The sequence below is a fragment of the Pteropus medius genome, unplaced genomic scaffold (assembly GCF_902729225.1).
Source record: "Pteropus medius unplaced genomic scaffold, Ma_sr-lr_union100, whole genome shotgun sequence".
NCBI lineage: Eukaryota > Metazoa > Chordata > Mammalia > Chiroptera > Pteropodidae > Pteropus > Pteropus medius.
Window position 1 is genome coordinate 44,465 of NW_024349798.1, and position 117,890 is coordinate 162,354.

At 42.4% G+C, this 117,890-nt stretch overlaps 5 protein-coding genes and 3 pseudogenes across 14 annotated transcripts; 1 reads left to right on the top strand and 7 right to left on the bottom strand.

Moving 5' to 3' along the window:
• Positions 1-19,505: 19,505 nt before the first annotated feature.
• On the bottom strand, positions 19,506-19,624 carry LOC120620569 (uncharacterized; annotated as a pseudogene).
• Positions 19,625-32,596: 12,972 nt separating this feature from the next.
• Positions 32,597-32,715, bottom strand: LOC120620618 (uncharacterized; annotated as a pseudogene).
• Positions 32,716-53,147: 20,432 nt separating this feature from the next.
• AHSP (alpha hemoglobin stabilizing protein) lies at positions 53,148-65,625 on the bottom strand. 2 transcript variants are annotated; one of them, XM_039885594.1, is made up of 3 exons: positions 53,997-54,150; positions 53,750-53,828; positions 53,148-53,518 (listed from the first exon to the last, which is right to left on the bottom strand). In XM_039885594.1, exons 2-3 carry the CDS (start codon positions 53,822-53,824, stop codon positions 53,315-53,317), a joined length of 279 nt encoding a protein of 92 aa, XP_039741528.1. In that variant the 5' UTR covers positions 53,825-53,828; positions 53,997-54,150; the 3' UTR covers positions 53,148-53,314. The 2 variants fall into 2 exon arrangements, with proteins under 2 accessions (XP_039741528.1, XP_039741529.1); XM_039885595.1 differs by lacking the exon at positions 53,997-54,150 and adding an exon at positions 65,618-65,625 and having other exon boundaries at positions 53,157-53,518.
• Positions 65,626-67,950: 2,325 nt separating this feature from the next.
• On the top strand, positions 67,951-83,234 carry RUSF1 (RUS family member 1). The gene is made up of 13 exons (XM_039884401.1): positions 67,951-68,254; positions 68,460-68,574; positions 73,252-73,297; positions 74,933-74,965; positions 75,042-75,147; positions 77,352-77,453; positions 79,325-79,395; positions 79,474-79,658; positions 79,740-79,797; positions 80,217-80,287; positions 80,950-81,093; positions 81,201-81,278; positions 81,779-83,234. Exons 1-13 carry the CDS (start codon positions 67,955-67,957, stop codon positions 81,874-81,876), a joined length of 1,407 nt encoding a protein of 468 aa, XP_039740335.1. The 5' UTR covers positions 67,951-67,954; the 3' UTR covers positions 81,877-83,234.
• Positions 70,440-70,558, bottom strand: LOC120620699 (uncharacterized; annotated as a pseudogene).
• On the bottom strand, positions 82,134-91,204 carry SLC5A2 (solute carrier family 5 member 2). The gene is made up of 14 exons (XM_039884402.1): positions 87,969-91,204; positions 87,381-87,452; positions 87,189-87,293; positions 86,162-86,326; positions 85,754-85,859; positions 85,436-85,516; positions 85,068-85,297; positions 84,625-84,760; positions 84,282-84,389; positions 83,994-84,144; positions 83,706-83,874; positions 83,414-83,629; positions 82,493-82,622; positions 82,134-82,406 (listed from the first exon to the last, which is right to left on the bottom strand). Exons 1-14 carry the CDS (start codon positions 88,092-88,094, stop codon positions 82,180-82,182), a joined length of 2,022 nt encoding a protein of 673 aa, XP_039740336.1. The 5' UTR covers positions 88,095-91,204; the 3' UTR covers positions 82,134-82,179.
• Positions 91,205-91,335: 131 nt separating this feature from the next.
• Positions 91,336-96,890, bottom strand: TGFB1I1 (transforming growth factor beta 1 induced transcript 1). Of its 8 annotated transcripts, none has more exons than XM_039884392.1 (11): positions 96,690-96,890; positions 95,304-95,416; positions 95,125-95,177; positions 94,889-95,050; positions 94,642-94,729; positions 94,417-94,522; positions 94,118-94,312; positions 93,099-93,272; positions 92,741-92,822; positions 92,284-92,432; positions 91,336-92,036 (listed from the first exon to the last, which is right to left on the bottom strand). In XM_039884392.1, the coding sequence occupies exons 1-11, from the start codon at positions 96,873-96,875 to the stop codon at positions 91,770-91,772; spliced, it is 1,575 nt and encodes a 524-aa protein (XP_039740326.1). In that variant the 5' UTR covers positions 96,876-96,890; the 3' UTR covers positions 91,336-91,769. The 8 variants fall into 8 exon arrangements, with proteins under 8 accessions (XP_039740326.1, XP_039740334.1, XP_039740327.1 ...); XM_039884400.1 differs by having other exon boundaries at positions 94,889-95,031; positions 96,690-96,791; XM_039884393.1 differs by lacking the exon at positions 96,690-96,890 and adding an exon at positions 96,427-96,666 and having other exon boundaries at positions 94,889-95,031.
• A 2,199-nt stretch (positions 96,891-99,089) lies between these two features.
• Positions 99,090-105,555, bottom strand: ARMC5 (armadillo repeat containing 5). Of its 2 annotated transcripts, XM_039884391.1 has the most exons (7): positions 104,930-105,555; positions 103,428-103,535; positions 103,016-103,329; positions 102,543-102,688; positions 101,057-101,580; positions 100,290-100,422; positions 99,090-100,187 (listed from the first exon to the last, which is right to left on the bottom strand). In XM_039884391.1, the coding sequence occupies exons 1-7, from the start codon at positions 105,405-105,407 to the stop codon at positions 99,368-99,370; spliced, it is 2,523 nt and encodes an 840-aa protein (XP_039740325.1). In that variant the 5' UTR covers positions 105,408-105,555; the 3' UTR covers positions 99,090-99,367. The 2 variants fall into 2 exon arrangements, with proteins under 2 accessions (XP_039740325.1, XP_039740324.1); XM_039884390.1 differs by having other exon boundaries at positions 102,543-103,329; positions 104,930-105,554.
• Between the last annotated feature and the right edge of the window lie 12,335 nt (positions 105,556-117,890).

The following is a 117,890-nucleotide window of genomic DNA, read 5'->3' on the forward strand; positions in this document are numbered from 1 at the left end:
CCAACAGGAGGGATCCCTGCCACTGCCTTTGGGGCCAAAGCAGGCCCAGTCAGCCTGAGGCCAAAGCTTGGTCTGGCTCTCATGGCTGAGGCGGGGGCCTGGCTGTGTGGCTTGTTTCACGTGCTTTCCTACATAGTGAATACAGAACCTTTCCTTTGTTCCGAGGTGACCTCGGCCTTCATCCTAGCCTTTCCCTCGTAATATTTTGGTGAATTTCAGGTGATTGTGGGAACCTGGTTGTCTGAGATGACCTGCATTTCTAGTGGCTAGCCTTGCAATTCAAGCATTCCCAAAGCGTCAGCTGTGGGCAGGAAGACTCTGGATCAACCCATCACCATACAATCCATACCCTGGGCCCCTTTTGCCCTGCCCCACCCCCATTCTCATCTAATCCTTGACTTGCATTTGCCCTTGAACCACTTACAAGGGTTTGCCTTACAGAAGCAGAGCATCTTGGATTCTTATGGATTTGGGAGTGTTTCAGGGAGGAATCAGAGCTGAGTTGCAGACGAAGGCTAAAACCCTGACGGGGCAAGAATGTCCAACTTTTGGGAAAGTGCCATATTTTCACCTGACTCCTAGGACAGAGGTGCCTCCCCAGTACCCTTTGTCCTTGACAAGAATGTTCATTTTCCCACAAAGCTTCCTTTTCTAGTCAACTATTGAGAAAAGGAGCATCACAACTTTCTTTTCATGTCTCCGTTCCGGGCTACCCGATCCAGAAAGGGTGATACTGTAACATCGCTAGCCTTTGAGAAGCCACCTTCTCACTGAGAGTCAAACCCCTCCCTTTTGAGTTCATCTCCTTTTCAATTCAGGGGATTCATGTGTTCGGCATGTTCCTATGAAATAGTCATGCACCCAACTTACCCTCTCCCATTGATTTCCATTCACCTTTGCAGCCCCTCTTCCTCCTTGCCCTCAATCCCTCTGCCATCTTTTTCACCTTCCCACTGGACCCCAGCATCCACAATCCATCCAGTTCATTCACTTCCAGGTCATTCACCCACTCCCCCCATACTCACCCTGAATATTCTTCACCTCCGTAGAGGGACTCACAGTCCAAGCCAAGGTCCCCAGTAACTGGCATCTAGACTCTCAGTCAAGCCCTCTGCCCAGCCTCATTGGGGTAGCAGGAAACTGGGTTCTGGGAGCATGAGGTCTGCTAATTACCCTTTGAAGCCTGGCCTATGGCTCAGAAAGTGCAGACCCTAAGCCCTTTCCACCAGCCATGCTGCCAGGCTTACTTCCTTTCTTTCTGGGACTATAGCAGCCACAGGGCTGCGGAGGCCATGCATGGCCAAGGCATGCAGGATGCTGAAGGCGAAAGCATGGTGGCTTAAAGTCCTGGTTGGGATGCTTGACTCCAGGGACCTCTATGGGACTGAGATCCACAGGGAAAGCCATGGCCTGCCCACCCAGGGCTGTCTTGCTGCAGGTGCCATGTGGATATGCCAGTTCACTGAGTGTGTGGGACACTGGGTTCAAATGTGCGCCTGGCTGGTATTGATCACTGTTGGTCTGTGTCTCAGTGCTTCGTGTGTGTGTGTGTGTGTGTGTGTGTGTGTGTGTGTCTATGAGCCTGGCGGTCCCAAAGTCTGCCTCTGATCCAGGAATAGGACCCCGGATTTAGAATGTTACAATAGTGTAGTAAGGCGCCTGTGCCTAAAATATGTAAACATACTTCAGCTTATTGTATCATGCATGTGTGGCTGAATGCCACTATTGCACTCTGATATGTGTGGAGCCATGCAGTCCCCTGGAGAGCAGAAGAGTAGCACAAGAAAGGGGAGAAGAAGAGCAGAAGCAGAAGCCCGCTCCTCGCAATAGACTGCACTTCCCACAATAGAAGTGTGCTCCCTACAATAAACTTGGTGCCTGCCATTTCATTCTCATGTGGGCCTCTTGTGCACTTTTCCAACTTGGCATCTCACCACCAAAACCTTCTCTTCTCGATCAGCTCGGCACTAACAGTGTGTGTATGAGATGCTTGCCCCTCAAGCTCCAGACATGTGTCAAAGCTTGAATGTGTACAGCTGGGTGTGTGTATGAGAATTTTGATGGATGTCTAAGAGGATTCCAATGGGTGTATGATGAGATGGGCATACTGTGTGTGTGCATAAGTGCGAGCACAAATCGGCATGGGTACGGTCTACTCAGTTGTGTGTGTGAAGGTGTCATGTGTCGCTCCCTTCTGAGATCTGTCAATATTTCTTTAAGCATGGGCCTGAAGGTCGGGTGAAAAAGGTGAGGGGAGTGAGGCTCAATCATATTGTGATAGTTGGCAATTGTGACAATTGATGACAGATTTTGGGTGGTGAACCCACGGTAAGGTAGGGAAAGTTTGCAACACTCCACCGGGTACCTGAAACGACTCTAAACTTGTCGACCATCTATGCTTAAAGCAAGTAGATGTGCTGGGAAAATGTGAAAGAAATGAAATCAGCCAGAAAGAAACCTTCCTTTCCTCAAAACAAACAACCCAATCACTGGATTAGAGCTGCATGCGCTACCACCCAGGGCCATCAGGGTCTCGCTGACTGTCCTGTCTGGACTACTTTGAGCTAAGGCTGGCTGACCTGCATCAGGCAGGGCAGAACTAATTGTCAGGAGGACAAAAGCCTCCTCTCCTCCGAAGGAAGAATCCCTGCCCAAATTCCTTCAGTCCCAGGTGGAGGTCCAGACTTTCTGAGGCCAAAGCTGGGTTTGGGTCCCTGATAGCTGAAAAGGGGGCTTGGCACTGGCTTCACTCAGCTGGTTTTCAAAATCAGTGGTCCAGAACGCTTCATCAGCTGAAGAGCCAACTCATGCTTCCTCTCTTACTTTCTGGCTTCATGTATTAATGAATGTGCTGTGATGGTGGGAAGATGGTATTCCGATTTGACATGCATTTCCATTGGATGGCTTGAGGATTCAGGATTTATCAATGGTGGGCAGGAAGTCTTGTTAGCACCCACTACTTTTAGGACGACTCCCCTTCACCTCACTGGCCCTTGCCCTCTCTAACCCCCCCCCGCCCCCCCCGCTTCCCCCCTCCACTTGGCAAGAAGCTAACAAAAAATGTCAAGGATCACAAGGATACTTAGGTTTTCATTGTTAAATTCATAGCCTCCCGTGTTGTTTGAGATGGATTCCAGATTGTTTTCAGAAATCAGAAGAGTGTTGCAGGCAGAGGCCAACACATCTACAGGGCAGAAATTTTTATCAACAATATGAGAGCTCTTTCTGTCCTCTGCCGCCATCTTTCAGCCAAGGTTCAGGAAACAAAGGGCACCTGTGACTCACCGAGAGAGTTCATTTCTTCTCCAGTGTTCCATCACGGAAGCCTGTTAAGAAACAGTAAATGTACGCAGGATCATGGCATTCTTTGCATTTCACTCTTTTTTCATACCCGACAGCAATGATCACGCTTTAACTCTTCAGGCATTGAAAAAGAGAACTTACCCGTCAGAGCTGCACGCGTCCTTTTCCAGTAGGTCTCATTTTCAAGACCGAGGATGATCGTGCTGGACGTGTGTTCACGAAACAGTGCTGCACATGTCACGTCAGTCGTTTGAAAAGCCCCCTGGGGTGACTCGAATGTCCTTTATTCACCCTCTCTTCCTAACAATGAAAAGAAAATACTCATCAGAGCGCGACGACTGTCCCTCTTTGCAATGTCATCAACAAAATTCCTAACTCTGGTTTTGAAGGCCGAAACCTGTGCTCATGTTTGTTCCCATAGAAATCCCTTGGGCATGCTTTAGTCAATCCCCCATCAAAAGATCAGGGGCACTACTTAATAAACCCAAAGCTGCCTGCTGCACTGCAGGCTCAGCAACCAAAATCAGGATCCCACTGTAGTTGAACCCCTTGTCACCTTTCATACCCACCCCTCCCCTACTGCTCTTAAGTTCTGGTCACCAGCAATCTATGGTCTGTTCGTTTTGCTCATCTCTTGTTTGCTCCCTTGAGTAACCCCAGGTCGGAGTGAAGTGATAAGGTCCCTGTCTTTTTCAGTCTGACCTGGTCCACTTAATTCAGTGCGGTGGGGTGAAGTACAAACTAATAGTTGATAGACGAACTCAGTGTTCGGCAGCATGGCATAGGAAATGCAGTTAGCATTAATTTAATGGTGAGGTAGAGAGCCAGAGGAGAAATAGCCATCAGCAGGTCGTTTATAAACTATATAAATGTCTAACCAATGTACTGTATACTTGATACTAACAATAAAATAAAATAAAATAAAATAAAATAAAATAAAATAAAATAAAATAAAATAAAATAAAATAAAATAAAATAAAATAAAATAAAATAAAATAAAATAAAACATAAGGCCTCAGTAAATGTTTCTTTTAAGGGGTAATATCTTTTACATTGGATTATACTTCCTCAAAGGGAGTTCAAATGAAATTAACAGGAAACACGAAGGACATGGTGAAGAAAATAGGTCCTTTATTATTTTTCTTGAGCTGAACCCAAACTCCCTACACAGCTGCTAGGAACCAGGTCAGGCAGAAGTACCAGCAAGAGTCAGTGGAATGCACAAACTCAGCTGAAAGGCCCAGCCGCAAGGACTGGCTAGTGGTATGGGGCATTTGCAGGCACACATATAGTGGTGGAGGGCAGACCCAGCAGCAGAGCCAACTGTAGGTACATTGGTAGCTATGGGGGTCTCAGGCAGTTGGTGTACACTCTTGTGGCTGCAGGGTTTACCCATGCATGTGTGCATGGAACTGGAGGCCAGTGTAGAGATTTGAGCTGATTGCATGCAGTTGCATAGCTGGAAGGGGTAACTGCAGGTGAGCCTAATAGTTTAGTCCATTGACAGGAGACAGAGCTGGGTCCACAAGTAGATGTGAGATGATATCTCACCACGGTTTTAATTTGCATTTCTCTGATGATTAGTAATCTTTAACATCTTATCATATGTCTGTTGGCCATCTGTATTTCCTTTTTGGAGAAATACCTATTCAGGTCTTCTAACTATTTTTAAATTTGATTGTCTGATTTTTTTGTTGTTGAGTTGTATGAGTTTCTTATAATTTTTGAATATAACACATTATCAGATGTATCATAGGCAAATATCTTCTCCCATTTAGTAGGTCGTCTTCATTTTGTTGATGGGTTCCTTTGCTTTGCAGAAAATTTTTGGTTTGATATAGTCCAATTTGTTTTTCTTTTGTGTTTCTTTGTCTGAGGAGAGAGATTAGGAAAAAAATATTACTAATAGCAGTATCAGAGTTTGCTGCCTGTTTTCTTCTAGAAGTGTTACAGTCTCAGGTCTTAAATTTAAGTCTTTAATCTTTATTGAGTTTATTTTTGTATATGGTGAAAGAAGCTAGTCCAGTTTCATTGTTTTGCATGTCTGTCCAGTTTCATTGTTTTGCATGTATCTGTCCAGTTCCTCAACATTATTTGTTGAAGAGACTGTTCTTACCCCATTGTATATTCTTACCATTTTTTATCATTGATTAAATGACCATATAGGCATGGATTTATTTCTGGACTCTCTATTCTGTTTCATTGATCTATATATCTACCAGTATTGTGCTGTTTTGATGACTATAGCCTTGTACTATAGCTTGATATCAGGAAGTACGATATCTCTTTGTTCTTCTTTCTCAAGATTACCATGGCTATTCGATATCTTTAATGGTTCTATATAAATTTTTGGATTATTTGTTCTAGTTTTCTGAAAAATACCACTCGTATTTTGATAGTGATTGCATTGAATCTGTAGATTGCTTTGGGTAGTATAGCCACTTTAATAATGTTAATTCTTCCTACCCATGAGCACAGAATATACTTTCATTTATTCGTATTGTCTTGAATTTCTTTTTTCAATGACTTAGAATTTTTCAAGAACAGGTCTTTGCCTCCTTGCTTAATTTGATTCCTAGATATTTTACTGTTTTGATGCCATTGCAAGTAGGATTGTTTTTATAATTTATCTTTTTGATAGTTTATCAGTGATGTATTAAAATGCATCTGACTTCTGGATATTAATTTTGTATCCTACTATACTGAATTCATTTATCAGTTCTAACAGTTTTTGGTGGAATTTTTAGGGTTCTCTAGATATGGTATCATGTCATCTGCAAATAATTGTTTTACTTCTTCCTTTCCAATTTGGATGCCTTTTATTTCTTTTCCTTGTATGATTGCTATAGCTAGGACTTCCCATACTATGTTGAATAGAAGTGGTGTAAGTGGACATGTTTATCTTGTTCCTGATCTTAAAGAAAATGCTTTTAGCCTTTCCCCATTGAGTATGATGTTAGATGTAGGTTTGTCATATATGGCCTTTATTATGTGAGGTATGGTCCCTCTATTCCTGCTTTGCTGAGAGTTTTTATCATAAATCAATGCTGGATTTCATTGAACACTTTTTCTACATCTATTGATATGATCACATGATTTTTATCTTTCAATTTCTTAATGTGATGTATCACATTAATTGATTTGTGGATGTTGAACCAAACTTTATCCCAGGAATAAATCCAACTTGATCATGGTGTTTGATATTTTTAATGCATTGCTGAATTCAGTTTGCAAATATTTTGCTGAGGATTTTTACATCAGTGTTTATCAGGAATATTGGCCTATAATTTTCTATTTTTGTATTGTCTTTGTCTGGTTTTGGAATCAGGGTAATGGTGGCCTCATAAAAAGAGTGTGAGTGTCTTCTCTCTTCTTCAATTTTTGGATTAGTTTGAGAAAGATGGATGTTAATCCTTTTTGGAGTGTTTGGTAAAATCACATGTGAAGTTGTCCAGTCCAGGACTTTTATTTGTTGGGAGTTTTTTGATTATGGATTCAATTTTGTTAGTAGTAATCAGTCTGTTTAGTTTTTCCGGTTTTTTTTCTTCTTCTTCTTCTTCTAATTCAGTCTTGGAAGATTATGTGTTTCTAGGAATGTATTCATTTCTTCCAGATTGTTTAATTTGTTGGCATATAATTGCTCGTAGTATTTTCTTATAATCTTTTGTATTTCTGTGGTGTCCATTGTCACTTCTCTTTTATTTCTGTTTTTAATTATTGGGTCTTTTCTCTTTTTTTCTTGTTGAGTCTAGTTAAATGTTTATTAATTTTGTTTATCTTTTCAAAGAACCTGGTCTTGGTTTCATTGATCTTTTGTATTTTTTAGACCCAATTTTGTTTATTTCTTCTCTGATCTTTACTATTTCCTTCCTTCTACTCACTTTGTGCTTTGTTGCTTGTTCTTTTTCTTGTTCCTTTAAATATAAAGTTAGATTGTTTGTTTGACTTTTTTGTTTGTTTGTTTGTTTATTTGTTAGTAGGCCTGTATTGCTATAAATTTTTCTTTTAGGACTGCTTTTGTTGTATCCCATAGATTTTGGGTTGTTGTGTTTTTATTATCATTTGTATGAAAGTATCTTTTGATTTTGTCCTTGATCTCATTCTTAACCCATTCATTGTTTAATAGTGTTATTTAGTCTTTATGCATTTGTGTGTTTTTTAACTCTTTTCTTGTAATTAATTTCTAGTTTATACCATTGTGGTCAAAGAAGACACTTGGCATGATTTTAATCTTCTTAACTTATTTGTGTCCTAAAATGTGGTCTATCTTGTAAAATGTTCCATGCACACTTGGAATGTATATTCTGCTACTTTGGTATAAAATGCTCTAAAAATATCAATTAAATTCATCTGGTCTAATGTGTCATTTAAGACCACTGCATCCATGTTGATTTTGTATGGAAGATCTATCTCTTGATGTCAATGGGGTGTTAATGTTTTCTACTATTACTGCATTATTATTGATCTTTCATTTTATGTTGGTTACTATTTGTTTCATATATTTAGTGTGCCTATGTTGGGTGCATAAATGTTTACAAGGATTATATCCTCTTCTCGGAAAGATTCCTTTATCATTATGAAATGTCTTTTTGTCTCATAGCTTTGTTTAAAGTCTATTGTGTCTGATATACATATTTCTACCTCAACTTTTATTGTTTCCATTGGCATGAAATATATTTTTTCATCCCTTTGCTTTCAGTCTGTGTCTTTCTATTTAAAGTGATTCTCTTGTAGACAGCATATGTAAATGCATTTAATGCATTTACATTTAAAGTGATTATTAATAGGTAACTAGTGATTGCCATTTTATTATTCATATTTATGTTTTATTTTTTCCTCTTCTTAAAAAACTCCATTTAACATGTGCTATAATCTGGTTTGATGGTGAAGAATTCTTTTACCCTTGTCTTGTCTGGAAAACTTTTTATCTCTCTTTGAATTTTAAGTAATAGCCTTGCTCGGTAGAGTAGTCTTGGTCGTAGGTTCTTGCTTTTTATCACTTTGAACATTTCCTGCCAATTCCTTCTGGCCTGCAAAGTTTCTGTTGAGAAATTAACGGTCTTATGGTAGCTTTCTTATAGGTAATTAACGACTATTCTTTTGCTGCTTTTAAGATTCTCTATTTGTCTTTAACTTTTGACATTTTAATTATAATTTATCTTGGTATGGGCCTGTTTGGTGTCATCTTTTTTGGAACTCTGAACATGTATGTCTATTTTCTTTGCCAGGTTACACACGTTTTTAGTCATTATTTTTTAAATAGGTTCTTAATCTTTTGTTCTCTTTCTTCTTGTTCTAGCACTTCTATGATGCAAATGTTGCTATGCTTGATGTTGTCCCAGAGGTCCCTTAAACTATCCTCATTTTTCAAAATCCATTTTTTATTGCTGTTCTGATTTTGCTGTTCTCTGCTACTTTGTCCTTTTTTTTTTTTTTTTAGTTACTCTTTCTTTTTTATTTCTTTTTTTAAGTTTAGTAGGGTAACATTGGTTAATACAATTATATAATTTTCAGGTGTACATTATAATTTGACATCTATATATTCTATTGTGTAATTACCATCCAGAATCCAGTTTCCTTCAGCTACCATATATTTGATCCCGTTTATCCACTTCGCCCTACCCCTAACCCCTTAATTTGACCCTCTTTATCCTGTCTACCTCTTCCCTCCTCCCCCACCCCCTAGCATCTGGTAACTGCTAGTCCATTGTCCATAACCCTGAGTCTCTGTATGTCCTGTTCATTTGTTGCTTTTAATTTTATATCTCACTTATAAGTGATATCATGTGGTTTTCAACTTTTTCTCTGGCTTATTTCACTTAGCATGATTATCTCGAGGTCCATCCATGTTGTTGCAAATGGCAGTATTTCATCTCTTCTTATGGCTGAGTAATATTCCATTATATATATGTACCACAGCTTCTTTAGCCAATCATCTATCGTAGGACACTTTGGTTGCTTCCCTGTCATGGCCATTGTAAATAGTGCTGTTATGAACATTGGTGTGCCAATATCTGTTCGTATATAGGTTTTCAAGTCTTTGGGGTAAATACCCAGTAGAGGGATTGCTGGATCATATGGTAGATCAATTCTTAGTTTTTCGAGGCATCTCTATACTGTTTTCCATAGTGGCTGTACCAATTTACAGTCCCACCAGCAGTGTATGACGGTTCCTTTTTCTCCGCATCCTCTCCAACATTTGTTATTACTTGTTCTGTTGATTACAGCTATTCTAATAGGTGTGAGATGGTATCAAATTGTGGTTTTGATTTGCATTTCCCTAATAGCTAGCGAAGTTGAGCATCTTTTCATATAGTTAGTTGTTGGCCATTTGTATGTCCTCTTGGAAGAAGTGTCTGTTCAGTTCCTCTGCCCATTTTTTGATTGGACGTTTAGGTTTTTTGTTGTTGTTATTGAGTCATATGAGTTCTTTGCATATTTTGGATATAAGTCCTTATCGGAGGCATTGCTTACAAATATATTTTCTCATTCAGATGGTTCTCTCTTTACCTTGTTGACAATTTCTTTTGCTGGGCAGAAGCTTTTTAGTTTGATGTAGTCCCATTCATTTATTTTTGCTTTTACTCCCCTTACCTTTGAGATCAAATTCATAAAAAGCTCTTTAAGTCTCAGGTCCTTGAGTTTAGTTTCTATGTTTTTGTCTATGCATTTTATTGATTCCGGTCTTATATTCAGGTCCTTAATCCATTTTGAATAAATTTTGGTGTGTGGTGATAGACAACAGTCTAGTTTCATTCTTTTGCACTGTGTGTTTTTGGCTTTGTTGTCGAAAATTATTTGCCCATATAAATATAGTTTTACTTCTGGACTTTCAATTCTGTTCCGCTGGTCCATGTGTCTGTTTGCTGCCAATACCATGCCATTATGATTACTGTCACTTTGCAGTATAATTTGAAGTCGGGCAGAGTGATACCTCCTGCCTCGTTCTTTTTTCTCAGAATGGCTTTGCCAATTCGGGGTCTTTTGAGCTTCCATACAAATCAGATGATTTTTTTGTTCTGTTTCTTTAAAAAATACCGATAGGATTTTGATGGGGATGGCATTAAACCTGTATAATGCTTTAGGTAATATGGTCATTTTAACTATGTTAATTCTTCCAGTCCAAGAATACAGAGTATCTTTCCATTTCTTTGCACTTTCTTCAATTTCTTTTAGTAGGGTCTTGTAGTTTTCATTATATAGGTCTTTCATATGTTTTGCTAAATTTATTTTTAGGTATTTTTTGTTGTTGCTGCAATTGCAAAAGAAATTATTTTTTCCACTTCCTTTTCTGACACTTTATTATTGGAGTATAGGAACCCTAAAGATTTTTGAACGTTGATTTTGTATCCAGAGACTTTACTATATTTCCTTATTGTTTCTAGTAGTGTTCTTGTGGAGTCTTTAGGGTTTTCTATGTAGAGAATCATGTCATCTGCAAATAGTGACAGTTTGACTTCTTCCTTTCTTATTTGGATGTCTTTTATATCTTTCTCTTGTCTGATTGCACTTGCTAGGACCTCTAATGTTATATTGAATAAGAGCGACAATAGTGGACAGCCTTACCTTGTTCCTGATCTTAGAGGGAAGGTTTTTAGGTTTTCACCATTAAGTATAATGTTGGCTGAGAGTTTGTCATTTATGGCCTTTATTATGTTGAGGTACTTTCCTTCTATACCAATTTTGTTAAGTGTTTTGATCATAAATAAATGCTATATCTTGTCGAAAGCTTTTTCTGCATTTATTGATATGATCATATGATTCTTATTTTTTAATTTGTTTATACGGTGTATCACATTAGTTGATTTGCGTATGTCGAACCATTCCTGTGCCCCTGGGATGAAGCCCACTTGATCATGATGTATAATCTTTTTAATATGCTGCTGTATTCGGTTCGCTAGTATCTTATTTAGGATTTTTGCATCTGTGTTCATGAGAGATATTGATCTGTAGTTTTCTTTTTTGTGTGTTATCTTTACCAAGTTTTGGTATCAGAGTAACATTGACCCAGTATAGCCTCCTCTTCAATTTTTTGGAAGAGTTTGAGGAGAATAGGTATTAAATCTTCTTTGTTTGATAGAATTCACTAGTGAAGCCATCTGGTCCTGGACTTTTACTTTTTGGTAGGTTTTTGATGATTATTTCAATTTCCATATTGCTGATCGATCTATTTAGATTTTCCAGTTCTTCTTGATTCAGTCTAGGAAGATTGTATTTTTCTAAGTACTGGTCCATTTCTTCCAGGTTATTAAATTTGTTATTATATATTTTTTCATAGTATTATTGCAAGATCCTTCCTATTTCTCTGATGTCAGTTGTAATTTTCCCTCTTTCAACCTTGATTTTGTTTATTTGTATCCTTTCTCTTTTTTCTTTAGTGAGTCTAGCTAGGGGTTTGTCAATTTCACTAACCTTCTCTAAGAACCAGCTTCTTGTTGTATTTATTTTTTCTGTTGTTTTTTTGTATGTTTGTTTGTTTTCAATTTCATTTATTTTTGCTCTAATTTTGATGATTTCTTTCCTTCTGATGACTTTAGGCCTCATTTGTTCTTCCTTTTCTAGTTTTTTAAAATAAAGTGTTAGGTTGCTTATTTGGGATGCTCTTGTTTTTGGAGGTAGGCCTGTAATGATATGAACTTTCCTCTTATGGACACTTTTGCAGTGTCCCAAAAATTTTGATATGTTGTACTATCATTATCATTTATTTCTATGTATCTCTTGATCTCTCTTTTCATTTCTTCTCTGACCCAGTTATTCTTCACTAGCATGTTGTTTAATCTCCATGTATTTGTGGTTCTTCCTGATTTCTTTTTGCAATTGATTTCTAGTTTCAAAGCATTATGATCAGAGAATATGGTTGGTATGATTTCAACCCTCTTACATTTGTTGAGGCTATTTCTGTGTCCCAGTTATGTGGTCGATTCTTGAGAATGTTCTATGTGCACTAGAGAAGAAAGTATAAGCAGCTGTTTGGGGATAGAATGCTCTGTACATGTCAATTATGTCCAGTTGGTCTAATGTGTCATTTAAGGATGTTATTTCCTTATTGACTTTTTGTTTCAATGATATCCGACATATCCAACAGTGGGGTATTAGGTCCCCTATTGTGATAGTGTTTTGGTCTGTTTCTTTCTTTAGTTCGGTTAGTAATTGCTTTACATATTTTGGGGCTCCCGGATTAGAAGCATAGATATTAATAAGTGTTATGTCTTCTTGATGCATGATTCTCTTTATAATTATGAAGTATCTCTCAGTATCTTTTTTTACCATTTTTATTTTGAAGTCTATTTCGTCTGATATTAGTACCGCTACTCTTGCTTTTCTCTGAATGCCATTTGCTTGAAATATCTTTTTCCACCCTTTCCCTTTGAGTCTATATTTGTCTTTGGAACTGAGATGTGTCTCCTGGAGGCAGCATATGATTGGGTTTTGTGTTTTGATCCAATCTGCAACTCTCTGCCTTTTTATTGGTGAGTTCAGGCCATTTACATTTAGGGCGATTGCTGAACTATGAAGTCTTCTTATAGCCATCTTATCTTTTGCTTTCTGGTAGCTCGGTGTTTCCATTGCTTCCTTGTCCTTGTGTTTCTGTTTTCTTTATTGTTGTTGGCTTTTGCGGGTGTTGCTTCTGGTTCTTCTTGTTTTAAGTTATATACTTCGGTTCTGAATCTTTGATGTGTGGTTACCATTACGAATATGTAAAGGATAATTATATATATACAGTCATCCATTTCCTTCTGCGTGTGCCTGATCTCTTTTCCCCTTTGCAAATTTGAATCTTTGAATCTTTCCCTTTTCAGTCATTGCTATTTCAATTTGTCCCTATGTATGCTAAACATTCGTTACTATCTTGCTATAGCAATTCTCTTATTATTGTTTAAGCTTATAATGCCATGTTCTTAGTAAAGATTGCACTCCTCTGCTTCTATTTGCATAATACTAATGTATTATTTTTTGTTTTGTTATTTTGTTTTAGATGAGCTGACACTTTTCAGTATTTCCTGTAATGCAGGCTTTGTAGTGAAGAATTCCCTCAATTTTTGTATGTCTGGAAAAGTCTTAATTTCTCCTTCATATTTAAAAAAGAGCTTAGCTGGATACATTATTCTAGGCTGGTAGTTCCTTCCACTTAATAGTTTAAATATTCGATTCTATTCCTTTCTGGCTTGTAAGGTTTGCACTGAGAAGTGCAATGATAATCTAATGGGTTTTCCTTTATATGTTACCATCTACTTTTCCCTGGCTGCCCTGAGAATTCTGTCTTCGTCATTGATTTTTGATAATTTTAATACAATGTGTCTTGGTGAAGGCCTTTTGGGTTGAGATAATTGGGTGTTCTGTTGAATTCTTGAATTCCAAGCTCCAGCTCATTCCTTGCATTTGCGAAATTCTCATCCACTATTTGTCTGAAAATGCTTTCTGGTCCCTGCTCTGTTTCCTCACCCTCGATAATGCCCATTACTCTTATGTTTCCTCTCCTGATTGTATCAGCTAGCTCTCGAATTTCTCTTTCAATATTTTTCATTGTTCGGTTTCTCTCTTCTTCCTCCTCATTTATCACTGATATCACTGGTCTTTTCCTTCATTGATCGACTCTATTTCCCAATCTTGTTATGCCATTTTTCAACTCTTGAAATGTGTTCTTTATCTCTAGAAGTTCTATTTGGTTCCTTTTGAGGGTTTCAATCTCCTTGCTCTGCTCATCCAGTTGTTCTTTCCATTCCTGAAATTGTTGATTTGAGTTGTTTTGGATCTCATTGAGTTTTTTCAGAAATACCATCCTGAATTTTCTGTCATTTAAGTCACATATTTCTAGGTCTGTAAGCTTATTTTCTGGAAATTGTTCTATTTCTTTCTGAGATGCCTTGTCATCTTGGTTGTTCATGGTGTTTAATGGACTATTTCTCCACCTGGCATTAATGGAAGTGTATTCTGTTGTTTTTCCAGAAAGCAGATTTATTATATAAAGGTCTCTCTTTAGCCTGCTGCAAAGAAGGCAATTTTCTTTTGGTTTCCAGTAGGTGGCATGTAAGCCTCTTGGATCCCTGCTTTATATAAAGCCTAAATGTCTTTTTTATTTTCTTGTAAATATTTAATCCCACTTGCTATTTTTAGTTTCAGTCCCTGTCAGTGTTAGCAACAGTTTCAGTAGCGTTTGCTCAAATTCCCCTAGAGCTCTGTGGTGATAGGTCTCAGATGGTGTGGTGGGAGGGGCCTCTGGGTTGAGTGTTGGGGGCTGCGACTCAGCCTCGGTTTTGCAACTGGGGCTGGTAAAAACAATTGTTTCGCTGTGGTCCTGTCCTGCTTCTCTGCTTTCTGCCCTGATAACTGGGCCTTGGTGCCGGCTCCTAGAAGTCTGGCACTTCCAAGCAGGCTGATCAGAGAAGTCGCCGCACCTTCTCCCCTCCCCCTCTCCCGCAGGGAGCTCCAGAGACTGCAAGAGGTAACTTCAGTCTCAGCAGCTTTTTCTCAGATTCCTTTGGGGCTCCACGGTGTTAGGTCTAGGAAGATATGGGGGGCGGGGGCCTCTGGGTTGGGGGTTGGAGGCTGCAACTCACCCTCAGTTTTGGAACCGGGGCCAGTAAAACTCAACTGTTTTTTTCTGCTGTCCCGTCCTGCTTCTCTGCTTTCTTCCTGATGACTAGGCCCTCCTGCAGGCTGCTAGAAGTTCTGGCACTTCCAGGCAGGCTGTTCAGGGAAGTGGCCGCACCTTCACTCCTCTCTCTCCTCCTGCAAGGAGCTCTGACAGCTGCAAGAGGCAGTTTCTTTATTTCACCCAGTCCATCACCCAATACCCGGGGTTCTGACCTGTGGTAGCTCTTATGCACAGATCCCACATTCAGACGTGCTGTTTAGGTGTTTGTCGTTTAGTTTTAGATGTTCGGCTTGTTGTTGTTTCAGGGGAGAGAACTGAAGACGTCTCTCACTCCACCATGTTTCCTTGCCATCTCTGCTACCTTATCTTTTAAATCACTGATTAGACTCTCTGCTTCATCTAATCTGTTGTTGATTCTTTCTAATGTGTCCTTCATTTCAGTTATTACATGATTGATTTCTGACTGGTTCTTTTTTCTGGTTTCTATGATTTTTATGCTTACTGTTTCTTTGTTGAAGTTCTCACTAAGTTCCTTAAGCATAACCAGTATTTTGAACTCTATTTGGTAGATTGCTTGCCTCCATTTCATTTAGTTCTTTTTTCTGGAGTTTTCTTCTTTTTTAGGGAGGAGGGGACTTTTTTCTCATTTTATCTGCCTCTCTGTTTTTGTTTCTATGTATTAGGTAGATCTGCTGAGTCTCCAAGTCTTGATAGTCTTGCCTTATGTAGCAGATATGTGGGAGGCCCAGTGGTGTAGTTCTCCTAAGTTGCCTGATCTGGATGCTCCAAGAGTGTTACTTGTATGGGTTGTAAGTGCCCTCTTGTTGCAGCTGAGACTTGCTTGCTGTTTTCTTTCAGTGCATGGGATTGACCCTCAAGCTTACTGGCTGTGAATATTGGCCACGACCACAACATACGAAATGCTATGGGGGGAGGGGGGGAGCTGACCCCCTAGAGCAGGCTTTGTCCCAGTGGGCTCTTATGCCTGCCAAGACTACCCTTTCCATGTGCTGCTTGTGAGGATACTGGGTGGTGTTCTGTTGTGGTTTAAGCTGGCCACCAGATGTTTCGGTTCTGGGGTCTCTTGGGAGGGGCTCCTGTGCAGGCCAATATCAGCCACTGCCTGTTGTTTTATATTTTAGTTGTAATTTCAGTGCTGTCATGGAAGGAGGTAAGCACAGCATTTACCTATTCTGCCATCTTTACTGGAACACTTGTTTCCTCATAAAAAATATTGTGATTTTTTCCCTAGATTTATATTTTGTGTTATTATTACATTTACTCAAAAGAGTTTCATATGTACAATAGTTTTTCGTGTGTGTGATTTCGTCTTTATTCAACTGTGTAAGTTTTCTACTTTTTCCTCACCCCTTTTATGTTTTTGTTGTCACAAATTATCCCTTTTTATGCTGTGCATTCACTTCCAAGTTGTAGGAACTATTGTCTTTTAAAAAATGTTTTTACTCAGTTTTAATTGTTATCTTATATTTACATGTTTAATACCTTATTTTGAATAAGATTTAAAATTTTATGCTTCTGTCATTTTACTCACAGTTCTGTGTCATTTTGAGTTTTTGTTTCAGGTAGAAGAGCTCCTTTTAGCATTTCTTATAATGCAGGTCCTGTGGTGGTACATTCTCTCAGCTCCTGTTTGTCTGGAAAAGCCTCTAATACTCCTTCATATCTAAAGGTTAATTTTGCTGGATATATTATTCTTGACTGGTGATGTCTCTCCATTATTTTAAATTTGATTCCACTCTCTCCTAGTTTGTAGGGCTTTTGCTTAAAAATCCAATAACCTAATGGGATTTTCTTTATGGGTTAATGTCTTCTTTACCTTGGCTACCTTGATAATTATTTCTTTGTCAACAACTTAAAAGAATTTTTTTCAACAGTTGATGTACAATATTATATTAGTTCAGTATACAACATAGTGATGAGATATTTATATAATTTATGAAGTATCTATCTGACACTGTACATAGTTATTATAATATTATTAATTATATTCCCTATGCTGTAATTTACATCTCCATGACTGTGTTGACATATGGCAATTTGTACATCTTCATCATTAACTTATTTTTACAATAAGCATTAACTTTTTTATTTTTTTATTTTTCTCTGGCTTGATTGAAATAAATGGACAATTAGTTGTTCATATTTACATTGTACAATTCAATTAGTTTTTTAATTATAGTTGATATATAATAATATATTAGTTTAAGTTGTACAGCATAGTTATTAGAGATCTATATAACTTACAAAGTGATCACCCCACTGAATCTAGTACCCCTCTTCCTCCTTACATATTTATTATAACATTGTTAACTATTTTCCTTATGCTATACTTCATATCTCCATGTCTATTTTTTAAGTGTCCATTTATACTTCTGAATCCCTTTGCCCTTTTTCACTGTCCCCCACAAACCCTCTCCTCTCTAGATGCCCTCAATACATTCTCTGAATCTATGAGTTTGTTTCCATTTTTGTTGTTGTTGTTGTTTATTTTGTTCTTTAGATTCCACGTGTACATGAAATCATGTGACATTTGTCTTTCTCTATCTGACTTACTTCATTCATCAAGGCTATATCTTTTTCCATCTCCTTTTTAGTCTATGTGTATCTTTTAATCTGAAGTAAGTCTCTTGTAGGCAGCATATGTAGGGGTCTTCTAATCCATTCAGCCATGCTATCTTTTCATTGAAGCACTTAATTCTATTCCATCTGAGGTACTTGTTGATAGATATGTAGTTATTACCATCCTTTATTCATGTTTTTGATACACGTTTTTTTTCCTTAAAGAAGTCCCTCCAATACTTCTTGTAGTATTAGCTTGATACTGATAAATTCCTTTAGCTTATTTTTATCTGAGAAGCTCTTTATCTGTCCTTTGACTTTAAATGATAGCTTTGCTGGATAAAGTATTCTTGGTTGTAGATCCTGGGTTTTCTTCACGTTGACTATTTTGTGCTAAGTCCTTCTGTCCTGCATAGTTTCTTTTGAGAAATCAGTTTCCAGTCTTATGGGTGCTCCCTTGTAGGTAAGTATCTGCTTTTCTCTTGCTGCTTTTAAGATTCTCTCTTTGTATTTAACCTTTGTCATTTTAATTATAATGTGTCTTGGTGTGGGCCTCTTTGGGTTCATCTTTTTTGGGACTCTCTGAGCTTCCTGTGGTTGTATGTCTATTTCTTTCACCATGTAGGGAAGTTTTCTATCATTATTTCTTCAAATAGCTCTTCAACTTCTTGATCTCCTTTAGGTACCCCTATGACATGGATATTTTTACATGTAATTTTGTTCCATCAGCTCCTTAAATTATTATTATAGTCTCGGCTTCTTTTTTCTTGCCATTCTGATTTAGTGTCCTTGGCTTCCCCATCCTTTATACTGGTGGTTTGGTCCTCTTCTTTATCCATTCTGTTGCTTCCCTCTAATGTACTCTTCATCTCAGGTAATGTGTTCTTCATTTCAGATTGGCTCCCTTTTATAATTTCCATTTCCATTTTTATGCTCTTTATCTCCTTGTTAAAGTTCTCACTGAGTCCATCTACACTTCCCCTAAGTTCATTGAGTATTTTTTTAACCAATGTTTTGAACTTTGCATCCATTAGATTGATTGACTCCATTATTCCTGGACCTCTGTTCTGTTCTCTCATATAGTTTCTGCTTCTTTGTCTTCCCATTTTGGCTGCCTTTCTGTGTCTGTTTCTATGTACTAAGCAAAGCTCCTAAGTCTCCCAGTCTTATTAGCATGGCTTTGTGTAGTAGATGTCCAGTGGCACAGTCCTGAGAGGGGTTCAACTGCAAGCTAATTTTAGCCCCCTCCTATACCTTTCCAGGGCCACCTGTTAAGATTTAGCAAGCAATCCACTGGATGCTGTGCTTATAGTTGCCTCAAGAGGCCATGCCAGAAACCAAGGCCAGCTGCCACCAGTGTTAGTCTTAAAGTTGGCTCAGCAAGGACTGCTGCCCTCGTCCAGGACACAACTGGATGTGGCTTGGGTGGAGCTGTGAATTGGGGGAGGCAGAATTTCAGGAAATCCTCTGGGCAGAGCAATCTCTGTTTTCCAGTTTGATGACATCTTAGCTATATCTGCACCTGTGTCTGCACACTGGGATGGGAGAGGACTCAATAGAGGAAAAATGGATAGTGCCAGTACTTCTGCCTAAGAGGAAACCTCGCCTTCAGCCCTCTCTCCAACAAATCAGTGTTCCCATATAAGTCCCTGGTGCCCCCTGAGCAGCTGACCTGGTGCTGGTGCAAGAGAGAGCAGGTCCATCACAGTGAAAGTCCGCTCGTAGACAGGACCCCTGTAAGCAGAGTCTGCAGCTGCCAACTACTGCAGCCTGTGTCCCACTCAGCCGCTGGGGATCAAACAGCCTCGTGCCTTTGCCCCCTCCTACCTTCTACCAATGCAGGGTGATTTCTTATTTCTCTCCCTAGTTGTAGTGCTTCTGTCCATCTAAATCCCAGGTGACTCTGCTTGCTGTTTACTCTATGTTTCCGTCACAACTTTGATGTGGTCACAAGAGGGATGAACAGAGCTTCTATCATATACACCATTTTTTTCTGGCCCTATATCAAGCATTAACACTTTTTTTCCACCTACAGCATCCGGTATTCCTAGGTGGTCTCCCATCCAGGTACTAACCAGGCCCGACCCTGCTTAGCTTCTGAGATCAGACAAGATCGGGCGTGTTCAGGGTGGCATGGCTGTAGACAACATTTTTATTTATTTAACAAATATTTCTTTCCTATATAACATATACTAAACCCTATTTTATTGATGCATGTTTTGGGTAGAATGGTTAACAAAACAAATACAGATTCCTGCCCTCCAGATCTTCACAATATGGTAAGGAGACACATAAACTAATAAATGAATATAACATAAAAGCAGAATATATACTATTGGAAGGCAATAAATGCTTTTAAAAAATAAAAGCAATTAAGATGCAAATTTTTATAGTTTGCATAGCCCTTTTTTATATATTGTACTGTGATCCTTCTACATACCTTGAGGTAAGCTGGGAATATATTGTTTCTATTTTATAGATGAAAAAATTGGAGCAAAAAACCAATATGGTGTGAGGCCCTGCCTGTTCCTTAGTTCTTCTTTTTACCTGGAAGTATTTGAAACACCATTAGCTTAAATTTAACCCAAAACCTAGGGCCAATTCTAGAAATAGAGATTCAAATATTAGCTCCAAGTTGAACTGATGGGTCATACAATAGTTCTATTTTTAATTTTTTGAAGAATAGCCATATTGTTTTCCATTGTGGCTACACTAATTTACAATTTCAACACTGCACAAGCATTCCCTTTTCTTCACTTCCTCATCAATACTTGTTATTTGTTGCTAAATGTTTTTTCTGCATCTATTGATATAATCAGATGATTTTTATTTTTTATTTTGTTTATGTGATGTATCACATTGATTGGTTTGCTTCCAGAACCAGATGGCTTTACTAGTGAATTCTACCAAACATTCAAAGATGATTTAATACCCGTCATTCTCAAACTCTTCCAAAAAAATTGAAGAAGTGGCAATACTTCTTAATTCATTTTATAAGGCCATTACGATGATACCAAAACGTTGTAAGGGTAACATAAAAAAAACTACAGACCAATATCTGATAAATAGAGATGCAAAACTTTTAAACAAAATACTAATAAATAGAATACAACAATACATTAAAAAGATTATACATTACAATCAAATGGGGTTTATTGCAAGGGCACAAGGATAGTTCAACATATTATATATTTTTTGTTCATTTGTTTTTTATGGGATAACACATTTGGTGTCTCTGACCCTCCTACCATTGTCAACATGACTTCTCCTTTATATCCTTGGTTATAGGAGTTATGTTCAGCTATTCTTCAGATGGTCTTCTAGATTGATTGTTCTATAACTTATTTGTAATTTTTATGTGGTCATGGCAGGAGACAAGCACAGCGTTTACCTCCCACCATCTTGACTAGAACTCTAGAAGTGTGTAATTTTATATTCAAGTTTTGTAGCTATTTTTTCTTATTGATTTCCAATTTAATTCTACTATGGTTTGAGCATACTTTGCGTAGTTTCTGTTCTTTCAGATTATTTTGTGTTAAATACATTCTCATTGTTTGTTCAACAGATATCCAGAACATTTTAATCTTGCATGCCCATTACCAACTACTTGCCACAGACCATGGCAAGCACCATTCTTTCTTTTTTTATGAATACGACTGTCTTAGACACCTCATATAAGTGGAATTATATACTATTTGTGTTTTTGTGTCTAGCTTATTTCATTTAGCATAATGTTCTAAAGTTTTATCCATGTTTCAACATTTGACAGGACTTCTTTCCTTTTTAAGGCTATATTTATAGTCATTACTTTGTTGATGGACATTTGAATTGCTTCCATTTCTTGACTATTATGAATAATGACACAATTAGCATGAGTGTGTAAATATCTCCCAGAAATTCTGCTTTCAATACTTTAAGATATATTCCCTAAAGGAGGATTGTTGGGTCATACGACAATTCCATTTTCAATTTTGAGAAACAACCATACTGTTTTCTACAATGTTTGTCCCATTTTACAGTCTCACTAACAGTACAGAAAGGTTCAGTTTTCTACATTTTCACCAACACTTGATATAGTGTTTTTTAAAAAAATAGAAGCCACACTAATGAGTGTGAGATAATATCTCATTTTGGTTTTGATTCTCATTTCTCCAGTGGTTAGTGATGTTGAAAATATTTTCATATACTTGTTGGCCATTTTAATTCATCTTTAGAGAAATATCTACTCAAGTACTTTACCATTCTTAAATTTGTTTATTAATTTTTATTGAGTAGTAGGAGTTACTTATACATTCTAGATATTAATCCCTTATCTGATTTGGTTTGAAAATATTATCTTCCATTACATAAGTTGCCTTTTCACTCTTTTGATTACGTACTTTGATGCAAAGATGTTTTTAAGTTTGATTTAGTTCCACTTGTCTATTTTGCTTTTGTTGCCTGTGCTTTTGATGTCTTATCCCTGGAATCCTTGCCAAATCTATCCTTTATGTTTTCTTCTAGAATTTTTAGTTTTGAGTTTTATATTTAGGTTCTTAGTTAACTGAGTTAATTTTTTTATGTTATGAAATAAGAGACCAGTTTTATTCTTTTGCCTATTGACAGTTTTTTCAGCACTATATGTTGAAGAAATTGTCCTTTTCTAATTTAGTTGATTTGGCACTTTTGTCAAAGATCATTTAATCAAATATATGAGGATTAACTCTGGGTTCTTTATTTGATTCCATTGGTCTATATATGTTTTTATTCCAGTACAAATCTGTTTTGATTCTTGTAGCTTTGTAATATGTTTTGGATTCAGGAAGCATAGACCCTCCAACTTTGCTCTTCTTTTTCAAGATTTTTTGGCTATCTAGGTCCTTTGATTTTCATATAAAGTTTTGGGTGAATTTTTATATATCTGAAAATCATGACATTAGGATTTAAATAGGGATTGTGATGAATCTGTAGATTGCTTTCAATAGTGTGACTATCTTAACAATATTGTCTTCTAATCCATGAAAATAGAAGATTTTTGTCTATCTTTTCTTTTGTCTATTCTTTTGTTTGTTTGTTTGTTTGTTTGTCTATCCTTTAATTTCTTTCAGCAATATTTTGTTTTTTAGTGTACAAGTCTTTCATATCTTTGGTTAGGCTCATTTCTAAGTATTTTTAATTAATACTATAAATGGAATTGTTTTAATTTCCTTTCCATATTGTTCATTGTTAGTGTATAGAAATGCAACTGATTATTATGTGTTAATTTTGTGTCCTGTAACTTTATTGAATTAATTTATTAGTTTTAGTAGTTTTTTGTGGAATTTTTAATGCTTTCTACATATGACCATGTTATGCCACATTAACAAAATAGATAAAAATTACACATGCTCTTCTCAATAGATGCAAAAAATCACATTTGACAAAATTCAACATTCATTCATGATAAAAACTCTCAATACAGTTGAGAGAGGAGAGGCGGCACCCGAAATGGTGTAGGGGAAAGGGCTTTCAGAAATGACCAACTCAGCCAGTTAAAGCCCATTTCTAACTGCCCTCCAGGACTCTCCAGCTAACATGTTTTCCTATAGCTACCTCCCCCACCTCAAGAACTCTCCAGCTAATATCCGTTGATTCATGGCTTGCCAACCAACTAATGTCCTTTCTTATCTTTGTAGCTGCATAGGAATAACAAGACTGTATAAAACTGTTTGTTATGTTACAATCAGGGCTCAACCTTTGGATAGGAATCCACTGAGCAGGTGCTGGCATTGGTAAGTGTTGCTTCCTGCTTATAGCTTCAACGTCCCATCTCTCTGTTCAAGAATCCTATAATAGTGCTGATAACGCCAAGGTCGCAAGACAAACAACCTATAAGACAGAGGTCTAGAAATTCCTCCCCCCTTACATCCCCCCCACCCGAAGCTCCCCTTCCATCCTAAGTCATGAGGCACACATGAAACCTCAGACAAAGAAATCACACACCCCTTGCATAGACTACAGAGGTATATAAGCTGTAATAAATCTAACCAAGGGGAGATCGTGCTTTGGGTCTGTTGAAAGCCTCCACACTCTCCACCAGCATTAAATTCTCCTTCCTCTAACAAAGTTGTCTGAGCATCCAATTTCCTCCATTGAGTGTCTCTTCCTGCAACAGTAGCTATATAGGTAATGTATCTTGACATAATAAAAGCCATATATGACAAGCTCACAGCTAACATCATACTAAATTATGAAGACCTGAAAGCTTTTTCTCTAAGATCAGGAACAAGACAAGGATGCCCACTCTCACCACTTTTATTCAACAGAGTGTTGGAAGTCCTAGCCACAACAATCAGAAGAGAAAAAGAGATAAAAGGCATCCAAGTAGGAAATGAAGTAAAACTCTGATTTTTTTGAACTTGTCACTAAAAGCACAAATAAACAATTGGAATTAGATCAAACTAAAGAACTTCTGCACAATAACAAAAAAACTTTCAACAAAATGAAAAGACAACCTATGGAATGGAAGAAAAGATAAATTTAATAAAGAAAGAAAAAATTTTATATATGCACAAATTTGATTATAAAAAATGAAACTTTTTATTTGTGACAACAAGGATGGTGCTTGAGGCTATTATATTAAGTGAAATAAGCCAGACCAGAGGAAAAAATAATATATAATCTCACTTGCAGATGGATTCTAAAAACAAACAAAACTCTGAACTCATAGATGTAGAAAACAGATTAGTTGCTATCAATCTGGGTTAAGGGTGGACAAAAGGGGTAAAGATCATCAAAAGGTACAAACTTTCGATTATAAAGACTGGGAATGCAATGTACAGCAAGGTGATTATAGTTAATAATATTGTTTTGTATATTGGAATGTTGCCAAGAGAGTAGATCTTAAAAGATCTCTTAACAAGAAAAAATTTTAACTATGTGTAGTGATAGATATTAACTAGACTTATTGTGGTGATCATTTCACAATATAAACAAATGTCAAATTATTATGTTGAACACCAGAAACTAATACAATGTCATATCTCAATTAAATATATTTATTCATATGTATATATGAAAAAAGACCATGTCATCTGTGAACATAAAGTTTTACTTATTCTTTTCTCATTTGGGTAATTTTTTTTTTTTTTTGCTTAATTGCTCTGGCTAAGACTTCCAGTACTATGTTAGATGTTGAATAGAAAGTATGAGAGTGGGTATATTTGCCTTGTTCTTGATATTAGATGAAAGATTCAGCTTTTCACTATTGCATATGATGTTAGTTGTGAATTTTTTATAAATGAACTTTGTTGTGTTGAAGTAGTTTCCTTCAATTCCTAGTTGTGTTTTTATTATGAGAGTGTTGAATGTTGTCAAAAGCTATATGCCTCAAGTGAGATGCATTATGTGCATCTATCCCTCATTCTTTCAATGTGGTGTATTATATTAATTGATTTTCATATAATGAAACCATTCTTGCATTCTGGGCACAAAACTACTTGGTCATTGTGTATAATCCTGTAATATGCTGTTGAATTTGATTTTCTTGTATTTTGTTTATATTTTCTGCATCATATTTATCAGGGATTTTGATCTATAGCTTTCCTTCCTTTGTGATTTTGTCTGGCTTTGACATTAAGTAACACTTGCTTCACAGAATTGGTTTGGGAGTGTTTCTTTGCCGCGTCCTCTTTCTACTCTACTGCGTGACAAGGTCCGGAGATGGGGACAGAGGCCTCAAGGAATGCATCATCAAGAACGGGGACGTGGCATGTGTTTAGGGATAATTGGTTTCTTAGGAACGATCTTATTAATAGGGGGAATTTGGGCAGCACAAATTCTAGTAAGTGTAAACGCTGTACAAATGGATTTCCTCAAAACTGGCTCTGAGGAAAACATAGTAAATTCCCTGCGTATGGAATCAGCTCTAGTCACCCTGACGTGTCCAGAATGCGTAAACCCTTTATTTGAACTATTATTAAGAGAAATTCCTTTTGACGCACCTCTTAAAGATGTTATGAATAAATTATAACAAGCTGAATTACTAGAACCGGTTTATACTCCTATTCCCACGCAGTTAGTAGAAAAATTAGTAAAGGATAAGAAATTTACTCATAAGCCTGTGCCTACTATGAAAGAGCCTCCTTTTGTAGCCTACTGGATAAATGGAAAACTCACTTAGGGGGCTAATAATATGAAAAGATTACCTGATCTTCCTTTGCCTTATTCAGGAGCTTATAATAAAGATAGTATATGTATAGTGAATAAAGATGGAATTCATGTGCCTTATAGTAGTTTAAGTTTCATAGAAAGGCTGGCTAGGTCAGGACCTTCTTGGTGCTTAAAAAACAAAGGAACAGAAACTTAGCTTATGAAAGCAGCTTCGTAAAACTGATTTTTATAAATATTTCCCTCAATACTGCACCAAGGAAACTTTTGAACAGCTATGAGAAAGGTTCAGCTTGAACTTTAGATATAGCAAAAATCAAATAGCATTTAAAAGATTTCTTCAGGCAGAAAGAAGAACAATGTCTGCCCACGAGCCAATGCTTGCTGTTATGAATACATCTATCTATCACCTTTACTTAAATCAAACTGTATCTTACGTAATAGATATAAGAATTAAAATTTTAAATTGTTCCATCAGGTAGTTCTGTTCTAATGATTGAGAGAAAAATGTACTAGTTAATCATGAATATTAATAATAATATACTCTATAAGATTTTCTGCTTCGCCTAACCACAGAAATTTAACTTCCTGCTACCTTAACCACAAAGTATAATCAAATGCCAAAATAAAAAGTATAAAAGTTGTACTCAATCACAATAAAACGGAACAGTGTCACACCGCCTCTGAGTTGTGTAGTCGACTGTCTCCCGCGCCGACGCCTTGCCCACCTTCGGGGCCCCCTGGATCCTGTTGTGGCTGGACCGCGGCATTTCTTACTTTTCATTATATTTGTAAAAAATTTCAGGAGGATTATAGACATTGGTGTTAATTATTCTGTAAATGTTTTTTGGAGGTTGCCAGCAAATATGTTTTATTATAAAAGCTTTCAAACATACACAAAATATAGTAGAAAAATGAACTCCTTTATGCCCGTGACCCAAAACGAAAATAAGATTTTGCCACACTTATTTCACATATCTCTACATATTACAGAATGCAGCTATAAAATATATGGATATTATCTTATACATACAATGCTGTTGTATTATTGAATAATCTTCAGTAAATGTTTGATAAAATTCCCCAGTGAAGCCATTTGGTCCCGGGCTTTTCTTTTCAGACAGGTTTTAATAACTGATTTAATCTCCTTCCTCATCCTAGGTCTGTTCACTGTTTCTATTTCTTCATGATCTCATCTTGATAGATTGAGTATTTCTAGGAATTTATTCATTTATTGTAGATCATCCACTTTACTGATGACATTTTTCTTGGGTTTGTATAGTAATCCAAGTAATTTCTGTGACAGCAATTGTAATGTCTCTCTTATAATTCAGATTTTATCTGAGTCTTCATTCTAGCTAAGGGCCAGTCAATTTTGTTGATCTTTTAAAAAAACAACTATTATTTTTGTTGATTTTTTTCTATTGTTTTTCTGATCTGTATTTTACATATCTCTGCTCTAATGTTTATTATATTTTTCCTTCTTCTAGCTTTGAGTTTTGTTTGTTTTTTCTAGTTCCTTGTGGTATAAAATTAGGTTGTTAATAAGGTATTTCTTTTTTTAATGTTTTTACTGTTATAAAATTTCCTATTAGTAGTGCTTTGAATGTATAGCATTAGTTTTAGTATGTATTTCCCTGAAAATTTGTCTGAAGACATTTTCTAATTTCTTTTGTGATTTCTTCTCTCACCTATTAGTTATGTGAGTGTGTTATTTAATTTCCACATATACGTGGATTTTTACATTTTTCCTTCTGCTATTGATTTTGAGTTGATTTCAGTTTATTCAGCTTTTTTCTTGCTGTTTGAACAGGGAAGAAAACTTCAAAGTTTTTTACACATCCAAAAGGTCTTCTCCACTATTTTTTCAGAGCACTCTTAGACTTCATTCTCCATCTTTTATTGCAAATTAAGTCAACTCTTTTGGGAGGAGATTAGATGTTCTCTGTTTTATGTCTTGTTTCTCCTTCCAAGAAAAATCTCTGAGGTATGACTCCGAAGTTGGAGGTGGGGACATTGGCAAGTTTTCCCCTGAGTGTCAGCCCACTCTAATAACTGAGTGCTCAGTGAGGAGAGACATCAGACTGAGGTTCCTTTTCTTGACCCACCAGACATGGAACTACTGCCTCACAAGCTAGAGCAAGAACGATCAAGGACCCCGTCTTCATGTACTGTACCCAAGGTAGAGCCTCTATTTCACAAATGGGGCTTGAGCGGCAGAAGGGAGCCTTGTCTCCCAAATACATCTGCCAACGACTTAGTCTCATGGATATGTAGGTGGGGACTGAATGAGAAATGCTGTACCGTCTTTCTTTTGTTTTGGTATCAGGAAAATACTGAATGATTAAGTTCTTTATTTTTGTAAATTTCTTTATGCTAATAAATATCTAAGATATCAGATTATATTTTGAAAGATAACATTTTTAGTTGATAAACTTAGCTTTCCCACTTATTTTAATATATCAAAAACTAAGATTTCTGAATTAAAAAGCCAAGTAATATAAAATTTTATTTATTTTTCTGTATTATATTTTCTTTAGAACTTGTCTGAAATATTTTGGCCTCTCTTATGTAATTATACCCACAAGGAATTCATGGGAGTAATTTTTCATTAAAACCAATTAATATCCTCTTGTTAATTATTAAATTTTAACATAATTTTAGACATTGTATATCAACTTTCTATTCAGATAATCTATATAACTTCTGACAGATCATTACAATCTTACATATTCTGCCTCTTCATTCTGTTCAAAACTTTGTCTTTACCTATAATTACCCTTCCTTCTTTACCTATAATTACCCTTATCTTCTTCCCAAAATCTCTCTTGTTTGACCTCATTTTTCAGACTTCCTCTATCACCATCCAGAATTACCCTTTAATTGTATTTAGAATATATATGAATATGTATATATACATATATAGCACTATTAATATACTTTATATTATATATACATTAACTAATTATTATAGTTATTTTAATACTTTGTCTCTTAACTTTATGCTGAAGTTAAAAAGTGATTTGTATATTATTTTATTGACATTATCTTTATGTTTCAGGGTAAAGATAATGTGAGAAAAATGATATGTCTCCTAAAAATATTTTTACTTTGTATTTCCCACAGCATTATGTCTTGGTTTTAGACTCTACTCAGGAAATAGTTTCCAATTGTGTACATGAACTGACACCAATGCTCACAGAAATCTATTTACACATGTTTACTGCCAAGTCATAAAATCTGAGGCAGGATAGGTCCCTGTTTGAATAAACTTATTATGTTATGCTTGTCTCTGTTATTGCCATAACAGAAATCAGAGTAACACAGTATGTCATGTTGGTATAAGGGAACATGATTAAATTGTTCTTTCTTTCTAGGGACACTTACCTTTTCCGATAGTGGGGAGTATGGATAAGGTGAAAGTTAGGGAAAAGATGGTCAGAGGTTGTCAGTACCCTTAGAGAGTTTTACAAGGCATGATAGTGAGCAGCCTTGCTCTAGACTGATTATGTTAACATATATATAATGATATATACTGTATATTTAAGCTATATATATAGTACATGTATATTATCATTGTCTCAAAATACCATTTTAATTTGAGACAATATTGGTAACTGTTGCTAAACAGTAAATTAACAGTTACAAATAAGGAGAAGAGATTCTGTTTTATTTAAGCTAATGCTTACTTTATAATTTATTTTCATAGGAGTTTGCTGGATGATATTTTAGGCAAAAATCCACAGAGGCTGGACAGAACCTCCTCATGTATCCCAATCTGCCATATGCATATTATCTTTCTATGCATGAAACATAACTTTCAGAATATTGGGAAGCACTTTGAACAAAAGAACTTTGAATAAATACTAGTGTTTAAAATGTTACATAAGTTAATCACTACCTAATTTATAAAACATTTTAAAGTAGTTACTAAAAAAAATATGGTAAACTATTTTTAAAATAAAGAAATATAAATCACCTTTGGATAAATTATATCTAGACTTTTATGTTAGTTATATAGAATGATAATGAGTTGGAATATTCTAATAATCAGTCATTTATGATCTAGTTCATATGCTTGTGATACTAATTACTGGAGATTGGATTCTTTCCCTATGTACCAGTTTCCAAATTGTGCTTTTAATTGACATATTAGAGAAATTTTAATTTATGAAACATACTTTAAAACATGATTTCATGACTATTAAATTTAGTTACAATATCATAAACAATACATAATATATTGTGCTGTCTTTTGGATACAACAAACACAGAAGAGAGCCATGTGAATTTACTGATTTGTTTTGAATATCGACTATCTCATAATATTGTATATAAATAGAATTTGATGTATATTGCATGTGTGTTCACCACCCAAAGTTAAATTTTCTTCTGTCGCCTTATATTTAGCAATAAACATATGACACATTATTGAACCATACACTTGAAACCTATATAATTTTCTTAACTAATTCACCCCAATAAATTTAATATAAATAAATAAATAAATAGAATTTGATAGTGAGCATGTACAATTATTAAGATCTTTATGTTAGCAGGATTTGATTTGATAAAATTATTTACATTAATAGAAGTACATTATATTCTTTGTTAGCACTCTGTAAAATACCTTGAGGGTAGTTGGTACAATATGAACATAATTATTAATGAAAACTTATGCTATATACTAATATAACATGTTACTTCACTGTTTTATATTTATTCTTTGGCTAATAAATTTAAAGCAAATTTTCTGGTCTATAAATAAACTCTGTCTATAACTAGTATAAACCACATAAACATAGTTACAAGGTTAAAACAATTGTAGCTATTAATCAGAATGATCTCTTAACTGTTGTGTTAAAAGTTTTTCATGCATGCATTTATTCAGTAAAACTTATTGAGTGCCAGAGATTGATAATGTGTTGTGGCTTTATTATTTCTCTGCCTAGTGGAAAATGAAAATCACTGTGACTTTGTTAAGCTCCAGGATATGCTTCTTTGTACAAATATGGAAAACCTGAAAGAACAAACCCACACTCAGCACTATGAACGTTATAGGTGCTGCAAACTGCTTAAAATCAGCTTTACTGATGTGGACCTAGACAACCAGCCTGTTAGGTGAGTAGAAATTTTTCTAGAACAAGCTAATGGATGATTTACAAAGTGCCTACAATTATGAGATACAATCACTGAGAATAAGAATAACTGTACTTCTCACTTCCTGGGTTATTCTGAATTTTATGTTTTTGTTTTTTTTAACTGATTAAAATATTTTAATATAATGATGATAGAAAATGAATAATGCTTTATAAACAAAACGGTATTTTCAAATTATTATGATATTTTATATTAGCATTCTAGTTTTGACTTTCAATCCTTAATTTTTATTATATTCTTTACATTCATAGCAGTAAAACCAACTGAATAAATTAGAGATTTTCTCCAACCCAAAGGCAACATGTCATGTTTTAACATCGGCATGGAATCCATTCAGAAGAAAATTATAGCATTATTTGTAAGAATCTGTTATAGCATTCCTAAGGAACCAGATTAGTTCTTGTCATTTAAAAACTTTGGCTATAACTTCTAGATACACTCTGGATTGAAATGAAAATATTTTTGCCCCAGGGTAAAGTCTGAGTCATAATGGCATTAAAGAAACAATTTTATTTTCATAAAATTGAATATAGTTTCATAAATTTTCAAAAATGCCATTAACTTGCATTTTTTTAATCATCGTCAGACTTAGATGGAGAGCATTATTAAGAGTAACATAATGCAGGAGATCATTTAGATACTAAAATGTGTGTATCCAACATGTATGTGCTAATGCGTATATCCAAAAGGGAAGTTTAGGAATGAAATTGACAAATATTAACAAAGACTGGCAAAGGATATTGAGAAGGATGCAAAGAGTATTGAAGGTTGGATGGAGGAAAGAGTAAAAGCAGCAGTGTGGTGTCATGGAGGTCAAGTGAAAATAGTTGGAGAGCAGGTGTATTTAGCTATATTGAAGATGAAGTGGATTTGTGCTGTGCAAGTATGACAGTGTGGTATAATCTAGTTCTATTAGTTATGGTATTTTGAAGACAACCAGAATTGAACTGGCTATCTTGAATGAGTCATAGTTTGAAAGATATGTGGCTTTATTTTAATTATTTTGAGAACCTCATAAATTAGAAGTTTTCCCAAATTTTATTGTGAAAAGATGTGAAGAAGTATGATATAATAAAAAGTGGTGGGAACAAGAAATCACTGATACAACTGTTTTAAAAATTCTACTACTTTTTACATACACTCTTTATATACTTTTATATTCAATATTGCACCTACCTCATTTTCTACATCTCCTGATATAGAAATTTCCACTTCTATACATGAAAGAATATTGGTAAATGTCCTTACATGAGACTTAATATACGATATATATTTTATGTTTATTTATATTAACATTTTAATATAAAAGTAATAAAAAGTCCTTTTTAGTTTTCAAGAGATCTGTGAAGCCAAAAGACAGGAGTTTTATGATCAATACCAGAGGCAAGAAGAATTGAAACAGAAATTTATGCAATGAGTAAAGGAGAAAGAAATGGCATTTAAAGAAGCAGGAAAAGAAGCAAGTACTTCTAGTTTGATAAAATTTGTATTCATTTTTAGGTGTCCTATTAATTTGGGGTATTTAATCTTAAGAATTTAGTTGATGTTTTTGGAGACTACTTGCTATTTTTTAAAAAGTAGCTATTTACCACATAGATTTTGAATATAGCCTTTAAAAAATTATAGTCTATAATTTTTTCTGGCACATTTGGAAAATTTGCTTTTTAAATAACCCTCAAAATAAATTTTAAAAATCTATCTTTATTTATAATTTTCATGGATAAAATTTACTTTTTTTTTTTAGGTGAGGCAACCCTTGGTTGACCTCAGAGATTGCAAGAACCTTGTCAGCTTACGATCCCTTATTTTTTTTTTAATTTTTATTTTTTACATCTATAGTTCCTGGTCTTCCTAGGTGGTCTCCCATCCAAGCACTAACCAGGCCCAACCCTGCTTAGCTTCCAAGATCAGATGGGATCAGGCTTGTTCAGGGTGGCATAGCCACAGACAGATAAAGCTTAATTTATAACAAGTTCAAGCTATTTACTTCTGGGAAGAATCATGTACCTTCTAACATTACTACTGCATTAGAACATTTTCCATACTTTTATAAATAAGCGGGTAAATGTTGACTAATGAAAGTCTCGATTAATTAAAGACATTTTAGTTGGTGAATTCTATGGATCCCTGTTTCATTTTATTTCATTCTGTTTCCAAGGAAATGGAAGAAGAAACTATTAATATAGTCTTGATTATTTGCCACTGATAGTTTTTGGCAAAGGAATATATTAGGAATCGTAAATATTTTTATCTCATGTAAATGTGGTTTCAACTTAAGAATATTTAATTTTAGTAGGTAAATTAGAATATGAACTTCTTTTTCCATAGAAACAACATAGTCACTAGGTGCTGTATACCAAATGTGTCAGTCAAGGACAATTAAAGTATAATTAATATAAATTGCATTAGCTTACATATAAGGGAAATGTTTTGGAAGTCTTCAAAGCTATCTTATTAAATCCATGAATGGGAAGCATACTGGATCTCATGAGGGCTTAAAAAGTAAGAAGTGACCAGAAACCAAATCAACCATTTAAGTTTTATATTTCTTCCCTACCTCATTCCCCTTAGTTATGGTACTTATCTCTGTATATCTGCTTTATACTGCATAAGAACATTTTTGCTCTCTGGAGATCAGTTTTTCTTTCATTCCTCTTAGGAAGAACAAACCAGAGCCTAAAATTAGTTGTGCAAAGTGATGAGTAGCAGATGTTCTTAACAGGGAAGAAGTAAATGAATTTCTTTCTGGTAGAAATAAAGTAACTAGGATTCTAAAGTTATCCATAGAAAATAAGATGACAGGAAAACAGTCCCACCTGGCTTGCTGAGAAAAGAAACAATTATTTAAAACATGATAAACAAACAGCAACTCTGATTAACTGACAAGGAAAGTGAGGGCTCACAGAGGTAAATTGAACTTTCTAAGCATAGCAAGGAGATGAATTAGTCAGGATGCAATCTTACATCTTAAAAATTTTCAAATACATATTTGCACATATCCAAATTCTGGAAAATTTGGTTATCTTTTAATATTTTATTTTATTGCTTATTTTTTTAGAGAATTGCCTGTTTATCATGTTCCTTTTAGTTTGTCTTTTCTTAGTGATTTATAATTTTTTATATATTATAGATTGCTCAAAATATTTTACAAATATATTAATATTTCTCCTAACTTGTTTCCTGTCTTTTAGCTGTATTTATACCGTCTTTGTTCAATGAAAAATTTATACCTTTTTGTGGTCAAATGAACTACCCTTGTCCTTTATAAACTTTGCATTTTTTTCTATTGCCTAAGAAGGACTTACGGAATTACCTGAAGGGTATAAATGTATATTCCTATGTTTTCCTCTAATATTTTAATAAATTTGTATCTTATATTTGGATAATAATCATACAAATATCAGTTTCAAGTGTACAACATAGTGGTTAGACATTTACATAATTTATAAAGTGATCCCCCTGATAAGTCTCCTACCCACCTGGCACCATACATAGTTATTACAATATTATCGACTATATTCCCTGTGCTGTACTTCACATCCCCGTGACTATTCTGTAACGACCAATTTGTACTTTTTTATCCTTTCACCTTTTTCACCCAGTCCCCCAAACCCCTCCCATCAGTTTGTTCTCTGTATCTATGAGTCCGTTTGTTTTGTTTGTTCATTTATTTTTTCTTTTAGATTCAACATATAAGTGAAATCATAATATTTGTCTTTCTCTGTCTGGTTTATTTCACTTATCAAAATATCCCCTAGGTCCATCTATGTTGTCACAAACGGTAAGATTTTATTCTTGTTTATGGCCAAGCAATATTCCATTGTATATATGTACCACCTCTTCTTTATCCTATCATGTATTGGATAAAGGTTGCTGCCATACCTTGGCTATTGTAAATAATGCTGGAATGAACATAAGGATGCACATATTTTTTCGAATTAGTATTTTGGATTTTTTTTTATAGTGACATTGATTATTGAAATCCAGTAAGTTTCAAGTGTACAATTTAACAGTAAGGCATATGTATATTGCATTGTGTGTTCACCTCCCATAATTAGATTTCTTTCTATCACCATATAGTTGACCCCTTTAGTATTTTGGATTTCTTCAGATAACTACCCGGAAGTGCAATTGCTGGGTCATAAGGTAGTTCTATTTCTAATTTTTTGAGGAAACTCCAAACTGTTTTCCATAGTGGCTGCACCAATTTGCAATCCCACAAACACTGCACAAGGGTTCCCTCTTCCCCGACACCCTCACCAGCACTGGTTGTTTGTTTATTTCTTGATGATGGCCATTCTGACAGGTGTGAGATGACATCTCATTGTGGTTTTAATTTTTATTTCTCTGATGATTAGCAACCTTGAGCATCTTTTCGTATGTCTATTGGCCATCTGTGTGTCCTCATTGGATACATGTCTATTCAGGTCCTCTACCCATTTTTTTATCAGATTCTTAGGTTTTTTTTGTGTTACGTTGCATAAGTTCTTTATAAATTTTGGATATTAACCCCTTATCGGATGTATCATTGGCAAATATCTTCTCCCCTTCAGTCATGCACTTTATGTTGAGCATAGACTCATAAGATATTGGGGCCAAATGGATCCTCGGATACTCTTTAGCCCAGTGTCTCATACAGATTTTCAAACTGTAGCCTCTCCACCATGGGCTATAGTAACAGGAGGGAGTGGAACAGAGTAGTGAAAATTAGCTGGTCTGAAGATTTGATATTGGGAAGTACCAATCTGATATAACCTTGACACTTAACAGGCATGTTAAGGATCTTGTTAGCAAGCAAGTGACCCCAATTATAACCAACTTAAAAAAAGGAACTTGTGGGAGACAATTAGGAAAGGGACACACAGGACCAACTGATGGCTAGGGCCCATCTTGGGGGAATGGGCAGGAACAAAGGGGCACAAGGATGCAAGAAGCATAGCAGCACCTCAGAGCCAAAGCATCCCTCTGTAGTGTCTGGGATGCAACCACGACCAGCCATCCCTTTGTCCCTTCCTCAGATTGAGAGGGTCTGATATGCTGAGTACAGGTACTGGGCCTACTCCTGGTTGACCTAATATCTGGTTCCTTCAGCTTCCTGCCCTCTGGTTCTCTGGATATGGGAATAATTCTCCCACCAAAATTATTCTTCCCCTCTTATATAGAGGAAAGACAATTAAAACAACAACAACAACAACAACAACAACAACAAAGCTAGGGTCTGCTTCAGGATGAAAATGACTTCTAGGTAGCCAAACATTACCAGATGATTTCAGTAGTCGGCAGCCAGATTTGGTAATTGGAACAAAGTGTGATGGGAAATGCAGTGCTTGAGAACTGTGGGAGGACAGAGCACAGGAACCTCATCTATTCTGGTCAGGGAAGGCCTGTACATGTCTGGGAGGCTGGGTGGTTGGAACAAGGGATAGTTGTAGAGAGAGGGCTGGGGCGGAGTGTTCTAGACATGTGTGAAGGTGCGTGTAAGGTGATTCATGGCCTTCAGAGATGAGAAAGGGAGAGATTCACCGGAGTCTCACAGAGAGGTGAGGCAGGACTGGGCTAGAGCTGAAGCTCTGTTGCTGGCAGCATGGCGCCATACTTCCTCTGTTGCTGCTAAAAAGTTAAGTAAATGGAGGAGCATTGCTGAACAAAAGAGAAGTTTTTGATTTAAACTGAGAAGGTAATGATTTAAAAAGAGAAATTACAAACCAAGTGGTACTACTTACAGTTTTAACCATCTTCTACATACTTGTTCAGGTTTCTCTCTTTATAGATTTTTCTCTATGTTTCAAATTTCTAAATTGTAGACTGTAACTACGAGAACAATAAACTTTAAGTAATAATAAAATATTTAAAAAGAGATACTATGGCATAGGGCATCTGTGAGAAACACGTATAGTGTCAATAGTGAAGAAGGATGTGGCCCCTGATGTAGGAAGCTTGTGTGGTAGGAGAGCATGAGACTCAAGAGAATGTAAGCAACTGAGCAGATGGCTGGTTTCTCTAGTAAGTGAGGATAGCAGTAGAAACTGGCTTTTTATTTTCTTAAATGAAAATACAGTGAAAACATCATGTTTCTGAAAAACGAGTCTGGGCAACAAACCAGAGAACTTGGGGAAAGGGGAAAGAACAGGGTGGCTATTAACTCATTTTCCTGAAGATATCTGGAAGTCCGCTGTACTAGATCTACCCACAGAGTACATTTTTCTGAATGACACCAAAAAGAGGCCTGAACTATCACTTTGGTGGGAGGTGGGACTTGCATTGTGTCATATCGGGTGGACATGGGTGGTTCCTGGCCATGAAGAACCCTGTCACCCAGTAAGAGGTGGTTCTTGAATGCCTGATTACCATGTGCCTAAGTTTCTCAGAGTTGGGTGTTTCGCACATAGAAAATGTTTTTGGCATGTGGTGGCATAGGTTTATACAGAATGGCCAGGCCCACATGCCACAAAAAGATGTTTTGCATGGTATGGAAAAGGAAAAAAACACAAAAGCACTTTGCACTGGGGACAGCAGAGTACCTTTCATGGAAAAAAAAAAAGTGCCATTTGAGTTGGCTTTTGTAACTAGTGGCCAGAAATAGGAATGAGAATGAGGAAGGACATTACAGAAAAGAAGGACACCTCAGCAAGGGCACAGAGGCAGGAAATGTGATTGTGTCTCACTCTTTTGATCACAATTTTTCAGCAGGTGTAGCCAAATTTCATTGTTGTACTACCATCAAAATTTTTGTCTGCCTCCTTTACATGGTCTTCATAGCCATGCCTTCCACTGTCACCAATGTGATCTTCTATTCTTTAAACTCTAATAATCTTTATGTATATAGGAGTTTAGAAATACTTTTCTTTGTAGAAATTCAAGCACAGATAAAGTTAAAGTGCCTTGTGATGACCCCCTCATCTTAGTCACCTTCCTAGTGATGGCCTTTAGTCATCAGCTTGGTGGGTAAACTTCCAGGCCTTTTCCTGCAGTATCATTTTGTTGGTTTAATTTTTAACATAAATGATATCATACTGTCTGTTTTTCCCCCCTGAAAGTGATTTTCTAATGTGAAAATCTTATAAAATTATTTTAATAAGTGAAAACAGTAATTCATACTCTCATTTTAAAAAAGTATCGTAGTACACAAGGGTAATTCTGAGACAGAAGCTGACTCTGTCCTTCTTCTGCTTTCAACTCTGAAAGGTTCCCCATTGTCCACATGAAAAGTGTCACACACATCCCTGGACTGCATCTGGCTTCTACTTCTCACTGCAGCCTCATTGGCCCTCCTGGCCGTCCTTTCCTCCCTAGCCAGTCAGCTGTGCATTCACTCTAGCCCCTGCAATACTAGGTTGGGCAACCTCTCCCAGAGCTGTGTACATTTCCCCTCCTATGATGGACTGATGACTTGTGTTAGTTGTAGCTGGCATCCTTGTGGTCTCTGGGCTCTGAGCCTCTTGTCAGGAGCAGCACTGGAGGTGAGATAGCACACAGGTCAGAGCTGATGTAGCCAAGCCGTCAAGGCTCACTGTTGCTCATGTGCCTAGCGGAGTGGTGCTGGAGGAACCAGCCCCTGTTCTGCATCTAGAAGAAGGATGTTAGCATCAGTCTCAGAGGGCTGTTGACAGGGTTGATGAATCACTGTGTGAAAAGCCCTGGGAACAGGGCTTCTGTGGCGAGTGCTCAGTGTAAGCTGCTGTTCATACTCTGGCTGTTGTTCTTCACTGTTGCACCCCTGGGGCCCAGCATGCAGGGCCTGGAATGTAAGTGTCCAATAAATGTTTGGATGTAAATAATGGAAGGAAGGAAAAGAGATGTACCTGACATGTATGTGAGGATATGCACTTTAGTTATTTCCATGTCTAAGCCACTGTGAATAATGCTACAATAAACATAGAGGTGTATATATATATAATGTCATTTATGTCATTATGTCATAATGTCATAATGTCATTTGTATATATATCTTTATAGATAAACGTTTTCAAATTTTGGGGGTAGATACCCAGAAGAGGGATGCTGGGTCATATGGTAATTCTATTCTTAATTTTTTGAGGAACCTCCATACTGTTTTCCATTGTGGCTATATCAATTTACATTCCCACCAGCAGTGCACAAGGGTTCCCTCTTCTCCACGACCTCTCCAACACTTGTTATTACTTGTTGTGTTGATAATAGCCATTCTAACAGGTGTGAGGTGGTATCTCATTGTAGTTTTGATTTGCATTTCCCTAATAGCTAGTGAAGTTGAGCATCTTTTCATATATCTGTTAGTTGTTTATATGTCTCCTTAGGAAAAGTGTCTGTTCAGGTCCACTGCTCATGTTTAAATTGGTTTGTGTGCTTTTGGTTTTGAGTTGTATGAGTTCTTTATATATTTTAGATAATAGTCCCTTATTGAAGGTGTTGTTTGCAAACATCTTCTTCGAATTGGTTGGTTACCTCTTTGTTTTGTTGATGGTTTCTTTTGCTGTACAGAAGCTTTTTCATTTAATATAATCCCATGCATTTATTTTTGCTTTTATTTCCGTTGCCTTTGAGCTCAAATTAATAAGATCTTTTCTCGGACCAAGGCCCATAAGTTTAGTACCTATATTATCTTTTATGCATTTTATTGTTTCAGGTCTTATATTTAGGTCTTTGATCCATTTCCGTTAATTTTGGTGTATAGTGACAAATTGAAGTCTAGTTTCTCTTTTTTTTTCAATGTGGCTTTTCGATTTTCCCAGCACCATTTATTCAAGAGGCTTTGTTTTTTCCATGTGTGTTGTTTGGCTCCTTATTTGCCCCTATATATTTGTGGTTTTATTTTTGAGCTCAATTCTGCTCTATTGGTCTGTGTGTGTTTTTCTTCCAATACCATGCTGTTTGATTATTGTCGTTTTGTAGTATAATTTGGAGTCAGGCAGTGTGATACCTCTGGACTTCTTCTGTATTCTCAGATTGCCTTGGTTATTTGGGGTCATTTGTGGATCCGTGTAAATCTGATGGTTTTTCGGTTCTATTTTTTTTTTAATGTCATTTGGGTACAAAGGAAAGATAGCAGACTAGGTAAAAGCAGGGTTCGCCTCCTCCCAGGTCCACATTGAAATTACAATCAAATTATAAAATTATCAACATGGAGAATCACCTGAAGTCCAGCTGATCATAACACCTCTGTCTGATAATATAAAGGAGCCACATCGAAGCCAGTAGGAGGGGCAAAGCCTCTAATTGGGCTAGACCCACACCTGCAGGTGGTATTGGATCACTGGGAGAGAGAGCAAGGCTGCAGAGGCTCTCCTGAAGGAGAGGGGGTTCCTGGTCTCATCTGAAGTCTCCCCAGCCCAGGGAAGAGGAGATTCCAACAACTCTGACTGTAGAAACCAGAGGGAATTCTGGCAGTTTGGGTGAGATGGAAGGAGACTGAATCCTTAGATGTCCCTTTGAAGGACCACGCACAGGCTTTCTGACCTGCGGACATAGACACTCACCAAGGACACCAGTGGTGGGTCAGAGGCTTGCATGGAATTAATTCTGAGAAAGTCTGCATTACCTGGCACCAGAACGAGGGCTGGAAGGGCAACCACCATTGATCCTCAGTTTGGCCTCCCTACAAGGTAATTTACAGACCACGCCAGTTTGACTGTGCAGACCCCTTCCACAGAGCCATTAGGAAGTGCTGGTCAGAGGGGATCAGCCTGCCCAACTGACCTGCATATTGCCTGCATTTGTTGCTGGATGGCTGCCAAGCCCTGCTCCAATTCAGGGCCAAGCATTCCCAGCAGGCAGCCTGAGCTGCGAATCACATTTCCAAGATAGGGTCAGGCAGATCACTGCTGCCAACACGAACTTGGGCAGATATCAGTGTTCTGTGGGCCAGTCCCAGATAGCAGTTGGTCTTGCTGTGATCTGGGACTTATGTGGGAACTCCCGAATAGTTACCAAAGTTGCAGCAAGACTGAGGCTGTATTGAACTGACTGCAATTGTCTCTCTGAGACCTCGCCCCACCTTACCCACAAATTGCCCCAGGCAGGCCCATTGTCAGTGAACTGCCAAAGCCCAGCCCATCCCCTCCCATGATCTCCCAATCCACACAGGCAACAAACTTTAGCTGACACAGTGTGGGTACTGCACGGAACTCAATGGCAAGCAGAACTTTGCTGCCTGCAAGAATTGCAATATTGTGTCCGAGGAGCGCAGGGGTCTGTGGGACCACCCCATGACGGCAGCTGGTCTCACTGTGATTTGTGACTACAGCAGGAATGCCTAGGCACAAGAGTTGCTGCAAAACTGAGGCTGTATTGGCTGGTCAGACCTTGGATCCCTGACATTACGCTTCAACCAAGCCACAAAGTGCCTGCAGCCCATTGACAACAGCCTCTTGTGCCCTGCTTGGCTCTGGGGTTGTGCAGTCAGCGCAGGCAACAGACCTTGGTTAGCGTGGTGAGCACATTTCAAGGAAAACAGTTATAGACAGAGCACTGCTGCCTGAACGAGCTGCAATATTTCTTGAGAGGATTGCAGGGGTCTGTACTGGCCTGACAGCCCTTGTCTCCCTAAGCTCCTGCTCCATCCAATACACAAAATGCCTGCTGCACATTGATAGGCAGCTGCCCCTGCCCTGGAGTAGCACATTTAGGCCTAGGGTGGGCAGTGGCTGACCTTGCTACAAGTGGAAACTTGTACACAGAGCCAAACCCCTGAGATTTGTTCAAGAGATATTGCAGCTGATACTGGCACCGCCACCAAAACTTTCTCCCAAGATGCACAGACCTCCCAGGGCAGTGCAAACTGACTGTTGATTGCTGTCTAATGCACTGCCTGAGAAGAGTGCACGGTAGGGGTGGTTGCTAGGCAATGAGCACAACTTGAGCAAACTGTGAGTTGGATACAGCAGAGTCTCATTCATGAGGTTGAACTAGCTGATCTCATTGGGCCAATGCAGATTCAGAATTGGTCGTGTGGGGGGAGGTTTCAACACAGGCAAGCTGGCTCCCGTCTGTGGACTGCACCGGAGAGGGACCTGCCAAATAACAATGGCTGCTGTCCGTCCAGCCCTTGCCCCAATGTTATATAACTCAGTCTTTTCCCATATGTCTCTTGTGCTTCCCAAGCTGCTGACCTTCTGCCAAAACCCAGGGCGAGTGCCTGTAAATGAGTGAGTCTGTGCATGCAGACCCTTTATGGCAGGGTTCCCCAACCTCTGGGCTATAGACCAGTACCAGTCTATGGCCTGGTTAGGAACTGGGCCTCACAGCAGGAAGTGAGCAATGGGCGGGTGAGTGAAACTTTATCTGAATATGCAGCTGCTCCCCAGTGCCTCTGTTCCACTTCAGATCATCAGGCATTAGATTCTCATAGGAGCAATGGTCCCTGGTGCCAAAAAGGTTGGGGACAACTACTTTAATGGATTTTCAGTTTCCTTTTGTCTCACCTAGATGGTCGGAATCCTCACTGATTTTACAGTCAGATTTTGTGGGAACTCCTCTTCCCAGCATGAAAACCCTGGGCTGGGGAACCCTCGTGTGAGGCTAGGGCCCTTTGCTCCTTCAGGGGAACCTGTGCAGCCACTATTCTTCCTGGTGCTCAGCTGCCACATGTGAATGTGGGGCCAGCTGGTTTCACAACCCTGCCCTTCTACCAGTCTTGATGTGGCTTTTTTTATATCTTCAGTTGTATGTGATATGTTCCTCTGGTCTTCAGGTGATTCTCCAAGTTAATTGTTTTATAATTTGGTTGTAATTTTGATGTGGTCATTGGAGGAGGTGAACCCTGCATTTACCTAGCTTGCCATCTTGGCCCCCTCTGATTTTGTTTATTTTAGTATTTTTTCTCTTTTCCTTAGTGAGTCTATCCAGAGGTTTGTCAATTTTATTAATCTTTTCAAAGAACAAGCTTCTTGTTGCATTAATTTTTTCTCTTATCTTTTTGTTCTATATTTCACGTAATTCTTCTCTGATTTTTATATTTCCTTCCTTCTGCTGACTTTGGCTTCATTTGTTCTTCTTTTTCTAGTTCTTTAAGATGTAATGTTATGTTGTTTGGAATTTTTCTTGTTTCTTGAGATAGGCCTGTAGTGATATAATTTTCTCATTATTGCTTTTGCTGCATCCCAAAAGTTTTGTTATGTTGTAAAATTATTCTCATTGTCTATATATCTTTTGACCTCTCTTTTAATTTCTTCTTTGACCCAGTCATTCTTTAGTAGCATGTTTTTTAATCTCCATATATTTGTGTTTCTTCCCACCTTCTTATCTGCTGTTGATCTCCAGTTTCAAAGCATTGTGGTCAAAGAATATCCTTACTTTGATTTCAGTCTTCTTAAATTTATTGAAACTAATTTTGTGTCCCAACATATGGTCTATCCTTTGGAATGTTCCATGTTCACTAGAGAAGAATATATAATCTGGTGTTTTGGTATGAAAGGCTCTGTAAGTGTTAATTATGTCCATTTGGTCTAATGCGTCATTGAAGGCTGATGTTTTCTTGTTGATTTTTCTATTGGATAATCTATCCATAGCTGTCAATGGGGTATTTAGGTCCCCTATCATAACTGTGCTTTTGTCAGTTTCTCCACTTAGTTCTATTAGTAGTTGCTTTATACATTTTGGTGCTCCCTGATTGGGAGTATATATGTTGATAAGTGTTATGTCTTCTTGATGTATTGTCCTTTTTATCATTATAAAAGGTCCATCTTTTTCTCTTATTACCTTTTTTATCTTGAAATCTATTTTGTTGGATATAAATATGGCTACACCTACTTTTTTCTAGATACCATTTTCTTGGAGTATGATTTTCTACCCTTTCATTTTGATTTTATATTTGATCTTGCAGCTGAGATGTGTCTCCAGAAGGTGGCATATGATTGGGTTTTGCTACTCTGTGACTTTCTCTTGGTGAGTTCAGTCCATGTACATTTAGGATGATTATTGATGTACGAGGATTTCCTATAGCCATGTTATCTTTTGTTTTCTGGTAGCTCGGTGTCTCCTTTGTTTCTTTGCCCTTGTGTTTCTGTCTGTTATTTTAGTTTGGTGGTATTCTATGATTTTTTTCTTCTGTTTCCTCTTTTTTATGCTATATGTCTCAGTTCTGGATTTTTTTTTCTTTTTGGTGTGGTTACCATTAAGTTTATGCAAAAGGAAGTTTCATATTACAGAAGTTCTTTTTCTTCTGATTGCATTTTATTTTTTCATTCCCCTCATTATTCTTATATTGCTCTTTCTGATCGAGTCAGATAGTTCTTATAGAGATCCTTCATTCTTTTTTTACTCTCGAGTCTCTTCTTCTGTGTCATTTCTAGATTTCTGTCTCCAATATCACTAATTCTTTCCTCCAGCTTCATTGCCTAAGCTCCCTATTTTGTTCTCATCTCTTCTACTGAGTTCTTCAGCTCCAGAATTTCTATTTTTTTTAAGTTTCAGTCTGTTTAGTACTCCTTTTGTTCATTGCTTTCATTTTTGAGTTTATTAAGCTCCTATCTGAGTTTTCTTGCATCTCAGTACTCCTTTTGTTCATTGCTTTCATTTCTGAGTTTATTAAGCTCCTATCTGAGTTTTCTTGCATCTCATTGAGTATTTCCAGAACTGCAATCTTGAATTCTCTGTCATTTAGGTCACATATTTCCATGTTTTTAAGTTTATTTTCTAGATATATTTTACTTTCTTTCTGACATGCCTTGTTACCTTGGTTGTTTGTGGTATTTGATGGAGTATTTCTATGCCTAGGCATTTATGGGAATGAACTCTGCACTCTGCTTTTTTTTTTTTTTTTTTTGAGTGATACCTCTTTACTAGGTTGATAAGAGGTCTTTCTTTTGTTTTTAAGTAGGTGCCACTGGAGCACAAGTGTTTTATTTTCTCTTGTACTGCTCAGGCTTTTTGGATGTATGCGGGCAATGGAAAATGCCTATATTCCCTAGCGAGGTGGATGTCTCCTCTGTGACTAGATCACCTCAGTTTCAGGTCACCAATCTCATGAGAAAATATGGTGTTCAATGGGCTTCCAAGCCCATGAAATCCTGGCCCTGCCCCTCAGTCAGATGCAGTGCTGCACTGCTCTTGGTGCCGAGGTGCCCCCACTGGGATTAGCTGTGATAGGTGGGGGCAGGATGGACCGGTAGAGGGCATTTGTGTATTTGTGGCTTTGTTCACCTCCCAGTAATGGCCACTGCAAGACTTCAGCTTCCTTGCTTCTATATCTTCACGCCTGTCACTGGGATTAGCCAGAGTATGCATCTGTCGCTCAGGAACTGTCTCTCCAGTTCTTAGGGCTGTAGATTTTCTGCTCTGTCATGCAATACTCACTGCTACAGCTTCTTCTGGGACCCACTGCTAACTCTGGGAGGATTGGAGGAGGTGACCATACTCTGTGGCTTTGTTTTCTGCCTGGTAATGGCAACAGCTAGAAAACAGCTGTCACATCCCTGTATTCTATCTCTGCCCCATCACTGGGTTCAGCCGTAGTATATGGTGATCACTCAGGCAGGAATGCTCATGGCCACAGAGAGCACACACTACAAGTTGATTCCTCCCCGCTTCTGGCCTACAGTGAGCTCCAGGCTGCATCTATGCTACACATTTCTGCTCTTCTGTATTCCCCACCCCCCTAATGGCTCCAATTCACCCACCTTCAGATGTTTCAATGTGCGGATCTCTCAGATGTTTTTAAGTGTTGAGAGGGAATCCTTTATTGAATTATAGCTGTTCAACTTGTTATAACTTCAAGGGGAGGGATTGGTGCAACTCTCATGCTGCTATTCTTCTGACATCACTACAGCTTAACTGTCTTGCTGATTTTTTTTTTTAAGGTGAATCTTGCAAGGACTCCAATTTCCACAATGGCCTCAGAGTCTGCAGAGAATGAATTAGATCTGTTTAGAAAGGCTATAAGTACAGTAACTCCCATCATCTGAGCGTCTTATGGGAACATTCCATCATTAGAAATGGAAACTGCAGTCTTAGAGGGTCACCATTTGTTACCTGAGAAAGCCTTTTGCAAGGGGGTGTCACCAAGAAACTGACCCTGAATTCTCAGCCACCTCATGATTGATGGGGAGGTCACCAAGGCTGCCTGGGAAAGAAAGGCTAATCCAGGTTTGAACCCTGATTGTTGAGCAGCGGGCCTCATGAATGTGATACAGTGGGCTCATGTGTGATGCAAGTTAACAAGTGTTACTGCTGGGTACTTGCAGTGTGGTTTGGGATTGGCAGCAGTCACATCAGCTGGGAGCTAGCTAGGAAGGCCACATCTCATCCTCACTCAGACTCTTGAATCGAGTCTGTGTTTTAACCAGTGAACCATTTGTATGTTCATATTGGAGAGGCAATGCCTACCATGCTTTGGCGCTATTCACTCAGCCCTCCTTTCATCTGTCTGGACAAACACCAGGCTAAGACAATAATTCTCAGCCCTGGATGCACATTAGAATAATAGGGAAAGTAAAAATAATTCTGACATTTGGCCTCACCCCAGGTATGTCAAATCCAAGTCTCTATAGGATGATTAGTAGCCAAGGTTATGATCCGTGCTCTAAGAAGTCAGACACATCTGTGTGTTCAGGAAGCCTGTCTTTCCCCAGTAGCTACCCTGTTTAGGGCCATTTGCCTGCCAGCCTCTGTAGCTCTGGTGCTTGCTTGCTTTCCAACACACCCTGGCTCTGCTCTCCTATCATTTCTGGCTCCAGTCTGCCCCTCAGGTCATCCTCACTGGCCTGCCTACATTTGTGTGGGAAGAGTGCCACCTCATTTATTCATTCATTCATTCATTTCTCAGCTTCTCCATCTTCAGGGAGGTGGGAACATAAGAAGTGAGGTGACCCTCCTTGATTTGGGGGCATTAAGATCAGTCATTTGAGATAATGTTACAAGAGTGACTATTGAGTCAAAAGGACTGAACATGTTTGCAGCTTTTGATACATGTTATTAGATTGTTTTCCTGAAGGATCATACCAGTGCACAATTCTACCTATGATATGAGTAGTTTTGTTGCACCCCTGCCAGAGTTGTGTTTGCTGATTTAGTAGACAAATGTGGTACCCTGCTCTTTCTTCCAGTTGGAACTGATTATTGACACAGAACTTGGCTTTACGTCTTTCACAAAAGTTTTGAACGTGGTGATCAACTTAAAGGCAGGAAGATGAGGAAGAAGGAAGCTGAGCAAGTGCTACAGAAATTTGTACAAAAAAAATGGCTGATCGAAGTGCTTTGTCCCATGGTTTCCCTAGCTTGGCTCATTTTTTAGAATGAATAATAATTATTCCTCTAAAACCATACTGTATCCAACCGATGTTCATTGAACCAGGTCCTCAGGCCCCTATATCTGCTTTGACACCCACAGCAACCCTGTGAGGAATTTTTGGAGCCTCCTGTTCACTCATGAGGTCTGTCCAGGGAGCCACAGCCAAAGTGGCAGAGCTAGAGGTTGCACCTAGGTTTGTGGGCTCCAAGATTTGACCCCTGGTCCACAGACTGCAAATAATTGTAGTACAGTGGTTAACAGGAGACCTTGAGCTACTTGTCTGTAAGAGGGGCATAATAATATCTACCTCAGGGGTATAAAAGACAGAAGTGAGATGGTATATGTCAAGTGTCTAGAGCTGGGCTCCCGGAGGTTATTGTCAGCATTATATTATTCAGAGCCAGTGCCCTTGGATTTTTTCACTTAGATGTTGGTCCTTAAGGAGCAAAGAGGACATGTGTACAAACTTTTGGAGAGGAGTTGTGGAAATCTGTAAAGGATCAGACTTCAGGTTCAAGTTTCTAGATATACCATGTCTAGTTATACTGGTTGGAGCAGAACAGATGCTTCTGTTCTTTTCTGCAAAAGGTACCACTGTTTCCAAGACACCCAAGCTGGACCACTTTCCCAGTTTTCCATAGCACCATCCACTTTGAGTGTGTCTGTGCAGGATGTGCTCAGGTTGGCTCTCAACCTCCCTACTTGGTGATCAGACCCATGGCTGGAGGCTGCTGCTTGTAGCTGACATGATTCTTTACTTCCTTTTCAGGGAAAGTACACTTCTGGTAATCATAGTTATAGTGTTCTGAATTATTGATCTCTAAAGAGATGGGCTGTCTCTGGCAGTATGACTGGAAATGTTCAGTTCCTGAGGTACTTTCCTGAAGGGAGGAAAATGGCTGGAGAAGTCACAGGGGTGGCAAGCTCTCCCTGTGACTAGTGAGTGCCAGGGTCTCTGGGTATGTTGGTGCACATCACGTCCTTGGGTCCTCCCGGCCGCCCTGTGATGATTAAGAGCTCATTAGCTCTGTTTTTTTTTTAGCTGAAAAAACTTCACCTCCATGGTCTGGGAGCTGTCCTACACCCAGTAAGTATCAGATCCATGTTCAAGCCCCAGTTCAGGTGACTATAGCTCCCCATCAATTGCTTAGTTACAATTTTTCTTCCTCTCTGGTATGGAGTTGGCCATATGGAACATTCTTAGGCAGCTCGGGTTATAACTGACCACATTCTATTCTTGGGCCAAAATCTTCAAGGTCAGGAGCTATGATTTTTTCACATTGTACCTCTTTGCAACTGTGAGCACTCGGTAAATGCTTGCTGATTGGGTGACTGGGCAGGTGGATACAGTTCCAGAGGAATGGAATTTATTTAAAACTTACAAAAATGATACACGACATACTTGCTCCTTATGGAAAGATTAGAAAATATTGATATAAAGAAACACACTGAAGTTACCTGTTATTTCACCTGCTAGAGCTAACCGCTCCACCATCCAGTACACTCTCTGCACCCTACTTTGGACTGCAAGTTATCATGCATATCTAGCACATGCTGGCATTACACTTCATGTTTGCAGAGACCCTAACTTTATTGCTACACTCTCCCTGTGCCCCAGCCCTTTGCTGCCTAAAGAGGTTGAGTGATGGGAGAAAAAACATGCCTCTGGGGTTTGTTGGACTTTAGCTTTGGGTCCAGGCTCCTCTCCTCTCTGCTTCTTCCTTAGTAAAATGGAGACATTGGTGCCATCTTCTTCAGGGGCAGACTTGAGCTCCAATGAGATGGGAGATCAGAGGTTCTATGAGCAGCTAAATAAGCAAGTGCTGTAGAAATTAACATGTGCCTACCACAGCCTGGTGCCCTTGCAGTCCTTGTGGGAATTCTCTTGTTGACTGACTCTCTGTGCCTCACATGGATGAAGGAACAAACTCTGTGGGATTGTATGGAGACATCTCCAGGTTCTTCCTCTGGCCTTGTCTCTTGCCACTACCTCTGGCAAGTGGCTTCTCATCTCAGCCTGTGTTTCACATCTGAAGAATATGGAGATTGATTGCTGTCAGATGTTTTCTAGTAAGAGTCAAATGCTTTCTGAACTGGCTGGCACAGTAAGGGTTGCCATCAGTTCTATTATTAAAGCTGATTTGAGTTTGATTTGGTTAAATGGGCATGTCCTTAGAGTTATCAGAATTAAGTATAATACTTTTATTCTAACTGGGTTTATCAGTCAAAAAAGTTTATTTTATGTCTGCTGTAAAATTTGTCAGCAAGAAAAATAACTTGGTATGATGAAATATTCATAAGTAATCTGAACATACTTGTTAACAGCAAGTAAATTAAATAAATGTAAGTAGGATAAAAAGATTTTAAGATGAAACTTTTCAGAAATAAATATTTGTTATGATTTATATATACTTCAAAATAATTTCCCAAAATATTTTGGTAATTTGAAACCTTACGGTTTTGCTAAGTTAAGTCAAAATATAGAAATTATTGAATATCTAGAGCATTTCCAAATAATATAAAAATGGCGAAATATGAATTACTGAACATAGGTTTATCTACTTTTTTGCTTCTTATTGTAGAGGAACTAAAGATATTTGCGTCTATTAGTAAACATGTTATTAGAAATATTGTTATAATAAATGTTTCTAGAAATTATGAAATGTGTTCATAAATTTGTCAGTCTAAAGGAATACTGGTGTAACAGACAGTTTACAATTGCTTACTTCTTCATTTTCATGGGAAATTAAAGTTTTCAAGGATAGAGTGCATGTTTTTGGCAGCAGAAGGTATAAGGAATAGAGATACACTTTCGTTAAGAGAAATGAAATAATTTTGTCCTGATTATTTCTGAATTGAGTAAGAGACCAAGAGATAAACTAAAATGGACATAGAAAGTTGTAGAAATTTTATGAAAAAGAAATTTTATGAAAAGGAAATTTTATTTGTGGTCAAGCCTAATAAGATTGAAATAAATATAATCAATCAGAACCAGTGTGGTCATTATGGTCAGAATCAAGGTGAAGTGATAATCAGGGTCAAGATAGTGATCATTGTCAGAGTCAGTCTGAGGTACCATTTCAAGGTCAGGATAAGGATGAGAATTAGAATCAATGTCAGGATTAGCTTCAGGGTCAGAGTCATGGTGATGGTCATATTGAGAGTCAGAATTTAGATCACAATGAAGATATGGAAGAGTGTGAGGGTCAGAGTAAGTGTCAAGTAAAAGTTAGGGTAAGGAGGAAGGTCAGAATCAGAAGCAGGGTCAATGTCAAATAGATGGCCAATGGAAGAGTCAGTATGAGGGTCACAGTCAGGGTCATGGCCATTGCGAGAGACACCCACATAATTGAGGATGAGCTTCTGAGTTATTCAAGTCAGGGTAAGCATCAAGTGTCCAGTCAGGATGATTATCAATGTCAGAGATATGGTCAGTGTCAGAATCAGGTTGAGGGTCTAGGTGAAGGTAAGTATAAGAATTGGGTGAGAGTGAAGGTCAGGTCAAGCTCAGGATCGTGATGAGGGTCAGATCACTGTCAGGGTGAGAGTGAGGATGAAGGTCACGTTTACAGTGTGAATAAAGGGAGGCAAAGGTTCATAGTTAAGATCATGGTCAGAGTAGAGATAAGGGTCCATTTGAATTTCAGTGTCTTGGTAAGGGTAAAGTTCACAATCAGGGTCAGAGTTATGTTCGTGAACAAAGTGAGGATGAGGGTCTGTTTTAGTGCTAGAGTGAGGTTTTGGTTAGGTTGACAGATTAGGTTCAGCGTGTGAGTCAGGGCCAAGGTAAGTATGAGAGTGAGGATCATGTTTGGGGTCAAGTTCAGGACATGGTAAGAGAAAAGTTATTTTTAGAGTAAGAATCACGGTATGAGGTCGGCTTCAGTCAGGAGAAAAGTCAGAATCAGGTAAGTTTAAGGATAAAGATCAGTGTCAGGTTCAGGGTGAGGGCCCATGTGAATTATTGGGTCTTGATGAACATAAGGATCATGCTCAAGGTTAAGTTGAGTCATTGTGAGGGTCAGAATGGGAATCAGTGTCAGGCTTAGGATGAAGAGTCAGGAGTGTGAGGCAACTGTTCAGAGTCATGCTCAGGATGAAGGTCAGGGTAAATTTCAGCATAGGATTATGATCAGGATCAGGGAGGTGCCAACCTCCCTGGGAGGGTTAGGCTGAGAGTATGGTTCAGGTTCAGCTCAAGTTTCAGATTCAAGGCAATTTCAAAGGCATAATGAAGGTATGTGTGAGGATCATTGTAGAATCAGAGTGAGATCAGGGTTAGAGAAAAGGTAATGTTCAAATCAGGGTAAGTGGAATATATAAGCACCAGAGTTAGGGTCAGGATCAGGTAAGGGTCAAGTTTATGGTCATGATGAGGGTCATGGTGAGGTTGAGATTCAGGGCCAGGGTGAGGGTCCAGTTGAGTGCTGGTGTAGGGTTAGCTTCAATTATAGGGCTGGAGTAAGGGTGAAACGAAGGTAAAAGTGGGAGTTAGTCCAGTAATGTTAATTTTATTATCATGAACCATCAGATCCTGATGGTTTGTACTATTATCTCTGAAAAATCAAAATATTCCAAATTTTACTTCTTTGTAGATTTAAGACCAGATGCTTGGGTGATCAGAACATGAGAACATGCAGTAAAGTTTAACAGGTTTCTCTCCTAAAAAAAATGCTTTGTAATTTCTCAATTTCATACAGCTTATGAAATAGTTGGAATGAAATTTAGATGTTGCACTTCCCATTCTTCTACAACATACCTAATAATTGATCATCTTCCTTTATTTGAGCATTTGAGAAGTTATCAGCCCACAGTTTCCAAGGCTGAATACTTCTGAATTTATGGAAAGTTTATTTTCATTAATTGAGCCTGAGTGGCCTCTTACCATTCTTTTAAGCTGCATCTTGTATAACAATGGAGTAAATCTAATACTTTCTTTAGATGGTTCCTTGGTCTCTCTGCTCCACCCATGCATGGTTGTCCAAGTCTTTTGCAAAGGGGACGCTATTGACTACTGTCCCACCTAAGCAAGCCCTGGGTCCCCATTAATGGGCTGAGATTTCCTCAGGGATGCAGTGGAAAGGCCCTGACCTCTGCCAAAGCCACCAACCGCACCTCAGAGTTGCTCACTGCCTGGTTCCCTGGGAGGCTACCATTCTCTTGGTGGGTCTTCCACAAGTTTAGAAGGATGGTTGGGGGCACTGAGCTAGTTCCCTTTGGACCTTGAACCAGACTACAGAGACTCAAATACCAAAAATCAGAGATGGGAGTGCACATATCCAAAGCGAAAGCTTGCTGGAAGTTGAGAAAACAACCATACTCAGTCCCAAACCTTTCCCACTGAAAAGACAACACGGAAAATGACAGGGAGAGAGTGGAGTCCCCTTCCTGGGCCCGCCTCAGGAACAGCATCTGATTGGTGCTCCCTGCCTTCAAGGCCCACTCCTCCTGCCTCTGAGAGCCCTCCCCCTGTGTCCCTAGGCTTTCCATGGAGATAACACAGCCAGTGGGCCCCTCCCTCCTCATTCTAGCAGCTTCATTTTGTTTTTTTAAAAGCTCATAAGCCTGGCCTGCCTCTGGTTCCACCCCCGGATCCCTAAAATAAGGAAGCTTAGAGTCTGGAGGTCAAAGAGAAAGGGAATGACAGGAAAAGGTTGGAGCTGCAGGGAAGTTGGGGCAGGAATCTAGGCTTCCCAATCCTGAGATCTGGGGTTTAGGAATGATGGAGCCAAAGGTTTTCACATCTGAAAAATAAGGGATGGGCTAAACGGTTCTCAAGATCCCTTCCAATTCTAAATCACAGCAATGCTCTAGGGAAGTATTGTGTGGTGATCTTTAGCGTCAGAAGATCTAGAACTTTGTTCAAGGTAGGGCAGGAGATTGGAAAATAGAAGTGGGTGGACTCTTAATTCCACCTAGCATAGAATGAACAAGACTGGGAGACTTCCAACAACTTATTTGTAGACAAGTGTGTCACAGGACCACAATTTCTGGAAAATTTTTATCTCCCTTTTTTTAATGACTCCTCTCCTCAGAACTTTCTCTTTAGTGCTTGCCTGTATTTCCTAATGGTTACTTAATCAAATCTCCAAGATTATATCTAGGAAGCAGGACTGAAGGAAAAGGAACCAACTGCCTCCATAAATCAGGGACTGACAATCGAAGAAGAGCCAGGAGGACCAGCAAAACCAATGTTGTTCTTTATTGAGGTGCCAAGACAGAGTAACACCCAAAAGGAACAGAGCCTGAGAACTTAAAGAATACAGAGGCAGAATTTAAGGATTTCTTACAGATGCAGGCCTAGGTCTCCGAGTGAGGAGAAAAGCAGTGGGTGATTTGGATGCTCATAAGGACTTCAGGAAGGCCCTATATTTGTCCAGAAAATGGGTAGACAAAGTATTCAGCTCTTGCCGAAGTTCCTGCAGAGCCCTGTCCTGCTCTTGCTGTTCTCCCGTCACCTGTTGCCTGTAATAGCTGATGTAGAAGTTCACCCAGTCATCTACCACAGTCACCATGGCTTCTTCAGAGATAGGAGGATCAGTGAAAACCTGGGCGGGAAGGACAGGGAGGTAGGTAAAGGAGAATGTGGTCAGCAATATGATTCCAGAATAACCCACAAACTCTGACGTCCTCTTTTCTCTGATTTATATTCCCTGTCTCTAATTGTTTCTATCAATTCTACCATTACTCTCCCAGCTCCCAATTTTCCTCCCTTCTCTGACCTCACCCACCCCTCAACAAAGCAGGCCTGTCATTTGAAACAGAGTGCCTGGGCTTACCTGCTGATTCAGCAGAACATTAAATTCCTTCATTCCTGTGGAAATGAGATCTTTATTAGCCTGAAGAAGGGCCATCTGCCTGTTTAGAGAAAAAGAATTTAAGTATCCTTTTCCCTTATCCCTGTGTATTTTCCCCAATTCCCTCACTCCCCTTAAAGATTCCTGGTACCCTCCAGGGCTACCTCCCCTCCAATACTTTTCAATTCCTGCCCTCCTCTGAAATTACGTTTCTCCCAGGTTGGCTCACCTTCAGGTCCAACAGTACTGTGTATATCTCACCCACACTCTCCAAGGTAAGTATGTCCTTCTGTGCTAAGCTAGATGTAGGCAAGGCGTCAAGTGTCAGCCTGAGAGGGAAACGCCCTGCATCAGGGCCTGAAGGAGGGTGATAAGCCAACCAGAGGAGGGGAAGAAAGGAGAGGCTTCCCTGGCATTAAAAAGATAGCAAGTCCACGAAAAACAGATAAGTGGGGAGACACAGGAAACCAAACCAGGGACAGATCTTTGCCTTCTGCCTCACATTCTAGTATCCAGGCTCCAAATGCTAACTAACATTAACTGGTCCCCTGTTACATGACAGGCACTTTTAAACCATCATAACAATGTGATGGTAATTATTCTCTCAATTCATAGATGATATATTGATAGCAGCTTACATTGTATTTACCATTTATGCCAGGTACTGCTTCTAGCATCTATTAAGGTATTTATTCTCATAAAAAAATCTTATTGTTCAAGTACTAGTAATAATCACATTTTGCAGATGAGTCATCTGTAAGATGTGGGGACTAAATTCTACCAGGCTGTGCTCTGCAAGAATGGAGACTTACTTTTCTTGTTCTCTAACAAATCATCAGGTACTCAACAAAACAAATACTTTTTTCTTCTTTTTAAATATTTTCCTAATGTTTTCCGTTTTAGTAGATGTTTTTCAAATTTCGAAATCACCACATGCTAATTGAGATAAGTGAAACAATACAAAAAGTGTACATTGAAAAAGGTGATCATTTTTGCTCCCTCTCCCTACAAAGTAACCAGCATTAAAGATGTGTGTATTTCCTGTCACATCTTCCTGCATTCAAAAACCAATATTCATAGGTACCTATATACTCTTAAACATTTATTGATTTGCTTTTTCGTTTACAGCACTTTCTTAATTAATGTACAGCAAAAATAGCCTCCCTATGGTGTACAATTTATGAATTTTAATATTATTTACAAGTTAGATTCATGTAACTACTACCATAATCAAGATGCAGAACATTTCCATTACCTCAAAAAAAAAACTCCTTCAGGCTATCCCTTTGTAGTCACCCCCAGGTCCATTCTCAAACCTTGCCAAGCACTGATCTGTTCTCTCTCACTAAGTGTTTTTGAGGCTATACTTTAAAGAAATCATATAGTATGTAACCTTTAAGACTGGCTTCTTTCACTCAGAATAATGCCATTAAGTCTCATCTAAGTTGTTGCAAATAGCATTAAGTTGTTCCTTTTCATTGTTGAGTGGGTATTGCATGGATACACAACAGTTTGTTCATTCGCCCACTGTAGGGCATCTGGATTGTTTGCAGTTTGGGACAAGCATGAATAGAGCTGCTATAAATATTTGTTTTGAGATATGTATGTGAATATGTTTTCATTTGTCTAGAGTAGAAAATATTTGTTGCCACTAGGAGAAATAATTGCAATATGGCCTGACAAAGAACATGTATACAGAATTTATAACAAACTCATAGTTCAACATTAAGGCAACCTAGGTTTTTAAATAGCCAAATGATTGGAACAGGTACTTCACAAATAAGAGATACAAAAGCCATAAGCACATGAAAAGACATTCAACATTATTACTTACCAAGGAAATGCAAATTAAAGTTACACTGTGAAGCACTACATGCCCACTACAATGAGTAAAATTTTAAAAGACTAATTAAGTGTTGGTGAGGATATGGGACAACTAGAATTCTCATACATTTCTAGTGGTAGTGTAAAATGATACAAGCACTTTGGAAAATGATTTGGCAATTTTTTATAAAGATCAACATACACTTACCCCATGACCCAGAAATTCCACTTCAAGGTGGAATTCATGAAAAGTTAACAAACATGTCTACAAAAATATTTACATGCAAATGTTTATAGCAACTTAATTCATAATAACTAAAAACTGGAAACAACCTAAATGTCCAATAATCAGAGAACAGATATACAAATTGTGGTATAATCATACAATAGAATTATACAATGTAATACTACTCATAGCAATAAAAAAGTATACACTAATAGTGCTCATGACAACAGGAGTTAATCTCAAAATCATCATACTGAGCCAAAGAAGCCAGACATAAAAGACTATATACAGTATCATTCTATTTTTATAAAATTCTAGAATAGGCAAAAATAATCTATTGTGACAGGAAGCAGATCAGTGGTTACCTGGGATCAGAATACAAGAGTGGAGATGAAAATACAAAGGTGCCCAGAAAAACTTTTTTGGATAATGAAAATATATATATCTTGATTATAACAAGCATTTTCATATACTTGTTAGTAGGAATGTAAATTGGTAAAGCTTTTTAGAGGAATTATTTGACAATACTTGTCCAAATTAAAATAAACATACCCTTCAACCCAATGATTCTGCTTTGGTCTTTATTTTAAAGAAATAGTCATAGTCACATTCAATACACAAAATTCCTGTACAAGGAATTTATCACACCAGTTTGTAATAATTAAAAGGCAGAATCAACCTAAAGGTCCATCAATGTGGGAGCTCTTTAAAGAAACTATGATACATTCGAACTATGGCATGACATGAAGCTATTAAAATAAATGAGGTAAATACATATGTGCTAATACAAAAAGATCTCAAAGAAATGTTATATGAACTATAGCTAGAGCAGGCTTCCCCAGGCTACAAGTAAGGGAGTGAGGGAGTGAGGATTAAAATAAACTAACTCTCTCTCTCTTTCTCTCTCTCTCTCTCTCTCTCTCTCTCTCTCTCTCTCTCTCTCTTCTCTTCTCTCTCTCTCCTCTATTTCTCTCTCTCTCTCTGTATATATGTGTGTGTGTGTGTGTGTGCGTGCACGCGTGTGTGTGTGTGTTAAACAATATTTACTTCTAGGGATTAACTGGTGTTTGGTGGGAAATGTAAAGTGGGATAAATGTCAAGGGAGAATTTAACCTTATCTAGCTATATTAATGTTTGAATTATTTACAGCAAGAATGTATCCTATTATTTAGTAATTCTTAAAAAGAATACGAAATAAAAGAGAGAGAAAAAATAGTGCAGTTCTAAAATCATTAGCCTCAGATTTAAAACCTGCCCCGATGCCTACAAGAGTAACAGCTGCTCACTAAATATTTGTTGAATGAATAAATGAATGCTTTTGCCATTTTCAATTCTGTAACCTTGAAGTTACTTCACATATAAAAGCTTCAGTATGTCCGTAAAGGAAGAATACCTTACAGAAATATTTAGAAAATAAATTTATTCGTTCCACGAATAGGTATTTGGACCTACCTTGGGCCAGGCACTGCTATAAGGCACTGGGAATGTATCAGTGCCACAGACAACATTTCTGTCTTCTGGAGCTTATGTTCTAGTGGGGGATGTGAGAGGATGAATGGTAAGCAGCAAAGTCTGAGAGATGGGCAAGGCCCATCTACAGAGCTTTGTGGGCCATGACAAGAAGTTTGTATTTTATTTTCTAGTCTGAAAAAACCAATAAGACAATAAATAACAAGTGTTAGAGAGAACGTGGAGAAAAAAGAACACTCATACATTGCTAGTAAGAATGTAAATTGGCACAACTTCTATGAAAAACAGTATAGAGGTTCCTCAGAAAATTAAGAATAGAGCAACCACATGACCCAGCAATCCCTCTTCTGGTTATTTTCTCCCAAAATTTGAAAACCTGTGTTCGTAAAGATGTATATACCCCTATATCCATAGCAGCATTATTCACAGTGGCCAAGACATGGAAACAACCTAAGTGTCCTTCGAGGGATAATTAGATATAGATGATGTGGTACATATACACAATGGAATACTACTCAGCCATAAGAAAGGATGAAATACTGCCATTTGCAACAACATCGATAAATCTTGAGAGTATCATGCTAAGCAAAACAAGTTAGATGCAAAATGATAAGAACCATATGGTTTCACTCAAACGTGGTATATAAAACAAAGTAACAAATGAACAAAAAAAATAAAAAACTTGTAGGTACAGATAACAGTATGGTGGTTACCAGGGGGAAAGAAGAATGGGGGGAGAATGAAGAGGGTAAAGGAGGTCAAATATGGTGACAGAAGGAGACTAGACTTTGGTGGTGAGCACACAAAGCAATATACAGATGATGTATTATAGGATTGTATACTTGAAACTCATATAATGTTATTAATCACTGTTGCCCTAACAGATTTCATTTTATTTATTTTTTTTAACAATTTATTTTTTTATTTTTCCCCTCTCCCCACCCCTCCCTTCTGGTAACCACTAGTCCATTGTGCATGTCCATGAGTCTCCGTTTGCTTGTCCTGTTCATTTGTTGCTTTTAGGTTTATATCCCACATATGTGATATCATGTGATTTTCAACCTTTACTGTCTGGCTTATTTTCCTTATGATTATTTCAAGGTCCACTCATATTGTTGCAAATGGCAGTATTTCATCTCTTCTTACGGCTGAGTAATATTCCATTGTATATATATACCACAGCTTATTTAGTCAATCATCTATTGTAGGACACTTTGCTTGCTTCAATATCCTGGCCACTGTAAATAATGCTGCTATGAACATCAGTGTGCAAATATCTTTTCGAATATGAGTTTTCAAGTCTTTAGGGTAAATACCCAGTAGAGGGATTTCTGGATCATATAGTAGGTCAATTCTTAGTTTTTTGAGGAACCTCCATACTGTTTTCCAGAGTGGCCGTACCAATTTGCAGTCCCGCCAGCAGTGTATGAGGTTCCTATTGCTCCACGTCATCTCCAACATTTGTTATTACTTGTCCTGTTGATTATAGCCATTCTAACAGGTGTGAGATGGTATCAAATTGTGGTTTTGATTGCATTTCCCTAATAGCTTGCGATGTTGAGCATCTTTTCATATATCTGTTGGCCATTTGTATGTCCTCTAGAGAAAAGTGTCTGTTCAGGTCCTCTGCCTATTTTTTGATTGGATCGTTTGTTTTTTGTTGTTATTGAGTCATATGAGTTCTTTGTATATTTTGGATATTAGGCCCTTATCAGAGGTGTTGTTTGCAAAAATATTTTCCCATTCGATGGTTGTCTCTTTACCTTGTTGACAGTATCTTTTGCTGAGCAGAAGCTTTTTAGTTTGATAATCCCATTTACTTATTTTTGCTCTTACTTCTCTTGCCTTTGAGGTCAATTCATAAAATCCTCTTTAAGCTCAAGGTCCTTGAGTTTAGTTCCTATGTTTTCGTCTATGTATTTTATTGTTTCAGGTCTTATATTCAGATCCTTAATCCATTTTGAGTTAATTTTGGTGTGTGGTGATAGACAACAGTCTAGCTTCATTCTTTTGCAAGCGGCTTTCCAGTTTTCCCAGCACCACTTATTGAAGAGGCTTTTCTTTCTCCACTCTATATTTTTGGCGTTATTGTCAAAAATGATTTGCCCATATAAATATGGGTTTACTTGTGGACTGTCGATTCTGTTCCACTTGTCCGTGTGTTTATTTTTCTGCAAATACCATGCTGTTTTGATTACTGTCGCTTTGTATTATAATTTGAAGTCGGGCAGAGTGATGCCTCCAGCCTCGTTCTTTTTTCTCAGAATGGCTTTGGCAATTGGGAGTCTTTCGTGCTTCCATATAGTTCTGATGATTTTTTCGTTCTATTTCTTTAAAAAATGCTGATGGGATTTTGATGGGGATTGCATTAAATCTGTATAATGCTTTAGGTAATATGGTCATTTTAACTATGTTGACTCTTCCAATCCAAGAACATAGAATATCTTTCCATTCCTTTGTATGTTCTTCGTAATTGAGAAAGGAATTATTTTTTCCACTTCCTTTTCTGACACTTCATTATTAGAGTATAGGAATACTATGGATTTTTGAACATTGATTTTGTATCCAGAGACTTTACTGTATTTCCTTATTGTTTCTAGTAGTGTTCTTGTGGAGTCTTTAGGGTTTTCTGTATAGAAAATCGTGTCATCCGCAAATAGTCACAGTTTGACTTCTTCATTTTCTATTTGGATTGCCTTTTATATCTTTCTCTTGCCTGATTGCACTTGCTAGGACCTCCAATGTTATATTGAATAGCAGTGGTGATAGTGGACAGCCTTGCCTTGTTCCTGATCTTGGAAGGTTTTAGTTTTTCACCATTAAGTTGTTGGCTGAGGGATTGTCATATATGGCCTTTATTATGTTAAAGTACTTTCCTTCTATACTGATTTTGTTAAGTGTTTTGATCATAAATGGATGCTGTATCTTGTTGAAGGCTTTTTCTGCATCTATAGATATGATCATATGATTCTTATTTTTTAATTTGTTTACGTGGTATATCACATTAATTGATTTGCGTATCTTGAACCATCCCTGTGCCCCTGGGATGAAGCCCACTTGATCGTGATGTATAATCTTTTTAATATGTTGATTTTAACATATTAAAAAGTTTGCTAGTATCTTATTTAGGATGTTTGCATCTGTGTTCGTGAGAGATATTGGTGTGTAGTTTTCTTTTTTTGTGTTATCTTTACCAGGTTTTGGTATCAGAGTAATATTGGCCTCATAAAATGTGTTGGAAAGTATTGCCTCCTCTTCAATTTTTTGGAAGAGTTTGAGGAGAATAGGTATTAAATCTTCTTTGAATGTTTTGTAGAATTCACTAGTGAAGTTATCTGATCCTGGATTTTTACTGTTTGGTAGGTTTTTGATGATTGTTTCAATTTCCATACTGCTGATTGGTGTATTTAGATATTCCAGTTCTTCTTGATTCAGTCTAGGAAGGTTGTTGTATTTTTCTAAATACTAGTCCATTTCTTCTAGGTTATTCAATTTGGTGTTATATACTTTTTCATAGTATTCTTATATGATCCTTTGTATTTCTGCAGTGTCTGTTGTAATTTCCCCTCTTTCATCCTTGATTTTGTTTATGTCCTTTCTCTTTTTTCTTGAGTGAGTCTAGCCAGGGGTTTGTCAATTTTATTAACCTCAAAGAACCAGCTCTTTGTTGCATTTATTTTTTCTTTTGTTTTTTGTTTTCAATTTCATTTATTTCTGCTTTAATTTTGATGATGTCTTTCCTTCTGCTGACTTTAGGCTTCATTTGTTCTTCCTTTTCTAGTTTTTTAAGATAAAGCGTTAGGTTGTTTATTTCGGTTGTTCTTGTTTTTGGAGGTAGGCCTGTAATGATATGAACTTTCCTCTTAAGACCGCTTTTGCCGTGTCCCAAAAGTTTTGATATGTTATACTATCATTATCATTTGTTTCTATGTATCTCTTGATCTCCCTTTTTATTTCTTCTCTGACCCAGTCATTCTTCAGTAACATGTTGTTTAATCTGCATGTTTTTGTGGTTCTTCCTGCTTTCTTTTTGCAGTTGATTTCTAGTTTCAAAGCATTATGATTAGAGAATATGGTTGGTATGATTTCAACCCTCTTATATTTGTTGAGGCTATGTCTGTGTCCCAGTATGTGGTCGATTCTTGAGAATGTTCCGTGTGCACTAGAGAAGAATGTATAAGCAGCTGTTTGGGGATAGAAGACTCTGTATATGTCAATTATATCCAGTCAGTCTAATGTGTCATTTAAGGATGTTTTTCTCTATTGATTTTCCGTTTGGATGATCTGTCCATATCTGCCAGTGGGGTATTTAGGTCCCCTACTGTAATAGTGTTTTGGTCTGTTTCTTCCTTTAGTTCTGTTAGTAATCGCTTTACATGTTTCGGGGCTCCCGGATTGGGAGCATAGATACTAATAAATGTTATTTCTTCTTGGTGCATGATTCCCTTTATTATTATGAAGTGTCCCTCAGTATCTTTCTTCACCTTTTTTATTTTGAAGTCTATTTCATCTGATATTAGTACCACTACTCTCACTTTTCTCTGAATGCCATTTGCTTGAAATATCATTTTCCACCCTTTCACTTTGAGTCTATATTTGTCTTTGGAACTGAGACGTGTCTCTCGGAGGCAGCATATGGTTGGGTTTTGTGCTTTGATCCAATCTGCAACTCTCTGCCTTTTATTGGTAGGTTCAGTCCATTTACATTTAGGGCGATTATTGAAATATGAGGACTTCTTATAGTCATTTTTTTTGCTTTCTGGTAGCTCAGTGTTTCTATTGCTTCCTTGTCCTTTTGTTTCTGTTTTCTTTATTTTGATTGGCTTTTGTGTGTTTTCCCTCTGCTCTTTCTTGTTTTATATTATATACTTCGGTTCTGAATCTTTGGAGTGTGGATACCTTTACAAATATAAAAAGGATAGTTGTATATATATAGTCGTCCTTTTTCTTCTGTGTGTGCCTTATCTCTATTCCCCTTTGCGAATTTGGATCTTTGAATGCTCCTTTTTTCAGTCATTGTTGTCTCATTTTGTCTCTATGTATGCTGAACGTTCATTACTATCTTGCTATAGCAAATCTCTTATTTTAACTTATAATACCCTACTCTTAGTACGAGTTGCACTCCTCTGCTTTTATCAGCCTGCTAGTCCACCTTACTCCTAATTATGCTTTTTTTTTTTTTTTTTTTTTTGTCATTTTGTTTTAGGTGAGCTGACTTCTTTCAGTCTCTCCTGTAGTGCAGGTCTCGTAGTGGAGAATTCTCTCAATTTTTGTATGTCTGGAAAGGTCTTAATTTCTCCTTCATATCTAAAGGAGAGCTTAGCTGGATTCATTATTCTTGGCTGTGGTTCCTTTCATTTAATAGTTTAAATATTTAATTCCACTCCTTTCTGGCTTGTAAGGTTTGCGCTGAGAAGTCCAATGATAATCTAATGGGTTTTCCTTTATAGGTTCCCATCTTCTTTTCCCTGGCTGTCCTGAAAATATTGTCTTTGTCTTTGACTTTTGATAATTTTAATACGATGTCTTTTGGCGAAGGCCTTTTTGGGTTGAGATAATTGGGTGTTCTGTTGACTTCTTGAATTCCAAGTTCTTGCTCATTCCTTAGATTTGAGAAATTCTCAACTATTTGTCTGAAAATGCTTTCTAGTCCCTGCTCCTTTTCCTCCCCCTTGAGAATTTCCATTATTCTTATGTTTCCTCTCCTGACGGTATCTGCTAGTTCTTGTATTTCTCTTTCATTATTTTCATTATTTTTCATTCTTCGGTTTCTCTCTTCTTCCTTCTGATTTATTTCTAGATTTCTGTCTTTGATATCACTGATCCTTTCCTCCATTTGGTCAACTCTACTTCCCAATCTTGCTATGTCATTTTTCAACTCGTGCCGTATGTTCTTTATCTTCAGAATGTCTATTCGGTTCTTTTTGAGAGTTTCAATCTCTTTGCTAAAGAACTCATTCTGCTCATCTAGTTGTTTTTTTCAATTCCTGAAATTGTTGATATGATTCGTTTCAGATCTCACTGAGTTTTTTTCAGAAGTACCATCCTGAATTCTCTGTTTTAAGTCTCATATTTCTGTCTGTAAACTTATTTTCTGGAGATTTTTCTCTTCCTTTCTGAGATGCCTTGTCACCTTGGTTGTTCATGGTGTTTAATGAAACTATTTCTCCACCTCGGCATTAATGGAAGTGTGTTCTGCTTTTTTTTTTCCAGAAAGAAGATTTATTATATAATGGTCCCTAGCCTGTTGCAAAGAAGGTGTTTTTCTTTTGGTTTCCAGAGGGTGGCATTTAAGCCTCTTGGATCTCTGCTTTATATGAAGTGTTAATAATGTCTTCTTTTTCCTTATAGATGTTTAATTATGCTCACTACCCTCAGTCTGTTCCTGTCAGTGTTCGTGACAGTTTCGGCAGTGTTTGCTCAGATTCCCCTGGGGCTCTGCAGCGTTCGGTCTTGGAGGGTATTGGGGGAGGGGCCTTCTGTGTTGGGGATTGGAGGCTGCGGTTCAGCATCAGTGTTTCAGCTGCAGCTGGTAAAAATCAACTGTTGTTTCTCTGCCATTCTTGTTTCTCTGCCTTCTGTCCTGATGATCGGGCACGGCTGCCAACCACGTAGAGCTCATAGCTTTCTCAGGCAGGGCTGTTCAGGGAACTCGCCATTCCTTCTCCCCTCCCGCTCCTTCTACAGGGAGCTCCAACTTCAAGAGGCAGCTTCTGTGTTTCTCCCAGTCCACCGCTCGACATCCGGGATTCTAACCTGTGGTAGCTCTTATGCGCAGATCCCATGCTCAGACATGCTGGTGTGCAGTTTGGGTGTTTTTTGTCGAGTTTTAGGTGTTCGGCTTATTGCTGTTTCAAGGGAGAGATCTGGGAACGTCTCTCACGCCGCCATGTTTAATCCAATCAGCTTCACATTTAATTTAATAAAAAGAAAAGCATTGAAGGGTTTGGAGGAATATGTTTTAATTTTTTATGTAAAAGTAATAGCCACTAAAAGGTTTTAAGCAGGGGAGTTTTAAGCTGTGTGGAGAGTGGACTGTAGGGGTGCTGACCATGAGGGGGTTTAGAACTAGTCACCCCAAGATATGCCTCCATGGTATGCAGATTTTTTTGAGCTAGAGGCAACCAAAACCCTGTGGGCTCAAGAGAAACTTCTTCCCCACTTAACTGCCTAGAAGAAATTGAATTAGGGGCCATGTCCATAATAAGAGATTATCAGAGATAACATTTTTAACCTATATATAGAGCAGGGAAAACTTCTATTTCTTAAACATCTGCTCTTCTTTCCATCTTGCACTGACCCATTGAAGCCCCCAAGGCACAGTATTACCTCATCTTTAGCTCAGAATGACATAAAAATCACTTTGTGAATGCAAAAAGGGTGCTGTAATAAATTATAAATTCCTAACTATGTAGGTCATGGTGGGTAGTCATACCTCAGGCCTATAACTTCTTTAGTGAAAGTTTAAGCCAGCCCTACCCATTGTTCTTGTGCACCTTTAAAATGCCAGATCGCCCTGAAAGATTACTTTTTGTCACTGGACTTGTCAGTTTTATTACAGAACCCCTTTTTCATCCACACTATATGCCAAACATAGTTTAGGAGCTTCACACATATAACTCATGTGGATGAAAAAGGGGTTCTACGGAAAGAACCCTCACAGGGTGATCTAATCATAAATTCCTAACTGGGCAGGTCGTTGTAGGTAGTCATGCCCCCAGGCCTATAACTTCTTTAGTAAAAGGTTTATCTTTGCCTTAAGCAAGCCATGTCCATTCTTTGTGCATCTAGATTAGTAAATCTTTGAAATGCCTCTTTTAAGACCCCTCAGAAAGGAAATTACATAGTTTAGCACACCTTTGAAATGCCTTTTTTATCCTTTAATCCAAATCCTGCCCTGCTTTCTCCCACATTCATGAAATCTTCCCTGTGTTCCTTCTTAATTCCAAGTGTATAAAAGAAGTTGCGAACTTTCATTCTGAGAAGCATTTTTCTTGGTCTGTTGAGAGCTTGCTTCCAGGTGTATCCTGTTCGGCTCAAATCAATTCTTATAAAAATTCTCTACAGGTTTGGGTTTTCTTATGACTCTGAGAGGAGACCACACTCTGTCTGTAGAGCATTATCCCTTTTCTAATACACTTTCCTTTTGATTCTAACTTTGGCATGTGTCTTGAATTCTTTCTTCACTCTCTGCCAAAGGACCCTCTTCTCCTCTTGGTACAGGGCTTGGTCTCCCCCCACCAACTTGGGGACATTTGCCATGTCCTGCATCAGTATTATTCCCATTTTACAGATGAAGGAAATGAAGGACAGAGAGGTAACAAACTTACCCAGGATCTCATAGATAAGTGACAGAACCTGAATTCAAACTAAGGCCCGCCTCCTGGAATTCATTTACAGAGGTTGGCCTCAGAATTCAATATACTCACAGAAAATAACATTTAAAATATTACACGTTTGTAACCCTTCAATTTTTCACTCCAACGAGAAACTCAAATTTAAAAAAAGAAAAATGAAGTCCACTGAAGTCTCTGTCTCAGCCTCAGAGATTCTGTATAGATCTGAGATAAGGTGAGGTAGGATAGAAGTGAGAGAGGAGAGGAGGCATCTGAAAGTAAAAATAGACGCAAAGGAAAGGGCCTGCAGAAATAACCGACTCAGCTGGTTAAAACTGCTCTCTCTTCCCCCATTCTGCCCTATGCTCTTCAGTTAACATGTTTTCCACAGCTGCATCCCCCACCTCAATGATTCTCCAGCCCCTTCCCTACCTCTGTAGCTGTAGAGGAATGTCAAGACTGTAGGACTGTTTGCTGTGTTACAGTGAGAACTCAGCCTTTGTATAAGACATCAATGAATGCTGCTCCCTGCCTGTAAGCCTAGGAGTGCCATCTTTTTGTTCAAGAATCCGACAAAGGTGCTGATAACACCAGGGGTCTGGAAATTCCTCCCCTGCAGCCCCCACCCGAAGCTGCCCCTCCCCACTCTGAGTAAGGAGAGACATGTAAAACCTCAGACAAAAGAATCACACGCCCCTTGTGTGGACACTGTGAGGGTATATAAGCTGTAAGAAATCTAATCAAGGGGAGATCATGCTTTGGGTCTGTTGAGTGCCTCACGCTCTTCACCGACATTAAATTCTCCTTCCTCTAGCAAAGTTGTCTGAGCATCTGAATTCCTCCATCAGGTGTCACTTCTTGCAACAGAAGAGCATTCCAGGCGGAGGTCTGAGAGAAAGGTGATAGTTTGGGAGAAACTGAAGTTTCAAGAAGGAAATCAAACTGCGGGGCTAGGTGGTTTTCCAACAATGCCAGGCTAAGAAACCAGGATATTTTATTTTCGGATAGCAAGAGGGCATTTTTGGCAAATTTCTACTTTGAAGTAAGTGTTAGGGTGCCAGTACAGTGGGGTGTGACAGAATTCACAAAGTCAGGAAGTAAAGTAAAAGATTTATTCATTTTCCAAGTGAGGAAAAGGGCCAAACATTACAAGTAATGCTGGCCTTGAAGGGTAAGGGGTTTGAGTTTTTATTGGTTATAGAGGGCAAGGGAGCTGGTCTTTGTAAACAGCTGTGCGAACAGCAAGAAGCTTGAGTTTTCTTTGATGTTATCTGAAGCAAGGTACTCAGGATGTAGTTAATTAACTGCAGGCTTGCTTGTTTTGGTATCTTGTCCCAGGCCTATGAACTGAAGCTCCAGAAAAAGAAAAATTAGAGAGGCCTTTCGGGGTCTGCTTGCATCTGTAGTTTATTTTGGCTGATGACGGGAGCTAACTCTGGTAGGGGCTCCAGGATCTATAGGTTGTATATTTTAGCTGATAGCCAGAGGTGGTTCTGGCAAGGGTCCAAAGCTTGTTAGGAACTGAGCTGTTTGTATTTTTATTCAGTACATTGAACTATATGGAAAAGAAAAAGAGAGAGAGGGAAAGAGAAAAATAGATGAGTTGGGAGGCGAGAAACACTGTCTTTAGACTCTCTCCCCAATTTCATGGACCCACTCCCCCAATAAACACACAACTTCTTGGCTATTTCTCTTGTTTTTGGACGCTATTAACGGCAATCCTTTGATTTTCTCATTTCTCGGATGTTCTTAGGATCCTTTCAGAAATAATACTTTTCCAGTCTTGGGGAAGGCTGAAAGGCAGATAATTGCTAGTGGAGTGCCAGAGACGCCCAAAAGAAAAAAAACAAACGTAAATGGAAGTTGAACAAGGCCTCCTCAGGGATCATCTGGTCCAACTTCTCATCATGCTTCCATTCATTCATAAATGTCTTCTAAGCAATTATGCTTAGGTACCAAGGATAAAATAGGAGTAAAATATAGTCCCTGGCCTCAGGGAGGGAAACTGACTTGCCCAGCTAAAAATTCTGTGGCCACACTGGGTCTCCCACACAAAAGGTTTCCTCCTTCCTTCTCCCCGTAAGGGGAAGGAATGCAGGTACCTTGCAAAATGTTGCAAAGGACAAGGGGCGGAACCAGCGCTGGCGCGCCGGAGGCGGGGCCGGGAGGTCAGAAAGGAATTGACCGGTTCCTGCGCTAGAGAAAGGAAGACGCAGGAGCCGGCTGCCCTTTCACGAAGGAAGATTGCGCCTCTGCAGCCGCCGTAGCCGAGCTGTAAACGTAATCTGGCCACGTTTTTTCGTCAAGTGGAACTAAAGGAGGTGATCCGGAATGGCTGACAGCGCAAGTCTTGAGGCTCAGCTGTGCTCCGAGCTGTTCGGCTCCCGGGTGGCCCGGGGCTGCTACGCCGCTGCCGACGGGAGCCTGCAGTGGGAGGCCTGGGGGTGGCGCTGGTGGGGGTTCTCTGGGGTCTTTAAAGTGAAACCTGAAGGACGAGATGGGGGAGGTGGTCGGGCTCCCGGGACAGCCTCACCGTTTCTCTCTCGTCTCCTGACTGTGTTCCTGCCTCAGGGCTTCCCGGATAGCGTCAGTCCGGACTATCTGCCCTACCAGCTATGGGATTCCGTGCAGGTCAGCGGGGCAGCATTCCCTTACAGCCGGGGGGTAAAGGGAAAAAAAGTAGGCCACCTCTTCCTCACCATTTAGAGACTGGAGAACTGAGGCCCAGAGCAGAGCTGTGACAAGCCCCAGGTTACACCCCAAGAAGAGCTGATAATAGAACTTAGACCTACATGCTCCTGCGCCCACTCCTCACCTCACTTCTTTTCTTCGTCAGGCCTTTGCTTCCAGCCTCTCGGGCTCCCTGGCCACCCATGCAGTCTTGCTGGGCATAGGGGTGGGGAACGCTAATGCCTCTGTTTCAGCTGCCACGGCCACCTGGCTGGTGAAAGGTAAGCTGGGCCCCTGAAGCCTCAACGGTCGCTGCTCTCAGCCCTGCCATCTCTCTGGCCTTTTTTTCTAGCGACTAAGAAGCTCAACCCCTCCTTTACCCCTTTCCCAGTGTTCTAGCCTCTAGCTCTGGGCTGCGATGTGTATATTTATAGACCCGTGCCAGATTAGATCTGGGAGCCAAGTCTCCCCAGTGCCTAGAACAGTGTCTTGTACCCTGTTAATGGAAAACAAACAAACAAACCTAATTCAGCTGAGTAAATTTTAAAGATTTTTATTGGCTTTATTCAATGATTAATTAGCCACTCACTGCTGGAATACTCTCATCCTGTGCATCTGCCCTGCAGCTGCTTACATACTGCTCAGTCTTTAGATCAACTGGAGCCCAGGTCCCCTAAGTTAACCAAACCCTTTACCCCTAGTCTCTTTGTGAACTGCATAAGTGCCAAGTGCTGCTATTGAATGAATCTGCCAGCTGCCTGGGGTGTGGGAAATTGGTTGGTACTAGGAAAAAAATTTTGTAGTTGGTCCTGAGTAAGAGAGAGGAGGTTCTGGGAAGAATGAGAGGCCTTTTAGATTATCCAGGATATGTGATGGATGGTGCTATAAATAAAACTGTAGTAACCATTTGTTGACTACATACAGTTTTTAGAAAAACTAATAATAAATTTAAAAAAAAAAAACACAGTTTGGCACCATGCCACCTAGAGAGTGAAATTGAGAAGAAAAGGGAAACCGTGCTCCTTGTCAAGAGGACCTTGGCTCTCTCCACTGCCCGTTGTACTTCGCTACTGTTCCCAGTGGGGATTTAAATTAGACCCAAAGTAAGGCTTATTCTGCTCCCCATCAGCCTGGCCACATCTCCGATGAGCCTCCCTGTATCTTTTGGAGAATCAGGAGACTCCTGCTTACACCCATACCAGTAAATCTGAGCAAACTGACCAAATGTGAGTTGCCTCCAGAAAGCTCTTTCTCTGATAGAGCATGTCATTGGAGAAGTATTAGTGATCAACAGCTTGTCCTAGTTTGCACAAACAGTGCTTACTATATTGCCAGTCTTTAAATGTACTGACTCAGTCTTCACAATAGGTCTGAGATGGATATTGTCATTTTCTTCATTTTATAGATGAGGAAACTGAGGCACAGAAAAGTAACTTGCCCAGGGTCACAGCCAGTAAATTGCAGGGCATAGATATGAACCCCGAAGGTGTAGTTCAGAGTATATACCACCAAACTGCTTATTTTGGATCTTTTCCATTACTCTCCTGTTGGCTAAGTGTCTGGAATGCAGTAGGAGCCTGGGTCAGTAGTTGATGTTTTCACGTCATTTCTAAGCACCCTTGTCTTATCACCAGCATGTTGCCTATATATGTCTTCTGGTTATTAAAAAAAAGACCACTTTAAGATATTAAAAAACCTATTTACTTTAGAGCTTGTTGATATTAAAAGTAGCCCTGTTAATTAGAAAGGATTTTATAAACTTGTTTCCATCAAATATGAGAAATTTGTATGCAGAGCTTTATGTAAAACTCCCTTGGAATTTTTTGATACGGTTATTTTTAGTTATAGATCTCTTAATAGAATATGATGTTATTTGTCATACTATTGGTAATACTATTAGCAGCTAATATTTTGATAGCCTACTATATGCTAGACATTTTGCACACTTGTGTGTAACATGTAACAATCTCTGCAGCATCCATATTAGGTTAATGCCATTATTAATACATTTTTCACAGGGGAGGCTGAGGCACAGAGAGGTTTATTAACTTGTCTAAGATAACATAGGACCAGGATTTGGACCTAGATCAACTGACTTCTATGTCCCACTCTTAACACCACACTTTGCCGGTTAGGATTTTTTAACCGCCTATAGCACCTGGTCTTCCTAGGTGGTCTCCCATCCAAGTACTAACCAGGCCCCACCCTGCTTGGCTTCTGAGATCAGATGAGATCGGGCGTGTTCAGGGTGGCATGGCTGTAGCCAGTTAGGATTTTAGAGTGGAGCTAAGTGCAATTTGTGGACAGCTGATCCCTTACTAGGACTCAGAAATTTCTAGATCTTACAGCTCAGCTAATAGTGGAAATTAAGTTTTTTCTAGTCTAGTGGACAATGTTGACTTTTAGATAATATGGAGGGTATGTTGCATCCTAGTGCCAGCATCCAGATTCTGACGAGGGCTCTGCAATCTGCCTGCAGTGAAAGATAGAGTAGGCATCTTTCTGTTAAGTAGCTCTTGTAGGCAGGACATACACCCAGGTGGTTATGAGTGTGCAGTCAAAGAGGAGAAAAATAAGTCTGGCCCAGTGAGCTATCCCTCAACCAGTAAAAATCCTGCCATGTTCAAAGTCACTAAGTTGATACAAGAATCTTAAATGGAACAGGAAAATTTTGTGTAGAGTAAAATGTACTCAAAGGAAAGAGAGTAAGGCGAGTGATAGAGGGAGAAGGCCTCTACAGCCAGCCTGGTGGGTATTACTTGCAGGGACATACAGGAGATAGAAATGGAGAAGCAGAGCAGGCTGGATGGAAAATGTATTGTACACATGCCTCCTCTGAGTGAGGTACCCACCGCTCGGCTCCAGCCAATTGTAAAGAAAGGCAGGCCCAGTGTTGCCATGTTCAGGTTCTTAGAGAAAAGCTGGGAATCCAGATTTTCTGTAAAATGTCTCATTTTTTGATCACCTATCTTCTGTGAGCTTCCGCTCCTTCATCTGTGAAAGAGAATGATCCCTCTCAAACTCAGGATTATTGTGAAGATTGAAAGGCATATATATTTTAGATGTCCACCACAATGCTTAGCAGTCTCCCTGAATCCAGGCTTGGGTAAAAGATGTCTAGTTAGAAGGCCTCAATGCCTAAGGATGGAGGCTATGCCAAAAGATGAGTACATCTGTTTCCAGTGGAGAATGGGGAAAGCTAATCTTAATGTCACCACCTTTATGTGTCATGAGATGCTCCCAGCCCTCCTTCCCACAACCTGATTTCCCTTCTTGCATCTGCCACCTAAGGGTCCATGCCCTTAAGCTCAAACAAGTTGGAAGTCCTCGGTCCTCTATCAGTCCTTTCCAGTGCCCACTGTCTGAGGCCTTCCCAGTTTGGTCCTAAAGCAGTCCTTTGTGATCCCCTTGCTGAACTTCATGAGTGCTACTCTCAGTATAAGGTACAGCCTAAATCAGGTCCTTCTATAAAGGACCAGATAGTAAATATTTTATACTTTGCAGGCTGTAGAATTTCAGTCACAGTAACGTGATCTTGCAATTGTCACAAAAACATCCGCAGACAGTCTGTTGCTAACCTAAAAATAAAGTCCTTTCAAAGTAAGAGGTAATAAGCATTTATTGAGATCAATAAGAGCAACTATTTGGGAAGCATTGATTCAAGCAGAAGCCACAATAACGTTTCAATTAGGAGACAAATGCAATGGGGGGAAAGGGAATAATTATGTCAATGGAAAGCATTTCTATTAATGCAGATAACAGAATGTAGTGATGTTGATTCTAAACAGTGTTTTTAATTTTCAGTCAGGTAGTCATAACAGCTCCTTTCTTGTTATCTTTGCAAACAGTTATTTGGGACACAAGGTTACTTCAGTCCCTGTCCAAAGATTATTATGCCCTGTTTTAAAATCTCAAAGATTTGAGGCATAAGACATGCAAGGCAGTTCCTCTGACATGGTGGCTCCGGCTCCGTTTTAAGGTGACTCCATTTTTCTTTTTTTTTTTTGACACTAAATGGACACAGCTGTGTTCTAATAAAACTATAAAAACAGTGGAAGCCCACAGACCACAGTTAACTAATCCTTGGTGTAAATCAGTGTTTTTCATACTGATTGCTTTTACACTGGCTTTTAAGCATGGAACTATGACTTTTGAGGTCACTGCAGTATCGCCCATGTCTCATGTAGTCCCTGGCATAGAGTAGGTAGGCAGCATGCATTTGTTATGCAAATGAAGGTCTAGCTAATTTCAGAGATCTCTGGCTTTCCCTGGCCTGAGGAGGCCTCTCCCTCAGCCCCACATCCCCAGCTCTCTGTCACCAACTTGCAATTCCAATCCTTATTTATTTGTATTGTGATGACCACCTGTGAAACCTACTGCCCAACCTAGGAGCCAAAATATCAACAGTAACCTCTGAATTTTTCACACAGGATTTCCTGCCCTTTTTTTTTTTCTTTTAGTAGTTTTACCATATAGATATAGATACCTAAACACTATATTGTTTAGTTTTTGAGGTTTATGAAAAGTATATTGCGCTGCATATAGTCTTCATCACTTACTTTCTCCTGTAAGGTACTAGAATTCATCTGCATTGTTGTGAATAGTTGTAGTCCAGCGGCATTTCACAGCTATCTAATATGCCACTGCACGAATGTACCAGAATTTATGTATTCTGTTGAGCATTTGCATTATTCCCAATTTTTTGCTGTTATGAAAAATGCTGCAAAGACTGTTTATGGTCCAAGTCTCTTGGTGTGCAGGGGTGCATACTGAGAAACTGCTAAGTTTAGGCACTTCTGACTCCATCATACAGCTATGTCTGTCTAGAACTTACTGTACCAGACTGAGCTCCCAAGCTCAGTGACCCAAGGTAATCAGCCATTTCATTGCCAAGATCTGCCAGGCCCCACAGGCCCCAAGGCTCTGCCTGGTTCCTTACCAATGCCTCTCTCCCCCAGATTCAGCTGGCATGCTGGGCCGCATTGTCTTTGCCTGGTGGAAGGGGTGAGTTTGTTTTCCTGGTCAGAGACTTCTAGCCACTCTCCCCAGACAGTGGTCATGTCTGTCTCAGCCCTGGCTTGATTTTTAACTCCACGTCTCTCCTACCAGCTTCCATGGGAGGGGAGATTTAGTAATTATATCATTAGAGCTAAGGAATCTTTAGTTACAATACCTAGGACAGATGATTTGCCCACACTTAGCAATGAAGCCACAGAGCCATTTCTATAACCAGATCTACCTTTAAGAGCACTGATTTGCCACTTAACTGCCTATCATGGCAGAACACAGAAAGCCACAAGGCTCTTGAATGTCCTCTCTTTGCTTGTTGAAAGAGAAGCCTGAACAGGACAGTGCTTATCCCAAAGGAATGACTTTATTCCAGAGGCTACTGTGGTGGTTCAGACACAGAGTTGGACTTTGCTGAACTGAGTAGGGAGGGAGTGGGCTTAGGCAGGTCATCAGGATCCCTATCCCATATGGGATCAATGTTACCATTTATCTAGAAGGGATTATGGATCTTGTGCTGCCTGCTTCCTCCTCAAGTCAGTATTGGGCAACCTCAGGCGTGATTTAGTATCTGCTGTTAACTGGTTGCGAGGTTCAGTGAGATAGTTTTTGCAAAGTGCTTAGCACATTGTGTGGCACATAAGTGCTCAATAAACACCAGCTGCTATTAATAGTTTTAATTGCATTTCACAAACTCTGCCATCTCTAATTCTCATAAGTTTGTAGAGTAGGATTAAATGTGTACATTTTACAGATATGAAGCAAACCTAAAAGAGGGAAGTTACCCATGTTACATAGCTTATAACTAGTAAGGTGGGATTCGAACCTAAAACCTGTATTCTTTCTGTGGTATCAGAAAGCTTTATTGGACAGAGTCCTAGACCAGGCCACGTGTTCCAATCCCGCCTTTACCATATATTCCCTCAGGAGTTCCCCATGTGTGTTCCATACCCCACACAAGAATGCTCCCTTTTCCTCTAGGAGATTTTAAACTAAGGGTTAGGGCTAATGCTGCAAATTCTAAGCTGTACTGGGAGTTGCAACGTCTTCTGCCATTGGGATCTTGGAGAAGTAGTCCCCCAGATGTTTATGCCTGCCTGGATCAGGGAGTCACTCTGCCTGGCAGAAGAGGCAGCCATCTGCAGTGTTGTGTAAGAGAAATATCCTAGGCCTGGATGTCAGAGTCTCGCTCTTTCTCTGGGCTATTATCTATAAAATGTAGGGGGTTACACTAAAGGTTTTGTTTACCAATTCAAAATAATATGGACTTCTTGCTGGGTAGCCTCAAAGCAAGATGAAGAGGAAGAGAGATGGCGGAGGAACCCAGGGATAGCCTCTCTCAACAGAGAGTCAGAGGATGAGGAGCAACTGTAAGAGGGTTCTTTCCCATTTTTTCACAGTTGATGTGTCATGGGTTAATAAGGGGGAAACACTAAGTGACTACTAAGGTCCTTCTGGATAATGGTGGCTTTTTAGGCAGCTGTGACAGGATGTTGTGACAGATGTCCAGCTGGGGTGTGGGTTTTCCTGAGCCCTTCGGACCTTACCATGGCCTAAGGATGGCCTGCATTGCTCACAGAATGTGTTTTCTCCTAAAATCCAAATTGCAAACCAATCTCTTCTCCCCAACAGGAGCAAACTGGACTGTAATGCCAAGCAGTGGAGGTGAGCCGGGACTGAGGGGAGAGTATTATAAAGGTTTCTCACCTCTGACCTCTAACCTCTGATCCTTCCCTCCCAGGCTTTTTGCTGACATCCTCAATGATGTAGCCATGTTCCTTGAGATTATGGCTCCCATATATCCAATCTGTTTCACCATGATCGTCTGCATCAGCAACCTGGCCAAGGTACCCACCTCTGGAGTACCCCTATACCCAAGATCCTTGCCTTAGTGGTGCTGCATATGGGCTCACTTGGGGCCCACAGGTGAGCCCAACCTGGGCCTGTGTTCAAGGCACTTCTAGAAGAGTGAAAAAGTTCAGCCGTTTCTACTTAGACCCAAACATACATTCTGATCCTTCTCCTGCCAGACAGAGCCTCTAATGCCTCAGAAAGTCTCAGGCAGTGTCTGGAGAGATAGAAGGGGTGCTCCTTTGTCAACTTCTTAGGCCCGGCTCCCTAGCTACCTTTAATTCTTTCATTAAAATATTTGTTGAGTGCCTACTGCATGTTAGGCATGGAATATGGGCCCTCCCGTCTTTGAAAGAAAGCAACGCGAAATTAAATATTTATAGAACTCTAGCTACAGGTATTCCAGATGAGAAGTGTAGGGGGCGAGAGGATTCAGCAGGGAATCTGGCCTAGTGGGGAGATGTAGGGAGTCCTGCCCTGGGGTTAGGTCATGAAGAATGAGTTTAAGGTACAGGGTAGGTGTTCTGGGCAGAAAGAACAACCTAGTGTCACAGATCGGATGGTGAGGCTAGAGGGACAAGTCGGATAAATGCAAGCTCTTCACCTCTGCCAATCTGCTTACCCTCACAATCTTTCAAGTTGGCCTCATTCAGATAAGGAAACTAAAACCTAGCAAGGTTCAGTAAAGAGTTTAGCTTGTCTTCACTGCAGGGTTAAGTACTTGGCACAGGTTAAAGACTTAAGACATGTAAGATCTAGCTGTTCAAAATCACTTTAGAGTAGTGTTTTTCCATAGGGCACTGCTGATGTTTCATATGCAAACAGTTCTTTGTGGTGGAGTACATTTAGCTTCCCTGGCCCAGGCAGTAAATGCCATGATCATCCCTCCCCACTTCAGGGCAGGAAACCTCAGAGAAAACTACTGTTGTAGCTGTGAACCAAGAATTGTGACCTCTGCCATTTTTCAAATTCTGCACTAAGCTCCACCTTTGGGGTCTCAGTCTCTTCACATAAGGGAATAGGACAAGACAGTGAGCTTCCTCCTTTCCCTTCCCTCATTAACCCCAACCCTCTCTAGAGTTCTAGTCTCAGTGACCAGCACCTCTGTCTCCCAGATATATCAACCAGAAGCCTGGCTGTCATCCATGCTCTCTCCTGCCTCACCTGTCACCCATAGCTAAATCTCCATTCAACTCTGTTATTTTCCCTTCTTAATCTCTCCAATCCATTCACTCGTGCCATCTCCATGTCACCTGGTAGTTCTTCATTGCTGAAAAAGCACAGTTGCTTCCTAGGTAGTCTCCCTGTTTCCATTCTCCTCTCTCCAGTTCCTCTCAGAGCAGCCCAATAATCCTTTTAAGAATAGTAATCGAATCAGGTCACTTCCCTGCCCCATTGCTCTTAGGACACAGACTTGAACAAGGCTTGCAAGGTTCTGCGTGATCAGGTCCCCACCAGTTACTCCAGCTCATTTTGTACCATATTCCTCTTACCTTTGAGCAAACTTTTTCTGCCTGCTTAATAACTTGTTTATTTGTTTATCAGCTTCATGGGAGCAGAGGTTGTGCCTGAATTATATACATAGCACCTAAATCTATGCCTGACATCTAAAAGAGATTTGATAAATGAGATGATTGAAGGTGATCAGTTACCCTCATCAATTAGCTTTATTATCCTAAATCTCAGAGGGAGAGATCTAGGGATGTCATGGCCTCCAGTGTAGGTTTTGACCTGGCCTAGAATGTTTGGATAGGCCTCCACTGGGGCAGGAAGAGAGTGGAGTTACTTACAGGCAGAATGTAAGCATAAAGTTAGAAACCTGACTGGGCCTAGGAGCTCAGCAAGGGGGAAGGGTACAGCCAGAGTAGGAGTTGGAGAGTGAGGAAGTTCTAGGCTCAAAATGGTCTTTGGACCTCCACCTTGGGGAAAGAAATTGAGTTTCCTTGGGCTGGGTCCACAGGGTGGTATGGCAGGCAGAACTTTAGTTTTCTCCTGGAACAAGACAAGGTGGGTAGGCCTAGTGAAAGTGCAGGGTGAAAACAAGATATCAAGGACAGCACTCAGGATTTTGCTGTGAGATCATCTGAGGTCTGATTTTCTTAGGCTGGTTTGACCCATTTACTTGGCTCACCCACAGAAGCGCCTGTGTTGCCATACCTCATAGCCAGTCTGACCTTTACTCTTCCATTTCCCTACCCAGTGCATTGTGAGCGTGGCTGGTGGAGCCACTCGGGCTGCACTGACCATGCACCAGGCCCGGAGAAACAACATGGCTGATGTGTCAGCCAAGGATAGCAGCCAGGTGAGCAGCTGGAATTGGAGGGATGGTGTGAGGGAGGATGAGAGGGTATCGGGCCAGGTCACCATTTGGGAGTGGAAAGAAGCACCTGAGTGCTCCTGAGAGTAGGGGTGGGAAACACAGAAAGAAATGTAGGTGCTCCGTGCTCTGACTTTCAGGATAGGAGTCAGGTGTGAGGGCACAGGCTCTGGTGGCAGCAAGTCCAAGCCATTCATCTCAGCCTGTGCACATTGCCCATGTGGCAGAGAATGGGCCCTTGCCCTCACCCCTTCTAGGCACTGGCCCCACCCTGGGAGGGGGATATTCTGATCACATGGGGCCCCACATGTTAAAGCACTCAGTAAGTCAAAAAGTGTTCGGCATGTGAGGTGGCTGGTGTCACTGGCTAGAGGCTTCCAGCCAATTGGCAGTTTTAGCAGGCCCTTCTGGCCCAGCCCCTCACTTGATCAAGGGATCCTGGAATAGTGGTGTCTCACCACCCCTACAGGCTGAACCCTATGTTCAGTGGTATGTGCGTTGCATCGTTTAACTCACACACCAACCCTATGACGTAGATATTATCCCTGTTTTACAGATGGAGAAAGTGAGGTCATAAGTGTGACATAATTGACACCAAAGCAATTTAGAGACCTCTCTTGTGTCCAGTCCTATTTTTTGTCCTTCTCTTACATTGTTTTGCTAGGTTTCTAAATAGAACTTCATTTTTTCTAAAAAATTAAGACTACTTTTAATAATATTAACACAGGTTGTTATGATATATTAACCATATGCCAATTATTTTATTTGTATGAACTCATTAAATCCCTATAGTCATCTTGTAGAAGAGGTACTCATTGTTGGCCATCCTACACATGAGGAAATAAGGCATAGAGTGGTTCAGTTTCCCTGGGTCCCCTTGGACACATCCCTTCTCTCAGGAGCTGGTTGGACTAGTTCTTCCCCATTATCTCTCCTGTAGGTTGTTAGAGAAGGAGAAATTAGTACAACCCAGGCCATGCTCTTTAGGGTCTCAGCTTCATGCTTGCTCTCTCACCTACTCTCTTTCTAACCCCTCAGCCCTCCCTAGCCCCAAGCTTCCTCCACAGAGGCAGTAACACATCATAGGGGCAACCTGGGATATATGTTCAGTCCTACAGCAGAACCCTGCTTTCTGCTGATGTTGCTTTGTTACCACTTAATGTGGTTGCTGGAAATGACTGTTCCTACCTAGGGAAGAGGAGTCCCTCTGCTCCTGAGCAACTAAGGCTTTTGATCCCAGTTTACTGTCATTCCCACAGCCTTTATTTCCACAGCCCACCTTCTGTGCCAGGACCAACTCTCCTAGGGGCACCGATCCAGACTCCTCCTCCTCCCTCAAGATGAGTTGGGGCAGGCGGCCTAGGGTCCTTTTCCCCTAGAGTGAGCTCAGTCAGGCCATCTCAGGCCAATAGAGGCATCTAATAACATTGATTCTCAAGAGAAGAGGTTTTGATAGTGTGCCTTTCTTCCTAGACCATTCCTTGACCTCTTTGCAAAAAATGTCTGCCAGTTACTGCATACCACGGGGCTAGGGGGAGATGAGCCTTTTTAAAACACCAAATAAAAATACTTCCCCACTCCGTAGACATTTACTTGCCTGAGCATAGCGCTATTCAGGTGACTTGGAAGCAAAGAAGACATACTTCAAGGGCATTTTATCTACCTGGACTGAGAAGCAGCTGGTATCTTTTAGCTCACTCACTAAAAATTTTTAAAATTTACTAGGCACCCTCGTCAGTATAGGGAACCCTAGGAAGTTTGGGGGCAGGGAGGGAATGTTGTGAAATGCACTCAAGGATATTTAGTCTGGCCTGGAGGGGAGTCCTCCAACTCTCAACCCCTTTGCCATTTTCCAGGAGACATTGGTAAACCTGGCAGGGCTCCTGGTAAGCCTCTTGATGCTTCCCCTGGTGTCAGAGTGCCCTAGGTAAGCCGAGAGCAAGCATGGGGCTGAGGTGCCCAGGTGGGCCTCTGCCCTTGTTGACCACTCACTCTCTCACTCCAGCTTCAGCCTTGGTTGTTTCTTCCTCCTCACTGCCCTCCACATCTATGCCAACTACCGGGCAGTCCGAGCCCTTGTCATAGAGACTTTAAACGAAGGCCGGCTCTGGTTGGTTCTGAAGCACTTTCTTCAGAGTGGAGAGGTACTTGACCCCACTTCAGCCAATAAGATGGAACCACTGTGGACAGGTGACCTAACCCCTTGGTCTCAAGTCCTATATCTCCCAGTCTGTCCCCCACCTGGGATTCCTGACTCCCAACTTCCCACAGGTTTCTGGCCATCTCCATCTCTATTCCTGGGAGTCCCCCTACATCGCTTGATCTCCCGGTAAGTAACCCAGTGTCTCCCACTCATCACTACTACCCCCTACTCCCCACATGTGCCTTATTCCAATTATACACTGTCCTCCCTTGACCAGGCCACGTCTCTCTAGGTTATTTCCACTGAACAGAAGGTCAGCACGAGTGCTTGAGGGCAGCAGGGTGTGTAACAGTGTAGATAAAAAGGATATATTTGTTAGATGAAGGAAGAATGGGTGAATGGGGCAAATGGATCACTAGATGCTAGAAGAAAGTAAGGATGGCTGTGAGGTATGTGGGTAATGGCTAAGGGATAGATGGGAAGTGGGTGAATGACAGACAAAGGTTGGACAGTTAGGGTTAACAGATGCCTGTTCATTTGACTAGATGGGATGGTTACTCCTGCCTTTGCTTTCTCCTCCCCAATTCCACTCTTCTTTCCTTAAGTGTCTTTGAGCTACAGCAACTGATTGAGGGACACCAAGAACCTTACCTTCTTCACTGGGACCAGTCACAAAGTAAGTGTGTCGTGTTCTCCCAGCCTTGGACTCACTCTCCTGGGGTCAGCCTCTCATTCCTCTGGCTCCAGGACCACAAGCCCTGGACAGGCCGTGGACTGTGTGGAGTCTGCCTGGTGTCCTGGAGGGAGCTCGAGACTAAGACGTGATGTATTCAAATTATAGCTGCATTCCCCAATGAAATTCACCTTACCGCTTTATAAAATGGAGCTACTAATACCTGCCTTATTACCTGCAATGTTTTTTGAGGATCAAATAAGGTGATTATGTAAAAGCACTTTGCACATTGCAACACACTTAAATAAGATCATGACCTTTGGTTATCTCAAGGAAACCACTTTTCCATCTGGGGTCATCTTTTGAGGAAAAAAGTACAAGAGTTTATTGATCTACTGATAGTGTGTTAAAAGGTGCTTATTCTTACTAGCCATTAAAGACATACAAAATAAACTCACCTTAGTTATATTGGGAAATTGGGCATTTCCATTTGGTCAGAGCATTGGGGACCAACAGGAGATAAAGTTGGAAAAGAAAGGGTGACAGATGGCCTTCCGTGCCAGGTCAAGGCCTCTGGGGGTAGACAGGGATGAAGCAGGGTGATAGGGTTGAAAGTATTTGGGGAGGTAGCCCTCCCTATTACCAGTCTGTGCTTGGGTCTCCAGACCAGGTACAGGTTGTTTTGAGCCAGATGGCAGGCACTGAGACCATCCTAAGAGCTGCCACACACGGGCTGGTACTTGGAGCTCTACAGGAAGATGGGCCCCTTCCAGCAGAACTGGAGAAACTGAGGAACCGAGTACGGGCAGGTAAGAGCTTCACAATCTAGACTACTGATGACTCAGAGTGGGGTGGAGAGAGGATGGACTCTGTGGCTTGGGGACCCAAGAGCTCCTGGTTTTGCACCCTACTCTAGGTCCTGAGAAAGAGAGCTGGGTCATTGTCAAGGAGACACACCAAGTGTTGGACAAGCTATTCCCAAAGTTCTTAAAAGGTAATATCCTTCAGACCCCTTGGCCTCTGATGCCTTCTCCCCAGGTTCCCTGCCTACCTCTGTCCCCTCCCCTCCACCTGGGAGGTGGCAGATCTGGGTTCTCTTTGAGCTTAAGTCTGGTCCTCAGTTTCCCTGTCTGCAAGATAGAGAGGTTAGGATGGTCCCTGAGGCTGTGTCAGTGTTGACAGTCTATAATCCCAGTTGGTACTGAAGAACTGGGAGTGAGGGGAGGCTCACACATAACTAATGCTAATCTATTTAGCACCTACTCCATTCCAGCTCTTTTCCATGTGCTGGCTCAATGAATTCTTGCTGCAACCAGATGAGGTTTTAGCCTCATTTTATGCCAGAGATCACCAGCAGAGAGGCAAGGGGAGCCTGAGCAGGACACAAAGCCTGCATCCAGCCTGTGCCGCTCCTGACCCCCCATCCCAGAGTCAGCCCAGACTCTCCTCCCCAGCAGTCTCAGTAGTACTAGTACCCCCATAACCTCTCTCCAGGACTGCAGGATGTGGGCTGGAAGACTGAGAAGCACCAGCTAGAGGTGGATGAATGGAGGGCCACATGGCTCCTGTCTCCAGAAAAGAAGGTCTTGTGAGCAGCCCAGACGGAGGCCCAGGTCTCAGGACAGAAGCCTGAAGCAAAACTACTTTGGCTACAGCAGGAAGTGGGAAAAGGCAGCTTTATTTTTGCTCAGGAGAATTGCTCTGGCAGGTTAGCCAAGGCCTTACAGGAAGTAACTGCCAGTCAGGTGGACTAGGCTATAGGCAGAAACAAGGTAGAGAAAAAAACCAGGGCCTTCCTCCTTCCCCTCCTGCCCCACTCCCTTCTCACCACTGCAGGTCCCCCACCCCCACTCGTTTGCCCTGGCTGTGGCTCCTGGTGTCTAACACAGTTGGCCTCAGGCATAAAAGCCCCAGAGGAATGTGGCCACAGCCATCATGAGCAAGGCATTGAGGTTGACCACACGGGCCCAGCTCGGGTCCTCACTGATGTCCTCCAGCCGCCTTGCCGTTGCAGCAACCTCCTCCTGGGTAGGGGGTGGGGAACTACCCGCCCTACCCCTACTCATTCCACAGAACCAGAGCAGGCACTGGCAGGACAGGCCTGGTGCTGGGGACTGGGGCTCTGGGAAAAATTGAGGCCCTACAGTTAGTTTGAGGGAACTTGGCTTCCCCAGCTCCCTACCCCAACCTCCTGGGGCAGCACCTTACCCTCCATCTCCACTGCATGTTCGGGGTGCCCATTCTGTATAGGGGGTGAGGTTAGACCTTCTAGTTCATCAGCATCCAGGTCTTCCCTCTCTTCCTTGCTGTGCCGGAGACTGAAAACCAGGCGGTGGAGCTGGAGAAGGGCGGGAGCAGGGACCAAGTGGGAGTTCTGTTCCCTCATCCCAGACCCTGAGGTCTCTTGTCCATCCTGATACATCCTAGCCGCCTTCTGTCCAGCCTGTACACCTAGCCCAGCCTTAACTCAAACCTGACCTTCCATGGCTGCCCTTGGCCCTTAGGCTAAACCCAAGCTCCTCAGCTGGGTGTACAAAGCTCTTGGCCCTGCTTCATCAACCCAAGTCTCCTGTCTGCACTCAAAACTGTAGTATTTTAAACTCTAGTCTTAGAATCCTGCTAACACGTGTTCCTTCCTGTGAGTATTTGCTCACATTGTTTTCCTTTTGTTGCCTTTTACCTCACTCTCCACCTGTGGAATCCTGCCGATCCTTTATCCTCCCCCCCCCGCGTTAGCCCTGCGCTTGGGGTATCTACCCTGCATCAGCACAAGACAAAATCCCTTTGTGGGCTTTCAAGATAGTACTGTGTCCCTCTCAGCCACCAATCAGATCCTGTGTGTTGAGTCCCAAAGACCATGCCAAGGACTTTGGGGATTTTAATCACTTCCCCTCCGATCTTCACGCTACCTCCCCCAAACCACTTCAAATAAATGTTAACTAAAGCACTGCTTGCTTTGCAAATGCAACTTGAAACTGGGCTCCCAGCTTGCCTTCACAAGCCTTCCACAGAGAAAACCAAGTCCTTTCCACTGGGTGTTCCAAGAAGTGGACCAGCACACGGGTTGGAGAGGGCTACACTGACCCACCTAGTTCATGTTTGGGTGTCCATCCAGAGGCTGGCACTTACATGCTTGCGTGGAATGGGTGCTGTGCACAGTGAGACTACAAGGGTGAGGAGGCCAGAGCAGACAAAGAGTACAATGGCAAAGTAGAGGTAATGCACACCACAGAGGAGTGCCGGACATGCCGAGGGTCTAACACAGCTGCCGGAGCCAAAAGAGAACTCAGGAATGAGGCGCGCCAGACCCATCAGTAGGCCCCCAATCAGTCCCCAGAAGGCACCCTGCAGAGATAGAGGACATTAGTCTTCTCTGGATGCCTGAGCCCTGCACCGGGCTCACAACTACACTCATACTCACCTTCTCATTGACACGGGGCACAAACAGCGCTAGCACAAAGACTGCGGACACAGGTGGCGCCAGGTAGCTAGATACTGCCTGCATATAGTCAAAGAGCTGCCCACCCTGTGCCGCCTGCACAACAGGTAGCCAGGCCACCGACACAGCCACAATGAACACCACCCAGATCCTGCAGTGGGCAAAGATTTCACCCAGGATCCCCGTCTTTCCCTAACACTACAAGTGCTCCATGCCCCCCACCCTTGGGTGATTCACAGGGCGGTAGGTGAGGGGAAACCCAGGCCGCACCGTCCTACTAGCAGCAGCTCACGGTCGCTTGCACGGGGTCGCAGGCGTGTGTAGATGTCCATGGTGAAAAGTGTGCTGCTGCTGTTAAAGATTGAGGCCAGGGAGGACATGAGCGCAGCCAGCATGACTGCCAGCATGAGCCCGCGCAGACCTGTGGGCCAATGATAGCCGTGAGTCCCGGACCACCAGGATGTCCCAGGAGGATGCGGGCTTGGTGATGGGTGGTTACCCCTGGCAGCAGTCTCTCCACTGCGCGCCCACGTATGCAGGCAGAGTGCCATCCCTCACCATTGGGCATGAGCTTCACGACGAGCCGCGGGTAGGCGATGTTGGAGCAGCCCACTTCAGTGCCACACACGCGCTTACACACCTCGGGTACCACGCACGCCACCTCGTCTGCGGAAAGGGCACGACACAGCTAGATTACCTGAGGAACTTGGATCCTTGTAGTGGGTATTGGGAATCCTAATAGAAGCGAGATGGAATCCTCGGTGGGAGGTAAGGCTGGGTGACCGGATTCCCAAATCTTAAGACAGTAACGAAAATGGGAGGGAGGCACGTGGATCCCTACACAAGAAAGGGTCTGGATGGGGCACAGGACTCTTGGTCGGGGCAGGGGTGCAGACGTTACCCGGGTAAAGAATGCGGCTGATCATGCCTGGCATGACCATGAGGAACATGGGCATCAGCTTCAAATAGCCGCACAGGATGCAGCCCGCCTTGATGTGGGTCAGGCTCTTCCCCGCCAGGCAGCGCTGTACAATGACCTGTGACGAGGGGTGTTCAGCAGCGTCCGGTCCCGAATACCCCGCCCTCTCAGGCCTTGCCTCAACTAGCTGTTCTAATTCAGGGCCTTCCTGGCTCTGCGTTGCAGCAAGTCGGCTCCACACATACCCCCAGCCGGTTGAATCCGGCTCCCTCGGAGTTAGCTCCACCCCGATTCAGTGCCCGCTCCCTCAGGCCACGCCTTCGACCAACTCCACCAAGTGGTTTCAGGCTCCGCCCACCTCAGCCCCGCCCACAGCTGTTTTGGTTCCGCCCCAGCCTCTTCCCCCTCAAGCCTTGACCACGGACCTGGTCGCTGCACCAGTACCAGCCCGAGACGATGGTTAGCCCCAGGAGCAGCGCGGGCCACGGCAGGTCCCCCGTCACAGGGTCCCGGAGCAGATGGTAGGAGTCGGGCCGGGGTTGATAGCAGGAGCTGGAGATATTGCCCACGGCCGGATCCTCGGACACCGTCAGCGACGTCATTGCCCCCAAGTATTTGTCGAAAAGCCCTGAATACCCGCCCACCTCGTGGAAGCCTGTGTGGGCAGGGCCGTCAGGGGACCTGGCACCCGCGCCGAGACCCTCCCTACAACCCACACGCCTGAGACACTCGATGTCCCAGCTCCCTGAGTGAGAGCCCTGTGACCTCCGCATCCCTCCACCAATGAGCATACCGTAACCCATGAGGATGAAGGCCCCCCCGAGAATGACGAAGGTCTGCACAGTATCCGTGTACATCAGCGCTGCCAGCCCTCCTGCAACAGGCTTAGGTCAGTGGGGACAGCCCAGACAGCCTAATACAGACGGTGTCTTTGTTCTAATGTGAAAAAGGGGCCCTCTTCTGGAGAACAAATTTCAAAAGGATGGCCCGTTCTCTGGACCCATGCACTCGGGCAGCAGGAGGAAAGACTTGGTGAGTAGAGTATGGCTGAGTAACGCTCCTAGCACACCTCCCGAGCGCGCTCCCTTCCCTAAGCCCTTGCCACGGCCACCTGTCACAGTGTAGATCATAGTGATGCCCAGGAGCGCGATGACGGAGGCATAAATGTTCCATCCTAGAGCCTGTTGAATGAATACCGCTCCAGAGAACATGTCCACCTTGGGAGAAGGAGCGACCACACAGGTCAGGACTCAGGGGCCAGAGCAAGGACCCAAGTTCACCTGCCCAGACCACGACCCTGTGTGGCCACGCCTGAAAGATTCCCTCATTTTCGATGGCCTGGCCTTCTCAGGACCCATCCACTATGGCGGCCCCAGAAACTGATGCCTTCCATGCCCTGCCTCTGTCATGATCTTACATCTACCTCTATTTGGTCTCGCCCTTTCTAAGGCTTTCTAGAGACCTCTACTCCGTGGTACCGCCCTTCCAGGGTCTTGTCCCACCCACTGCGCGTGCTCACCGAAATCTTGGTGAAGATGTACAGAAGAAGCGAGAGCACGGACAGGTAGAGGCGGATGCGATGGCCACCGAAGCGCTTGCGCAGGTACTGCGGCATCGTAATTACGCCCGCGGTCAGGTACACTGGAGCGAAGAGCCAGCCAAGTAGAAGCACCACAAACAGCGCCTGCAGGCACAGCGTGAGAGCCTAGGGTGACTGACTCCCTGTCTGTGATCCTGCCATGAGCTTATCCTCCCCCGAAAGATGTGACCTACCCTAAAGGCAAGGTCACATCTGGGGCCTAGGGGACACAAATGCAGACAATGTCCCTGGGACTTTGGCATTAAGAGACAGGTTCCCGACACCTTCTTGGGCCCTAAACTAGAGCTATCCTTGCCCTCCCAGGACATGACCTCTGGACAGTCCCTCCCAAAATGGTTTCTACCCCACTGCAGCTCCCCACTCCGAGCACATGAATCCAAGCACAGACCCCTCAGCCTGACTCAAGCCTCAGCCAGAAAGGGCTGCTTCCTCTCTCCTCTCCACCCACCAAAACTCTGAAGGCTCAGTTCAGAGGCCTCCTCCTTCAGGGAGCCCTGAGCTCAATGCTCTGATCTCTCCAGCCCTTCAAGGCAAGCCTCAGTCCCAGAGCTTTGTCTCTCTTCCACTTCTGCAAGGAACTTTAATTTGGCTGAGATCCTCACAGGCCACAGCTTCAGAGAATATCAGAACAAGCACTTTACTGTCTTTGAGGCTGGTCACCCCCACTTTAGAGAGTAGTAAATCAAGGCCACAGAAGGGTAGTGGCTGGTCCAAGCTCACAGAGCAAGTTAGGAGCAAGACCTACCCCTGCCCTAAAAGTGGTCAATCCCTACATCCCCCTGCCTCCATTGTGGACATGCAACCTTAACTTGAAGCCCAGCCCCACCCCCCAACTGGAAAGTCCCACATCCAGTCTCACATCCCATCTGTCTAGACCCTCCCCAGGTGTGACCCTTCCAGGGGTTCCCACTGGGGATGGGGATTATTGACAAAAAGGGAGCCTCACATTCCACTCAAATCCAGCCACAGCCAAGCCGCTTGCAGCACCAGTCCCTGCCAGGCCCACAAAGTGGCCGCTGCCGATATTGCTGGCAAAGAGAGAGGCCCCGACCTGGGTGGCCAGAAGTGTGGGTGAGCCAGATTGCTTCTCCAGGGCCCCTCCAGATCCCCTCCCATTCTACTGCCCAGATTTTCTCACCGGCCACCACACCATGCTTCGTCCAGCCAGGAAGTAGCCACCCACAGTGCCTCTGTTGGTTCTGCGCATGGACTGGGGGACAGGAGTTGGAGAAGACCTGGATGCAGGGCATGTCTTTGGACCTCATTAGCCTCCTGAACACATTCTTTAGCCTTGTTTCAGGCTTAAGATTAACCAGCGCTCAGCTCCTCTGATAGCTCTCACCCCACCCCCACTACCTCTTTCCCAGGCACCCAGAAGGACCCAGGCCCTAACCTGTGTCCAACCACCCAAGTCTGATTGCAGCTGGATTTGGCCTGACTCTCCTGGGGGCCTTGGATCAGACCTATGAGCTTCTTATCAGCCGCAATGTAAATAGGGGAACAGAAACCTTATTTAGAATGTTGCCCCTGAGAAAATACTAGCCCAATCCAAAGGTGGGAAGACCAAAGATTGAGTGTTGCCTAGGTCTCTCTGAGGCTATCAAGGCTTGTTTGCCCCCTAGACCCTAGTTTCTTCCTCAAAGATCAAGGCATCCTGCCCCTATTGCCACTTAAGGCCTCCTTTTTCCCCCAGACCCCAGAAACTTGGCCCCAGCGACTTTCTTACCCACAAGCCGACACCAATGACCAGCAGGAAATAAGCAGCAATGACCAGGATGTCAGCAGGGTTGTCGATTAGGACCCTCTGATCCCCCAACCCTGGTGCCAAGCCTGCCTCTGTGTGTTCCTCCATTCTGTCCAGGATCTGCCCCTCAATGTACCAATCCCTGTATTCTCCCAGGGGAGCGATTAATGGTTACCTCAGGGGCAGTGAGCTGACAAATCCCCCAAGCCTCGTCCCCCCTCCCTGGCTTTGTTTAGCTGAATCAGGTAACATCAAGGCCCAAGGCTGGCCATGGGGAGGTGGACCCTTTCAAGTTCAGGAGCACTCCTTCCTGCACTTTAGTCCCTACCCTTTTCCTAGTGCCTCAGGCTCAAAATCACTTCTTTCACCCCCTAAAAATGCCTACCTTTCAGCCTCCACCTAGGGAGCCTGGCTGAGCTAGCCCCCTAGTTCTGACTAGGGGATCATTTTCAAACCCAAATCTGACACTGTTACTACCCTCCATAGCTCGCTATCACACTCAGGAGCAAGTAGAAGCTCCTCAGCCTGATGTTCAAGGCCCGACACGCCTCAGCTTCTGCCCACCCTTTTCCTCGCTTCTCCATACCCAATATAGAGTTTCTTTCCATTTCCTTTCCACTCCCTTGCCTTGCCAAACCCCTATATTTTCACACCCCCAAAGTGTTGCATAAAATTTTGCCTTCTTCTTAGAGTCTCTCTGCCTCCCACGTGGCCAATTCCTACTCAGCCTTCAGTACCCAGCTGGTGTTACCTCTTCAAGAAAGATTTCTCTGACTTTTCTGATATGGTTCTGAGCACATTGTATGGTCCTTATCTGGGATCAGGTCTGTCTCCCCAACAGACTAGAAACTCCCCAAGAGCAGGAAATAATCTGATTCATCCCAGTCTCATTGTTCAGCACAGGGCTGGATACAAGAAGAGAGGGAATTGATAAATAGCTGTACCGCAGCCTTTCTTCTAGAATTGACCAGACTTGAATGTCTGACTATGGCAGCTGGGTTCGAGCCTGAGATGGGGAAGAGAGAATAATATTTAGGGGAATATAATGAGTTATGTCTAAAGAGTGCCTTAGTTTGAGTTCCTTCCAAAGCAGACCCTAACATGGGAATCGGAGTGCAAGGACTTGACTGGGGAGATGATCCCAGTAAGGATCGTGAGAAGTGGGGAAGTGAGACAAAGAAAGGAAAAAAGCCAATAAAGGGTGTATCGACTGATAGGTTACCACTGTAAATAATTGGAACCCAAACCCAATGGGGACCTTCTGAGACTCTGTGGAGAACACACCTCACAAATGACTCCCAAGGGACCAGAAAGCTGCTGGGATGTGTGTTTACTAATTCCTGTCTCTAACTGGTTAAAGGTTACAGAAACTCCCATCCACTTTGGACCTGCTGGGTACAGGAGCACACTCCTTCCCTCAGAATACTAAGGAAGCATCTGGGGAGACTGGGTATCTGGACACTGTCTACCTATGACTTCCCATGTGAGCCAAGCAAATATGGGCAGGGCACCCACAATGTGTGCTTCAGGAAGTGATGAATTTAAAGTGCCTAAGAGAAATCCAGGAATCAGTATCAGAGGACAGTTAGAGTTATAGACACTTAAAATTTATATGCCCTCACTGTGGCCCGTGAAGCCCTTCGTGATGTGGCACCTATTTTCTTGTTAACTTCATCTCCTGCTACCCTCCCCCTTGCTCACTCTAGTGCAACCACACTGGTCTTTCCTTTCTTCTAGTATGCCAAGCTCTTCTCACCTCCTGGTCTTGTATTTGCTGTTTCCTCTGCCTGGAATGCTCTCCTCAGCCTCTTTGCCTGGCTGGTTCTTTCTCAATCTTCAAATCTCAGCTTAGACATTACATTTTCACAGATGCCTTCCCTGATTATCTGGTTAAAGTAACCCCTTCCCCACCTTCTCTAACTTAGTTCTCTATTTTTTTTTTCTTCTCATTTTCCCACCTTCCCTTCCTAGTTCTTTCCTTCATTAACAAACATTTATCGAGCACTTACCACATGCTGGATATCCTTCTAGACACTAGAGAGACAGTGTCATCTGACAACATGTTATCTGGCAAATAAGCTCTCAGGAGCTCGTATTCCAGTTTCAGAAACAGACATAAACAAGCAACAAATAAACATGTATTTGCAATGATAAATGCTAAGAAATAAGGAGATGCTGTGGATAGAAACAAGGGAGATGAGCCAACTGTATCTAGGCTGTCAGAGAAGTCCTATTACTTCATCACACCTGTCACTTGTGTACTTGTTTCCCATCTGTATCTCCTACTAAACTTCAGCTCCATGAAAGCAAGGAGCATGTCTGCTTGGTTCCCTAGGGTCTCCCCAGCACCTGGTATGGAGCCGGGGACAGTAAGTGTTCAATAAAAACTTGGTGAATGAATGAATCGAGACTGGAGATGGCCAATTTGGATATCCTCAAGACAGGGCAGTGTTTACAAGCCAGGGGATGGACAGCATTGCCAAGGGAGACTATGTGGAAGGGGAAGAGCAGGAGGCCTGGGAAGATCCAAGGAGCTTCAGAGGAAAGGGTCTGGGGGTCTGCTTGAGACAAGGGCAGATCATACCTCACCTGTCTCTTGTCCACACACGCTCCCTCCCTAGGAAAACTGCAGGGTCCAAAGTGAAGGTTCTAGGGCTCAGAACAGCCTCTGGGGTTTGGGAATTCAGATGGAGCCTGAACTCCACACCTAAAAATCCCTGGCCCTACCCTTCCTTCTCTGCTGTGGCTTAGCTCAGGTGTCGCCTCCTCCAGGAAGCCTTCATTGACTATCGGTCTGAGTTAGAAGCCTCCTTCTGGCTACTTCAGCTCCCTGTGCTTCCCTCAGTCACTGCCCTGACCACACCAAGTGTCACGCTTTGCCTAGGGGAGATAATTATGAGTCAATACTAGTAAGAGGAAAGCTGTGCCTCAGTGCCCAGACCCAAAGGGTGGACATACATTGGCACTTCTGGAAGAAGCCCCAGGGAAAAGAATTCTGGAAACCAGACAAGATGGCAGAGATGGGGGAAACTGGAAAGGGGACAGATTAAATGCTTATTTCAAGAATATAGAGAGCAAAAGAAGGGGGCGTGGGAGCGGGAAGGTTCTATGCATCCCAGCATGAGCTCCTGTCTTGGCTCTGCCATAATCTATACAATCCTATTATGGTCACAGCCCTTTCCAGTGTCAGGTTCATATTCATATGATGTATGAAGGACAGCCTGTAAAGCTGAGCCTGGAGGTCCCGCTCCAGTCACAGGGTGGTGGCCTCGGACCTGCTACAGAAAAGAACCGCACAAAGTATGGGTGTCACAACAAGGCTCTCCAGTGAAGAGACACAGCACCAGTGTGAAACGGACTATGTGTTTATGCAGGTAGAAAAAAGTGCACAGAGCAGTGAAGGAGCGGGGAGGGCACATCCTGGCCTGACTTCTTCAATTGGAACTGCAAGGGCCCTCCTGCAGTCAGGGGGCTACCTCAAGGGTGGGAATAAAGTGAAGGACTCACGTGCTGCTCATCAGTGTACAACCCACACTGGGGGCATGTGGCCTTGGGATTGGCCGGGCCTTTTTGGAACTTGCCCACTGAGAATTTAGAATAAGGAACCTCAGGAGCAGATCTCTCCAGAGGGAGGGGCCTCACAGGGCGGGGCTGAGGAGAGCCCCAAGCTCAAAGAGCAAGGCCTTAGAGTCTGGAGAGGGAGATCTCTTGGGTCAGGGCGGGGTCTCTGGGGCCGTGGTCCCACCCCCACTGGGGAGGGGTGGGGCGAGCCCTCGCAGGCAGTCAGCCGAAGAGCTTGAGGAAGCAGGGCTGGCAGTACGGCTTGCCGGCACGCTCTTGGAAGGAGCCCTTGGTGAGCGCGCGCAGGCAGAAGGTGCAGGTAAAGTGGTCCGGGTGGAAGCGACGGCCCAGGGCTGAGACACAGCGGCCGGTCACAGGGAGGCCACATGTAGCGCACAGCGAACCACGCCTCTCGTGGAAATGGTTCTCGCACAGCGGGCGGCCCTCGTGCTCGAAAAAGCTGCCTGCTGAGAAGGGCGCGAAGCATTCCTGGGGAAGGGCCACCGTGACAGGATGGGTCAGCCTCCAAGCCACCCCCCCCTCCCCGCCCCGACCCACTTTATGAGCTAAATAACCTTCTTTATGAGCTAAATAACCTTCTTTCTTCTCCCGACAGTCCCACCCCAGCTGTGAAGCCTTGCTGTCAGAGCACTCTGTCCGGGATAATCCAGCCCTACCCCTTAGTCCCACCCCCGCAAATGACTCATCCCCCAGGCCCCGCCCCCACAGAGCGCACCCTGCAGACGAAACAGTCTGGGTGCCAGAGTGCACTGAGCGCCGAAATGTAGTTATCCAGGATGGGGCCTTGGCAGCCCTGGCAGCGTGGAGCGAACAGCTGCAGGAAGTCCTGGCGGCAGTACGGGCGGCCCTCGCGCTCATGGAAACCTAGGGGCAGAAACGAAGTGGGTGGAAAAAAAGGGTGCAGGGCCGCACTGGAGACCTACAAGGTGGGAGACTGTGGGGCCAGAGGAGGGGCAGTCAGAGTGAGCAGTTACGGGAGGGACAGGGTATAGGATAGGGACAGAGCGGGAGGGGATGGGATGGGAACTCACGGGTGGGAGTTAGGGCCAGAAGAGAGCAGGAGAAAATTCATAGCATCAAGGACTAAGGAGGTCAATAGCAGGCTGAGCCAAAGTGGGGCAAGGTAGGAAGTCCAGCGGACCTATGGCTTTCAAAGTAGGAATCAAGCTCACCCTCATCTCCGAAGGGCTCCCCGCAACTGACGCAACAGAAGTGCTCTGGGTGCCAGTGAGTGCCCAAGGCAGTAACCATCTTCTGTGAGGAATGAAAGTGGATACTCAGTGTGACCTTCCACCCCTTCTTTCCTTCCTTTCCTACAATTCAACCTAGGTGAGTGGGTTGAAGTATGAGTTTGAGGTGCTGGAGACCTGAGGAGTAGCTCGGGAGTCAAAGAGAGAAGGAGGAGTCCAAAGGGCCATGGATGAGGCCAAGAGGCAGGGCTGGAGGCAAGGGACCATGAGTAGATCAAGCCCATCTCACAGATTCCTTGGGTAACACAGTACTGGGGTTTGTGGGCCAGGCAGGGCTCACATGTCTGATGGGTTGATTGCAGAGGCCACATCGTGGGGAGAAGCGCTGGAAGTAGCACTCAGGGCAGAAGGGGGCTCCATCCTTCTCGAAGAAGCTGCTGCCTCCCAGGGCAACGGAACAGCCACTACAAACGAAGTGCTCAGGGTGCCAAGCACGCCCCAGCGCTGTCACCACCTGGGAGTTAGGAGTGAGGCCCAGGTCAGAGTGGCCCTAGGACTACCGTGTGCCCAGTGAGCTAAGGTTTACATGGCACTTTTCAAGTCTCATCTCTGAGAGATCAGGATGAAAAATTTACTGTTCAAATCACTCAGTCTGTAAGTGATGGAGATTCAACCCAGGTTTTCCAGCACAGTGCCCACAATACTTTTAGGGGCCTAAAAATGTTGTAATTTCTTTTAAAATCAGGAGAAAAAAATGAGCTAGAAAAAATGATTTCATATATAATGTATTCATCTTTATACTAACACAGTCATAAAATACAATTTTAATATATATTTTTTTAATGGAGGAAGAGACTCACAAAGGCAAAAGTGCCTAGGGCCCAAGAAAGTCATAATGCCACCTTGCTTTGCTGAGATTGGAAATTCTGGGATGGGAGTAGGGCACTTTATCTATCAAGAGGATCTAGGTCAACCACTGGGCACAATTGTCAATAATATCTGCTCGGTCAATAAACCAAGAACCAGAGCTCCCAAACTAGACTCTGGTGGAGGAAAAGCAGTCTTGTGGTGGGTGGAGCAAACTAGGCTTTTGTAAAGATTAAATGAGATGGGGATTGTAGAGAAGCTAGTAGCACAGTGCCTGGCACATAGGGAGAACCACAATAAATGGTAACTGGGTTGGAATTCTCACTCTGCCACTTATTTGCTGTGTGACTCAGTTTCCTCATCCATAAAATATGAATAACAATAATACCCACTTTCCAGAATTATTTATTAAAAGGGAACAGCACAAAGGCTAGCTCTCAGTGAAGATGGGTCTGTGGATCTCTACCTCCCTATTTACATGGCTCCACTTACTTGTCCAGCAATATGTTTATTGCAGGAGCCACAGAGGCCCTTTGCCTGGGTGGGAATGCCACGGCGGGTTAGGTCGGACTGCAGCAGCCCCAGCATGGTGTCTAGGCTGCCCTTGCCAGTAGGCCCTGGTGGGGATGGGGAGCCCTCATTCGTGGAACTTGGCACTGGTGGCTGGGTTGGCCCAGAAGCTGGAAGCTGCAGCAGGGAGAACATGTGAGTTGAGTCAGCAGATATGGAAAGGTCTAAAATGGGTTGAGGAGCCACAAATTCACACTGGTCCATCCCCTTGCCTGACTCACGTGGTTCTGGACTCGGAAGTCAGAGAGTGAGGCCATCAATCTATCCAGCTCTAGGGTAGCCGAGGTGGCTGAAGTCTTTGGGAGAACAGGGGATGGGCTAGAAGGGCTGTGAAGAACACTACTTGTATCAGCTCAGAGCCTCCCAGAGTAATGCTCACTCCAGTAACTCAGGCATCCAAGAACCAATCACCTCTCTCCCAGCCCTGCCAACTATACCAAACTCACAGGCTGGGCCGTTTCTTGTCCTCAGATTGGTCCTCCTTCAGCTCCCCTGCAGTCTCCTTGCTAGATGGGAACTGAGACATTATTTCATCTGCAGAGAGGACAAAAGGGCACTGGACATAGGGCCATGCTCTACCCACCCTCCCACTTAAGGCTTTGTGTCCTTTTAGCTTCTACTCTGAGAAATCTACACCCCTTAATTAAGGACTATACCCCATCCCATCAAGGCCTATCTCAGTAACCTTGGTACCTGTGATGTTGAACTGAGTAGCATTAAGTTCCTGAAGCAACCGGTCTAGCTCACAGAGCCCCGTGCCCAAGACACCGCTGGAAGAGGAGAATGGAGGGGCCGCAGGGGCCGCAGGCTTGGGGGACCGAGGCTTGCATACCGTACTGGGAAACAGGGTGGGAGCTGAGGTTCAGGGGTGGGGATTCCAAGCCTCTTCTCGATTGGCTTCCCCAACCCCTAGTTCCCACGTCCCTTACCTGTACAGATGGTCCTTGTCCTCAGAGGCTCCTGAAGACTCCCCCGGCCCCATCTACAGAGAGAAGGACTCATGTATAGGATAATAGATCTGTACTTTGCCTTACTTAAGCCTAGATTCCCCTAGCCCTGGCCAAGACTGGCCTTAGTGGTTGCCCCGGTACACAGCATCTGATCTCACCTGTGGCTGGCCATAGGACAGGGGAGATGCGAGGGGCTCTGGGGTCCGCTCTTTTGGAGCTCCTGACCTTGGCATGTGTGAGGTGGTGGTTTCCAGGTCAGACAGCAGGGCATCTGTAGGGAGAGGCCATCAGGGTGAGAGGTTGAAAGGTCAAGGTTAGGGTAGAGACAGGGTTTTAAGTGGGCAGTATTCGGGGAGGATGGAAGCCAGTATTAAGAGCCCGGGTCAGGAATCAGAAAGAAACACAAGGCCAGACCAAGGCAGAGAAGTGGAGGGCAGCAAGAAATGTTTATGACTAGAACATCCCAAATGGCTCATCCTGAGAGTCAGGCACAAACCCATCCACTTTTTTATTTTCCAAATCTTCCCTAATGCAGTCAGAATTAGCTCTTTACTGGAGCCAAAGCTGGCTCCATCCCAAATTGTTCAGTTGGCCATATGCCTAGCACCCAGCTTTCTGACTGGACGCTCTTTTTGCCATGCCCAGTAATTCCTCCTCTCCCCTCCCCTCTCCCCGCCCCCCTTCTGCCCCCCACACCTGAACAGGCCCACTTGGCTCTGGCCCACCTCCAGACCCTACTGGGTCCCACCCTATGTACCTCATTAGTGAGTCTACAGGGACCTGCTTTATGATTGGCTTATTCCCCACAGTGTAATACCCTTTGCCTCTGCTGAGCAGCACCCCTTATTGCAGCATGCTGGAACCCCTTCTGTCCCTCAGTTGGAGGGCATAGTCTTATAGCCCAAGTTCCAACAGACAGAGAGGACAAAATGCCTGGGTCTTCTTCTTGCCCAGACACCAACACCCACTCACCCGCCCCTGTCCCCGTCCCCAAATTAGGATCTTTTGAACCTTTTCCCTTCCAGAACTTAGAAGTCCCTGGCCCTTTACTCTTCCTCTCTGAGCATGGTGGTAGAAGCCTTAAGCTCACGCTAATATCTACCTGACCCCTACCACACTTAGGTGCCCTTAATACTTTCCTTCCCCAAACCCCACAGCCCTTCTCCAGAACTTAATGTCAAAGCCTCCTTTCCTGTCTACTTTCCCAGTTCCTGGACCCAAGATCCCTTTAACCTCTACCATCCCAGAGCCCCTGAGCCCAGGCGCCCAAAGCAGCCGCACCTCCTTGCTCATCTGTCCACAGCCAGTGATGGAGGAGCAGAGCGAGGGAAGAAGGGAGGGAGCGGCTGGCTCGGGAAAGGCAGGAAGAGAGAGGCAGGAAGGAGGACATGGAGTCGGAAAGAAGGCGCGGGCAGATAGACCAGGAGTGAGAAGAGAGGAGACAGGGATGGGGAGATGCAAGGATCGCGAGGGAGTCCAGTATAGGGAAGTAGGTCCAGAGAATAGTGAGGAGCTGGGGACAAGGGAACTCGGGCCCCACTCACCCAGGTCCTCCATGGCGGGGCACAGGCAGACCACGCTGGGCGAGCAGGGCGGGGACCGTGTCCGGTGGGGTGGGGGCGGCGAGGGGGGGGGAACGTCCGGGAGCTGGAGGCCCAGCCGTGACCATGTAAGGAAGCCGGGACCAGTTGGGATGGGGCTGGAGGTAAATTGCGGGGAGTAGGGAGCATCGAACGGGAGAACCCGAGGTGGGGGTGTGTAAGGGAGGGAGGGCCCAGCCCACACAGGCCCAGCCCGCCTTCGACCACACCCCAGCCTTGGCCTTGGCTGCAGGGAGCCCCAGGCAGCCACAGCCAATGTCAGAGAAGTGGCTCTTTCAGATCATGCCGGAGATCTTCTGCCCAGTGAGACTCTCAGATACAGACTGAGACCCCCCCAAGCAAACACCTCTCAAAGCTGGCATCCTGAGTCTCAGACAGAGCCCCACTCCCACCCGGGACTTTCCTAAGAGGCTTGATCCAGACAGAATTTTGAGATCGGAGGCAGGAATGATGTTTTAAGGATCAGTCAGTCTGATGCCAGGTTCAGAGACCTTTCCCTAGGGACCCTGACAAACAACAACATAAACAGAGATCCCAAAAGGCACATATACTAGGTATAAAGAAATCTCTCAGAGACAGAGACAGACACAATGAACCCTTCCACAGACTCTAAACCAGGACCTTCTCTCTAAGACTTGGAAACATAACAGTTAAACTGAAATCCAGGCACAAGCCCCATGCAGACTCAGAAAACACTCCAAGGCAGCCAGACTTCAGCCAGCCTTCAAGACAAAGCCCTTCTCCAACACTGAGGTGGCCCAGAGCTGTTCCAAAAGAGCCTCTTCCCAAATACTGATGAACATGGAGAAGAAAGCAAGGAAGACACTCCAGCCTGCCATAAAGGAACAAGAGGGCTTTCCTGAACTCAGATTCTGAGAAATGAAGATACTCTGGATACTCTGTAGATGGGTATAGACAGACACAATAGTGCTGTAGCCACTGGACTGTGGGTCTCAACCCAGATCTGAGTCCAGACATGAGTATTTTGACCCTAAGGACTTAGCTAGCCACATAAGCCAATGTGCTGACCACCATGCCATGAGAAAATGGATATACTCTCATTGCATTTACATTTCATCTGCTACTGAAACTGTGTACAACAAAGCATCATTATAAATCATTTCATACAAAATGGTTTGTTAGGTGGAGAGTATTAAATATTTAACACAGGCTTTAATTTATATGTATAATTTTTAAATTAAAATGTAAATTTTCTTACAGCACACTTTTTTTTATGTGGAACTGAAGTAAATATGTTCTGTTGTACAGTGGAGCAAATGCTTAAAACAAGGCTAACAAGACTAGCATAGAGTACAACCCTGTTTTAAGATTACATTTCAGAAAAATAAGAATCATACCGCATAGATGATTCTCAACTGTATAGTTATATTTGTTAATACTATCTCTTATAATATACCCCTGTTGAACTGAAATCCTTACAAGAATTGATCTTAATTTTGTATTTTTCCTGTAAGGCAATAGGCCATGTTAATTAAACCGAAGGAAAAAAAAACAGCAAATAAGAATAAGCAGGGAGGAGGTGGGTTTTTAAAAAAATACTGATGCCCAGGACACCCTTCCCTCAGTCTAATTCAACTAAAAAGGGCTCGAGCATCAGTATTTTTAAATATCTTTAAAAAGTTCTCTGGATAGTTCTAATGTACAGCCTAATAAACAAAGATCTGGACAAACAGAGGCACAGAGACAGCAGTGTCAACTTAAGCTCCCCAGAGGCCAACTGGCAGACCCAGTAAAGGTACCCTCCTCAAAGTCAGGGTGCCACCTGCATGATCAGCGATCTGGGAGCCAAGTGATAGAGACCCTGCCTTGGAGATCAAAGCAACATGAGCCCTGCCCTCACCTCAATACCAGCCCAAGGCTTTGGCTCTCTCTGGGCATGATGACTAAAATGGCCTCAGGGACTCCAGGAACATAGCAGGTTTTCCTTCAGGCAAACATCAGGACACTTGGCCCAAGAGATGAAAATGAACCAAGAGGCTGAAGGCCCTAGATGGATGGTGATGGACACTCAGAAAAAATGCCAAGGCCTTGGACATACATTGCCACACATAGCATTCCCTCAGCACAGTCCTCAGCCCTGACCAAGGTCTGCATGTCCGGCTGAGTGGCTGTAAGCAGGAAGTAGGCTTCCCTTGGGGCCCAAAACCACATCCTAGGGAGAAGCCTGGGAACTCTACCCTATCCCAGGTCTCCAGGAATTGCTTATTAAACTCCTACATGCCAAGGGTGTCCTGTATTGAGACACAGAAACCTGGACAGGACCCTGCTTGATGAGTGAACAGGTGAGAAGATTCTCACAGGAAAGTATGCAGAGACACTATATAAGAGATATCCAATTTCAAAGTTTTAATCTCAATTCCAGAAGGGTAGGCCAGGCCAGGGGCCTGGGGCCCTGGGCCCTTCTCCATCTCATGGGCCTCATGCCCAGACCCTTGCCTTGGCTTCTTACTCCTGAGTCTTCAGTCCACCATCCTGGGGTCTAGTTCCATCCTCTCATCAGTCTTCAGAGGTGACTCCTTCTGCTCAGACTTCTTCCCGTGCCATTCTGAGGGAGGCCTTCTTCATAGTCAACGCATCCTTGGGTCCCCTCCGAGGAGATATTAATAGTCTAGGCTTGGACTCTTGCCCCCCTGTTCAATCCCCATTACCACAGTCAGTAAAGCTTCGGTCAGGGGACCTGCCTCCTCACCTGCTGCCTCCACAAGCCCCACCAGGGCCAAGGCCCGCTTCCGTGGGCACTGCCCTGGCCCCAGTGTCCAGCGGGCACAGTGGGCAGCTAGCCGTGGCCGGCCCAGGCGGAATACTTCACCCACTGACTCTGGACTACACTGAGGTCCCAGGTGGATATGGCCCACAGCCTCTTCCAGCTCTTCCTCCAGCCCAGGCAGCAGGAAACGGCCAGCAGCTTCCAGTGCCTCCTCAGCCTCGGAGCCCAGCAGGGGCTGGCCTGGCGGGGGAATGGGGCCCAGGGATGCCCCACAGCCCCGGCAGCCATGCAAGTGATGCAGAACAGGCCAGGCTGCACTGGGTGATAGGCCTCGAAGTGGTACTAGGTCCATCTGGGCTTCAGCGAAGTTGCCAGCTAGCAGAGCCCGGAAGAAAGGGGAGGCAGTAGATGAGGCAGCTCGCTGGGCAGGGAGCCGTAGGCCTGAGTCTAGTAGGAAGTGCAGATCAGGGTCTGGGATGGGGGCTGGGCCCAGCAGAGGTTCATAGAGGCAAGGGGAGGGCAGGTCTAGGTCCAAGGGGATTGCAGGTGGGAAGGCTAGGCTCCTTGTGGGAGACACCAGGCCTTGAAGGCAGGAAAGGGAATCCGCAGCAAAGAAGAGGAAGAGTGGATGTGGAGCTGGCTGAGTTAGTGCCGAGAGGAGGAGACGGAGGCCACCCTGGTCCAGAAGTAGTCGGCGCCACAGAGAGGGCTTCCTTTAGGGAGAAAGAGAATTCTTCGAAAAGTGCAAAAGGGTGGGACTGGGGAATAGCAACCTTGCTCCCCTGACCCCTAAAAGGCACCCACATCCCCCTCACCGACAGATGAAGGGCAGGGTCAGTGCGCAGGCCACACGGTCCTCAGGGCTCCCAGAGAGCAGCAAGTGCGTGAGGGCACCCACACCAAAGGGCGATTCAGCCTGCACAGACAGGTTCTGCAGCAGCATCTCACCTGCAAGGATGGGCAGAGTAGATCAGGTTGGGAATTGGTATCCAAGATTGGGGTGGGATGGGCAAGACAAGCCTCTGGACCCCTGAAAAGAAGGCAAAACCTCAGGGCAAAAAATCAGGGCACAGGAAAAGAGGATGACCACAGGCCCTGGAGAGATGAGGTCCCGGTGCTAGGAATTGGAGGTCAAGGCCAAGAACAGGAAGTAGAATGGTCAGGGAATGTGTCAGGGCCCTCAAGGATGGAAACAGGGCATAGAAGGCAGGGCAATGTTGGAAATGGTGGTAGGGTCTAAAAGGACATGGTGCTTGAGCCTGGGTTCATGAGTCAGTGTGCCCAGTAGGAAAGTAGTCAAAACAATGCTGAACCAAGAGTAGACTGGGTAAGAAAATGCAGACAGGCACAATTCTAAGTTGCTGGGGTTAAGCTGGGCCCCAAGGCTTGAGCAGAGGATGGAGCAGAACTCTGCATGCTGGGATAGTGAAGCAGGATAGAGCTCTCTTCCATATTCCTAGAGGCTGAGGTTGTTTGGATGGTGGGCTAGGGGAGCAGTGAGAGAAGGCTGAGTGGTAAGGTGAGGTTCTAGGCTCACGAAAGGCAAAAGTGAAGGATGGAGTGGAGAGGCACAGGGACACACCCAGCTCCCGGTGCTGGTGCTGGTGCTGGCTGCGGCGACTGAGGGGCCGGGCACGCAGTATGGGCCAGTCATCTGGGGCTACACCAAGCACCAGCCAGGCTCGCAGCAACGCAGCACCATAGCTGCGAACGAAGGCCTCAAGGCAAGCTGGGTTGCAGGTGAGGCGCGCCAGGATACGAAGTGCACGTGGGTTCGGTGGGCCCGGTGCGCCAGTCACATAGGCCAGTAGGCCACACAGGGCTGGGCCAGTCACCAGCGCCCCACTGGGGTCGGGAGCCTGGGAGAAGCGCGACAGCAGCAGCAGTGCTGGCCCCTCGCGGCCCCAAGGCTCCTCAGTGGTGGCAGGACTGCGGCCTGGCCCTGGTGTGCGCAGTGCACGAGGCGTCCGAAGCAAGGCTGTACCCCGGGTGGGGCTAGCTGGCTCGGCTGGCTCAGGTGGTGGAAGCGGAGGACAGCGCTCTGGGGACCAGTCTGGGGAGATGTCTCCTGGGCCTGCGGCATAGCCCTCAGATATCAGCCATGACCTGCAGAGGGGAGAATGGGGAGACTGAACTCAGAGCCAAGGGAGATGGAATGATCCCAAATCATTCAGCAATTACTAATGCCTGTTATATGCCAAGCCCCATTTTAGATGCTGGGGAGAAGCTATGAACAAAACAAAACTTCCTATCCTCCTAGAGTTTATATTCTAATAAGGAGAAACAAGCAATAAAACATATAAGGAACCCACAGAGTATGTTAATGTGGAGTTAGTGAAGTGGTACATATGGAGAAAAACAAAAGGGAATAGAAAAGAACCAGGGGAGGGAAAAGCTAACATTTTAAATGCACTGGTGATGGTAGCTCTCACTGAGAAGATAAGATTAAACAAGGCATATAGGAGGAAGAGTGCCTACAGCAACCGAAGAGCCCCTGAAATGGTACTTACCTGTCATGTTCAAAAACTAGCTATGAGGCTAGTGTGCAAGAGTGTAGTGGGCACCAGGGAGAGTGGCAGGAGATGAAGTCAGAGAGTTCACAAGATGGATGATGTTCATTAAGTGCTGTTTAGTGTCACATAAGGTGCAATGTACTCTCATTTAATCTTTATAAAAACTCTAAAGGGTGGGTATATATTATCCTCCATTTTACATACAAGAATTAGCGGCTCAGTGAAGTTAACTTTCCCATGATAACTTAGCTTGTATGTAGTACGAGAATAAGAACTTAAGACTCCAGAACATATCACCACCAGTCTACATATTACCTTCCAGTGAACCTGTCTGAGCCCTAAGTTCAGAGGTGCTAGGGTGAAGCCAAGGTCAAAAGTGGACCCAGGGGAGAGATGTGTTTAATGGGAACATGGAAAGTGGTCATGTCTGGGAAAAACAAGGAATGAGGAGTTAGAGTCAATAAAAGTCTTACTGAGACAGACTGGGGGTAAGGGTAGAGAAGAGAGCCAGAGTAGACGGAAACCTCCATCCCAAAGCCTGAGGTGGGGACTCACCTGAGGCTTCGGAAACTACCAGCCTCTACCCGCTCAGGGGTCTGCTCCTCAGGAAAGTCCCAGGAAGCAGCTTCTCTTCCTTCTTCCTCCTCATCACCGGCCTCACCACACAGCTGCCCAGCCAAGAGAGGTACAAGTCCCAGAACCTGCAGCCGGCCCAGGGCCCCTGTATCATAGAGGAAGCCCACGAGGGCAGCCACAACACGAGGGTGCCAGGCACTGGCACAAGGGTCCCGCAACAGGCCCATCAGCAGCTCCAAACCACCAGCATCCCGCAGCCGGGCCCTGTTGATGGCCTCCCGGCACAGCAGACACACAGCCCTCACTAGGGGTTGCTGGGAGGCTAGGCCAGCCCCACTGGGACCCCGGCGCCGCTGGAGTTCACCCAGTAACACCTCCACACCACCAGCATTGCCCAGTGCAGGCCGTACCAGGCCCTGGGCACACAGGTTGGCAAGGATCAGGATACTTGCCTCGCGTACCGCCTTTTTGGGGTGGGAGGCCAGGCTGACCAGTGGGCCTAGTCCCCCACCCAAACTTAGTTGCTCAGCACAGGCCCGGGAGCAGCCTCGACTCAACTCTAGGAGGGCACGGACTAAGGCCAAGGTCAGTTCAGGGTCTGGGGCAGCAGCCAGAAGCTCAGCCAGTGGGCGCACTGCTCCCTGCTGTGCCAGGGCCAGGCGGTGCTGGGGTGAGTCTGCCAGGTTGCGGAGGGCACGAACCACACTCTGCAGGCACTGTGAGTCCTGGCAGGCCATCAAGCTCTCAACAAGCAGGGGAACAGCACCTGGAGAGAAAAGGGGAGGACAGAATGAGCAAAAACAGACACCCAAGCCTCTTTCCTACCCCAAGCCCTAGCTAACTCCACTCTCATAACCATCTCACCAGCAGAATGGATGTTGTCACAGCTCTCAGGTTCCATGGCTAAGTTGCCCAGAGCACGAGCTGTTCGGTTCTGGATGCTGTCTGTCTTCACATACTGCAGAATCGTCACTGCAAGAGAGTTTGGCCTCTTGAAGGTTCTACCCCTTCTTGTCTCTCTCATTATTCACCTCAAGAATGTGGCCTGAGAGGGTCAGGGGAAGCCTCCGGAAGAAGCTAACACTTGCTGGGTCTGAAAGGTTAAATAGATATGTATATACTAGAAGGATGATGGATGGGGCTGTTACAGGGAATTTCAGGTTTGGAAGCAGCCTTTGCAAGGTCCCAGAGGTGAGATCCAGTGTCTGCTATGACCTCATGAAAGGCCTCAAATGTCAAGCCAAGGAATCAGGGCTTGAATGTGGGGGCACTGGGAGCCATATAGGGCTTGAAGAATAGGAATGTCATGATAGACTCTGGCAGCTGGGGGAAAATGGATTACAGCAGAAAAAGAACAAGGTAAGGGAAGCAGCAAAAAGGCTGTTGCAATAGTCCAGCTGAGAAAGGACAATGGCTTGAACCAAGTCAGCTAGCAGCACAGCCTAGCACATGGGAACAAGTCTCTGGGCATATGATGGAAGAGGGATAGAAGTGGATGGATTCAGGAGATATTTAAAACACAGAATAATAATTGAATGATGGGGGTTAAAAACTAATAACAAAACCTATAATTGAGAACTTATTAATGTGCCAGGCCCCTTGTCGAACACATTTTGGTCCAAATGCATTTTATGCAAATTTGAAATATATTGTTTCATTTTATCCAAAAAGTTAAGATTTTGTCAAAACTGGCATTTCAGACAGGCTCTGTGTAAACTGTGTTCACAATGCTGCCACTAGGAGGCACAATCTAGCTGATAAAACAAACGCTTGCTATCTTGTTAGGATTTGTTCTTACAGTTTTTAATAACTCGAAGTACCCAGCTCATGCTTAACAGTATCTGAGTTCTATATTTGTATTTCATTTTCTCTCAATTCCCAATTTTGAGACGTAGCTATTATTATACCATTTTACAACAAGGCATTCTAGCCTCGGAGTACAGCTTTCTGCAGAGCCCACTTTGTGGAACACTACACTGTCGGACATCTGGCTAATCAAATGAGAGCCCTGCATAGGACTGGACATTCAGAAGACATTGTCTGCTGTGAACCTCATAAATGGAGGATGAAAATCATCTAAAAGTCACCAAATAACCCTCTGGCTTCACCAGCCCAGATGCGAGGAAGGTGCCAGACAATCAATACCCAAGCAATGACTGTATTGATCTGATCTAAGAGGGCTCGGATGTAATCTGTAAACAGAGCCGTAAGGTAATGTGGCGTGAAGGCTTGAGATGGGGGCGTTGCGCCATCATAAAGCACGTTTTTCAAGAATACAACACAAAGAACTCAAAATACCGCCCAGTAGGAAACAAGAAGGGAGGCATGCTTGGAATCCTTCTAGGAAATAAGGGCGGAGCACTTACCCAAAGGGAGAATGCCTCCGAGTCTGCGCACTTCAGCCCGGCACGCCCCTTCCGTACAGCAGTTGGCTAAGATGCTGAGCGCCAAGTCCAGGGTCTTGCGCAGGCGCGCTGGCGGCGAGGGCGACGACGAGGACGCAATGGAGGGGGAGGAGTCCGACGAGGGGGCGGGGCCAGCAGAAGCCGCTGACTGGACCGACAAAGGGGTGGAGCCGGGGCAAACCTGGGACGGGGCGGGACCCGCTGCAGACGCTCGCCGTAGCAGCGCGAGAAGGGGGCGGAGCCCGCCGCGTGCCCGGAAGCGCTCGATTCCACCCGCTGCCTTGACGTGGCGCGTGCGGAGGGCTAAGAGCGCACGCCCCAAGGGTGTCTCGTTGGTAGCTGTGTCCTTTCCCCCACCTAGACCCTCCCCGGCCGCCGCTGTGAGCTGCGCGAGGCAGAACGAGAGCGAGTCCGTGGGGGTTGGTTTCGCAGTCGCCATCTTGGCTCAGGCCTAAAGCTCCTCCCCCTCTCGCCGCTGATCCAAGGGAGCGGAACTGGAAGAGAGGGACGTAGCCAAGCACCTCCTCGCTGACGCTTTTTAAATAGCGCCGCTGCAGTTACTAAGCAAGTCGGAAGTTGTAGTTCTCGATCCCGGTACTCTGACTCTGCACAGTCGCAGAAAGCACTTCGAGGGTTGTGATTGTATAATCGTTGCTCGAGCTCGGGAGGCGCGTGCGGTGCATGCTGGGATATGTAGTCCATGCCAAGTTCAACATGCCTGACTTAGCGTCGATGAGAAGCTCTCTCAGGGTACCCTGAGTGGGCTGGTGCCTCTAGAGAGCGCACACATGCGACCATGGAGTCTCATGTATCATGCTGCACCAGACGACTTGGCTAATCTGCATCCAGGGTGTCCTCAGCAAGCAATCGCCTTTTCCTTCATGCTTGCTTCGCCGTCCCCCAGCGGTGGCTGAGCACGGAAGACAGCGCTGACGTACTCGGAACCCCGAGCCAGGCCTAAAGTGTCAAGTTCCTGACAGCGTCCACAGAAGGGTGAATGAGAGGGTTAAACCTACCGAAACCATTTGCTGCCGTTTCCTAGAGCAGTGCGGGGTAGTGGACTTTCCATTTCCGTCCAATCTGTAGGGCAGGCTCAGGATCTGGGGAGGAAGAAGACCCTGCCAGGACCAGCTGTTCTGCAATCCCCAGAGCCTTTGAGTGCCAGGAGTGTGGACTGACCTCATTCACCACCAAAGCAGCCACCCAGGTGAAAAGCTCTACGGCTGTCCTGAGTGTGGCAAAAGCTTCCGACATCGCTCTGTGTTAGGTTTGCCGAAAGAGGAACACACAAGGCCAAAGGAGTTAAGCAAGATTTATTGTAGCAGAGTGACAAAATGGCTGAGCCACAAGTGGCGTCAGCCCAGAATGTGAGGAGACCTGAAATTTATGTGGGGCCTGAGGCGGGTCTTTTGGCAGGAATATCTGGGGCGGGTAAATTGGCAGAGAAAGAAGGAGAGCCCAGTAAAGCGGGAAGAGAGCTTGTAGCATTGCCAACCCAGATGCAAGGTCTGGTTCCCACACAAAAGTAAGGGAGAAGTCTGGTTCTCACACTATGGGGGTAGGGATAGGGCCCTCCTAGACCTAATGTTGCGGGATTCTGGAACAGGGAGATGGGACACTGAGGCTATAAGCAGGAAGCAGCATTTATTGATGTGGGCACCAGTTCAGCAGATTCTTAGCGGAGCTGAGCCCCAATTGTAACATAACAGGCAGTTTTATACAGTCTTGTCATTCCTACACAGCTACAGATATAAGGAAGGACATTGATTGGCAAGCAATGAGAAAATTGATGTCAGCCGGAGAGTCCTTGGAAGGGCGGTGGGGGGCGGGAGCGGCGGACAGTCAGGAACGAACTTTTCGAGCAGGAAATGGCCATGCAGAGTCAGGCTGCCACACTAACACTTAGATCTGGTTAAGCACCACCAGGTACACACTGGCAAGAAACCATACCCCTACCCTGAGTATGGCTGTTGCTTCAGCCTCAGCTCCAACCTCAATCAACACTGTTGCTCTCACTCAGGCCTCCTGCCCAAGTGCCCAGAGTGCAAGGAGGCTTTTGGCCACAGCTCAGACCTGTTTAAACAATGAGTGCGCAAGCATGAGAACTCTATACCTGTGCATAGTGTGGTAAGACCATTAGCTCCAACCTGATCCAGCACCAGCGCACGCACACAGGCGAGAAATGCTACTGCTATGCCTGGTGCGGTGACAGCTTTGGTGCAGTTCTTATCTGCTCAAGCACCAATGTTCACACTGTGAGTGTGGCAAGAACTTCAGCAACAGCTGACTGCCTAAGGCACCAATGCACCCACAATGGGGAGGAGCCCTTCAAGTATCCTGAGTGTGGCCATGGCTTTAGTGAGCACTCCCAGTTCACTGAGTACTAGCACATCCACTTGGGTAAATGGCCCTATGCCTGTCCAGAATGAAGCAGAACCCTCTGCTTCATCTCCAGGCTCCTTAAACACCAAAGCTCACATACAGGCAAGAAGCTCTATGGGTGCCCCAATTGCAGCAAACATTTTGTAGACAGTTGCAGCACCAACACACACTGGTGAGTGTGGCAAGAGCTTCAGCCAGAGCTCCCACCTGGTCTTCCACCACCTGGCTTTGGTTTCAGCCCAAACTTCAGCTCTGACTTTATTCCAGTCCTCAAGGACCCTGAGGTAAACAGCATGTCTAAGCAAACCTCTTTTCTGCTCCCCTAGAGCTGTTGATTTGTGGGCTAGATCAGGGAACCCCAGGCCAGAGGAGTCAGAACAGTAGAGCTGGGGTCACTGCCTTCAAAGAATCTTCCCAAAAAACAGGGCTTAGGCCTGTTCTGTGAGGCCCCAGAGACAGAATGCCAGCTGGAGGGAGAGTTTTTGGATGACAGGAGTTGTCCAGCACTGGCCCAGCTGCTTCCAGATGTAGGACAACTTTGGCACCTGCTGACCAGATCCCTTCATAGGCCTAGGGTGTGATGGAGTTAATCACACCAAGGACAACTACCAAAGGAATGGGACTAGAGGCCAGGCATGCCCTGTGAGGAATGCAGTGGGGGTGGGGTAAATGGGAAGAGTTCTAACTTCCAGAGAAGACCATAAAGAAGGCTGTGTTCTGGCAAAAGGCCTGAGAATTTGAACTTGAGACCATTGTATGAGGTCTGGAGTATATAACCCTTTTGAAATAGAACTGTCTTTACAAGGTGAAGCTAGGGCTAGTGGGAGCCAGGACCAAAGCAAAGGACCGGGAGACCTGTCCATTGAGTTCAGGGAGTTCTTTGTGGAATTTCTAGGCAGGGTCAGAATGCCCAAGGTTTTTCATCTGCCCCTTCCCCTTCTTTAGTTCCTTTCCTCACAGGTTCCCCAGGTTCTTTCTCTGCTTCAATAGAGGAAAACAAGGTGAATATTTATTTGTGCCCAAACACTGGGTACTGAACATGACCTTTTTGTCTGAGCATGGGGGAGGGCTACCCAAACAATTATATTTCTATCAGTAACAATTAGAGTGTATAGGAACCAGAGGAACCCTTCCTAAAGCACTACATGATCTGTGCCCAGAGAAGTATCCAAGCTGTGAGGCTCTTCTCTTTCCTCCTCAGAGTTGCCTGTGTTCCTGGGAGAGGCACAGGCTATAGTTTTTTGAGGTTGAGTGAGGCTAAATGCCCACCCATTTGGGACTGTCCTTCCACCATCACTCCCATGTATCTGGTGCCCTGTACCCACATTTTTAATCAGGCTTGCTGCATCTAGAACTGTACCCACAGAAGGCAAGTAATGTGAAGTAACCTCTCTCTCAGCATCTAGCACTGAGTATCCAGGCTTGTCTCTTCCTAGCTGTGTGAACTTGGATAGGTCTTATCTCTTCTGAGCTTTACTTCCTTCATCTATAAAACAGGGATGATGATGGCTACCTCACCAGATTGTGGTGAGGATTCCATGGGGTCACCTACATGAAACACCTGGGTCAAAGGAGTGACTCTATACACTTCAGTTACCCTCTCTTATTCTCTCAAGTCTAGAGCCCTTTCACTGGTGGTGTCAGTCAACAAGCATGCCAGCTCACATGCTAGCTGCCCCCTAAGATTACAGAAATGAGTAAGACAGCACCAGTCCTGGGGTAGCTTGGTGTCATCCAGGAGGTGGACTTAGGACCAGTAACAATACAGAGTGCACAACACTGGCAGTGGAGAAAGGGCCTCACCTGGAGCAAGTCTTGGATGCTCCATCAAGGTGACATCTAATGGATACCACTTGTCTCCTCAAATTGGGAGCAACAAATGCCCCTGGGAATGAGGTCAGTGATGAAGGGAAGAGTTCTTGCCATGTTCCCCACCAACAGCTCTTCAAAGAGCGCAAGCCAGGGTTTGAGTTGGAGGCATGAGCTCAGTACATATAGTAGGCACTCAATAAATAATTGTTATGATGAGGTCCTATTTATACTTTTTACTAGTGGCTTTCAGGTCTCAGCCTCCTCAGAGCTATTTTGCATATTCTTCAAAATCTGAAACTGCATAGTGATGTTAGATACATGGCAGAGATGGGTGTGGAGGAGGATTTGTCTGCAAAATCCCTTTCTGAGAACTAGAAGCTAATTTCTCACATTATAGCAAGTGTCTGTAGGCCCCATCTCCTCTCAAGTTGCAGAAACAGTTCCTGCTCAGAGTAAGGAGGGAGACCAGACCTTGGAAATGGATGGGCTTAATCCACGAGTTGTTTATCCAACACTCACTGTACCCTGAGCCAGGAGGAGAGGCAGTCTCTCACTGCTCAAGCATACAACCAGTGAATAGGCCAGATATGGCAAACATATTTGTTTTGGTCGTGTGTGTGTGTGTGTGTGTGTGTGTGTGTGTGTGTGTGTGTTTAAACAATTGAGCCAACATTTAAATTGGAAGAATTCACATCACCACCTAGATTTCTTGTTTGGTAGGGTCTGTTTGTTTGTTTTTGGTGCAGGGAAGAAGATCAGAAAATTTGGCAACATTGAATCTTTATAGCAACAACTTATTGACCACGGCTGAGTAGTGGCTGCCCCAGACATGGGCAGTCCCCACTACTCCATGTTGTATCCCTGACTCAGCATGTTTCATTTGTGTTACTTGCCTAACCCTTAAAGAAAGGCATTTGGGGGTTACAATCCTCATCCTATACTGTCACGAGTGAGAAAGACCCTTTCATACAGTGGAGATAGTATCTCTTTTCCCTCACCCCTTCCTGCCCCCCACCCCACCATTTTCCTCCTCCCTCCCAACCCTGCCCAGTGACTGACCTGCACTGCTGGTCTTCCCATAGGCATATCACCTTCTAATCTTGAAGCTCCTTTCCCTGTCTGAGAGGAAGTAGGGGCAGAGAGTACAGGCCCAGTAAAGCAAGGCTAACTCCTACGTGACTTAGTCAGAGGTCAGAGTTTTGAGCCCTGGCCCTGTGAGCCTCAAGAAGATAGTTCTTTGCAGACATTCCTCACAGGGATATTGTGGGAAGCAAACAAGTGTAGAGGCACTCTGTAAATGCTAAGGTCTGGGTGTACTGTGGCAGGGTGGGAGTCAATAACATTTCCCCTGGGTCTAGTTCAATGAGATTGACTCCAATAAAATCCAATTCTGTTTCTGATCTCACTGTCAGCACTGAACTGATAAAGAAGGGAAAGTTTAGGTGGTGAGACACCCAGTTGAAAGAACTCTTGAGGAGCTGACATGAGAATGAAATGGCAGGCACCAACTTTATTGTGGGGAGTGTGCTTCTGTGCTAGGGAGAAGTTTCATTAATTGTGAAGGAAACATAACCCCCACTCCAGTCAACATCTCCAAGCAAAAGTTCTGACCCAGAAGCTCATTATTTCTCTTTAAGGTTGGCTGGAAGAAGCCAGGATTGGAATTCCAGCATCCTTAGTTCAGGGCACCTGCTACCAGAGAATCTCAGATTCCTCCTTTCCTGGACCCCGGGGATCCCACCCACGCAACTCACCTACCTCTCTCCACCAGTGGCAGCTCTCTGAGCTAACCATGGACTCTCTGAGACAGATGCTAGGGTTCCCTAAGTGATAAAGAGAGGGATTGTCATCCTGCTTGCCATATGTGACTTCTCCCAGGCTTCCAACCTCCTCTATATAGAACCCATCTGAGCTCCAGGAGTGAATTAAAGGAGGTCTCTGGAAATTCAAAATGTGTCTCCAAGTCTATGCACCTAAGTTTATGCTTTCAACGCCCAGGAAAGGCCTCACTCAGAACCCAGGGCCTCTCAGTTTACTCAGTAACAACAACAACAACAACAACAACAACAACAAAATACTTTGTATCATAAAAGAGTAAATTAGTGAATCTGGTTTCTAAACCATTGGCTTACTAAAAATAGCAAATTAGAAGAAAGCAAGAATGTTGTATTCTTCTAATGTTGACAAGCAGAAAAGAAAAGAGGAAAAAAAAGAAAAATACTTCGAGGGAGATCTGCTCTTCCTTCTTCCCCTCCCCCTTTCTTTCCCTTCCTATTCCTTCCTGGACAATTGTTAGGTCTTAAAGACTTTAGGGGCAGACAGAACAAAATAGGAATCTACTGGAGGTGGGAGTAAGACACAGCGGGCCAGAGCGGTGTGTCAGAGCTCTGGCAGGGCGAAGAAGGCATCATGGAAGGGAAGGAGATGGCAGGGGAGATAGGAGACTCATTACACCAGCTATTGATCAAATTATTGTATATATTAAAAATAATGAGTTAGGTTTCTTGGCGTTAGAGAAGGGAGGTGCAAATAGGGAAAAGGAGAAAACTCAGGTGGCCTTAACTGGGATGGAATTGGAGGTATCGAAGTAAGTTTATGATTTTCAATTAGTGTATAGATAGATATAGAAATAAATATATATGTCGATATGTATGTGTGTATGTGCACACATGTGTATATGCCCATATAGTCTCTAGCTCTAAAGAGCTGTGGAGCAGTGCCATCTAATAACAAAAAGTTTTAAGATAATCAACATTAAGAAAAGGCTGAGGCACTGTTTTAGAATAACGGAGACTAAAGAGACATGACAACTGAATGAACTGTATGGTTCTGAAATGGATCCTTTTGCTGTAATGGACATTTTGTGTTAACTGGCGAAACTTGAGCTGTGTTTGAGGTTCGATGGCAATTTCCTGATTTTGATGGTTGTATTGTAGTTCTTTAGGAGAATGGCCTTAATAAGAAATACACACAAAGATATTCAGAAGTGATAATGCATCCAGATATCAATTTGTTCCCAAATAGTTCAGTGGGGAAAAGTTCTTTGCACTAGATTTGCAACTTTTCTGTAAGTTTTCTGTTTCAAAAATAAATCTAAAAACAAAGAATCTGATAGGTTGGTAATGTTTAGTTTAAGGGTACTTAGTCCTCTACCAAAAAAATTTGCAAGTGTATTAAAGGATGGCAAGAAAACGGATGTCCTTAATGATGGCCCAGAATTATCAAAAAAGTTTATGCTATACTAAGTAACTTCATTTATTTATTCATTCATTCATTCATAATTATTTATTGAATGCTTGCCAAGTGCTAGAGTCTATGCTAGGTTCTGGGAATACAGCAGTGAACAAGACAGATATGGTTTCAGCTCTCAAGGCTTTTTCAGTCTAAGGAATAAGTTATGTTCCCTGCCCTCAAGGAACTCACAGTCTACCTGATTCCTGCCTTTGGGAATGCAGAGAATAGAATGGCTTTAGAAGACACAAGTAGGCTTCCCAGAGGAGGAGGTCCCAGAAAGGCCCTAGGTCTTTTTCATTTTTTTTTTCTTCCCCCTGCCCCATTTAAGAAGACAGGGAAGTTAGCATTCCAAATAATGACAATGTAAATAGGTTTAGATCTAAGTGGGACAAACTCTGTAAACAATACTCAGCTTCCCAAGGGCTACCAGAAGCCCAAGGTTTTGTTTCATTATGTGAAGCTAGGATTGTTCTGCAGCCCTCTTTCCATCCACCTCATCTTGGTCTACGAGGGAGTATTTGGAAATGGGAGACCCAGAGCCAGTGTAATAGTTGAGAGTGTCTCTAGTGGATTTACCCAGGTGCAAGCTGAGGATTGGACTTTGGAAACTTGACACCCACCCTTCTGTACATTGTTATTGATGCTTATTGGGCAGAATGAGGGGACCAGAGTTAAGGATCTTGGTAACCTTAGAAGGATGAAGGTGGGGTGTCTAAGAACTGGGGTAGGTGTCAGGAGAAAGACTAGGAGATTCGTGGGAAAGGCTAGCTTCATGTGAATGGTCCACTAAGCTTTAAAATTTTCAGTCTGGCTCAACTCTAGAGAGTCAGCCTCCTTGGCAACTCCAGCTTCTGAAGCCTCAATATGGTTCAATTGCATATAAAAATGAATAGATTATTTTCTCCCTTTGTTAGTTACCAATCACTGGAACATTGCCATAGGAAATCCCCATATCTCCTTTATCTTACTGCCATAAGAAAAAAACAGCCAATAACAGTAAGAAAACGGCCCCTATCTCATCTTCTCTAAATGTCTTTAAACAACAAACATTTGCCTCAGTTTCTGTGGGTCAGGAATTTGGGCTCAGCTTAGCTGGGTTCCTCTGGTTGCCATCAAGGTGTTGCAAGGGCTGAAGGCTCAAGTTTGGAAGAATTCACTCCTAAGGCCCCTCCCATAGTTGTTGGCAGGCTTCAGGTCTTCCCTGGCTATTGGCCAGAGACATCAATTCTTTGACACTTGGATCAATCCTTAGGGCATCTTACAACATGGCAGCTGGCTTCCATGAGAGTCAAGCTACCAAGAGAATGAGAGAAGACACCTAAGTGGAAGCTGCACACTTTTTGTAATGTTATCTTGGAAGTAGGATCTCATCATTTCTACCACATTCTATTTGCTAAAGGAGAGTTACTAATCTCGTCCACACTCAAGGGGAGCAGATTATACAAAGGCATGACTACTGGGAGGTAGGAATCATTGGGGCCATCTTGGAGATTGCTTTCCACACTCCCAGAGAACTGTCATTGACCACCCATATGCTTTGTGTACTATCTGTCTGTCACATGTAACCTTCCCTAGTTTCCACACCACTTTCAAGGTAGGGCAACCTAGGGTGATGTAGCATTTTTCTGGGCTAAAAACCCCAAATGAGTTGTAAGGAAAGCCTTGGCAAAGGCGAGGGGTGTAGAAGAAGTCAGAAAGAGACAAAGGCAGAGCACAGAGAACCGCTTCCACAGGCTTCAAACTCACATTTATAGGCTTCTGTGTACCAGCAGTTGCTCACATTGTCCAAGAAGTTGGGTACAAGTAACTAGATTCTCACAAATAAGCAGATGTGAAAGTGTTTGCAATCTGGAAATTGTGAGCTTTGTCAGCAACCTGAATATATATATTTTTTTATTTTTTAATTACAGTTGGCATTCAATAATATATTAGTTTCAGGTATACAGCATAGTGGTTAGGCATTTATGTAATTTATGAAGTGATCTCCTTGATAAGTCTAGTACCCACCTGGCACCATACATAGTTATTACAATATTATTGACTATATTCCCTATGCTATACTTCACATCCCCATAACTATTCTGTAACTACCAATTTGTACTTCTTAATTCCTTCACCTTTTTCATCCAGCCCCCAAAACCCCTCCCATCTGGCAACCATCAGTTTGTTCTCTGTATCTATGAGTCTGTTTCTGTTTTGTTTGTTTGTTTATTTTGTCCTTTAGATTCAACATATAAGTGAAATCATGTGATATTTGTCTTTCTCTGTCTGATTTATTTCACTTAGCATAACACCCTCTAGGTCCATTATGTTGTCTTAAATGGTAAGATTTCATTCCTGTTTATGGCCAAGTAATATTCTATTGTGTGTGTGTGTGTGTGTGTGTGTGTGTGTGTGTGTGTGTGTACACACACACACCATAACTTCGTTATAAAATTATCTATTGATGGGTACTTAGGTTGCTTCCATATCTTGGCTATTGTAAGTAGTGCTGCAGTGAACATAGGGGTGCATATACCTTTTCAAATTAGTATTTTGGATTTCTTTGGATAAATATTCAGAAGTGCAATTGCTAGATAAAAAGATAGTTTTATTTTTAATTTTTTGAGGAACCTCTACACTGTTTTTACCAGCTGCATCAATTTGGAATCCCACCAACAGTGCAGCGTTGATTTATTGATGATGGCCATTCTGACAGGTGTGAGGTAATATCTCATTGTGGTCTTAATTTACATTTCTCTGATGATTAGTGACATTGGGCATCTTCTCATTAGTCTATTGGCCATCTACATGTCTAGTCAGGTCTTTTGCTCAATTTTTAATTGGATTGTTTGTATTTTTTTTTGGTGTTATGTTATATGAGTTCCTTATATATTTTGCATATTAACCCCATATCTTTTCCCATTCAGTCTTTTTGTTTTGTTTATGGTTACCTTTACTGTAAAAAAACTTTTTAGTTTTATGCAGTCCCATTTGTTTATTTTTTATTTTCTTTTTCTTGACTTCGGAGATATAGCCCAAAAGAAATATTACTAAGGACAATGTCAGAGTACTCTGCCTATCTTTTCTTCTAAGAGTTTTATAGTTTTAGGTCTTACAAGTAAGCCTTTAATCCATCTTGAGTTTATTATTGTATATGGTGTAAGAAAGTGGTCTAGTTTCATTTTTTTGCGTGTATCTGTCCAGTTTTCCCAAAACCATTTATTGAAAAGACAGTCTTTATTTCATTATATATTCTTGCCTCCTTTGTCATAGATTAATTGACCATATAGGCATGGGTTTATTTCTGGGCTCTGTTTTTATGCCAGTATCATGCTGTTTTGATGACTATAGCCCTGTAGTATAGTTTGATTTCAGGTATAGTGATACCTCCAATTTTGTTCTTCTTTCTCAATTGCCATGGCTGTTCAGGGTCTTTTGTGGTTCCATATAAATTTTCAGATTATTTGTTCTAGTTCTGTGAAAAATGACATTGGTATTTTGATAGGGATTGCATTGAATCTATAGATTGCTTTAGGTAGTATGGACATTTTAACAATATTAATATTTCCTATCCAGAAGCACAATATAGCCTTCCATTTATTTGTATCTTCTTCAATTTCTGTCTTCAATGTCTTACAATTTTCCAAGTACAGGTCTTATACATCCTTGGTTAAATTTATTCCTAGGCATTTTTTTAATGCAGTTATAAATGTGATTGTTTTCTTAATTTCTCTTTCTAATAGTCCATTATTGGTATATAAAAATACAACCAATTTCTGAATATTATGGTGACATTGGTTAATGAAATTCAGTGAGTTTCAGGTGTACATATGTGTATATATACATATATGTGTGTGTGTGTATGTATATATATATTGCATTGTGTGTTCACCACTTTTAATTTCTGATTCAATTTTATTAGTAGTTATTGGTCTATTCAGACTTTCTCTTTCTTCTTGACTCAGTCTTGGATTGTATGTTTCGAGGAATTTATCCATTTCTTTTGGATTGTCTAATTTGTTGGCATATAGTTGTTTGTAGTATTTTCTTATAATCTTTTGCATATCTGTGTTGTCAGTGGTCACTTCTCCTCTCTCATTTCTGATTTTATTTATTTGGGTCCTCTCTTTTTTTCCTTGATGAGTCTGGTTAAAATTTATCAATTATTTTTATCTTTTCAAAGAACCAAATCTTGGCTTTATTAATCTTTTGTATTTTTTTAGGCTCTATTTCATTTATTTCTGCTCCGACTTTTATTATTTCCATTATTATTTCCTTCCTTCTACTTTGAGCTTTGTTCGTTTTTCTTTTTCTATTTAGGTATAAATTAGGTGTTATTTTAGGTGTAAATTTACATTTATTTAGGTGTAAATTAGGTGTTATTTTAGGTGTAAATTTAGATTTATTTAGATGTAAATTAGGTGTTATTTTAGGTGTAAATTTAGATTTATTTGAGATTTTTCTTGTTTCTTGAAATAGGCCTGTATTACCATGAATTTCCCTCTTAGAACTGCTTTGGCTGTGTTCTACAGATTTGGGGGTCATGGCGTTTTCATTTCCATTTATGTTAAGGTATCTTTGATTATTCCCTCGATCTTACTGTTGACCCATTCATTGTTTAGTAGCATGTTATTTAGCCTCCACTTGTTTGTGTGTTTTTCAGTTTTCTTCTTGTTTTCTTGATTTCTAGTTTTATAACATTGTGATTGTAGAAGACACTTGTTATGATTTCAATCTTCTTAAATTTATTGAGACTTGTTTTGTGACCTAACACGTGGTCTATCCTGGAATATGTTCCATGTGCACTTGGAAAACATATTATATTCTGCTTCTTTGGTGTGAAATGTCTAAAAATATAAATTAAATTTGTCTAGTCTATTGTGTCATTTAAGGCCACTGTTTCTTTGTTGATTTTCTGCCTAGATGATTTTATTCATTGATGTTAATGGGGTGTTAAAGTCCCCTACAATCACTATATTACTGTCAGTCTCTCCCTTTATGTGTATCAATATTTGCCTTAAATATTTAGGTGCTCATACGTTGGGTTCATAAATGCTTACTAGGGTTATGCCTTCTTGTTGGATTGATCCTTTTTTTATTATTATTATGTAATGTCCTTTGTCTCTTATTATAGTCTTTGTTTTAAGCTCTATTTTGTCTGAGATAAATATTGTTACCGCAGCTTTTTTTTTTTTTCATTTCGTTTGCACCTTTTTGTATCCCTTTACTTTCAGTCTGTGTGTGTCTTTCAATCTGAGGTGGGTCTCTAATAGACAGCATATGTATGGGTCTTGTTTTCTTATCATTTAGCTACCTTATGTGTTTTTGATTGGAGCATTTAATACATTTACATTTAAAGTAATTATTGATAGGTACATAATTATTGCCATTTCATTATACATACTTATTTCTTTTTTCCTTCTTCATAAAGAAGTGTCATAAAATTTTCTTTTAATACTGTTTAGTGGTGATGAACTCCTTTAGTTTTTTCTTGTGTAGGAAGTTTTTATCT

Coding starts and splice junctions, on each gene's coding strand:
- SLC5A2 (XM_039884402.1), bottom strand. CDS start 88,094: ATGGAGGAACACACAGAGGCAGGCTTGGCACCAGGGTTGGGGGATCAG. Junction 85,860..86,161: donor ACATCTTCACCAAGATTTCG/GTGAGCACGCGC, acceptor CCTTCTCCCAAG/GTGGACATGTTCTCTGGAGC. Junction 84,145..84,281: donor CGTGAAGCTCATGCCCAATG/GTGAGGGATGGC, acceptor ATTGGCCCACAG/GTCTGCGCGGGCTCATGCTG.
- ARMC5 (XM_039884390.1), bottom strand. CDS start 105,407: ATGGCGACTGCGAAACCAACCCCCACGGACTCGCTCTCGTTCTGCCTC. Junction 103,330..103,427: donor TGACAACATCCATTCTGCTG/GTGAGATGGTTA, acceptor TTTTCTCTCCAG/GTGCTGTTCCCCTGCTTGTT. Junction 100,423..101,056: donor GCACCAGCACCGGGAGCTGG/GTGTGTCCCTGT, acceptor CCATCCTTGCAG/GTGAGATGCTGCTGCAGAAC.
- AHSP (XM_039885594.1), bottom strand. CDS start 53,824: ATGGCCCTTCTTCAGGCTAATAAAGATCTCATTTCCACAGGAATGAAG. Junction 53,519..53,749: donor ATGTTCTGCTGAATCAGCAG/GTAAGCCCAGGC, acceptor CTTCCCGCCCAG/GTTTTCACTGATCCTCCTAT.
- RUSF1 (XM_039884401.1), top strand. CDS start 67,955: ATGGCTGACAGCGCAAGTCTTGAGGCTCAGCTGTGCTCCGAGCTGTTC. Junction 74,966..75,041: donor TGTAATGCCAAGCAGTGGAG/GTGAGCCGGGAC, acceptor CTTCCCTCCCAG/GCTTTTTGCTGACATCCTCA. Junction 79,396..79,473: donor CTGGTGTCAGAGTGCCCTAG/GTAAGCCGAGAG, acceptor CTCTCACTCCAG/CTTCAGCCTTGGTTGTTTCT.
- TGFB1I1 (XM_039884392.1), bottom strand. CDS start 96,875: ATGCTCCCTACTCCCCGCAATTTACCTCCAGCCCCATCCCAACTGGTC. Junction 95,178..95,303: donor TGTCCTATGGCCAGCCACAG/GTGAGATCAGAT, acceptor TTCTCTCTGTAG/ATGGGGCCGGGGGAGTCTTC. Junction 94,730..94,888: donor TACTCAGTTCAACATCACAG/GTACCAAGGTTA, acceptor TCCTCTCTGCAG/ATGAAATAATGTCTCAGTTC.